Below are 112,719 nucleotides of genomic sequence, written 5' to 3'. Positions count from 1 at the left end.
GATGCCCCTTACACCCGGTGCACCCAATATCTATTCAGGTTCCTCATTCTTCCAAGAATCCATAGACAACAACATCGTAAATTCTAACAATGTTGCAAAAAATTAACAAAAAACAAATCAAACACAATAGCAAGAACACAAGTTGTTCACCCATTATGTCCAAGGGTTAAAGAGATTTTATTATGTTCAGAAAAACAACCAAAAATATAGAGTTTAAAAATGAATAAATATTCCCGCACTAAGGTAACATAACAAGTGCAAAATATATTAAAATACCCCCTAAAAAATGAGCTAGGGCCAAGCCCCCCACCCCCACCTTCGAAGAAGGGGGCGCTGCCCGTTGCAACCCCCACCAACTTACTGTGAAGTTGGGCTAAAGTGTATAGTATTTATCAGGGTTTCACAGTTCCCACTTCCCATCAATCTCCTGTCTAAACAAACCGCACACGTGTATAGACTCGAAGCTAGAGGCCTGAGTTCCCAGTAATGTTACATTTCAGGAACAAGTGTTCTAATGATTCTGGAGTAAGAGCTTCTTCAACAGCTATGGTATTGTGACAACAATTCCATATAAAATGACTATGTAAGGTACATGAAATGAAACCTACATTTGTTCTTCAACTAGCAAGCAATACACTTCACAGAGTGTATACAATCCATGCATCTTGGCCTTTCATGCCACACAGACATGTCAATGTCGTACAAATTAATGTTGGGGGAAAAAGGTTTTCCAAAAGCAAAACTACAAAGAATGTGTACATCAATACTGTGAAATATGCTTGCTCTTGTTTTTTGGCCTTGTGGCTGGCATCCAAGCGCAACTAATTCCATATAACAATGCAATGCCATTAACAGGAGAAGTGATAGTAACACATTAAAGATGACAATATAATGCATAAAATCATTTTATTGAAAAAATAAAACTTAAAAAGTAAAAATATGATGAGCTGTTGAATCCTTAAATATTTTTTAACCTTTTAGTATCGGTGTTGCATGACTACTGACTAGTGTTATGCAAATGAACAACACGAGGCAATCTATAAAATTAAACCGTACAAAATAGGAAAATGATTCTTTGACCGATTTCTCTAACCTATTTCTATAGTCGAAGAGTTTCTATCCTTTTGATATAGTGAATATGACCCACACTTGAGCTTATCTATTACATTAAGTAAATAAAAACTCCATTGGTTACATTCTTCGACGATACAAATAGGCATAAATAGCATCACTCTACACAATAATGCATACCCAGAAGATTATATCATTCAAGTAATGTGAAATGACATATGCACGTGGAGATTGCCTATTACAAATATATAAATGCATGGACTCATAAGGTTAAGTGGCCATGGCACTATTTGGAACTCAGAAGCATATGGTGTCACAATGTTAGTTAAAGTCATCTATTCCTTTGTAAAGAGTTCTTTTCTTCTTCTTCTTCTTCTTCTTCTTTTCTTCAAGTTCCTTTCTACTTTCTAGTTAACAATAGGGTCATGTAATTATTTGTTTAGGGTGACCTATGTATAGTAGGTTCTAGGTCAATCTCAGAATTAAACTAATACAATATGTAGTATTTGCTTTGGAAGATGGTGAAGTTTACATCCTTGTCAAATACTCTAAACACCAAGACCTTTTCAATGGCCCGCCACTAGTAGTCTACTTTTTGGAATAATTTAACTATGAACTCTTTTTCCAAGTAGCTTTGAGGGAGTTCCGTGTTTCTTAATTAAAAAAAATTGATACTTGCAAAGTAAGTTATATAATACTCACTTTCTCTCACAGCTTAATAAATAAATAATATATAACAAACAAGAATTTATTTTAAAATATATGGATAATACATGAGTGTAAATTATGAGACAACAAAGATCTGCAACAGTCATTCAAAAGAGCACATTCAAACTGAAGTATATTCCATATGCAGAGAAGAAAGCCTTGGATTCATCTAATATTGTTGAACAAAGAAATCAACACAAAAGTAAATCCCAGAAGACCATAGTTGGAAGAACAATGCTACTATAACCGATAATTCAAGCCTAAAACATCAGCCAAAAACTTTTTATGCACTTAGATATGTTACAAGTGGGAATTATCCCACTTGAAACATATCTAACAGCAAATAAGTCTTCGGCTTAGGCGCGCCAGAATGATCGATTCAAATATCATTTTTCTAATTGGAAATTAAAAGCCTATGTGAAGTTTCTTTGCATTTTCATCCTACCAAAGAAGAAACCAAAACCTTTTGAATCTCTCTTTCACAGCAAGCCGGCCTGTTAGAGAAAACAAGAAGGAACCAAGTTTGGTTCCTCAATCCTATCTAAGCCACTGCCTTTCCACTACTAAACTCAACAGCTGAAGCATCACAAGTTAAAATTAGAGGAACTTACCTCTCAGTAGCTCAGTTCCTTTAGAAGCTGCAAAAAACTGAAATATTCAACTAGCTCATAATCATCACCATTCTTCATCCTCCATGGGAGGAAGCTCATTGAGATCAAACCCTAAAATTTTACGAACTGTCTGACCGCCTTCCCCTGACGAAGCTGCTAGGCTCGATGGAGCTTCAACCGGACTACTGCTCAATCGACAGTACCTCTTGTGACCCCCAAGAGCCTGACCTGTAAGGAAAGATCTGTTACAAATCTCACATTGGTGTGTGTTCTCCACAAGCTCTCCGTCCACTCGTGAGGCGGGATTGTGATGGTGTTTATCCTCAGCAGCTGCAGATGAAAAGTTCTTGTCTCTCTTGTGGTAGGACATGTGACCACCTAATGCTTGTTTGGTAGAATAGACCCTATCACAATTGCTGCATTGGTACTTATTGGGAGTACTCCTTATCACAATTGGCTTATTACTCTTGATCTTCTTGCTACTAATCATCACTGACCTAGGACTAGTTCTCTCACATTTGTAATTCATGAGCTGTCCTTCGCAAAAGTCTTCAGTGTCTTTGATATCAGACTCATCATCTGTACAATTCATGTAATCTTCAACTTCTCTGTTCCAATCTTTTGCATCAACCCATTCACAATTCTGAGTCTCCAACATAGCCTTTCCTTTGCCTTTATCCATATATTTAGGTGCCACACCAATGTGTCCACCATTACTATTGAACCCTCTTTCTTCAATTCTCAGCTTCTTCACAGGATAATCCCTTCTGTTTCCAACAGGCGACGCCTCAATTCTTCGTTTATTCGATTCAGAAACCCAGTTCTTGTCCTCAATTTCAGCCTCATTTGTCAGAGCATTGCAGTTTGCAACCTCATATTCCTCAATTTTATCATTATGGACGAGGTCAGAGTCAAAAGAATTATCATGAGCTAGCCTAAGGAGTTCATCCACCGCGTCACAGAATCGCTTCTTCTCCACCTCCACCTCCACCTCCTCTGAGCTCGAATTATCCCATGTGTCGGCCACGACTCTCGGAGTTCGCCTGCCTGTCACCGGCCACATTGGTAATGACTCCATCAAATCAATCACTGGGTTGTCCACAGTTGCACCATCTGAATCAATGTGATCATCAAATTTCCGAGGCACGGATTCAGATACAGAGGAAGATGGACTGTTCTTACCCGCCATAGGCGACTCAATTCCCCTCCGTTCCTTCTCAGGATGGCACCTCATGTGCCCAAACAAGGCCTTCGACGACGAAAATTTCTTTCTGCAAATCAAACAAACAGTTGGGTTTCCATTTCCCTCCGAGCTCTCATTGGTGACTTCATTAGAATCTCTTTTCCTGGAAGAATCGATGGCCCATTGTAGATTTTGTTTCTTCAACTTATTGGGTTTTTTATTATGGATTTTGAGCTGCTTGAGAAGTTGTTCTTTGTTGTGATCCTGAAAGTGAACTTTAACGTGACCTCCGAGAGCTTTACCAGAGCTAAACTCTTTTTTGCACACAGTGCAGACCTTACTCTGAGAGTTCTTCCCTTGAGGTCTAATCGGATCTTCTTCAACCGCCTTTTCCACATTCCGAATCTTCAACTTTATCGTCAGCTTCCGGTCACCGGAAACTGGAGTTTCCCGCACAGGCAATTTCTCATCGTCTTTTTTGATTGATTGATACGGATTTTCTAAATCATCACTCATTGTAGAATCAATTAAACACGATAACAAAAATTATGCTGATATATATATATATATATATGTATGTATCTCTACCTCTATATAGTGATATTTGTGACGAACTGTAAGATAGCAAATCAAAAAAAGATCTCCATATCTTCAGGGTAGAGAAAGAGAGTAAAGATTAATTTTACTGACCCAATAAAAAAAGAACTACTCGAACCAACAACAGGTCGGTTTCTTAGCTGACAAGGAAAGAAAGAAGAAAAATCTACTGCAAAACAGAGATTGATAGAGAGAGAAAGAGAGAGGCAAGAACAAGGAAATACCCAAATCAAAAAATCAGCTCAACAATGACCATATAATGAATGCATCAATATGTATATAAATCCAATCTAGATGAGCGATGGGATCAAGAAACGAAGCTTGCAAAAAAAAAAATCCCAGATGAGAGAAAACTCTGAATTTTGAAGAAGTCTTGGAAAGGAAGCTAGAGATGAGATGAGAAGAGAAGGGTCAGTGTAATTAAGTGGTGTGTGTGGGAATTGACTGTCAAAGTTCTTCGTTTCGTTCCCCTTTGCCTCTTATTCCGGTTCTCTCTCTCTCTCTCTCTCTCTCTCTCTACGACTTCCCAAGTCCAAGACAGAAGATTACAGTAAGTAGGAAAAAATAATAATAATAAGGAAAATATTCTATTTTCTTTTTCTTTATAAGTGAATTAATATTTTCCTTAAATGTTAAATGTTCGTGCCTTGCTGTAGTGCAATTGATACGCAATGAATTGGGTTTTTATATAGTGTGGACCCACTAAGCAGATAGGTCTCACTTGTCTAAAATCTCTAATGTAATTGAATATATTAAGATCTTTTACGGAGTAATATATTTCCCTAAAATAGTTTTTTTTTTTTTTTTTTTCTTTTTAATTCTAATCCTCACACTAACTGATTTATATATATATATATATATAGTTTATCAGAAAGGTAACATGACAAATGGAAACTCTTGGACTTTTAATAAATCAGGTCAGGTCTTATCTCTATCCAATTTCAAGGTCATGACTATTCTCATTCTCATCCCTTATCTTTGACCAACACTAATGTAAATTTTAATGCACGGGTTGTCTAGAAGACAATCTGTTTGGAGAGGAAGGAGGTGGGTGAGGGAGGAAAAACCGTCGGCTGAATTATCCTTCTTTCCGCTTGGCAGAGGAGGAGGACAAAGAAAAGGAAATGAAGAGAAAGAAAGCTATATATATATATATATATAGATATAACCCTTTTTGTAAAAATACTTTCTTTTCCTGAGTTTACACTAATGCCCCTCTGGGATGTAAAATATACATATACATCCTCCATTACTTTTACGTTTTATTCCTTTAAAATTCTCATCCTTTGTGTCAAACAAAACAAATTGGTGAGACCCACCTAATGAACTCATTAGTGTGAAACATGCCATAGGTTACGCGTTGCGCATTGATTTTCCAAAACACAAAAATCAATTACCTTAATAAAATTGTCAGTAAATATATATTATACTTGTTAGCGTTTTGAACTTCCTAGATAATGAATTGGGTTGCGTTTATGATGATATATATCGATTGGACCTCACAAGACTTATTTTAAGAAATATATATATATATATACGTATATTAATTAGTAATGGGGGTTTAGAGTTTATGAGTTCTAAACTCTTTTCCCATTCCTAACAAGACTTTTTTTCACGTTTACAAAAATGGGCTTTAGAGGTAAAGGGGGATTAACGCGTGTGTTGATTTCTAAAGTAGTGTCACTTCGTTACAAAAGGGTTACAAGGATACTTGTCCAGATGAAAAGTGAAATGCATAAATAACTTGTCCAGATGAAAAGTGAAATGCATAAATATGCAATCATATTCAATAGCTTAAACGTTTGAGTAAATGAATAAATATCTACTACTAACCGTTAGTATCAGAACTAAACTCAATCCTTGATCTGGTGTCACACCAAATATTCGGCTCGGAAGACTCCGAGTGAGTCCACCCGAGTATGCAGGGCAATTCAACCGCAATAAGAGCGTTTCAAATTCGAAAAAATATTACAAAAAATGTTTGTCCAACATAGAATTCGAATGAAAAGTAAAATAGATATAAATGAATGAGTATGTAACTTTACCCGTTACGCACTTCTACTTCACTTAACCCTAAAGTTGCATGTGACCAATTCCTTCATTGCTTAAATAACATTTGCTGATGTAATTTCCTCGCAACTATATAATAATTTCACTAAGATGTCTTGGAAGAGATTTTAGTTGTCACATTTTTATTTTCTTTTTGCTAAGTCGTTCAAACTTCATTACCTCTTCTTATTCTCATAATATCAATTTATAGACTTCTCTGGCCAGTCAAGAACAGTAATATAAGGAAAGAAATAACTAACAAAAACAAGCTCTTCAGAAAGTCCACTTTATTCCATGATTTCTCTCACACGGTAAATTTAAACTAGTTTGACTTAACCCATCAGAGGGGGGTAAAGATCATACCATATTGAATATGTTGTACAGCTACATTTTTTTTAACCAGAAGTTCTTGTTGAAAATATAGGCCAAATGGCGAAATATAATGACTTACACTGTACTTGAAAATTGAATAAAATTGAGAAGAAAAAGCATTTTTAGCCTCTAAATTCTTATATCATCTAGCCTATTACAATGTGAAATACAAGGAAGCTGTGTTGAGGGGGGGCATTCAGTTAAGCATATCAAATTGACATTCTTGCTTGTATCTCATGAAGAAAAAAGAATGAAAAAAACTGACGAGGAAAAAGTAACAGAAAAGGTCATACTGGTTTCTTTTCTTGTTCAATCCCCTCCTCTCACAACCAAACAGGCCTTAAAGTAACTTCAGAAACAGGACTGAGGTGTTACTTAAGCATGTGAGTTGTGACTTTATCCTAGCACCTGAGAAGGAACTTGTGAGATACCATTGCCACCTACAGAAATTCATGCAACAACCAATACAGAAATCAGTGAAAGAAAGTCATTTTAGTTCACTCTTTTATGTACCTTCCATAGTCTCCCAGAACAGAGCAGTCTCTGGCGGAACACTGAACTAGAAGAAAGAAACATCTGGTTTGATACAACAGGAGGGCTGCAGGTGCCCTGATTCTATTTGCTAATGTGCATCAGCAATCCCAAATTGTGATACATGATAGTCGCTACAATTTTACACGAATTCCCTCTCTTCACCTCCCACAAATTCAAAGTTTGTGGGGGCAAGTTCTATAAAGGAAGAAGATAAATATGAAGACGAAAAATGAAAAACGAAAACCACAACAACAGCAACAACATTGACAACAACATAGCAGATGACAAGGGAACAGTGGGGAGATGGAGGATGTCCTGAAGCATGGTAGCTTAAATAGCCTAAGAGTCGGAGTTTATTGAGCTTCAGCTGTATTAATGGAAGATCCGTACTCCATCATCTCGGTTCTGTATCTCTCCTTGTCTGTAGACCCTTTGTCCTGATAAACCTGCAATGCAGCATCATGAGGAATTAATGGCTGGCAATAAAGATTTGAGGTCCTACATAAAAATTATCAAACTACTCGAAAAAGTTCTATACTGTGTCCTTTGTAAAGGAGTAACCATCGGTACAATTATATTTTACTTTTTGTTAATGACAATATTTATCAACAAATAAAGCCAACTCTTCCAGAAAGAGCACCATTCAAGTTCGCTAAATTCAAATTCCTATTTTGTTGAATGAGTAATACTGATACCACATATTCTAACCAGTAAATGAACCATTTTGTTTTACTTGGTTGTATTTTCAAGCCTATTATTAGCACACTAGCATTTGCAATTGAAGGAAAAACAAAGAAATTGAAGTTTGTAATCTAAATCAAAATTTCCAATTTTCACAGTATGCACCCCTGTTACCTAATTTTTTTTCATCAATATGCAAAAAGGATGCACTACAATGGTACCAAAGAAAGGTGGCACAGCCACATTTACAGGAAGTAGACAAATGACTCTCGTAATATTTTCCTTTAAACATATTAATTAAATTAGTAGATTATCATAAATATTAAAATCATATCAAGTATATTTACTTGTTGAAGGGATGAAATCTACGGTAATAAAGTAGGCCTGACAATTGTAATGAATTCTAAGAACAAAAACAGCATGAAAGGATGAAAGCCATAAAATAAGTTTGCAATACCTGTCTTTCAGCCTCTGTGAGTCTGCTCCACAGTACTCCAATTTTCTTGGTGATGGCTTTTTCTTGCCCATGGTACAGAGGCTTTAGCCTGGTATATTGCTCAGAAAAGAAGAAATTATAACCACTTCTGTTTGGCTTGGGCCGAGCCAGATCCCGTGATGCCTGCTGGTACCTCTTCCGGTTCCGGTGAGGAGATGCACCAGATGTATCAGAACCCTGGGACATGTTTACTTCTGTAGGAGTATGGTATAGGACACCTTTCAGCTTCTCGGACCCCATATGAACAGTAATTAGATATCCATTGTCGAATTTTGCATCAATGGTTCCAGTCACCAAAGTGCCAGGTTCCATGTCAGGACTCTCTGTATATCACATGGAAAAACAAATTTGTTACTGCAACTATACATGGTATGCCAACATTGTACGCACATTTTCTGTTACCAAACTGCCTTTTTAACATGCCATGTACAGTGATGTACCACTTTTCGTAGACAAATGTGCCACTTCTAGTATGCTAATTTACCAGTTTTAGACATTTTAGTATGCTGATGCACCAGTTTTAGTACACTTGGAGGACAGTATGTCCATGGAAAAATGAGACAGTGATTTCTTAATTTGGGTCCAACTCCACTAACATGCAATTTTATTTAAAGCGGGTATCATTTTAGGTGAAATAATTTAACGAGTTCCTATATGGTAAAGTCATGATGCCAAAACGAGGTGGAAACCTACACAGACCTGGAAATTCATTTGTGGCAGTGTCATCATGTAGACCTGCTGATCCATTGACTGGTATCCTGCTTACAGGATCTGAAGAACAAAACAAAAGAAATATGTATATTTCTAGTTTACAAGAAAACTAAAACACCACGTACAATAAGGGTCCTTTTTGAAGTACCTGAAATTGAGATAGAAGCGACATCTTTCCGGAAGAAATAAACCTGCTCAAAGTGATAAAGCAACGATAGATAGTACTTCCTTAAGACAAATGATGCACTAGTTATTGTTGATGGGAAATTGAAGACCCCAATCACTTCTTTCCATTTGCGATCTCTAATAACCTGCAACAAGTTCAGTTATGAAGGTCATACAACTTGGCAAACATGCTAACGCACTATATTGCAGACATCAATAACAATTCAAAAACGCAGTGAAACAAGCATACATCAAAGGAAAGGGGCAAACTTGTTTTTTGGTTCACATGCTTTCAGCATAAACACGTGCCTTGCACCTAAAGAGTGAAAGACATTCATATTCTGTAGAAAATCGAACTAGAAAGTTTCAATACAATTAACAACTTGATTTTTTATGACGATTGATGCTATGGTTTCTTATTTGTACGCCTGGTAATATCTAGAAGCAATTATTATTACAAGTCAGTGGTGTTATGCCTTTGCCACGACAATCCTACCCGTGTCAAACATGACGTAGTAAGGGTAATGGGAACAGGGATATGCACACGACACTCACACCCATGCCCTCAATTTTAGATGGTCTTTGTTATATCAGTAACCCATGCAGATCTCTAAAACGGTCATTAAACTTAAGAATCATTTAAAATGATTAAAACTAGTATTTCCGCGTACAACCAAAGAACATGGTTGTGTCTCTGCTTCACCATGTTCAGAGTTTATTATTGTCTCAGATTTAAAAGTCTCTTTGTTGGCGCAAACAAGGGATTCACTTCTTTCAGTGCAACCTGTAGTTCTACTCTTCTCATAAATCATACGATAGAACACAAAGCCGCTACCGGCCACGAATCATAATAGCAATAGAAGCCAACCGGCCCAATCCACGTGTAAGAGCCATTATGGCCCACTACTGCTATGTAACAGCAGCAAAAGCCTCTGACAGCTTCCTATCAGGACATAAATTTGAGAACTACACTAGTTTTATAATTCATAGGGGGGTAAGGAAAGGTATTGAGGTCTTAATAGAAGGGTTTTCAACTTCTTTTTAAAACACATATCTAACATTCTAACTTAGATCTAGTGAACTTAACATGACCAAGTGCTAAGTTCAAATCTTATAATCAAGGTTCTAATGAATCAAGCATCAAATAAATTCAAGGTATGAGTCTTCATTTCCCAACTTATTGGTGAAAAAGAAGAATACATTAAAAGGAGTCTTTAGTTACGCACTTCTTTCCATCTTGATTGCTTTATTGATGTTAAATTATTCATTTCCAAGATAAATTTCCTCCTTCCCTATTCCGCTCAATCATAGCCACCATCAGTCCCTTCCACCAAGTGTCCACTCAGCCTCTCCTTACCTCTGCCCACCACCACCATTTCCTTCTCTCCATCACCATCAAACCATCGTCTCCCTTTCAATTTTTAGTGCACCAGAAGTTCCCTTCTTTTGGCAGAATATCATATTTAATAGAATTGGAAATTTTTAATCTTGTCAATTTGTGCAACGGGTGTTGATGATCTAAAGAACGAACCATTTACTCATTCATTTCAATTTTCTTCATCCTTGTAGGTTTACTGTTTGCTCGTGCTTTGGAAATTTGGCAGATAGCACAACTGACACCCCACCTCTCTAAAACTCCCCATCTTCCATCTCTCTCTCCCCTCTCTCTTCTATTGATCAGCATGTAACATGAAAATATACATATGCTGATATGCATAAGCATAGATTTATGATAAACATATTCATGTCCATCACTGATCTATATATAACTATATATGCATAGATCTATCTTCCACTCCCCTCTCTCCCCCCACCCCAACCAAACTTCTCCTTACCTTTTCTCTCACTATCTTCCCGCCAAATCCGAACACAACCAGCAGACAAAAATCACATATTTAAAAAGAAATTAACTCAACAGAGAGGTTAAAATATTGAATAAAACCTATGAACCCATATTTATTACAGATTTATAAGAAATCTGCCCCTCGATGTCGATAAAAGAAAATGATGAATAAGGGGCCATGGAAATCCATTTCCGCTGGAATTTTAAGCCTTCATTTTTTTTCATCTTTCTTATTCTCCTCTCCTATTTGTCTCAAACCAAACAGCCACTTCTATGAAGAAGTGGCAGAATTTCACCACTCCTTAAAACTTCTCCACCAAAACTTCATTAATTATGCAGAACTGTATTAAATGTAAATTTATCATTGATTATAATTGTAATTTTGAATTTATAATTGATTTAGATCGTGTAAATTTGCAATGAATTCCAAAATAAGAATGAATTGTAAATTTATAACTAATTAATTTTGAAAATTAGATTAAACACGATATAGTTAATATGAATTGCAAATTCAAAATGTCAAGTAATTTTTATAAATTTGCAAATCATATATTTAATAAATATATTATACGAAAAAGTACTTTTGTCTATCCAAGAATCTTGGGAAATTGGTAAAGCTGTTATTTCATATGTTTAAGCAAGGCTACTTATGTCTTTTTATCAACCTGAAGGGTAAGTTTGGCATTTTGCGAAATTTCAACTTGAACGGTCTTAATGAACGAATAACATCAGGGATAACATCTAAAAGTAAACAAAACCAAAAGGAGTGGTGGGCACAATACATTTCACCCTGCGAGTAAGTTCGCTAGACCTCAGGGAGGCACGTGTAATTTTACCTAATAACAGATACTTGATAAACATACCTTTTCAATACCACCTCGGGAAGTAACCTCAACAAAAAGGCGGTGTAGATCTAGAGCCCTTCCTCCTATAGTGGGTACCCTGCAAAATAAATAACGGAAACGTAAATTACATAAATTCTTTTTACTCTTTTGGCGTGCTTCCTCCAGGCATGTTTAGGGAGCTGGGAAGAGTGAGGCACAGCACAGGAACGCAACATAAGATGTTATTAAGATCAAATCATGGCAGTGAGGATATAATAAAACCAATAAGCATGCTATATTATCTCTCGCTTATTGTTCTTTTATCATGTCCACCTCTATACCATAAAAAAGCAAGTTTTTATAAATAACAAACTCAAACCACTTTCCATTATTAACCCGATTAGGGACCTCTTTAATATAACCGTGATTAGATCTTGGTTTCTCTCTCTCTGTCACTTCTCAGATCAAAAATTATCTTGTTACCTGATTCTTAAATCATCAGAGGCTTGCCCCTCTAATAATTTAGTAACCTTTTATGTCATATAAATCTTTCTTAATGGTGAAAGATACAAAATCCATATGTTTCTGCACTTCACTAATAACAATAGATATCTTTTACTCGTTATGCCCCCAAAAAAAATAAAAAAATCACAGAGAAAAAGTAATACAGGTAGAACAAAAAATGTTTAACCACTTTCTCAGGCTGTTGCTGTATCAATAGACATAAAACATCTTAGGAGGCATATTTTAAAACAAAATTCAGGGGCTGTAGTCCTTTTATTTTAAGTCACCTAGAGAAAGTTGATTACCTCTCAATCCATAAGAGGTAAATTATGAAAATGATATACAACATTGAAGATCACAGGTATAAATTGGTAACATTTGTTGAATACTCCCATTAGGGTTAAGAATTAAACATAAGTGAGGACACATTTATGCCTGACATCTAACTGTGAGTGTGATTTAGTGTCATTCAGAAGACACTCTCTTTTTTTATTTTTTATAATTAATATATCATTATAAAGCACTCAAAGGGGAGCACAGCCCAAGAACAAAGGCAAGACATACTCCTTGTGGTTTTGTTGACTTTATGAAAAATAACATGGGGGGAATCCCATTACTTATTCATTAACCAACACATAGCGTGACAGCTTAAAAAACATCACCAGTGTAAAAGTGGATTTGCTGATCAACAACAATAGAACTCGTGAGGAGTGTTGAGTAAGTCTCAATCAGAGGTAAATCAATATAGATAATGCTAGGGTAAAAATCTAGATTCTAGACCTAGGGCTGTACTTTCTCCATTCATATTGGAATGGTTTGCATTGGGACGCTGTCGCTGCAGTTCTTCCTGTTTGGGTTTTCCAAGTAAATGTGGCGTGTGTCATTGCTTTACTTCGATTATTATTGCTTTTATAATATTGTTGTGTCTAATTAAGAAATCAGATTTAATAAACGAACACATGAATAGAAAGGGGTTCAAATTATGAATTGGTATAATTAAATTAAAATTCAAAAATCTGTTATTGACAATTAGGATTCTTTAAGACCTATTCACCCATCTAGGTCTAATTGGGACACAGCATACTCTGATGTATCAGAGTCATGGGCAATGGTCTGATCCTCGTAACAAAGTACTACGGAACATGTGTCAGACAATCATCACATAACAAGGCAAATTGCACATAGGTTGTAACATAACAGCTATGACGAAAAGAAAGAAATAAGATAGCTATAATAAAAATAATAATAACCTAAATTATAGTTTCAAGCAATAAAAAGAAACTTCTCCAAGACTATTTCTTTATTAACTACAACTTAAAGAAGAATAATGCTTACACACCCAAAAAAGTTTTTGATAACAAAAGAATAATATTAATATACAAGGGAAGGAGATCAACCAGAAATAATGAAATGGAAAAAAAGGACTCAAAACACCTAATAATGTATTGATTATTTTCAAACAAATAAGGAGCCAATAACACAGCCCTGAAGTAGATACACTTAGAGAGAGAAAAAGAGAGAGAGAGAGTAAGAATAAGGTCACTGAAGATTTAGAAATCCATTACACCCAAATCCAAGAAGAACTGCTATGTTGCTAAACATGAAAGCAGAGCTGCAGAAAAGTTAAGCACTTTAAATAACCCAATTTGTAAACAAATTCAAAAGGTTAGAGAGAGAGAGAAACAATAACAAACATCTTATGTTTGAATGGAAAGTGAGAAGATAACACAACAGCTTTAGACAAAAAAAAAAAAAAAAAGGATTAAAAATATTACAGCAAATTATCCACACAAAATTACAGCAAACAAGGAAATATTTCTCAGCAAAATCGAGAATACAATATAAACCAGATAAAATCACAAATAACTAGAGAACAAAGCCAAAAAATAATAACTGCAATAATTACAAAAAAAAAAAAAAAAAAAAAAAGGGAGCAGAAAGAATATTAAAGACTAATAAAGGAGAGATATAAAACTCAAAACTTAATCTCTTCTCCAATCAATTAATCCGAGAAAAACAGGAGAAAATAAAAAAATAAAATAAAAACTTATCAGGAAAATGTCCCCTGAAAATTTTGCCAATGCATCTAACATGCCGGGCGAATACACCAAACTGAGCGTTCAGTGTCTAGAACTGTCAATTATCTACTGTAAATAATTGATGGACATAATGAAAATAAAATCAATTCATCTAAAAAAAAAAACATCAGGAGATCGTCACAACAAAATTTTACTAATGCATCTAACATGCCGGGAGAATACACCAAAATGAATGTTCAGTGTCCAGAACTGTCATAAAATCAATTCAACTAATCAACATTTTCTATTTTGGGCAAATATAAGGATTAAATATAAATATCAAGATGTTAAATTTGGATTATATTTATTAAAATTAGAAATATTTATTTTCATGAAGCATTTCTAAATGTGGATTTGAAGCAAAGCAATAACTCGAGTCAAATTATTATTATGTGATTAGAGATTCTGCCTTATGAGCACTCTCTAAGTGGAATTTTCTCCCTATTCATTTTCTACTTTACTTAATATTAATTATTTCGGGTGGTTACATGTATCTGAAGGGAATAGTCCTGTCCCAAATGGAATTGGTACACCTTTAGATACTAAAATTATATATTATTGTGATGCAATGCAAGTTGGCATCCCAGTATCAAAACACGGTACATGGCTGGCTGCATCATTAGAGAAGGCTGTTGCCTACTTTCTGGTTTTCTTTTTCTCTTTTTTCACACAAGTAAGATTTCATTAAAAAGGTGCTCAAGAGGGGAGTGCTCCCAAGAGAAAGTTGCCTACTTAGTGTTGGAAAGTTTTCCTTTCCTTTTTCCTTTTATAAGCAAGATTCAATAACTAGTGCCAGAGGGTGCACAATCCGGTTACACAACAAAGTACACAAAAGACAAACCTCTTCCGTGTACACACAAAGTACAAGAGACAAGCTCATCACTCAACCAAGTTAACTCAGGCATGAACCAAGAAAATCTATAAAATGGGTGGCCAAGGGAGTGCAACCCTTTTAACTTTCTACTAAGGTAGCTGTGATAATTGTTTAACCAAAGGGGTTATCAAGAATTTAATCAAGCACCTTTAGGTCCGCACTGGCCATCTTGTGGTATCCATTGTGTTGCTTCTTTTTCAGCCAAATCCTAATTTTGTTTCGCTTCTTCCAGTCATCAAGCCTACTAGAATGTACCAACGCCATTCAAGATTGTCCTGGACTAGAGCCTAGGAGTAACAACATTGATTCAATACTTGCCTTGTTCCCATAAGAACAGGGTCGGCCACATGAATTCTCTTTCTCCATTCTTTTCTATTAGTCGCCATGTCGCCTAATATGTTTAACAATCAAGAAAAGTACATTTAATAATTAAATAGCATTAAAGCAACCTTCAAGATTGAAGTGTAAATTATTTCTTTAAATTATATACAAGAAAGTTACTAACAAAGGCTATTTTATCAAGCACTGCAATATTTATTGAATGTATTAATTACCAGCTTTTATTAACAAAAATCAGGATATCATTCACAGAAATGTATATCTACAAACAACTTTGGAAAAAAAGAAAAAAATAATAAAGGAAGTCCATATCTCAAGCTACTTGGGACGTTATTTGGGCATCAGATGTAGAATTAAATCTAAGTACATCAGAAGAGCAAGGCAATTTTTAATGCGGAAAAGAAACCAATGAGGCAGTAACATTCTTTATGGAAAATGAAATCTTTAGATTAAAGAGAAAAAAAAATCTCGGGACATAAATTTCATGGATTTACTGATAGTAAAAATTAATGGACTCAAGGTCCCATTTTACCAGCTTACATTATTCTAAATATTGAGAACATGCCTATTCAAGTGCAGGGACCTGGGATATTTAGGTAGTACAAAAACATTTCACAAGCATGCCCATTCAAGTGCTGGGACCTGTGATATTGTAGTACAAAGACATTCCACAAAATCAGCTGTGTGTGAAAATGCTGAGGAGGAAACGATTCATCTCATCAGAAGGTGACTTATGGAAATGGATTTAAGAATCTCCATGAATCAAATATTTGTTTTTGGATCCCTATTAGGTATACAATCCACTTTGATGCATCAGCATAACATGATATCATGCTTCAAGGTGATTACCCACTTTGAAACTTAATTTGAAAGTACTTCTAACTTCTTTAAAAAAAACCATTTAGTCGAGAAAATTTGTGTTTTACCAGGAGCGGAATAAAATCAGCAGCCAGGTCCTAAAATTTTACCTTGTGGAACAAGGTGGTGGTGTAAAGTTAAGTCCCCCACACTAATTTTCTTTTTCTTTCTTCCAAAAAGAGAAGTAATTTTTTAAGTTAGTATGAAGAAATTTTATACCACAAACTTTTAGATTTTAAATAATATTTTATGCCATCAAGAAACACCCTTCGAATATGTATGTGCGTATGAAGTATTAGCATTTTTTTTTTTTTTTTTGAACGAGATGAGAAATAAAAAAGTACATAAAATAGAGTTCTTTCTTTATATAAGAAACTCTTTACCCACCTATAAAATACTTAACCATCTATAAAATAGAGTAGCATGCCTCTATCTCTAAAAACCTAGATGGATAAAAAAGTAAAAAAAGGAAGTAGTGGATTCTGATCTAGACCATAAAAAAGTACGTATTAACATTTTTTTGAATTAGAGGAGAAATTAAAAAAAAAGAAAAAAAAAAAAAAAAGAAGAAGAGTAAATAAAACAGAGTTCTTTCTTTATATAAGAAACACTTTACCCACCTATAAAATACTTTACCCATCTATAAAATAGAGGGGTATGCCTCTATCTCTAAACACCTAGATGGATAAAAAATTATGCAGTGGATTCTAATCTAGACTATTAATCAATAGATATATATGTCAATCCATATCAATCAATAACCTTAATTTAATCACTCTTATGATATCTTCCAATTTTAAATAAAATAAAAATGCCACTTCTTATGTGCTCTATGATAGAAAGTATTATAACATTTTATTTAAACAAATATTAAAGATGTTGACAAACAATTAAAATTAGTGTTTAATTTATATTATTTACTTTAGAAGTCTGATATCACTAAAATAATTTTAAGGGTCTAGTGGTCATCTTTAAATATGAAAGTTGAAACCGGTTTTATTTAGAAAATAAAAAGGAGTTTGAAACGGGTACATTTTAAATATGTAGAAATTTGGATGTCCTCTATGGAAAGTTGGAATAGGGTTCATTACGAAGATAAAAACAATTTAAGCAGGAGCCAAAAATATAAAATCTTGACTACAAGACGAGATAAACATGACATATTCCTACTTGTCAAACAATCAAAGACATCGGAAGAAACACCGAAATGCCGAGTGCTTTAACATAACTTCGCTGAAAGAAGTAACTCGACAGGGACGGAGGGGGGGGGGGGGGGGGGGGGGGGGGGGGGGGTGTGGGGTGGGGGTGGGGTAACGAAAAAAATTGGATTTACAGGAAGCAACTCTTGTAAGTGCAAGAGATTTTAGAGTCGGAGATGGCTAATGGATTTCATGGACATCTAATGTACAACAAAACACAACATTTTTGTTGCTTGACCAACCATCAAGAGAAGCAAATACAACGGATACTAACTAAATTAGTGCAACCATAAATCCTAATCTTATTATCTCACTTTCTTAGTTTCCCTCTCTAGCCCTGACACTGCCCTGTAATCACCTTCTCTCACAATCTCACTCTACCAACACCGGCCACAACCCCCTCTACTTTTTCATCATACTCGCTCTTGCTCCAATATGGACACATCGGTGTCTTATAGATAGGTGGAGATAATCATTACTTCAATGGCTTTGATTTAAGCGTCTTCTGATCAAAGATTTTTTTTTTTTCTTCTCAATGTGTATTCTAGAATCTCCAAAGAACTTTCTGCATTTTCTTTCTATAAAATAAAATTTTGCACCGTTGGTTGTTTAGAAAACAAATGACGAGCAAAGTTAAAAATGAAAATTATGAATTTTTTATTTTCTGTTGTGCTCATACAATTTGAAAATCTCACTAAGATAAGCCAAATTCTAATGTTGGGCTCAATTCAGTGGAATTTTTTCTCTGTTTTAAAGAATTTATTGTTGATTTATTTTTCCTTTTCCTACATGTTCTTACAGGCGGAACAAAACCTCCAGAAATTTATTTTCTTTCCCTAGCCCACCTTTTGGTTAGAACGGACGCAGGAAGACGGCTGTCTTCCAATACCATTGCCATTGGTAGAAATGAGTAATGTTACAATTGCTTAAGAATCTTATAAATAAATGGTACTAAAAAATTATTAAGGTAATTCTGAAAATAACCCCAACACTAATATATTCAGCACTTCCATTTCAACTGCTATTATTAAGGACTCTTAAGTAAAAGATATCTTTTTTTTTTTTTTTTTTTTTTTTTGGGTAAGTAGAGTAAGATATCTTTATGATAGCAATAAATTTTTATGCAGGGACTTTTAGGGCTTTTTTTTTTTTTTTTTTTTTTTTTTTTTTTTGATAAAATAAATGGTGAAGATAGTTTTTTTAAAAAAAAACAAATAAAATTTATGAAATGAGTAAGAACCTAATATGACCCCTAATTTCCTTCACTCAACATGACAGTTCAAGATAGTCTCCTTTTGTTGAGCCATTCACTTGTTGATTTCTCAAAAAAAAAAAAAAGGCACTCTTTGTCACCAATGCGATCAAATGGCCTCTCATTGATGGTGCTTTCTATATACACACGTTTACATTCACATGCATTACACACATGCAAACATATATTGCTCATTTACACACATATATATACATATAAATAAACAAACATACAATACCTCTTCAGGGTTCAATGTAAGATATCCAAACGAAATAATACGGGAACAATCGAAAAACAAAACATGTACCCAAAATCATGCCCAATAAGTAAAAATCAACAAAAACCCAATTTCAAAAGCTGAAAAAGTGAACCCAGATAAAGGATTTGGTAAAAATGAAATGGCGCTCACTTGAACTTGGTACCGAATGATCTGTGAAAACCCTTGAGCTTCTCCAAGAAAATCTCTGCGTTTCGAGCAACTTCTTCGAACTGGGCTTCTGGTTTAGGGTAAGACTTGGTGGCGTTCGATTCCCCATTTATGCTCTCACTTTGCAAAGCTTGTAGTGCATACACTGTATCGTTTTCAGTATTGACCTTGGCAGTGGCTGTTGTAGGGTCTTTAGATTGATGGGTCGACATTTTTATCTGGGGTAAAACAAGAGACGATAAGTCTATATCTATATATATATATATATATATATATATATATATTATATATAAGAGTATTTTGGAGAGAGATTACAGTAGATAGATAAACCTGTTCCTTCTTTGCCCAAAAAGAAACGATGAAGTGTGCCTTTAATTTCCTCTGATTTGCTCAAGTTGCTTTCGATGTTCTCAATTTAAAAAAAAAAAGACTGTGAAATAGAGATGAAGGTTAGGATAAGGATTAAGGAAAGGTGTCAATATTTTACTTACTAAACTAAAAGGCGTCAATAGTTTGTTTATTACAAGTGGCTAGGATCTAGGGTGTGAGTGAAGATTGATTGGACGGTTAGGATGGTCCATCGGTTTTCCAATTTTTTTCTTTTTCTTATATATATATATTCACTTAGGTTATAACGCTTTACAAGTCTACGTCCTTCTCCATCCACGTGGGATGAAAATTATTTTGACATAATCCAATATCCAATCAATTCATTTATCTATTATTCCGACTAATGGAAAAAAAAAAAAATTTCTAATTGATATTCATACATACTCATTCTTTTTTTAAAATTGAAGTCTCTCTACAAATAAGAGACTGATATCGCTAAGTCACTAGCCCGTTGGTCCCATTTACTCAATTCGTTACCTCCCTCAACTTTTACCCCCAAAAAGTCAAAAATATCGTTTAAAAAATAAGAGACTGATATCGCTAAGTCACTGGCCCGTTGGTCCCATTTACTCAATTCGTTACCTTCCTCAACTTTTACCCCCAAAAAGTCAAAAATATCGCTTGAAAAGCTAAACTAAACGGAGTATAGTCTTGTTGGGCTAAATCAGCAAATTGAAAAAGAAATTTATTTTTATTTCAGTATATGTAAAAAAATTACTCTGTAGGCATATTATTATACCATTCATTTAACTTTACTTTTTGACTAAAGTTATAATAAAATTAGAACTCAAAATATAGCATCACTTTAAAACAATTAAACAAAAATTAAAAATTATAAGGAATAACAAATCACATAATTATAGGATTTAAGGTTAATATATTCCTACTTAAAAAATAGATATAAATCACTCAATTCTCTCAAAAATTTCAAATCGAAAATTTTGAACCTTAATTGCATAGGACTCGATCGAATTGAACTAATTTTAATTCTTGCAAACTAAATCTTGCCCCAGAGGAGAGTTTATACTTGAAACTAGAGGAAAGGTTCGCATAAAATTGGTCTTAGAGTTTTTGTGTTGGTTGGGTAGCTATAATACTAGGCAATATTTAAAAGAACTTGTGTCGATCAGTCAAAGAAGTTGGGGATCACAGCCACTGCTTAAGTGGCAAGGATGTAGTAAACAATAATTCTATTATATGTGTCTAATAATATTAGTGCAATCCCATACGTTAAAGGATCCGTGGCGCAATGGTAGCGCGTCTGACTCCAGATCAGAAGGTTGCGTGTTCGATTCACGTCGGGTTCAATTCCTCAAACCAGGATCTCGCTTTTTACCTTTTTTTTTGGATAATTCGACTTTTATACCCATGATCGCCTATTTTTTTTTTTTTCTTTTAGATTTTCATTTATTGAAATTTAATTTCTGAAGAAATTGTTTGTAATATTATATATATGTGTTTATTTTTTAGAATATTTAATATAAGTGACATGAGCTAAGACCAACCCAATTTTTGTAAGCCTGAAGTTGGTTCCAGAAGTTTGGGTTGAATGTCGGGTTAAGTTGCACTTGGGTTGAAGGATTTAATGTCGGTAGAGTGTTGGCAACTTGGCACTTACCAACCAACAACAAAGAAAGCATTCATCTTGCGTTTGGAATCACCGAATTGGCAACTTGGAATCGGAACAGAAGGAAATTTAGTTCAAAAATTCGAACTAAGCATAGTATAAGTACAAAACATACAGCCTGATTGAGCTCATCTCAATCCTAGTCTCAAGAGCATTGTCACTCCAAGAAAGATGGTACTCAAATCTCACTTCTTCGATCAGTTGCACTGATTGTACACTAACATAGATAAAGCAGGATAAATGCCATTCAAAAGTTCTCGAAAGAAATTAGGGTTCTTGAATACACACAGATGACAAAATGCCATTGAAGCCGCAAGCATGTCCGGTACATTGAGAATCCCTAGTTCTAGCTTTTTTTTGCAGGAACAATGCTTCCAAGCCTTCTGTACATCCACTCCATACAAAATTCTATTATCACTCCCCCATTGCACTACTATAAATAACAACAACAATGAGCTACATTGCACAAACAAAGTACACTTTCACCTACATATTTATTTGTAGAGTACAGATCTCACTCAGACAACAGTATCAGGGAATGAGTTGTTCCAGCATCGGCCATACTCGAGGAGGCTGGCATATGTACGATCCCAAACTCCGATGAAAAGGGACTCTGTATCGGGACTGAAAGAAATGCCAGATATCTCGCCAAAGAAATCGATTTCCTGCTCCTTTTCGTACCCATTTTTAGCATCATACACGTGCACGAAATCTGCAGGCTCTGCCATTGCCAGAAACTGACCATCAGATGTGTATCGGATTGACCGGATGGCTCCAATGTTACCTTTCAGAGTAGCAACAGACTTGGATAGGTTACGGACATCCCAAATTCGGCAGGTTTTGTCCTGGTTCCCGGTAGCAAAAGTAAGCCCATCAGGGTGCCATGCTGATGCAAATGAGAAATCCAAGTGCCCGATCAAGGGCATGACAGTCTGCAAAAAGATCGAAAATTAACAATAGAACATGCTTTCCTTTTCAAGATTCAAACACATATCCAAAACTTGCTTCGGTTTGGACTAAACCTTTCCAGTTCCGGAGTCCACCAATAAACCATCTCTGTTATCTCCGACCACTACAAGAAGCTTACCATCAGGACTTAGGGAAGTATGCTGCAAGAAAAATAAACAGAAACAAGTTTAGCATCAGAATCAAGAGTTCTACTCAGCATTAAGATGGTACAACAAAGAAAAAGCAAAAGCAAAATCATGATAGAAGTGGCCTAATAATACCACTACCACCACAGAAAAGGAACGCCCATTTTTCATCATCATAAACGTCCATATTCAAGAACTACTAAGTACTAATACATGCAAAGTAAAAATGAAAAGAAAAAATAAAATAAAATAAATACCAGCACTGTTGTTCTTCATCTCCAGTTTCTCCACAACGGCAACAGAAGAAAAAAACATAATTTGTGGGAGAGAAAATTAAAGCTCCACAACACAAAATAATTATCATTCTATATGACCACAAATTTGCAAAATGTAGCTCATGTATCGTATGGTTTAAACTAAAATTTCTTTATGAATTGAAAGCATATGTCCTTTTGATGAGTACTACCAGTACTATATAACCAAAAAATTGCAAATTGTAGCCTATAGATGACACACACAAACACATGTATGTATGTAAATATATGTAGCGCACGGAATGGTATTTGTCCAGTTACAGGGAGGAGCAGACTTACATTCACTGGCCAAGGAAAACAGAAATGCTTAGAAAGTTGAAATTTCTCCATATCGAAGTCTCTAACTCCAGAGTCGTTATTTGAAGCCCAGAAATGAACTGCACCACTGGAAAATGAAAAACACAAATATCAAGTACATAATCATTGGAACTAAATACTTCCAGAACCAACACTAGAGCAAACCAAATACCTGGGAGCAGTGTAAATCTCGATAGAATTAGTGACTGCATTATCATCGTCAGTTGTCCTGGAACAGAAGAAAACTCCTGGTCTATCTAGATTCTGCATTTTAGAAAAAGGAAAAATGCCACATTCTTGATGTTTGGACTTGCTTAAAAACCCCAGCAGCAATAAATAAAAATCACTCTCTTCAAACTAAAAAATAAAAAAATAAAATCCTGAATCATTTTCTTCAAACAACTGTAAAAATGTAGCATAAAAATAAATTAACGTACCTTGCATATAAGTTCTCCTTGAAATCCTCCAAGAACTAACAGCCTATCTTTCACTGCTAGTGTGCTAACTTGGGTATTTGAAAAACCTTCTAACAGACTTCCAGGATGTTTCTATATGGAAGAATGTATTGGTTAGTTTCATTAAAAACCATAGCTCAAGATGAGAATATTCAAACACACTGACATAGATATGCATATATGTATATATATGCAAGGTAGTTTGCAAACAAATTGATAGAGAAAAAAATCACAAACACCCACCTCGCATGGTGCCACATGCCCCGAAACATTGAGAACTTCAGACTTGGTACAAGTTAATGAAGACCAACGAATGACTTTATAATGTGACATAAGGTAAACATCATGCTTTGATGTTGCCCAAACCAAGTTCCTCAACTGCTTCAGCAAACAAAAAAGTCATATCAGTCGAACATGCTCACATATCAAAGACTTAACTCACCCCCTAAAGCTAAACAAACAATGGACCTCTAACTACGGAGTATGCCGAACATTACATTTTCAATTGAAGTCCTCAGTCCATCACCAACATATAACAGAGAATTTTAGACAGGTCTTTAGTCGAGTGGGGTATGGCTTAGTTATGTGCAAGACACATTACACAAGCAATAGTTTTAACACTGCTAGACATATATACAAGCACAATCAACAAGCATTGGAAGATCTCTGTTGTATCTTCCTATAGGTATGATAGTTCCCTTATCAACTGTCAATGATGTTAAACTACCAAGCTCCTCCGCTTCGTTGATCTGTTTGTAGTATTCGTCTGTCCTCCAACTCCTTTATGAATGATCTGGGTGAAAAGTCACAATTTTCTTGGCATCGATGTCAGGTGTGATTCCTCTCATTTTGCCACTCATCCTAAACATCTTCTTCATTTGCATTCTCAGTTTAATATGTTTATTTCATAACATCTACCACCCTAATAGCAACTGATTAGGTCTTTCTGCGACTCTTCTTAATTATTAGACCAATTTCACTTGACACATTATTTTTTCCTTTAATATACCTATTACTCGAGTAGACATTACCTGTGGTCTTCAGAGAGTTTTCTAGGTTCATGCATTCACCAAACTGGTCAAGCCAATTTGGACAGCCCAAATTTTGATGTAATGGAAATGGAAACAATTCAACAATGAACTGTTCATCACAACCAATAGCAATTTCATTTTTTAATTGTTGACTCTAAAACTATGCTTTCAAATTATTTCACTTGTCACCGGTGTTACCAGGACTTGCCATGGTAACCCAAGGTGTTCGTGTTGACACGACACCACACCGACATGGATACAGGATAGGGGACAGACTCTTCCTTTCCTATATCGAGTACGCCTGATGAAGAAATACTCACACAAGATAGTGTTTGTGGATGCTTGTGAAACATTGGAAATTTTCTTTATGTTTCTTCATTAAATTGGCTCCCGTTTGTCATTTGTGTAGAGCTCTCTGGCTCAAAAAGTTGCATGTTAAAAAGGTTGAAGACGAGTGTTTCTACACACTTTAATTGCACGATTTTCACCTGGCCGAAAGGTGGATTGAAGGCACATTGGGCTTTGTGGAAGTTTGTCTCTACATGTAGAAAGATTAATTTCCCTAACAGCTCTTATGCTGCCACTTCTGTAAGGCTGCAGATGATGGAACCCAAGAGCCATGGCCTTCTAGGCTTCTGAAATTTAGTTATTCAATGTTGTACGATTATTTATTTTCCGTGTTAAGATTGTGTTGTACACACCACCGAGGGTTGTAGTCTAGTGGTATCTCCTCAACCTTCTAATGTAGAAGGTCGAGGATTCAAGTTCCGCTAGGGACAAAAAGTGGGTGTGTGAGAATACTGCCATGGTAAAAAAATAAAAATAAAAAGATTGTGCTGTACACCTATAACATGGAGCCATTTGCTTTAATGTGATAAAATGATTATATATATATATATATATATATCCTTTTCAGTTCCTTATATCTTAAGAACAACTCATCCTCTTTAAAAAGCGCTTTTTTTCTTTCAAGGGACCTTTAGACTTCTACTGTTCTACAACTTATTATTTTTGTGTTTATATATAATTACAGACAAATAATCATGTTATATCAACAAATAAATGGATGCATTACCCATATCGAGAGAGAGAGATGGAAAGTACGAAAGTCTATTTATGTGTATAGTGACCAGATACCCAAATCCAATTTTTTTGACCCTTTTTTAGCCGAGTTCCCGTTATAATTTGAGAAACAGATGAATCTGACCTTTAGTGATGCACATGCACCCAACACTTGTACTAAAGTCCAAGTAACATAGAACGTCACATAAAATTTTCACTGAACAATACTAGCTATGTGATGAAGTGCTTTGATTCTAACCACAAGAAAAGTAATTTATTGGAGTATATACGATAATAGGAAAAACAGAGAACAAAAATTAATGTTAGAAAATGTGATAAAGCTAAGCAAATTCAATTCACATAATAAAAATTAAAAATTTTGGCTGACAGGGAAATTGAAACAAACTTGTCAACTAACCTGGAAATGAAGAATTGTTGATTTCACGGATCTTGAATTGCGTCTGAACTCATAATACATGCCCCCTTTCCTTGTGGTCTTGCATTCCTATTTACCATAGACATACAAGGCAATAATGATAAATAATCACAACACCTAAGGGTTTGATATCACAACTAAGAAAAGGAGTATGAAGGAAAAAAGTTTTACCTTCTCTGACGCCTCTCCAGATTGAGGGATGTTTTCATAGTTTTTGTACTGTTCTAGCCTAGTTTGCCTATACTTCTCCCTGGTGATGCTAAGCCTTTCCCAGGGAATTCCTTGGATATCTCTGCCTTTCCTAGCTTGAGCAGCAGTAGTATCTGCCATTTTGTCATTCTACATTGGAACCAAAGACCAAATCTTTATGTTTATTAAGCTTAACTAAAGAACATCTTAAAAGGTTTGAAAAAGAATGGAAACATCATCCAAGTATAAAGGAATGTAAACAAATAAGGACAATAATTTGAATTTTTTTTTATAAAAAATAAATAAATACACACAAAAAATTTGCATATGTCAAACGTAGTTTTTCTTTTTCTTTTTTTCCCTGGTTAAGCGAAGATCATTTCGTGAAAAGGGATGCAACCGTGTATTAAAAGCCCAAAAACATAAGCATGAGTCAATGACAACTATTATTTACAGTTTAAATTGATGAATTTCGAGGCATATATCACAAACCAAGTGGTCATCTTCATCCACATTAGAATCTGCGCCACGGAATTCTTCAACTATATCATCATCTACGTCTTCCATTTCATGTTCATCTGCCATGTATTTGGTGTCATCCCCTTTCTGTTGGGACATGATTCGCCAAAAAAGTAAACCTACACCAATGATGATTCAAGCATCTTAGCTCAAGCACTAGCAAAGACAATAAAATTGTAAATCGACACAACATCTAAACATCAGGACAGACAATAACTATGCCACAGAAGTATTTACCGACTCTTGTTCCAGGTAAATATATTGAGATGGGTACAATTCAACCCAGTACAAGTCAAGCTGCAATGCCATCAAGAAATGATGAAGAAATAGCTAATGGACAACAGATATATAGCTGAGCCAAAGTAACAATTCAATACAAACAATATAGTTATATGGTTTTGAGTTGTCGCCCTACTACATAGAAGATGGATACCAAATTTTAAGGTAAAACAACTATGGATTGCAACTTGCAAATATGATAGAGGAAAATGAATCACCATAATATCTTCTGCATACCAAAGCATGCAAGGGATGTCTCTTTGTGGAAATCAAATTATCCATCATTTGAATCTAAGTCAGCAAAATCGTTCATGTAGAAGGGGAAAGGCCCATTTTTAGTTAAAAGTCAGTTACTGTCACTTTACTCAAAATTATATATATATAAACCTACTATCTAATATCTAATAGCTGAAAACAAACAGTACTGAATTGACAACAATGAAAATTTTAGGCAGCTATTTGATTTAAGGGAAGAAACTAAAATCACCTTCCACTAAGAGTGTTCAATATTTTATGAGAAGTTAGGATTGGCACCTGCTACCAGACCCTTCTCATTTAACTTTGAAGTGATTATCACAGATGCATATAAAATGCACTTAAGAACCATTGAAAATTTTCGATTTTCAGCACTCAATAGGATTATCAGTCCCTAAGTTGGATGATTTTCTATATCTACAAAGGCTGATTCCCCATTTTGATAAGTAGAATCATTATAGCTGGAGCTGCCTCTGCCATAAATTTAAACTAACAGGAGTCCTTGGTATGCGGACTGTAATAAGCCAACTCCAAACCGAACATCTCTAGCACCAAGAAATTATGTTCCTACAAGATTGACACTGAATCTTAAAACCAATTCTAAGGCTTGATGCTACCTCAAATCATCAAACTATAGACAGTATAATTTTGTATTACTGTTCAAGTTTCGATTCAGAATTGCCAAAGGGGAAGATTGTTAGGCTCGTGAGTCAAGTGCCACAACACGAAATTATTTCTTTCCAGGGTTATCACATTAATTCTATACAAAGTAAAGCATTTTAAAAATTAAGAATTTCCTTGGAATAGCAAATTAATCTCAACTAAAGAATAACAAAAAAAAAAAAAATGAGGACTATAAACATCCCAAAACCAATGTTCCTTACACAATAACAGTGATGGTAAAAATTCAGTGCCCTGTCCTATAATAACAATCACAAATCATGTAGTTAGAAATTTGATCCCACCATGGAGAGTAATTTTATATTCATCCGTTTTTTGTGGACATGATTGATGATTGCACTAATTCTAATAATGAAAGAAATGCATTCCAAATATAATCAATAACTAAAAACCCAAAACGCCTGAAACTTCAGCATATATTCATCAATGCATGTCTGAACACACACACACACATGATACATAAAATTTGCCAGGGAAAGGAAGTAGCTGAAGTTGTGTTTAACATATTTACATGGATATACAAATATATATATACACACACTAACACACAAACATATATATATATATATATATATATATATATATATATATAGAGGCGAATTACAAATACATATGCATAAATTTTGGACCTTTTTGAATTCAGTGGAATAAATCAAAGATGGAACTCCTCCAATCTCGAACTGAAACTCCTTACATCAGAGACCGATCGTAATAATTTGATTCATAATTTAATTGACGAAACCCAGAAATACAGAGAACCCAAGTCAAGTCAAGTCAAGTCCTCCTTTACTCTATAGCATGTGGATGTGATTTTGCTGACATATATCATTAACTAATTTAAGGTAATTAAATAATTTTAAACAATAAATATTAAAAGACAGCTTGTAATAGTAAAAAATATGTATAAAAAAATCAATTCATGTAGCTGACCATTTTATGTGAGTAATGGCAAGAAGATGATGTATTCATGAATCTGAATTATATGTTATTAATAAAGTACTTAGAGATATAATTCTTTTTTTCGGAATTAGTAAATTAGTCTTCTGTAGTAGTAATTGAAGTGCCTTTGAAACTAGATTGATAATAATAATAAAACAAACTTTGAAGGTTTTTTCAAAATTTTATTTATTTATTTAATCAAATGGTTATACCATTGCTTTGATTTTCATGTACAGTTCCCGTAAATGAAGTTATGTTATTATTATCAAAGAAGCTATGGCGTTAGAGTGATAATGCTCTCTCCGGATAGTTTTATTTCCTCATAATGGCGAGCAAATCACTTTTTTTTTTGGTTAGCTTATTTCCCTAGTTTTTAGTTGTTTTTTTTTTTTTGGATGAAAGACTGGTTATTCATGGAGATATGATATACTTAAAAGTTTAAGTCACATACAACGGGAGCAAATGCGGGAGCAAAAATGTTAAAGTCTAAAACATTTTGAAAACGTCTTGACGTCATTACATATATATATATATATATATATGTATATATATATATAGGAATTTAGCTTTATATAGTGAATTCGTATGGAATTGCAAAAATTGAATTCATGAATTCTGTGCGAATTCGCTCCCAAATTGCAAATTCACGTGCAGAGCTTGAGAGCGGGATCTCTTGGACGAATTGTGTGACTATTGCACTAACACGGATAAAGCAGTATAAATGCATGCCATCCAGAAGTTCTCGAAAGAAATCAGGGTTCTCGAGAAGAAAGGTAACAAAAAAATGCCATGAAATCCCATGCATGTCTGATACCCTTAACAATCCCTAGTTCTAGCTTTTTGTTTTCAGGAACAATGCTTCCTACCCTCTGTACATCCACTCCCTCCTTCCTACATTTTTATGATCACTCCCACATTGCCCTACTATTGTAAGAACAACAATGAGCTACCTTACTCAGACAACAGAATCGAGGTACGAGTAATTCCGGCATCGGCCAAACTCGAGGAGGCTGCCATATGTGCGATCCCAAACTCCGATGAAAAGGGATTCTGTATCGGGACTGAAAGACATGCCAGATATCTCACCAAAGAAATCGATTTCCTGCTCCTTTTCGTACCCATTTTTAGCATCATAGACATGGACCAAATCTGCAGGCTCTGCCATTGCCAGAAACTGACCATCAGATGTGTATCGGATTGACCGGATGGCTCCAAGTTTAGCCTTCAGAGTAGCAACCGAATTGGATAGATTACGGACATCCCAAATTCGGCAGGTTTTGTCCTGGTTCCCGGTAGCAAAAGTAAGCCCATCAGGGCGCCATGCTGATGCAAATGAGAAATCCAAGTGCCCGATAAAGGGCACGACGGTCTGCAAAAAAGATCAAAATTCAAAATAGAACATGCTTTCCTTTTCAAGATTCAAAACACATACCCAAAACTTGCTTCAGGTTGGAGAGAATTTAATAGAAAATATAGAAAACCTTTCCAGTTCCGGAGTCCACCAATAAACCATCTTTGTTATCTCCGACAATCACAAGAAGCTTACCATCAGGACTTTGGGAAGTATGCTGCAAGAAGAATAAACAGAATCAAGTTTAGCATCAAAATCAAGGGTAATACTCAGTATTCAGTTAGTATGACATAGAAAAAGCAAAATCATGATAGAAGTGGCCTAATAATACCTAGACCACTGCAGAAAAGGAACACACCCATTTTTCATCATCATATACAACCATATTCAAAAACTACTAATACATGCAAACTAAAAAAGAAGAGAAAAGAAAGAAATTAAATACCAACAGTTTCTCCACCGTGCCAGCAGAATATATATATATATATATATATATATGTAGGGGAGAAAATTATAGCTCCTCAACACAACATAATTATCATTCTATGCATCCACAAATTTGCAAAAATGTAGCTCATATATCATACGATTTAAACTAAAATTTCTTTATAAACTGAAGCATATATCCTTTTGATGACACATATATATAAACCAAAAAATTGCAAATTGTAGCCTACAGATGACACGCACAAAGTCACGAAACACGTGTATGTGTGTGTGTGGAGAGAGAGAGAGAGAGAGAGAGAGAGAGAGAGGGAAGTTATGTATCCAGTTACATGTCTGCTGAGAGAAAATTAAAGAGAAAGAAGGAGAAGCAGAGACTTACATTCACTGGCCAAGGAAAACGGAAATGCTTAGAAAGTTGAAATTTCTCCATATCGAAGTCTCTAACTCCAGAGTCATTATTTGCAGCCCTGAAATGAACTGCACCACTGGAAAATGAAAAAATATAAATCAAATACATAATCATTGGAACTAATAGTTCCACAATCAACACTAGACCAAAGTAAATACCTGGGAGTAGTGTAAATCTCAATGGCATTAGTGATTGCATTATCATCGTAAGTTGTCCTGGAACAGAAGCAAACTCCAGGTCTATCAAGATTCTGCATTTTAGAAAAAGAAAAAATGCCAGATTCTTGATGTTTGGACTTGCTTAAAAACCACAGCAGCAGTTTGATCACAACAAATGAAAGCATGATTAGACACCTTTGATTCCATTAACTTTGATACACACCTTATCTACCCCCAAATCACAATATATATATATATATATATATAAATTCTTCAAACCGTTGTAACAAAGTTTCCTCAACTGCTAAAGCCCCAAGGAAAGATGAAAATATAGATAAGTAATTGATATAATTTTAAGTTCACACATATCATACAGCTTAGGTCTGTCTAGAGTACATTAGACAGAGGAAATTGATGAACTCCTCAACATAAAGCGCTTAGAAAGTTCCTTTTCAAAAAAAAAATTTAAGTTCTGTCAGCAGAAAGCCAGGGAACTTTCTAAAGCACACAAGAAAGCTTGCAACTGCAGTACCAATGATTACTAATCCAACGATCTTGTTCTACTTTGTGCAAGCGACATAAAAAGAAATTAACATACCTTGCATATAAGTTCTCCCTGAAATCCTCCAGCAACCAATAACCTATCTTTTACTGCTAGTGTGCTAACTTGCGTCTGTGTAAAACCTTCTAACAGACTTCCAGGATGTTTCTATATGAAATAATATATTGGTTAGTTTCATTAAAAACCATAGCTCAAGATGAGAATGTTCGAACACACTGATATATATATATATAACCAAGGTAGTTTGCAAACCAAATAGATAGAGAAAAAAATCACAAACACCCACCTCACATGGTGCCACATGCCCCGAAACATCGAGAACTTCAGACTTGGTACAAGTTAATGAAGACCAATGAATGACTTTATAATGTGACATAAGGTAAACATCATGTTTTGACGTTGCCCAAACCAAGTTCCGCAACTGCTTCAGCAAACAAAAAACTCATATCAGTCGAACATGCTCACATATCAAAGACTTAACTCACCCCCTAAAGCTAAACAAACAACGGACCTCTAACTACGGACTATGCCAAACATCACATTTTCAATTGAAGTCCTCAGTCCGTCACCAACATATAACAGAGAATTTTAGACATTTCTTTAGTCGAGTAGGGTATGGCTTAGTTATGTGCAAGACACATTACACGAGCAATAGTTTTAACACTGCTAGACATATATACAAGCACAATCAACATGCATTGGAAGATCTCCGTTATATCTTCCTATAGGTATGATAGTTCCCTTATCAACTGTCAATGATGTTAAACTACCAAGCTCCTCCGCTTCGCTTATCTGTTTGTTAGCATTCGTCTGTCCTCCAACTCCTTTATGAATGATCTGGGTGAAAAGTCACAATTTTCTTGGCATCGCAGTCAGGTGTGATTCCTCTCATTTTGCCACTCATACTAAACATCTTCTTCATTTTTATTCTCAGTTTAATATGTTTATTTCATAACATCTACCACCCTGATAGCAACTGATTAGGTCTTTCCGCCGACTCTTCTTAATTATTAGACCAATTTCACTTGACACATTATTTTTTCCTTTAATATACCTATTACTCGAGTAGACATTACCTGTGGTCTTCAGAGAGTTTTCTAGGTTCATGCATTCACCAAACTGGTCAAGCCAATTTGGACAGCCCAAATTTTGATGTAATGGAAACAATTCAACAATGAACTGTTCATCACAACCAATAGCAATTTCATTTTTTAATTGTTGACTCTAAAACTATGCTTTCAAATTATTTCACTTGTCACCGGTGTTACCAGGACTTGCCATGGTAACCCAAGGTGTTCGTGTTGACACGACACCACACCGACATGGATACAGGATAGGGGACAGACTCTTCCTTTCCTATATCAAGTACGCCTGATGAAGAAATACTCACACGAGATAGTGTTTGTGGATGCTTGTGAAACATTGAAAATTTTCTTTATGTTTCTTCATTAAATTGGCTCCAGTTCGTCAGTTGTGTAGAGCTCTCTGGCTCAAAAAGTAGCATGTTAAAAAGGTTGAAGACGAGTGTTTCTACACACTTTAATTGCACGATTTTCACCTGGCCGAAAGTTGGATTGAAGGCACATTGGGCTTTGTGGAAGTTTGTCTCTACATGTAGAAAAATTAATTTCCCTAACAGCTCTTATGCTGCCACTTCTGTAAGGCTGCAGATGAGGAAACCCAAGAGCCATGGCCTTCTAGGCTTCTGAAATTTAGTTATTCAATGTTGTACGATTATTTATTTTCCGTGTTAAGATTGTGTTGTACACACCACCGAGGGTTGTAGTCTAGTGGTATCTCCTCAACCTTCTAATGTAGAAGGTCGAGGATTTAAGTTCCGCTAGGGACAAAAAGTGGGTGTGTGAGAATACTGCCATGGTAAAAAAATAAATAAATAAAGATTGTGCTGTACACCTATAACATGGAGCCATTTGCTTTAATGTGATAAAATGATAATATATATATATATATATATATATATATATATATATATATATATTTATCCTTTTCAGTTCCTTATATCTTAAGAACAACTCATCCTCTTTAAAAAGCGCTTTTTTTCTTTCAAGGGGCCTTTAGACTTCTACTGTTCTACAACTTATTATTTTTGTGTTTATATATAATTACAAACAAATAATCATGTTATATCAACGAATAAATGGATGCACTACCCACATCGAGAGAGAGGGATGGAAAGTACGAAAGTCTATTTATGTGTATAGCGTCCAGATACCCAAATCCAATTTTTTTGACCCTTTTTTAGCCGAGTTCCCGTATCAAATACTATAATTTGAGAAACAGATGAATCTGACCTTTAGTTATGCACCTGCACCCAACACTTGTACTAAAGTCCAAGTAACATAGTACGTCACATAAAATTTTCACTGAACAATACTAGCTATGTGATGAAGTGCTTTGACTCTAACCACAAGAAAAGTAATTTATTGGAGCATATACGATAATAGGAAAAACAGAGAACAAAAATTCATGTTAGAAAATGTGATAAAGCTAAGCAAATTCAATTCACATAATAAAAATTAAAAATTTTGGTTCACAGGGAAATTGAAACAAACTTGTCAACTAACCTGGAAATGAAGAATTGTTGATTTCACGGATCTTGAATTGCGTCTGAACTCATAATACATGCCCCCTTTCCTTGTGGTCTTGCATTCCTATTTACCATAGACATACAAGGCAATAATGATAAATAATCACAACACCTAAGGGTTTGATATCACAACTAAGAAAAGGAGTATGAAGGAAAAAAGTTTTACCTTCCCTGACCCCTCTCCAGATTGAGGAATGTTTTCATAGTTTTTGTACTGTTCTAGCCTAGTTTGCCTATACTTCTCCCTGGTGATGCTAAGCCTTTCCCAGGGAATTCCTTGGATATCTCTGCCTTTCCTAGCTTGAGCAGCAGTAGTAGTATCTGCCATTTTATCATTCTACATTGGAACCAAAGAATGAATCTTTATGTATATTAAGCTTAACTAAAGAGCATCTTAAAGTGTTTGAAACAGAAAGGAAACATCATCCAAGTATAAAGGAAATTAAACAAATAAGGACAATATTCTACATTTGTTTTTTTATAAAAAATAAATGAATAAATAAATAAACACATAAATTTTGCAGTTGTCAAAAATATAACCTTTTTTCCCCTCGAATAAGTGAAAATCATTTGATTAAAAGGCACCAAAAGGGATGCAACCGTGTATTATTGCCAAAAGCATAAAAATGACAACTATTATTTAAAGTTAGACTTTTATGAATTGTGAGGTATATATCACAAACCAAGTAGTCATATTCATCCACATCAGAATCCGTGCCACCAATCTCTGTGCCATGAAATTCTTCAACTATATCATCATCTACATCATCCATTTCATAATCATCTGCCATGTATTCGGTGTCATCCACTTGGTGTTGGGACATGATTCGCCCAACAAGTAAACCTACACCAATGATTACTCAAGCATATTAGCTCGAGCACTAGCAAAGACAATAAAATTGTAATTCAACACAACATCTAAACATCAGTACAGGCAATTTAACAACTATGACACAGAGGTAATTATTGACTCTTGTTCCAGGTCAAAGTATTAGGTTGGATCCAATGCAACCGATAACAAGCCAATCTGTAATGCCATCGAGAATCGATGAATAAAATAGCTAATGGACAATAGATATATAGTTGAGGAAGATCAACAATTCAGTGGATTGTCCCTCATTGGACTAAGTCTGGTTTTTCCCTGTTTATGGTCTTTCACATGAAAATATTGTGTCCATACTATATTTTATGCATGATTGCGGTTGTGTTGAAAGAATTCAAAACCTAACGGATATAAACAAAAATCCAAACCACAGTAATCATCACTAACTAGCTAAATTTTAAAGAGGATTAATTGTAATTCAAAAAGTTACTTTGTTGCAAATTAAGATCCATAAGACCTATTCATTCTCTCTCTAGGTCTAATTTACCAATATGCTTTGACACATCAGAGTCTTGGGCAACAATCTCACGTACTAACAACTTTCTTTTTCCTTTTCACATTCCATTAATGTCAACATGCTCGGCACATGCATCCTTTGTAAAACAGCATCCCTATAAAACGCTATTTTGTATGTTCCATCATTTTACATACCATCGCAAAACTGACTGCATCAACATAGAGCCAAAAATGGCTCTTCTCTTCAATCTTTTCACAAAAAAAAAAAAAAAAAAAAAATGTTACCACAACAAAATGAAAAGGACTATTACAAATTATATGACTAAGTGTGGTGGATATCACTCGCCAATTGTAGAACATAATTATATAGGACCTTTCTTAGTTCAACAAAGCATCACAACACGAAAGCATTTATTTCTGGTGTTGTCATAGTAATTCTATACAAAGCAAATCATTTTAAAAATTCAGAATTTCCTTTTTATAGCAAATTATTCTCAACTAAGAGTTACAACAAATTATAAAATAATCAAGGAATACAGTATTTAAGACACAATAACAGTAATATAGAATAAAATCAGTGGTCTGCCCTATAATAACAATCACAAATCATGTAGTTAGAAATTTTATCCCACCATGGAGAGTAATTTTATATTCATCCGTTTTTGTTGACATTGATGATTGCACTAATTCTAATCATGAAAGAAATACATTCCAAATATAATCAATAAGTAGAACCCAAGAAAAGCACGAAACTTCAGCATATATTCATCAACGCATGTGTGAAGAGGGGAAAAAATTTTATACACAGAATATAAAATTAATAAACCCTAAAAAAAAATTGCATGTATATATGGAGGCGAATTACAAATAGATATGAGTAAATTTTGAACCTTTTTTAATTCAGCGGTTGAAATCAAAGATCCAACTCCTCCAACCTCGACCTGGATTTTGATTGATAATTTTATTGACGAAACTAAGAACAATAATTTTCCCGGCAAATAGATCACGATGTGTATGAGAGAGAGAGATTATATAGTATATCCATCTTTATCCGTTGATCCTCAAAATGACATCGATGATGGATACAAGTCAAATCAAGTCAAGTCAAGTTGCTCCTCCCTACTAGTAAACCACCCGAATATCAAACGATTCCTACCCGCGTTACTGTCATTTTTGCTGTCATATCACTAACTAATTTCAAGTAATTAAAGCGATAAAAAAAAAAATTAATAATTAAAAATTAATTAAAAAGAGTCATTTTATATGAATAATGCCAAAAATGTGCCATTTTTTTTTTTTCTTTTTTCAGGATTATATGCCATTAACAAATACTTATGTTGAGTGAACTTCATGTGTTCATATCATAAAATTTAGTTGCTTGACAGTGTCACATTCATTTTTAATGACGTGATATTTTTGTTCAATAAAGTTTTTTGTTTTTTTATGTGACTATAGGCTAGTAATCAGCTAGCAATGGTTAAATCCATCATTTTGTCCTTTTATTAATATTTTATTTCTTTTTTTTTTTTAAAGATGATTTTCATATAATAAAGTAGTTTTCTGATAGTACTAAATTGAAGTGCCTTAGAAACAAATATTGAGAATCAAAATAAACTAAATTTTAACCACTTTGGTTTTTATTTTAGAATAGGAAAAGCAAACAAACGTCTATATATATTTTTTTCACCGATTCAAACACTCAGCCTCTCATTGGGAAAGAGAGAGCCCTTTCCATCTAGGGTAAAGCTTATTGGTATATATCACTTTGATATTCATGTATAATTTCTGGGAATGAAGTTGAGTTCTTATCAAATGAGCTATGGTGTTAGAGTGATGGTACCATTTCTTATGGGCTTGTGTTGGGAGTCAAAGTTGGTTTGTGTTATTGCTTTGATCCAAATCAAAAGTAATGTTTTATGTTTTGAAGTGTGTTTAATATTATTCGGAATCATATTTAGTAACGTACATTTGTCTCGAGGTTTTTGTAAGCAAAAATATGAAACACATGTTTGATAAAGAAATTGTTAAAAGTTTGAAAAATAAAAATAAAAAACACAAAACACAAGCAATTGGCAAACAAACCCTATGGTATTATCACAAAATTACTTGATTCTTTTCCATACTTAAACTGCCTATTGGTATATACTGTTTGATATTCATGTATGATTTTCGTGAATAAAGTTGTCAACCATTTCTTATGGTATTTATAACTAGATTGTTTGTTTTTTTTCCAATAGTGAGTCACAATGGTAAGATCACTCCATTATAATTTGGAGGTCTTCAGTTTAAAATCGAAAATAACTCTTATAGAGATAAGATTACACACATCTAATTATCGTCATGTTTAGCAGTGGTCTTTATGAGAACTTAAACAGTGAATTTTCTACTATAAAAGGTCTAAAAATACAATTAATATTCAACTTTTGATATCCAAATTGTAATTTTTTTTTTTATTGCTCATGTTAAGAGATGGTTCTCCTGATAATATTACTTATTTGAGTATACTTGGGAAAAAAAAAAAAAAAAAAACTAAAGAAAGAATTAGGATAGAAAATTGTGCAGATCAAAAAAGAGAATTAGACTTCTAAAAAGAAAAAAGAAGAAGGAAAAAAGAAAAAGAAAAAGAAAAAAGAAGAAAGAAAAAGGAGAGAATTATAGAGCAAGAGGCGGACGAAGTATAGGTAAACGCCAAGACCGTAGGTGAAGAACCCAAGCAAGAGTCCAACTCATCCAACAACTAGTGTACAGCACAACCAAGTATGAAAGAAAAACAAATAAATATAAAGATAATTTCACTTCTCTCTCTTATAAATGATGTAAATAATATATATATATAATTTTAAATATAATACTAACTTCATCAGGAAAAAGTATTGAATACCCCCATTAGGGTACCGTACCATAGCACGGGTTACTCACTACTTTCTCTAGATAACATTTATGTCGTTTGTAATAAAAGACACATTATTATCAGTTAATATCATATTTAATATCATAAATTAAATTCGTAATTATTAATTTTCCTCCCTGAATTATTGCTGTAACAATAAAACTATAAAAAGAATAATAATCATCATCTAACACTGAGTCAAATTAGAACGAATCAAAATCTACTCCCTCCTCCCAAAACTTTTATTCTCTTTCTATTTTGGAATGTTTCATTTAAAAAAAATGAATTTAGTATGTTCTTTTAGAATATACCTGAACTATTCAATGTAATTTTGGACTGAGTTAGTACTATTTTTAACGTTTAGTACGGAAATTGATTCGATTCTTTCCAAAACCAGACCAAATCATTCTGGTTTTTTTTTTCAACCAAGACTATTTTTACAAATCCACGCGAGAATCACGAGCGTCTTGTTACTGGGTCCCACACAGATCAGCGTCTCGACAGTGTCAAAGTCCACCACTTTCTTCTTTGAAATTAATTCCAAAAAATATCTCTGTGAAATTCCCCAATCATCAATTCAATTCCAACAAAACTGCAATTCCCATCACAGACATGGCGAATTGATCGATCAGAGTCGATGTCGATGCTTCTGAGAAAGGTATGGGGATCAGTCTCGAGCCGTTCGAGCTCCAACTCATCGTCATCGTCCGATCGACCAACACAACAGCACCAGCTGCTGTGGGTTCAGTCCTCCGCTGGGGCATTTGATCGAATACCTAATGACATATTCATGCAAATCTTGAAGTTCGTCGGACCGAAAGAGGCGGCCAAACTGAGCGTGGTCTGCAAATCATGGAAGCTCATCGTCTCCGACAATCTGCTCTGGATATACTTCCTTCGGAACCTGCACGAGTCGTGGGACTCCGTCTTCTTCGCCGAAACTCAGTTGCGATCTGGTTATACTCTTCAGTGAGTTCTCAATTTTCACTTCTTTAGTGTTGTTCATTTTAATTGAATTGACTAACGGTAAGGACGCTTAATTTGTCAGACCAGGAACAATTTCTATATACATACATAAATCTGTATTTCAGGATTAGTATTTCATAAATTGGGTTATAAGAATAGCAATTTTTATTTTATTATTATTATTTACATACTTCATAAGAATAGCAATTCCATATATATATATATGAATTGACTGATTGGAATGATACTTGTTTGCGGTTGCTTTTTATGCAATGTATATGTATATCAGTATATATCTGATATCAGTTGACTTACGAGAATGTCAATTTATAAATTTGCTAAAAGAGAATTGTTCCTGAATTTGTTCTGAATTTGCTTTTATGCATTACAGTTACTAAGAATGGGCCCTTTAACTGTTAATTGTTGATTTTGTTATAGGCTAATTAAACTGTTGAACATAAATTAATTTGAAAAGTCACTTTTAGTCTTGTTATTTTTGTTTTTGTTCTTTTACTTGTATGAGTTCAGTAACATCTGACAAATCTGATTGTTGCTGTCCATAGACTTCCTGCTTCATTATTCACCTAATAATATGGTATGTGATTGCAGATCATTTCCTAATCAAATGTCTCAGTTGTCATTTATGCATATCTATGGTCAGCGAGTACAAGTCTCTGGTTCCGTCATTATCGACGGTGTGCATCTTCAGCTTTACATGTTTATGCATTTATACCCTATTTTGGGGCGTACTATAAATACATATTCTTATACAAGTGATGGTTGATAAATTGATTAAATTTCCCGTATATCTAAAGAAAATGTCAAGTATGATTTTATTTTTAGTATTTCTGGAACAAACTTCTAGTGGGTACTGTCTTTTTGTGACTCCAGTTAACTCTCTCTCAGATTGTTAAGAGAGGCATTTGAAATATAAATGGATGGAAGTAACCAACTATTCACGATATCAATCATCTCAATCACATTTGTGAACGGCTTAGATTTATACATTATGGAACTGTCATTTTTTTTTGAATTTTAGGTGGTTCCGGTTATTGCAAGTTTGGTTGGAGCAAATACGCTTCTCCATCTGGCCGCTCCGCAACATTTTTGGTGAGATTCCTTTTATACCTGACCTCATTGCAGTTTTTTGATGTATTACGCTTTCTCATTCAATTGTAGTTTCCAAAAAGAGTAAAAACCTCCACTTCATACATGTTCTTAAATTCGTTGGATATACAGGAATTTGGTAACATCGAGAATCCAATGTACTCTAGACTTCGGCATTTTTTTGCAACAATTTATAGCAGGTTTGTGTTCTCTGTATTGGTTGTATTGTATTGCGTCTTAACACTTCCTGAATTTATATAGATATTTTATCGTATTATTCCCGGTTGTGAGCATGGGTACACGATTTATTTATTTTATTTTTAATCTAGATTTGCTATTTTAATTGTTTAATGTACAAAAAGTACATTTACTTGCTCCATTCATGACAATGTCCCTCCTTAATAAAGTTGTGAACGTTTTACTTAGCTAGATTCTGTTCTCTCTTGGGGTCAAGAGATAATAAAAAGTGAACAGTTCATTATATAGGTTCGATTGTTCAAAGAGATGGAGAGTTTGGATATGATGTTGCTCATAGAACAAAGTTAGGATTGGCTTAAATTGCTGATATTTCTAGCATATTGTTTGATCAAAGTATATCTTAAAAATATAAATTATCTATAGAATGGGTATTAGACCGACCATGCCTTATAGAGAACAGGCTGTTGCACAATTAAGAAATAATACTTGCACAGTTAAGAAATAATACATTTAGAAAATGTGACTTATGAATAGAAATAATACGTTTAGTTTGTATTGAAGGATTTAAGTATTAACGTTACACCCTCTCTAAAAGCCTAAGCTTTTGGAGTAGAGGGTGTTAGCATGGTATCAGGGCAGGGCAAGGTACTGTGTCAAAACCTCACCGTCACCCCTGATAATTAAATTGAAACACGTGTTGGACCATAAGGCCACGCGTGAGGGGGCGTGTTGAAGGATTTAATTATTAAAGTTACACCCTCCTTACAAGCTCAAACTTTTGGAGTAGATGGTGGTTAATAGTTTAGATATGTTGAGATGTGTGTGTCTTATTAATAGAAAGGATAGTTACATTCCTGAAATGGTTGAAGTAGCACTGATTGGAGATAAAATCAAAGAAAATTAACTATGATGGTCGCTGTACCAATGACTCAGTGAGGAACAGTGATGTAGTCTATATTGAGGTTGTAATGTTTGGGGAAAGGGAGGACCAAATATAGTAAATATAATGATGTGCGGTGTAATTGAAGTTATGGCCTTTGATAGAGTAGAGTGGTGAAATGAGATTCATGTAGCCGACCGGTTGAGATAAGACTCTGTCGAGTTAGATCTTCCATTGAAGTAGTTGACATTACGTATTTGATGAGATTTTTTTCAGTGCATACAGAACTGAACTTATGTAATGTAAGTTATTGATTTTGTCCTTCGATTGGAAAGCCTTGTGTACCTGATGCTTCTGCTCTATTTATTTTTTTATATTTGTTCTCCTTTTGAAGACTTTGATCATACTCCTTGCAGGATGCAGGTGAAAACTTCTTCGCAGCCAATTGTTGTGTCCATTCCAATCTGCCATTATGATGGTCAGCTACACTCTTATTAAATCCAAAATTTATCTCTCATTGCATACTGCTTTTGTTTAGTGTTAAATTTTGAAGTCAGAAAACTTCTATCACATGGGGAGCAGCATGCGACAGATATCCCAGCCCCTGGTGTTTTTGACTTTTGAGTAGGACCATAACTTCGGCCTTGGTTTTGTTTATGTGCTGTTTCTTTTGTATAATGTTTAGTACAGTGTCTCTTTGATGAATCTGTCTTTGGCATTGACATCTATGTTTTGAGAAGAGATCGTTTTTTATTTTATAACCAAGGAAAGGTACTTATCAAAAAAAAAAAAATTTATAACCAAGGAAAGGTAGAGCAGAATACAGGTCCTAAACATGAATGCTAATCCTACTGACGAGTGAGTAGAAGAAAACAAGCATTTGAAAATTGTCAAAATGGTTTGTAGGGAATAATACTATGAATAATTAATCATTTCTGTCCAGAAAGACGTGTCTCCTCTTTTGACAGGTTCATAGTCCTTAAATTTCTTAAATCTACTATTTTTTTAAAAAGCAAATTTTGAAATGAGTGGTTAATCTCTGCATCTAGAACTTGTTGAATACTTCTCATCCATATTCATCTTTTTAAACTAAATAGGTTTAGAAAATTAAATTTCACATATATTATTTTGTGTTTCTTCACTTTCAGATTTATAGCTCCACCATGAATCACAATATCAAGTAATTTAGTGGGTGGGTATCTTATCGTGAAAATTGTAACTTAGAAACCAGTTTTCATTTCATCTCTACACTCAAATCCATATACACTGAAAACCATAATCAACAGGATTTAGGATGCCTTAAAGGATTATTGACTTCTCAAACATATTGACAGCGTGCTTAATTCTCTTTCAAACTCTTCCATTCTGTAAAAGAAAACAGAATGATTTTGACTATTAGTAAGTCTTCTGCAAGAAGTTTCTGGGCATTCTGTCAAAAATTTCAAGAGGGTTAGAGACTTAAAATGAGTTCCTAAAACACAACATTATAAATTTTGTTTAGCTTACAGGCTTACAGTATGGATTATTTTTTAAATTCAATTTGATTCAACAAGCCTTAATCCTGACTACTTTGATCTGCCATATGGATTCGTTGTTTTCAATATTTAAATCATTTTTTTTTTTTTTTTTGATAAGGAAGATAGATTATATAGAAAACGCTCAAAAGGGGAGCAGAACCCCAAGAAACACAAGGGCCAAGGGCACCTCAAACCTTCAAAGAGGCCCAAAAAACAAAAATCTCCTCTAAAGATCTATAATCTTTCCCTGAGACCCAACAAAAAAGAGTGGAAATAATATAGAACTTAAGCATAGAAACAGGTTTCTTCTTTCCCTCAAAATATCTCCGATTTCTCTCAAGCCAAATGCACCACCAAATACAAAGAGGCGTTGCCCTCCAAGCACCCCGCACGATATCCCCAACAGAAACACCTCTCCAAGCCTCAATCAGCCCTCTAGAGGAACAAGGCATAACCCATTGGACCCCAAATAATCCAAGCATCAAATCCCTACAGTCTCTGGCCATGCTACAATGAAGAAGAAGGTGATCAACTTTCTCCTCATCACACAAGCACAAATACCAACGATTGACCACCACCTGTTTCCTCCTCCTCAAATTATCTTGGGTTAAAATCTTACCCAGGATAGAAGTCCAAGCAAAGAAGGCAACCTTAAGGGGAGCCTTAGAACGCCAAATAGACTTCCAGGGGAAAGGGCCTCCATCACCAACCGAAAGGCACCTAAAAAAGGACTTAACCTCAAAACGACCCTGAGAGTTAGGAACCCATTGCCAACAATCCGAATCCCCAGTTGTGATCACCTGGCGATACAGAACCTCCAAAAAACGAGAAACCTCCTCAATCTCCCAGTCGTGAAAGCGTCTTCTAAACTGAACATCCCAAGTCAATCTTTAAATCATATATTAGGATAAGTCTAGGCAACCACGTCCTTTCGCATTGGCAATCCTCATTCTTTTCTGCTTCCTATTTTTCTTTAACATCCTCAACTTGAATGAGATCACTCCTCTGTACCAGTTCATAAAGTGGTTTGTATTGCACAATGTCACACCATCTCAGATGGTGATCCTCATTTTATCTTTATTTGGTGCCACTTCTAATAATTGCACATGCTATAAATTGAAATGCCACAATTCAGCACTTATAATGTAAGAAATACACCTAAATTTAAAATCATTCCCCGATGAATATTTTAATTTAAGCTGACTTCATTTGGAAGGGAAGTGTTGGGCTGATTTGGTTACTGCAGAAGCACCATTGTTTCTAGATATGGTTCCTTAAATAATGATAATGATTTTTTTTTTTTTTTGATAAGTTTAAATAATGATAATGATAATAGTGATACTAACAATAATAATAACATGTATGAACTTGTGATGCTCGATTGTTTATGCACCTTTGTGACATTGGTTATTCAACAAACTCTAATGCACGACATACTGAAAAAGGCTCATTCTGAATTAGGTTGGTTTTCAAGTTTTAAATTTATGTGGAAAAACTAACAGTGATCTTCTGGAGACCCTAGTAATACCTTTGAATATCTTACAATTCACTTGAGATTTCTCTTAAGAACTTGATCAATACTTCCCATAGATGCTTTGAAGTGGCTAACACCTTTTCCGTGCATAATGGAGCTGGCAAATATGCGATCATGTTCACATAGACTAGCTATGGAGTCACTATATCAAGTGAACCTTATTTAATTTGAAAGATGGCGAATGAACCAACCCGGTAGTTGCTTGCATTGGCCAGATCCGCCGGCGTCTGGGGGCTTCTAAAGTTTAAAACATTTCTTGGACTGTATCTCCATTATCCTCATTGCTAATGCTATGTTCGGTAAGGAAAGAAAAAAATTGAATGGAAGGGAGGGAAGAAGGGATGGATAAGACATCCCTAGGGAAGAGATTGTGTATTTCCTTCTTTTTGTTCGGTTGGATAGAAGAGAAGAGAAGAAACTAATAATTTACTATGTTCATTAAAAGATAAGGAAAGATAAAGTTTTCATTGTTTTTACAATTATATCCAATAATATTTATAATGTTGTAATCTATAGAGGATAGAATTGTAATTTAAAACTTGTATAATTTAGGATAATATTTAATTTAAAACTTCATAATAGTCCATTTGTCTTCCCTCCTTTCTTCCACCCAAGAATGGGTCGATGAAAATTTGTAAAGGAGGAAGGATGTGTCATCCTTCCTATTTTCCTTTCTTTCCTTGTATCAACTCTACCGAACAAAGGAAGTTCGTTCTTTCCTTCCTATTTCTCTCCACACCCCTTCCTTCCTTCCTACCGAACATAGCATAAGAGTCTGCATCATTCCTCATTATGACACACATGCTGACTGGATACAGGTTAAATAGTTGGATCCATCAAATTTTACTTTTGCAAGCTGCATACTTTCCTTCCAGTTTTCTATACTTCCTGCTCTGCTTGGATTTCCCACAGAAGGATTTTACATTTCCAATTCAGTCCCAGAAGACAATAGACATTAAACTACTTTATACTTATCAAAAAGAAAAATTAAAAAAGAAGAAGAAGAAGAAGACATAAACTACTTTGATGAATTCCTGTTACCATAGTGAATGACTAACGGTTTCCCACACCCCAAAAGCCTTCAGCAAATTTTAACGTTCTCTTTGTTTCATTTGCTGATCTATTCATGAGATTTCATGATGTGATAGATGACCACCTTGTCTCATGAAGTAATTCATGATTTGGCTGAGCACATAAGATTTTTTTCTTTTCATACACATAATGTGTTATTAAATAGCCCGATTTCTCTTTATCTATTATTCCAGATACTGAATCTGCCAAAGCAGCTAGAAGACAGCTAAAAGAAGCCATCTACTCGGCTCTGTTTGACATGAATGTGCCTGCTGTTTGTGCCGTCAATCAGGTAGAGTATTTTAGTACATTCTGGTGACTTTTATTTTCGAAAATTATAAATTAGGAAACTGAAATGCTCTTAATGCTCCGTTTGGTAAGAAGGAAGGAAGAAGGATGGAGGGAAGATAGGAATGAAAAAACTAACTTCCTTCGTTTGGTAGAGAGGAGGCAAGGAGAGAAGCGAAAAGAGGATGGATGAGTCATCCTTCCTCCACAAATTTTCATCCCTCCAAATATGGACGGAAGACGCAAAGGAAAAAAAAAAGGCTAGACTATTATAAAAGTTTTTAAATTACAAAACTTTCTATATAATTAACACTTTCTCTTCTCTTCTCTCCTAACAAACAAAATAAGTTATTTTCCCATTCTCTTCTCTTCCATCCAACCAAACAAAAAGGGAGAAGTACACAATCTCTTTTCTAGGGATGTCTCATTCATCTATTCTTCTCCATCCAATTTTCTTCCTTCTTACCAAACGGAGCATAAGAGTCTAATGACCTAGAAGATATATCACACATTTTACAGTTGTGCCATCTTGCATATCCTGTCACCTTAGTGTACCTACTTAATCTATAATTGTCCTTCCAGTTATAATTTCCCATTGCTTCCTAATAGTTACTTGCGTTCTTACATATATTTGGCTTTGAACTAGACCCATGAAACAAATTTTTGCTTAAGAAAATTCTCTTATATCATTATTTTGATGGAATTTCCTTATCATTAATTTCTGGAAACACTTGAAGGTTTGTATGCATTTTTACAGGACTCTGTAATTATTCGTACAAATTACATGTTGCGCCATGCCTGATTGATTATGAGTTATATTTTCTTGTTGTAAGAGTCATATATAGACCCATAGACTATATGCAATTATACTTGTATTCATCATAAGATACTTTGTAATCTTCATCCACTAGTCGCTGCTGAAGTAGTTGGGGAAATAAGTCTTTTAAGAATATTTGACACCAACTTTCTGTGTTCTTTTCTCAATGTATCAATTTTGCTCCTGCAGTGAATTAAGTTGATCTTGTGACTCTTGTATACAAAAATAGAGACAAATCTATTGTGGTTTTATAGGTCTAATTCAGTGAAAACGTTTCTATTACTATTAATTTACTTTACATTCTCAGGGAGTTCCTTCCTCCGACTAAAATTGAATTACAAGAAGACCCACTTAATGTTATCCAGTAAAGCATGAAAGCAATCTCAAACATTATTCAACTTGTTTTCAATTCAAATCCATCCTCTTACCATTTTCGAGAAGTAATTTTAGATTAGTAGTGCCAAGCTAGAGGCAGATGGTACATATTTATAACGGTAGGAATTAGTGTTGACCTTTTATTGTGCATCAAGCCTGAGAAATTGAAAGCTACAATTATTTTTTTCTCATGTTTTCCGTATTTTAAGGTAGGGATGCGATTTCTGTTTCTGAAGTTGCATGCTAAATCAGTTGATATCGTGTCAGTTTTTATTTGAGATCTGCCACATTCTTAAACTGGATTTCAGTAATCAAACCTGGTATCTAGCCCTAGGTATTTGATTAGCTGTTCAGATTGTCTTTTATATGGAACTTGCAAGGATAATGAGCGTCTGTAATTGGTTTCCTTGTATTCTCACAGCTAATAATTACTTTTGCCACCGGTGATACATGAATAAGAACAGGGGATATTTACTTCAGACCTACCATGAGGCTATGGACAATAGATTGATATCACACACCAAACTTTATTTCTTATGAACATCCTAAAGGTTTATGAGTAGTTGGATGCTTTTATATTTATCCTTTCTCGGATTTTTAAATCAAATTTTGGTCCGAGTCATTTATTTTCCCGGAATGGCTGATGTAAATCTCTGAAGTTCTTGTTATCTCTTGCCTTCCTAATGCAGTTGTTGTCATAAGTGTAGGCAACTTTAGCTTTATATGCAGCAAGACAGACTTCAGGAATTGTTGTTAATATTGGTTTTCACCAGACATCAGTTGTTCCAAGTAAGCTATACTGATCTCTATTTAATCTTTCCTAATTTGGAACTGTTATATAAAGAATCTTGCTGCAGTTATCCTGTCCAAGTGAACTTAAAGCTTTATGAAACATTTTCCCCCAAAGCAATTGATTTCCTGAGGACAATGCTTAGATTGAGCCCTTGCAATGTTGTCACTAGTGGCAGCTATGGGTGCTTTGTTTACATCCAGTACAATTGATGCACATTTCTTTACTCTTTCAAACTGTTTTCGGCAATCCAGTTGGTAACTCTCTTACGTTTTCCATGCTGAGTATGCATAAAGTAATTCGTGGTGTTCATTCATGTTTGCTGATTCACTTTTACTTGCTCTCTGTTTTAGTCTGAATTGTGCGTCAAAATCACCTGGGACTTCCATGTTCTATGTTTTCTGTTCTACAGTTTTACATGGTAAAGTAATGCGCAAGGTTGGTGTGGAAGTCGTGGGGATGGGAGCATTGAAACTTACAGGATTTCTTAGGGAGCTGATGCAACAGAGAAATATAAATTTTGGCTCGCTGTATACTGTACGCACATTGAAAGAGGTACTATCGCTGTCCTTTTTATCTGACTGATTCTCATTATTTTGAAAAGTTAGGCTAGTGTGTTGCTGGCTATTCAGCATGTGTGGTTCAGACGTGGCATCTTGCCATGGGATGGGATTTTCATCATTAGATTGTTCCTACTTCCTTATCTGAAGCTAGGTTTTCTTTATTCTTTATTTTTTTTTTTTTTTTAACCGATCTTATAGTTTTTACCTTTGCATGCTTCCAGATTTTGGAAAATAGTTTGCAAATATATTAAAAGAAGTTTGTAGATTCTAGAATATGGCGTACTCGCTACTCCAGTTATTCTCTTTATGTGGATGGCCCTTAGATTTGGTTCAGCTAATAACATGTATCATTTTCAGTGGATAACCACACACTAATAGTCTTGGCTTACTTGGTAATATTGTACTGAGTGGCTCCTTGGTAAGTCCTGTTAAATCCTCATGCTAAAACAAATGAATCCTAAAATAAGATTTTAAGTGAATTGTCAATAATCCCAAGGACAACTAGATAACATGCCAGAGGGCCTTTTTACAAGCGAGGAAGGGAACTCATAATACATGTGCCTGGAACAAATGAATATCTTAATAATCTAACAAAATAACCTTTTTCTATTCTTCTTATTATTTATATTTTCTCCAAAAAAATGAAATCACAGTTGTACATGAATGTGCTTCCTTCCTATATGTTCGACTTCAATTTGTTACTTGGTACAATATTCTATACTTTTTTTTCTGTGAGATATTCTCTTAGATGCCTGATGTTTTTGTTGAATGATCTAACAGAACCTATGTTATGTTGCTCTTGATTATGAATCTGAGCTATGCAAAGATACACATAAATCATTTGAAGTTGCGGCAGAAGGTTGGTTTACTCTATCAAAAGAACGTTTCCAAACAGGCGAGATTCTATTCCAGCCACGCATTGCTGGAGTGTAAGTTTGTGCCTCCTTACATTTTGGTTTCTATTATATTAAGACATGGTTATATATTTTCCTGCAATGTCCCTTTTGGATGTTCTTGAGAATCAGTAAATTGTTTATGTAGTAGCTGGTCTCCCTTGACAAAGTTAACTGGTGAAGCAAGATTCGTGTAGCTTATCTCATTTAGTTGGGGTATGGCTTTATTGAGTTGAGTCTGTGCTGATGACCTTGAGGGGCTATAGAATGGCCCTTAGTATGCAGAGAAATACAATATGATTTTGGGTTTATCTCTTTTTGTAGCAGCTGGTCCTTCTTGACAAAGCAAACGGGCGAAGCAAGATTCAGCTGATCCCTAATATTTGGGCTATGGTTTTGTCGAGTTGAGTTTAAAAATGGTGTAGAAGAAGCTCAGCTGCCAAAAATTGATCTGGGCTGACGACTTTGAGGGGCTATAGAATGGTCCTTCATGTGTAGAGGAATACAATAAAATCATGGGCAAACTATTTACCAAGAAAATAGAAAAGATAAAATAAAAAAATAAAAAAAATAAAAAAATGATGGATTATGAATTCATATATTACAGGGTTTTTATCTTTTTGTAGTTCACTTATAATGGGTTATTTTTACTTAATTAATGTGAAAATTACATGTAAAAGTTTATGACTGGGGAATTCGTTGAATTAATTAATATTTAGTATTACTTGTTATTGTTATTTAGCATTAATTCTTCCATATCATTCTTAAAAGCTTCCTTTACTTGTTGTGTGTGTCCTTATTTGTCCTTCCTTCGCCTCCTTGTGGTCTGGTTACATGTGCCCTGTGGTACAGGCGTGCAATGGGTTTGCATCAGGCAGTGTCGCTTTGCATGGACCATTGCCAAGCTGCAGAATTAACCGGTGATGATGATTGGTTCAAGACCGTAGTTTTGGCTGGAGGGTCGGCTTGTTTGCCAGGACTTGCAGGTAGAATCCAGATATCCATATGAACTATTTCTGTTTGCTGTGACAAAGTACGAGATGAGAGAGGAAATGGAATCTTTTAAATCAAAAGGAATTGAAAATATATTTTAGAAATAATTACCAAAAATGTAATGCATAATTTAAATGATTAAAGAAATTGATTTCCCTCTAGATGTTGAATTGATGCTCTGGACTTTGTTTTTTGAACCGTCTTGTCCAGAAAGGCTAGAGAAGGAACTCCAAGGACATCTTTACCCACCCATTTCCAGTGGAATAAGAGTCATTCCTCCTCCTTATGGTGCAGATTCTGCATGGTTTGGGGCAAAGCTTGTCAGCAATGTAAGCTCTACTACTGCTGTACATCACTATACTTGTTTGAATATGCCGTCCACGCAAGTTGCCATATATTGCATGCTAATCTATCAATATCTTTTATGAATTAGAACATTTGTCAATCTACCATAGATATTCTCCACTCACTTCATCCCAGTTGGGATTGTTCGAGCTAGTGATTGAAATTATTGAATTCTGTTGCACTGGAACAATACCTAGGCAAGAAAGAAATTAAAGATTCCTTTCGAATCACATTCAAAGTTAAAACGGCTTGGCCCCAATACATAAGAATTCCATTCGTTATTCAGTGATCCCTGATCTGAATCTGTTACGTGTTAATACAGTTGAGCACTTTCCCTAATTCCTGGTGCATAACAAAGAAGCAGTTCCGACAAAAGTCCAGACGCAGCCTAATATGGTGAAAGTGTCCCAACTCATTTACCTAGTACTGTGAGATTTTAAGATATTAGATGTCAGGTGATACTGTTACTTTGTTATCTGAAAATAGGGAAGCCGTTATTCTTAATTTTGAAGTATGAGCATATATATATATCTTGTAATTTGGTGGGTCACAATGGCAAAGTAATGTATATGCCATGCAGATGAAATGTAATAATGTACAGCATAATGTTATGTTTACGCGGCCACCATTCACGTGGGATTAAATCAAGGATGATAATAATGATACGGTGATATACTCAAATTTGTATGAATAAGTTAAATTTTACTGGGATATCATTTATTTTCTCAAGTTCTCTCATTGTAATCCCTATTTTTAATGGACTCTCTCTATTGCCAAATCAATATTGGCTACTTGCAATTGTCAAAGCCGTGCTTTTGTGGACAATAATTAATTGTACATTTGTTTTGGCAACAACTGTCTCTAGTCCGGATGATGGTATGATCTCTCTATTGCTTTGGTGTGTTTGATTTAATTTCTTAAAAATAAATAAATAAAATGATTTAAGAGATGGAAGTATCGGTGGAGTGGTAAAATATGCACGATTATATTAGTCATGGAACTGCTAGGTACGGGGAATGGCTAACAGTAATAAGTTGAGTTATTATCTACATCAAATTTGAGAAAGTTATTCTGGAAAAAGTCCCAAACCCCACATTTGCTTTATATATATAATTACAGAAACATGGAGTTTTGGAGGTTAATTTACAAAGTTATGAAGTCAAAATCAACATTTTGTCATTTGCACGAAAAATGGTACCTCTGTCCAAGAGGGATACTTACAAGTGGTACTTAAATGCACAAGGGTGGTACCTAAATCTATAATTTAGAAAAATGTAGACTTTGACTCCATAACTTAGTAAATTAATCTCCAAAACTCCATGTTTTCGTAATTATCCCAGTATAATATAGTAGTGTTTTTCTTAATAATACGCAATAGCCTTCAACAATTGTGGGGCTCCGTTGCTAACTGGGGCTTAATCGGAAGGGGGCCCACAGCCATTTTTAGTACTAGAAATTGATGATTTATTAATATTTTTTTTCCTCTTCCCTGGCATGTCAAATAATACCCATCTTAGGTGATCTGAAGGGTATCTAAATTTTAAACCAGCAGACACAATTACTCAATAAAAGTTGGCATGCAACAAGACGAACCATTATGATTCAAGAGAGAGAGAGAGAGAGAGACCTCAAAGTTGGCATACAGCACAGAGCTTGCTGAACATAAATTGCAATATACATTATTAATTGGACAACAATTAAGGTTTATAATGGTTTACAAGAATAAAAGACTAGACATTTAAATTAGTATAATAACAAAAAGTCACCAAAACCATAAGCATCCTCATAGTCAGCCATATGGCACATACAAAATAATCAGAACAGGCTGTCTTTGATCATATAACTATAAATTGATAGATACAGCAACATGGCTACCATGTATGGCACCCCTCAAAGCCTTTTCTGGTAGGATGCAGCCTTTCACAATTATTCGGTTCTCAGAATAAAAAATTGAACCAAACAGAGCCTTGGAGGGTGTATAAAGAAGAGAGAGGGAATTGAAAGAAAACTTAATTGGCTTGATGGAGCTTTCAACCGGCTAAAGACATAGAAGATATCATGTATTATACAAACGCTTGTAAATATACCAAGGAACAGGAAAGAAAACACCCGGCCGGAAGATACGTACAAATGAAAACAAAAGCATATTCAACAAATGCATAACACTATCTGCTTAAATTTTCAACTCAAAAAGCTATTGCAGAAGGTCAATAATTCTATTTTGCAGTACGTATGGTCCAGTAATGCACAAACCATAAAAGAAATTGAAAGGGGTACACTTGATAAAGAATATGAAATCTAGAAAGAGAGCAGATACACGCTAAGAATGGTCTAAACCCTTAGAAACTGTGATTCTCACAAGATTAGGAAAGTACAACAAAAAAATTACAACATTTGAAAAATGAAAATGATGTTTGAGCTTTTAGAACAACCGCAACAACAGAACTAGGAAGCCTGCTATGAGCATAAGCAACTGGGATGGATTGCATATGATCTCACTCCCACTGGAATTGGCTGATTCTGTTGGTGCTAATGCAGGACATTCAAGTCCTAACTTCCCTTCCCGGCACTCACTGGCAAAAAGACCGGGTGGGTATTTCCCATAGAGGTTGATGTAGCTGAACATGGTCGAGGCACAATCATTAGTTAAGTCATTCAATTCATCTACATAGGGGCAGGCAAATTCTTTAAGAGCTCCACAACAGAGTTTTGGTGGGTACTGCGGTCCTTTGCATTGACTGGTGATAATTGTGTAGTTCAGAAACTCAAAGTTTACAGGGCAAGCTGCAAATGACACGAATCAAAATATCACTAGGCATCATTGGGGGGAAGTCTAATCTAACCATTTCAGATATGCAAAGCATTTGTAGATACATATGAATTTTTCACTTTATTTCAATCAAATGACGAGTTCAATGGATTCATTTTGATGCAGAAGTCTTTTAGAACTAGCATCTTCTTTTTTATTTTTAAAAAAATATGATGATGGTTTTATTTACATACTCCATTACAATGTCATTAATTTAAATTCACACGCCCAAATACACAAATAAATACAGTTTCCACCTCAAATGAACTTAGTATCAGAAACCTTATAACCATGTAAAGAGATCTACATGTATAATTGTAATAATACTGTAGGGGGATGCAAGCATGCTAACCTACCAAATGGATATCGTTAGTGGCGAAACCACATATAGCCCAGTGGGGGCAGTTTTTGTTATTTTTCTTTTCTTTCACTTATATGTATATCAATCTTATAATTTATAACTTGCCCCTTTTAAAATTCTTTTAAAAAATTTAACTTCAGGTTTTCCAACCATTTCTTAAGTCAAACTTTCTCCTTTCTTAACCAAATTTTCGATGCTTCTAATTCTCAATATGCACATAAATTTCATCTTCTTTATTTTAGCCGCCAGTTTCCCTATTTTACTATATTAATCTCTCTCCAAAGAAAAAGCACCAAGTGGAAGAATTATAAGAATCTTAGATCTCAACCCTAAGCCCTTCTGAAAGAAACCCCCAAATCTCCTTTTTAGCCAATATTGTTCTTCAAAGTAAGATTTCTAATTTTGAAAAAAGGAAAAATGAATAGGATTCCATAGAATGTTTGAGAAAAACATTTAATGATACTAATTATGAGGTCTTGCGCAAGAGATGAAATACATAAATTTTATTCAATTATATATGTATTGAATGGAAATATTATAAATCAATATTTAAATTTTATTATTTATTGTTTTTTATTAAAAAAATTAATATTATTGTTGTTTATATTATCATTTGCTGGGAGTCATCAAAATTTCAGAGCACAAAACCTCCTGATAAATACAGGACTTAGTCATAAAATCCAACAAGAATGTTTTGGTGAAAGACCTTAAGAACAGAACCCCTATAACTCCATTTTTTCCTTTAGATGTCATGCCAACATCTTTTACTAGTGCAACATGCAATGGCAATCATTGGAAAATGTTTAGAAGCAAATCATAACAAGTATGAGGATATGCAATGACCTACCACCATATAGAAACCACTTCAACATTGCCGCACAATTTAATGCAGGAAATCCTGCTTATCATGTTTTTGACCAGTAGTTTAGCAATTAACTTTTGCATTACAACATTTTTTTCACCACAACTAGTGGAATTTACATTGCATTTTCAGCACTCCGGTGAGTGAAAAGTAATCGAAATTCTCTCTATTATTTCTTATTACTGTATTTCGCTATTCTAAAAAAAAAGTAGTAGTTTTAAACAAGAACCTCAAAGAACAAAATACTGCAATTTCAAAGTAACAAATGATCAACTCACCAAAGCAAAAAGCATCCTAATCATAACCACAAAAAATACACATGACAGGCTGTCCTTAGCTATATTACTAAAACATCTTACCATTTAGCTAAGTCAGGAAGAAATTCAGTTTTAAAAAACTATGAACTCTGTTTTCTATTGTTGGATGACTCCACCTCAAAACCCATCCCCCAACAACAACAACCGGATATATATATATATATATATATATATATATTTATATATATATAGAATTGTGAAGTCCTTGTAGAGAGCATATTATACCCATATAACATTGCACTCATTTAACTCAAAAAGGGAGAAAAAAGAGGAAGACTCAAAAGTTTGGAATCTGAATTTCTCACTCCAGACACGCTCTGAGATAGTTACATTTTTAAGTTGACATAAATCTTTAATCTTGCAGGTGAACCAAGCATAACAAAAAATTCATGTAATTTTTATTCTATAAAAAGCCCCAAAAAAGAGGGGGCAACAACAAGACTGAAATCTGAGCTCATGAATCCGGAAGATTAATGCATTATAACTGAACCCACAAATAATTTTGTGTAGAAGAGGCTGTAATTGAAAAGAAAATAGACCTTTCTTGGCCTGAAGCAGGTTCCGGCCGGTGGAAGAGTGAGACCCAAAAATATCATCTGCACCATACACACATATAATTACATATGGATATAGTGTGTGTATACATAGATAGAGAACTCTAACAAGAATTATATAGCATGATTAGGAAAGGTGATTAAATTGATTAAATAGATGTAGACAGTTTATTAGAATTGACACACACACAAACACACACCTGATATGTAAGTGGAAGCAGAAGCAGCAGAGAAGAGGAACAAAAACAGAAACACAAGCACTGATGAAGAAGAAGAGTTGGAGCAACACCGATCAATCCATTCCATTTTCATCTTTCCCTTCCTTTCCTTTCTTGATTCTTTCAGTCAGCGTCGTGGGAAAGGAAAAAGGGAGAGGAAATCGTCAGATCTATACTCACCCGTCTAGTTTTCCCACAGATCTCTTACTTTCCTCTGTGTTCAAAGATAATACATGCACTGTTATACATGTACACTTTTATATATATATACGGACGCGGTCTATTCATATGAGAGAGAGAAGACAGATGTGAAGAAGGTGGAGTACAGCAATAAACGCGAAAACAGGTTTATCTTTCTTCGACCGCGTCCGCTATTTTTCCAAATTCTCTAATCTCTCCCTCATTTGTTTTTATTTTCACTTTGCCATTTGTTTAATCTTTTATTATTATTATTTTTTTAATCTGCATTTCTTTAATCCACTACCAATATTTTTATATGTGAAATCCTTTATATTTGCATCTCTTTTTGAGTACGACTTCAAAGCCACAACTTTTAAAAAATAATGTTAGATTTGATAATTTGATGGTGCGAGGTGCGTGATGTGTTTTGTAATATGAAATACTTTAATGTTATGTTTGACGTGTATGAAATTAGAGTTTTTAAATTAGAATCGATAAAATTTGAGAAAAATAATTCAAAAAATTAAATCATAAATTTTTTTCACTTCTATTAATTTCAATTTTAAGACTCTAATTTCATGTCACCAATGACAGCCTTGAAAATATATTATGAATAATTTTTTTACTTTGCCATCACAATTTTGGTGACTAAATTAGTCTACTTTGGCAAGGTGAGAAAATAGAAAGAAAAAGAGAGTTGAGAAAAGAAGGATAAAAGTTATGACATTGATTAAGCTATATAATACACCATATCACTATTTTTGTTATGTGTTAATTTTGATAGTCTTCTTTTGACACTTTCTTTCTCACTCCATAGTTGATCTTTCCTCACATGAAATCACCTCTTAGCTTTTTTTTTTTTTCATAAATAACAAATCCTCTTATTTGATGTCCCCTCATTTTCATTATCAAAGGTGTTATTCCAACATTTTTCACAAATGTAAAATGATTTTGTCCTTCCATTTCTTGTCATATATTTATTTCAACAAATAACAAATCCTCTTAGCTTTTTTTTTTTTTTTTTTTTCATAAATAACAAATCCTCTTATTTGATGTCCCCTCATTTTCATTATCAAAGGTGTTATTCCAACATTTTTCACAAATGTAAAATGATTTTGCCCTTCCATTTCTTGTCATATATTTATTTCAACAAACGTTTTGTCAAAATATTGTTGTGTGGTCTACATTTTAATTTTAAGGGAATAAGCTAAACTACATGATATGCTAGAACACCTACTACTACATATAGTGAGCTAGAGGAAGGAAAAAAAATACAGAGGGTTCGGAATTGTAGCTAACTCTTTTTATTGCACTGGCAGGGAACACACACTCAAACACGTCTTTTTGCACACATTCGGACTTGAATTCCTCTCCTACTATTCCGCGATGAAAATGTTATATCATTAAGTTAAATGTCATTCCCGTCCAAATCTTGTGAAACAAAAATAGAAATTCATTCTTACAGACTTTACAGTAGTCGTAACTTGAAGATATCATTACTCCATTAACATTTGCATACACATACATTATGTGATTCAAGAGGAGAAAAGAAAAATTACATTAATGTCCCCTTATGTTTAATAAAAGTAGATAAACTTTCCTTGTCAAGCATTTTGGTTAATATGGTATTTGAGAAAAATATCTAAAATTATATTTTAATCACATATGACAGTTATGAAAGTATTGGAAAAGAGGAGAAACTAATAACCTGTTTAGTTTGTCACTCAGAAAAAGCTTTCAAGAACTTATTAAATAGAAAATTATTTCAGATAACCATAAAAGAAGATACATTTTTTTTAACCAAGTTTTCAAAAATGATTCTTGAAAAATGCAGACCAAGCATGTTTTTGTACACTTTCCTAATTTTCAGTTTTCATAAAACAGAAAACATCCCCTAGAAAATTAAGCCAAGGGTGCCCTAAAGAATTAGGTGACCAAGATGGCAAAAATGCCAACAACAACAATAATAACATATGTGCTAACATTTTTACTTGTCACTTTTTAAATGACAAATTTTATAGCTAATCCTCATAAAAATTATTAAAACACTTCTCTGCATTATTCCTGATGATTGCATTTTGTTAAAGTTTGTGAGATTTTTGTTCAGTCAAAACCATACATTTTTATTTTAAATCTTTCATCAAGATAATAATGATATATCTTTCCCAAAGTGAAATCAAAGTGCCCACAAAATTCTTAAAAATTGAATTTTAATTACATTTGACTAGTTTTACTGCCAAATCAAGATTTTTGGTTCCATCCCCACCACCATTACAGGGTGCGGAGTGTGAGGAGGGTTTGATGTACTCAACCTCTACCGCAACAACGGCATAAGGAAGGCGGTTATGAGCATGAGCAACCAGGTTGGATCGCATATGATCGGACTCCCTCCGGCATTGGGTGATTGTGTTGGTGGTGATGCGGGACATTGGATTCCTTCCTGCCCTTCCCGGCACAAAGTGGAAAAAAGACCTGGTGTGTAATTCCCATGGAGGTTGATGTAGCTGAACAGGTTCTCAGAGCAATAAGTAGTTAAGTCATTCAATTGGTCTACATAAGGGCATGCTAATTCTTTAAAAGCTGGACAACACAGTTTTGGTAGGTACTCCGGTGCTTCGCATTGACTTGTGATAATTGTGTAGTTCAGAAACTCAAAGCTCACAGGGCAAGCTGCAAATCACATGAATCAAGGTACCGTTAGGCCATGGTTATCCGATAATCTAATCTAAAACCATTTCAAATAGGAAAATGATAGAAGTCTTGATCAGTTTTTGTTGATGACAGACGTGACTATCAGTCTATTATTAAGGGTCTGTTTGACTAATATTTTTGTTTCATGTTTTTTACTTTTGCTAATATATTATAGCAAAGCAAAAGCACGAAGCATATTTGGTAACGGTTGTTGTTATTTGAATAGTACCGAAACGCTTCTAAATTTGAAGCCAAAATCGAAAGTATCAAAATGATACTTTTTGTTTGCTTCCACGCTATAGCAAAACACTATTAAAAATAATAAATAAATAAATAAATAAAAATAAAAATCTTCTAAATTAACATTTTTAATTAGCCATTTAATTTTTCAAACTTACGTCACTTTTTACCGAACATACTTTCACTTCCAAAAATCTTGTAACAAACTTACGTTACCAAATAATTTTTAAAATAGTGTTAAACACACCCTAAAGAGAAAATATTGTTTCTTCGCATCACAGGAAAAGTATAAAGCAACCGCGGTTGCCAAGCGGGCCCTAAGATAATCCAACACAAATTTTTAAAAAATCGACCATTGTTTGTAACCGGCAATGCATTTGTAGGTACAATTTTTAGAGAAGGGTTATTTATTTACTTCAATCAAACGATGAGTTCATTGAATTCACTATGATATAGAAGTCTTTTAGAACTAGCATGTTCCTTTTTCTTTTCTTTTCTTTTCTTTTCTTTTCTTTTTTTTTTTATTTCTTAAAAAAATATGACATGGTTTTATTTAAATATTCTCTTTCAATGTCATTAATTTAATTAATTCACACAAATTATATACAGTACCAGAAGAGGCTGGCTCAATGTCATGAAATTCTGGAAGATAAATGCATTATAATTGAACCCCAAAATAATTTCAATATATATGCATATAAATTGTGTAGAAGAGGCTGTAATTGAAAAGAAGAGAAACCTTTCTTGGCCTGAAGCAGGTTACGTCCGGTGGAAGCGCCAGACCCAAAAATGTCATCTGCACCAAACACACATATAAATACATACTGATATATATATTGTGTGTGTGTGTGTGTGTGTGTGTGTAGAGGGAGTTCCCAAGAATTGACACACACAGACACACACCTGAAATGTAAGTGGAAGCAGTAGCAGCAGAGAAAAGGAACAAAAACAGAATCACGAGCACTGAGGAAGAAGAAGAAGAAGAGTTGGAGGAGCAACACAGATCAATCGATTCTATTTTCATCTTTTTCCTTCCTCTCCTAGTTTGGACAGGATAATGTTACAAGATAATAAAAATAAAAATGAATGGTTCAAAATTCTTGTTTGGCACGTGCAGGTGACAAGTATGCCAACAATAACCATGATCTTATATACTCTATGTTAATATTTTTAGTTCTGTTACTATTTTTAAAATTATTAAATACTTCTTTGTATCATTCTTCCTGATTATGCATCGTTAAAATTGGTAAGATTTTGTTGAGTCAAAATGATACATTTTTCATTTTTTGAACTGAAAAAAAAAAAAAAAAAAAATCATCAAAGTAATCATCATATATATATTTTTTGAATTCAAAATAATCAAAATAATTTAAGATTTGAATTTTTAAAAAGTAAAACAATTGTTGAAGGAAATTTAATTCTTTAACAAATTTTTATTTTCTTTTATTTTATTTTGACACTCGATTTTCACTTCATTAAAAATCCACTTTTATATCCATTTGTGTGTTTACGAATACGTTTATAATCAGCATCTCACGTGACATTATTTATTAACAAATGACACACCCTGTCAGTGCTGAGTAGACTATGTCAGGATCTGTCTGGCATTTCTAGTGTTCTCGAGAGATTAGTCCTATGACTGTGAAATACTGTGCAAGGAAGGGGTCGCTCCCCTGTACATGTATCTCGCTCCAATTGGATATATGGGTCCCACCTTGTCCTATCTTCGGAGCTCCCTCGTGCAGAATCCGGAAGATTAATGCATTATAACTGATCGAACCCACAAATAATTTCACTTATACATATAAATTGTGTAGAAGAGGCTGTAATTGAAAAGAAAATAAACCTTTCTTGGCCTGGGGCAGGTTCCGGCCGGTGGAAGGGTGAGACCAAAAAATATCATCTGCACCATACACACATATAATTACATTTGGATACAGTGTGTGTGTATATAGATAGAGAGCTCTAACAAGAATGATATAGCATGATTAGGAAAGGTGATTAAATTGATTAAATAGATGTAGACAGTTTATTAGAATTGACACACACACAAACACACACATGATATGTAAGTGGAAGTGGAATCAGAAGCAGCAGAGAGGAGGAACAAAAACAGAAACACAAGCACTGATGAAGAAGAAGAGTTGGAGCAACACCGATCAATCCATTCCATTTTCATCTTTTCCTTCCTTTCCTTTCCTTTCTTTCTTCTTTCAGTCAGCGTCGTGGGAAAGGAAAAAGGGAGAGGAAATCGTCAGATCTATACCCACCCGTCTAGTTTTCCCACAGATCACTTACTTTCCTCTGTGTTCAAAGATAATACATACGCTGTTATATATGTAAACTTATATATATATATATATATATATATATATATATATATATATATATATATTCATATGAGAGAGAGAATAGAGAGAAGACAGATGTGAAGAAGGTCGAGTACAACAATAAACGGGTTTTTTTCTTCGACCGCGTCCCGATATTTTACCAAATTCTCTAATCTCTCCCTCATTTATTTTTTTTAGGGTTAAGTGCAAAAAAAAACCCCTCTGAACTATGGGGGTTTTGCAACTAACCCCCCGGAACTACAAGAAATTCTCCTGAACTTTCAATTTGTTGCAATTTGCCCACTCAGGCCACCGGAAAAGAAAAAAGACGATGTTATCCTTCCTAAATTGACTTATTTACACATACATATATGCACTGTTCAAACACGTGTTGGCAACGGCGACGGCAAATTAGAAGGGAATAACCACTAGAGAAGTCGCGATTCCGGCGTAAATCAGAGACTGACACAACGGCGACGGATCCGGATTTGACGGCGGCGGCTTATGCACGTCTGTGATTGACAGAAAAGCGGGCAATATGGGCTATGGATGATTACTGGCCGACTGCTACAAATTCCCCGCCACTGCTGCTAACGATGACTTCATCGTCGAACACTGCCGCCACTTAAGCAGCAGTTCTTCTACGGGCTAATTCAATCCATCATCCACGGGCTGATTCAATCCATCACCGCTGCCGCCACTTCAACCCATCGCCGTCGCCAAATCGGAACCAAGTTCTGGAAGGTGGTACGCGCAGAGCACGGGATCGATTCCGGCCGATCACGTGGTGTGCGCAGAGCACATGATGTGGATAACGTCTGATTCGGACCGTACGACCAAATCTTCCTCCTCGACAACTTTGTCTTCGGCCAATCCAGTGCCGGCAACAACTGGACCGAGCTCATCGAATTTAGCCGAGCTCAACAACTGGACCATACAAACCGGGATTCTCTCACCAAAGCCGCCGGATCCGCATCGCCGGTTCACTACCTCCGTGAGGAAGAAATACAGCGGTGAGCTCCGCGGGACTGAACTGGTGAAATACTACCCGGTTGGACTGACGGGCAGCAACCATAGAAAACGTGATCAAGAACGGCGGTTGAGCAAGGGAAAAAAAGTATCGATGGAGCAAGGGAAGATCAGTATCGAACTGGGTTTGCCATTTTTCGATTCGGCGAGCGATGAGGATTGGTGGTGAACACGAATTCTCGATTCGAAGTTGTTTATGCGAAGGTCTCGATAGGACGAAAATTCTCCACGTTGATGGTGGTGGTGAGCTGGCTGTCGGGCGATTCCGGTCATCCTCTCTGTCTCCGGCGACTCCATTCCGATCGCTCCAACTTCGATTATATCAAAGACGTCGAGTCATTCTTTCCCCTAAACATTCTGGAATCGAGTGAGGAACGGTACCATGCTACCCTAGGACAGCAATCAGATCTGTTTTCCAGTAAATATCGTTATATATATATATATATATATATATATATATATATATATATATAATAGGAAATAGATTCTATTGGTTGTTGAGATGACGACCGGAAAAGAGATTCCGGGAAAAGGACAACACAAAAAGCTTGGACGACGGTGATGGCTTCACAGAGAGCATGGACTGAACAATTATGGGCCGGCGAGGATGACGGAAATTAAGGGCATTTTAGTCCTTTCATGCGTCTAAGGGCAATATGGTATTTTAAAATAAGTCAACTATTTTTAACGGTCAACATTCACCGGAACTTGGCCGGATGGGGTGATCTGCAACTTTTTTGCATAGTTCAGGGGGTTTCTTGAATTTTTGAAAGTTCAGGGGGTTAGTTGCAAGTTTCCCCATAGTTTAGGGGAGTTTTTTGCACTTAACCCTTATTTTTATTTTTACTTTGCCATTTGTTTAATCTTTTATTATTATTATTATTATTATTTTATCTGCATTTCTTTAATCCACTACCAATATTTTTATATGTGAAAATAATATTGACTAGCTCCATTAAAATCTTTTTGGGTAACGACTGGTTTTTTTGCAGTACTTAGCGGTTCAAAGACACTAAACTATTATAATACCGTATTTATTTTAAAATTTTGCCATTATGTACTTAGAGATTGAAAAAATAATGTTGATTTGATTAATTGATGGTGTGAGTCGTGTGACATGTTTTGTAACATGAAATACTTTACTGTTATGTTTGACGGTTATAGAATTAGAGTTTTAAAATTAGAATTGATGAAATTAGAGAAAATGTAATACCCCTATATTTTAAAGAATTATTTAATTAAATTAATTGCCTTTAAATGAATTTAATGAATTTATTTGTTTTAAATTAATTATTTGTTTACTTTTTTATTTGATTTATTGGTATGATGATGTACTTGATTGTTGAATGCTTTGATGGCATGTAGATATTTATTTATATGGTATGACTTGGTTGTTAATTCTTATTAGATTATGTGCTACATGTATTTAGTTGTTTTAATATTAAGTATTTATTTATTTGTTTAAATTTAATGGATTGGGTTTCGATTATTTGGACCAAAGGATTTGGGTCTTGGGCTGGAGAAGGAAGCCTCAAAGGATTTTGGATGGTTTAAAGACCCATGGATTTATGCATGAGTATATATATATATTATGCATATTAAATGGATTATATATATATAATTATATAGAGAATTATATATTTATAGTAGGTATATATGTATAGGACTATATGCATATATATGGTAAGTATAGTTAAAAAGGATTTATAAATATATATTACATAATATATTTATATTTATATTTATATGTTTTATGTATATTAATATAGTTAGAGTCCTACGTGGAGAAGGATTGACAATATATATTATTTATTTTTATTGGGTGAGGAATATATATATAATAAATAATTATATATATAATATAATATATGTGTATATATTTTATTTAAGATTATTATTATTTTTATTTGGATAGTCATACTAGGAATATGATTAGGGTATTAATATGTTTAAATATACACATAAGGTTATATTGTTAAAAGGTTTTTCACGTTAGAAAAAAAACAAGAGAAGCAGAGAAAAAAGAAGGGAATGCTAACAAAGAAAAGACCGGATCAGAGAAAGAGGACGTCGGATTTGGAAGAGACAACCAAGGTTGAAGCATTGATTTTGTTTCTAAACCTTCAGGCAAGTTCTTTTCTAACTCTCCTCTTAGAACCCATAAGTTTATCATATTGGGTATCAAAATCTATAGATTAAATTAGCATGTTAATCACCTAGACATAGGATAAATGCATGTGAAGAAATTGATTAGAAGAAAAGGAAGAATCCTTCTTTAATTAGGAAACTTTCTCCAATTCCCGTTTTAATATTCTGACTGTATCTCTTTCCTCGAGTGTCAAAATGGCTCAAATCCAGCGTGGTTGAATGGAAATTCGATTATCTACAATTTTGTATTTCACGAAAATTTCGTGAAACGGATGTTTACCTTGCCAAAATTGAGTTGGAAGACAGTACGAATTTTGTATATGTATATATCTTATCCCATAATTGTTTTAACCAATTTAGATAATTTGTATTGGTTGGGTGTTGACCAAATAATTCGTAATATTTATATTTAATGTGTAATGTGTTATTTGGACATTGCTAGATTGTGTAACTTACGTGTTATATACGCCTACATGTTATTCTGCCACACATAAATAAATAAATATAACCTAATCAACTAGTAAGTTGTCCATTGATATTTAACATGTTTATATATGTGATGGTGGTGTTGATGAAATCATAATAGGTTGTTTATTTAAATTAATTTTATGCTTATAACTTGCATGAAGTGCCTATATATGATTCATTTCATAGTTAATTGTAAAGTTTGGTACATGATTAAATTGGAGGCATGGATGAGTTGCTAAAAGCATAAATGAATTGTCTTATTAATTGTATGAATAAAATACATACATAGGAAGTATGGATGAATTGCTAATTAATAGTATGGATAAAAACATACTTTTAGAGGTATGGATAAGTTGTCAAGACATAAACAGATTGTCATTTAACAGGCATGGTTGATTTGTCAAAGTATAAATAAATTACTTATAGAGGCATGGTTGAGTTGTTATAGTATAAATAAACATACTTCTAGAGGCATGGTTGATTTGCCAAAACATAAATAAATATTTGTGGAGGCATGGATGAGTTGCCAAATTATAAATAAATTGTTATGTAAGTTAGATGATTAAATATACATCTATGGATATTATGTTTATAAGTTGGAGGTGATAATTATTCTTATATTAGAATAAACCAATGTTTAAAAGATAATATATTATTTTATAGTATTAATAAAATAATATTAGCGAAGGCATGGAGGAGTTGCCAAAGTATAGATCTTTGCCACATAGTCTTTATAAATAAAATCATACATTGGTGGATATTGGGATTTGGATTAAAGGAAAATATTCCTTGAATTATTATTTATTATTTAAATGGTTAAATAACTGTTTAAATATGGAATTTAAGTTTAAAAGAGTTTTTTCTTAAAAGTGGAATGTACTTTATGGTTAGTTTAAATATGGAGGTAGTCTTATCATTGTTTATGATCTTGGATTTCAAGAAACATATGAATGAACATGTTCTTTATATATTATATATGTATCATCTTATATTAAAGGTTAAAACTTTAATTAGGATGATTTTGGTTAGAGATGTTTTATTTATTGGTTTTCAGAGGCTTGGTAGAAGGAACTTGCTCGTGGGTCTAACCCACGATTTATTTTTTAGGTTATTAGAAGTTCCAGTCTCGAGGTTGAGGATCCGCAGCTGAGAGACTGTCATTCATCTACTCATCTTGTTTACTTTTTAGTATTGTTATTTATTGTTCTGGTGAATTAATAGTTTATGGTTTAGGGGTCCTTGACTTATAGGATTCTCGAGTTGTATTTTAGAATTTTAAATTCATGGAATTTAATTTTGTCAAGGATGTTTTATTTTTATTAATAGAATTTCGTTCAGCGATTTATTCATTCTTTTTATTCTTCTTGTATTCTATGTTCGTTTAAATACTAAATTGTTTTGATATTCCCGTGTTTTCGGGTGTGGGCCTGGCCAACCTACATGTGAAAATTCGGGGATATCACAGAAAAATAATTCAAAAATTTGAACCAAAAATTTTCTTCAATTCTATTAATTTTAATTCTAAGACTTCAATTTCATGCCACAAAGACAGGCCTAAAAAAATATAGTGCAGAAAATTATGAATTATTTTTTTGCTTTGCTATCACAATTTTGGTGACTAATTAGTCTAGTTTGGCAAGGTGAGAAAATAGAAAGAAAAAGAGTGTTGAGAAAAGAAGGAAAAAAGTTATGACATTGATTAAGCTATATAATACACCATATCACTATTTTTATTAGAGCTAATTGCAGAAAAACTCCCTTAACTATTAACCAGTTGCAAAAAATTCTCCTTTTAAATATTTTTAGGAAAAAATTACTCTCAACTATCTTAAGGTTTGTCAAGCATTTTGGTTAATATGGTATTTGAGAAAAATATCTAAAATTATATTTTAATGGCACATGACCGTTCTGAAAGCATTGGGAAAGAGGAGAAATTTAAAACCTACTTTGTTTGTCACTCAGAAAAAAGTTCTCAAGAACTTATAAAACAGAAAATTATTTTCAAATATCGAGTTTGCAAAAATAATTCTTAAAAAATATAGACCAAACATGTTTTTAGACAATTTTTCTAATTTTCAGTTTTCATAAAACATAAAACATTCCTTAGGAAATTGAACCAAGCATGCCCTAAAGAATTAGGTGACCAAGATAGCAAAAATGCCAGCAACAACAATAATAACATATGTGCTAACATTTTTAGTTATCACTTTTTAAATGACAAATTTTATAGCTGATCGTTGTAAAAATTATTAAAATACTTCTCTATATTATTCCTAATGATTGTATTTTGTTAAAGTTTGTGAGATTATTGTTTAGTCAAAACCATACATTTTTATTTTAAATCTTTTATCAAGATAACAATGATATATCTTTTTCTCAAAGTGGAATCAAAGTACTCAAAAAAAAATTCTCAAAAATTGAATTTTAATTACATAGTACTAGTTTTGCCATCCCCAATTCAAATTTTAATTACATATTAGTAGTTTTACTCTTCCCAAATCAAGAATTTTGGTTCCACCCCAACTACCATCATTATGTGGTGCGGAATCTGAGGAGGTTTGACGTACTCAACCGTACCGCAACAACAACACTAGGAAGGCGGTTATGAGCATGAGTAACCGGGTTGGATCGCATATAATCCGACTCCCTCCGGCATTGGGTAATTGTGTTGGTGGTGATGCGGGGCATTGGATTCCTTCCTTCCCTTCTCGGCACTCATTGGCAAAAAGACCTGGTGTGTAATTCCCATGGAGGTTGATGTAGCTGAACAGGTTCTCAGAGCAATAAGTAGTTAAGTCATTCAATTGGTCTACATAAGGGCATGCTAATTCTTTAAAAGCTAGACAACACAGTTTTGGTAGGTACTCCGGTGCTTCGCATTGACTTATGATAATTAGGAAGATGCAAGAGATTCACTCTTCTTTCTCTCTCTAGAATTCTTACACTTCAACAAAATGAAAATTCCAAAAAATCATCCTCTCCTTTCTCTACTCGTAATGGTCTATTTATAGACCATTACAAATACTCTAACCAACTTATTACATAGGGCTCTTATTTAATGGCTTTCTTCCTTTGGGCCTGACTTTCAGTGTTGCGTTATGGGCTGGGTTCAACTGTTCGATCCGATCCTTCGTTCGTAGGTGTTGGGTTTATTATGCTATCCTTTTTGCTTGGGCTCGGACCTACCATCCAACCTGATCATTCACTCGCGGGTCGGGTCTGATCCAATCCGTCTTTGATATCCTCAATTGCCCCCATAATTACCTCTTAATAAATAAGGGGGTAATTATTATTCGGCGGCCAATCATGACGTTGACGGCTCAAGAAGACCTCGTGGGAAAATGGACGGTCGGATCTAAAACTGATACTTCAAGATTCCAAAGAAACTCTTCGTTTTACTGGCGCTTAGACCTTCGGGCCCACTCTGTCCTTATAAGTATCAGAGACGTTCCCTCTAACCTTTTTTACTGTCTATATCTTGCATCACTGTTAGCCAGATCTTCGTTTGCCCCTTTTTTCTTTTAGTCAAATCAAATCAAATCTCCTCCGGCGAACCTCTGCGAAAGCTCCTTTTTCCAGCAATCTTACAGTAATCTACGCTTTCTCCTTCTGAGGTTAGTTTCGTTTGCCTTTTTTCTTTTGGAAGATCACTTTTTCTCCCTTAAAATCCTCATTCATATTCACCATACCTGTAGATCTAGATGTTATTCGCATGAAACTTCATCTCCCTGTCGATATAGAAATTAGAAACTGCCCTAAAGATGTGGATATCAGGACTAGTGTTGGCCTTTTTCCTGGCAAAGTCTTGTTTACCCATCTTCAGTTGAATATCATTAGGTTCCTTTTGCATCCTTTCTTTAACTATGTTTTCAACATACTAGGGATCTCCCCTCTGCAAGTTAATCCAAATTTTTTTAAGATCCTATTCGTTCTGCTACTACTGACTCGTGACAGAGGTCTGGATCTTGATATCATAGATCTTCTTCTCTATTACAAGGTTAGTAAGATCTGACTTGAGGAACCATTCTACCACCTCTACACGATTGAAAAGATGTCCATATGTAGAGACACAATCAAGTCTGAAAAGGGTTGGAGAAATAACATAGTCGGGGTTAGGGGGGCCTGGTCTTCTCCAGCTGCAAAGGGTTATCCAATCCCGAGCGCCTTTGGCGTGTGTTCTATCTCTTCATATAAGAAATTCAAAACACATAAGAACGATTGTCCCTGCGAAATTTGTGTTCTTCGCTTTTGTACTTTCTTGTGCCGTTCCTTAGACATTCCTTGTGATGACTTGAACTACAGTGTTTGCAGGGATAGGGATAATTACTTGAAGAAGTACGTTCTGAACAATGTTCTTTCTTGTTCAGACCTCCTTACCTCAGACAACCTTCTCGCAATTTCAGCCCTCGGCAACGCAATGAGCCAGCTCCAGATTTCTTCCTTTGGCAGGAGGAAGAACCCTCCCCGAGTCACTGTTGCTGCTGCTGCGGCAACCTCTTTTCCTGCCTCGGCTTCTTCTTCGGCAACTATTTCTGACACTATTCCAAACGTAGTGGCTGCTGATCTTGCCGTTAGTATTCCTTCTACCAATCCGAATGCATCTCCTCAGGTCAATACTACTTCTGTTGTTACTGCGGGTGCTCAGGATAAAGAGCGAGGCAAAAGGCTTCATCCCGACGGTGCAGTCAACCTTAATGATGCATCTCTTACAAGGAGGATCCGAATCTCTGGGCCGGGTATACTCTTGCATCGCCCAGTCAGTTCTCCTGCCCCCTCTGGGCCTGTTACAGTTGTTGCTTCCGCTTCAGCTTCTGCCTCTGCTTCTGCCTCTGCAACAGCACCATGGACTCCTCGATTTGCCTGCACAGAGCCGAACGAGACCATGTTCAAGGATGGTCAGACCGCTATGCCATATTACAGGAACATGTGGACTCCCAAGGACATTGAAATAGCCAAAGGTCTATCTCAGAAGGAGGTGTTCAGCCGTTTTCCCTTATCTGCCATATAGGTAATTTTATCTCCCAATCAGCAAATCTTGACATAATCTTTATGCTTAACCTCTTCTGACCATGCGATCGGTTTAACCAGTGTTCATGCATATCTCTGCAGACCCTATTCAGTATGATGGCCATGCAGAAGCAGGTGGAAATAAGGAATGCCAAGGCTCGAAAGTTCTCTGACAGCCTCGAAGTGGCCCATAAAGAAAATAACATCCTAGCCACCAAAAACACGGAACTGTTTGTCCAGCTTGGCAAAATTGAAAAAGAGAGAGACGCTCTGAAAAGGGAAACCGATTCTCTTCAGGATGAAAGGGATGCCCTTCAACTTGAGAGGAGCATCTGGCAGACCAAGCGCAATTCGCTCAAGGATGAAAAAGCAGAACTCCAGTACCTTCTGGCTGACGAGCAGTCCGCTCGGATGGCCTTCGAGAAGAGAGCCCTGGATGAGTGTGATGCTCTGCTCAACACCATCAGCAAGGTGAATGGTGGCATGTTGGCTCTTCACGCTCGGTTTTCAAGGGTTGGGGCTCTCAGGTATGCTCAGGGGTACCAAGAGGGTTTTTCCGACCGTGTTCCTGCTGACGGACAGACCGGTTCCACTCCAGACGAAGTTGATAAGGATCTAGAAATTGATCCTCCAAGAGTCTATATTGATCCTGACTCCACTCCTGCTGAACACATTTTTTATGAGTGTCAAGAGATTGCTTCCTTCAGGGTCACTCTAGCCTCCTCTGTCATTCAGCCTCTGGATGTTCTTCCTCTATCCACTATGGTCCCTTCCTCAACCGCTACTAAAATTGGGCCCCAACAGAACAATTCAGTTATCAATCTCGACTCCCCACCTCATGAAGATGGGACGACCAATGAGAGTGAAGAGGCGAGTCAACACAATCAGGAGGCTGACAGAACAGAGGCAGCTAGCTAGGACTCTTCTGATACTTTAATTTCTTACTTTTTTGTAGTCATGTCATCTGTATATGATCGGTTGATCAACTATACATCAACCTTCGCAATAGCACGAATCATTGTAAAATAGGGCTATTGGTCGGGTAAGTCGAACCACTGGGACTGCGCTAGTCTAATACAACCTAAATGTCTAGAATCATTCTTAGAATGATGAAGGGTTTATAGAGGTTTTGTTGGATGTCACTTAAGCTAGGAAATTAAAAGTGCATAAAACAATAAATTGCAATGAAATTGAAGAAGTGAGATACAAGTAGAAACGACTAGGGAGATGAATCCACACTACACCCTAAGTACATGCTAGATTAGGTCTAAATTTGGGAATAAATAGCATATATGCAATGGTCAAGAAATATGAAGCAACTCCGTTGCTTAATAATCAACAAGAAGTTCACTTAATCAAAACAAGAATGATCCATCAAAAGCTACCATAATTGAACTACTTAAACTAAGGTGTAGAATCAAATACACTATCTCAAGCAAAAGACCATCAAGCTTTCAATCAAATGGTGAAGCACATGAAGGTAGGAATCAAGTATAAACCATCAAAGGAGGTACCTAAGCAATGGAATATCAAGTTTCAAAATCAACATGCCTTGAAAAACATTCATAGTCTATATTTTCATTGTCACTATGAAAATAAAAGCAATAAGATTGATCCAAGAATCATCAAAGATATGACAATGAACTTACATCAACCATTTACACATTAAAATTCATTACAAGAAGGAATATGCTCTTAGACTATGAAACTTCCACACATTATACATTATAGTCCCCAAAAGTATAGCCTAATCTAGAACATGATCAAAAGAGGAGGCTTCATCACCTCCCTAGATGGAGGTTTAGCTCTCCATTGATACAAAAATGGAAGAAGAATACCACTTCATTTTCGAGCTCTACTATAGCACTCAAGAACACTCTCCTCCTTGCTCTCTTCTCTCTCCTCTAATCTTGTAGAATCAAGCTTATCAAATGTGTGGCTCTTATCCCTCTTATCTACCACCAAACTAGGCTCTCTCTCTCCTCCAAAAACATCCCCAACCACCTCATAAAAGAGGGCCATCCAAAATTAGAAATTTCAGAGCACAAGTGGGCTATCTCGTGGAGCAAACTGCCCAAATTTCGAGTGCTCGAAATAGGGCCCCGAGCACTCGAATTTAGTGTAAAAAGCTCCATTTTTCACTTGCTCCGCCCAGACCTACTTTGATGAAATGGCCATAACTTTGCGCTCCAAATTTCGAATGATGAACCGTTTAAAGATTTGGAGAGCTGATTCAGAGCTTTAAAAACTTCATGTTTTGATGAAGACCCAAATCTTAAGTCTGGTTGGTCAAAAATGGGGAGAAAGGCAGTACTTCAGTGCTGCCAGGTAGTTCTGCGCACCTCTGGTAACAAGGCCATAACTCTCTGCTCCGAGCTCCGAATGATGAACTGTTTGAAGATTTAGAAAGCTAATTCAGAGCTCTAAATCTTTTATGTTATGATGGAAATCCAGTTCTCGAGCTTTTTGGGTCAAAATGGCGAGCAAAGTCCTGACTCCACTGCTGATCTCATGAAGCAATCTGCCCTAATATCGAGCACTCCAAATAAGGCCTCGAGCACTCGAAAATTGGCCAGAATGCCCTATGCTTGGTTTGCTCTGCCCGGACCTACTTTGGTAAAACGGCAATAACTTTGCACTCTGAATTCCAAACGATGAACCGTTTAAAGATTTGGAAAGCTAATTCAGAGCTCTAAAAACTTCATGTTTTGGTGGAAATCCAATTCTCAAGGATGGTTGGTCGAAAATGAAGATCAAGGCAGAATTTCATTGCTGCCAGGCAGTTCTGCGCACCTCTGGTAACAGGGCCATAACTCTCTGCTCCGAGCTCCGAATGACAAACCGCTTGAAGATTTGGAAATCTGATTCAGAGCTCTAAATATTTCATGTTATGATGGAAGTCCAGTTCTTGAGTTTTCTAGGTCAAAATGGCGAGTAAAGTCCAGGATCCACTGCTGCCAGAAATTCAGCCTTGTGCCCTTTTGATGGTCTAAAATCCACAAAGTCTTATTTTTGCTCCTTTTTGGCAAAAGGACCTGAAAATACATAAAAACATAGAAATGAAGATAATCTACATAAATTAACATACAACGGACTTTACTAATGCAATTTAGGGCGCTTGAATATACAATATTCGGTGCTTATCAGTATACTTTATCTTTTGTAACCTCAGAACATATCATGAATAAGATGACAAAAACATTGACTTTATCTGTACATGGGTGGTAACAACCAGCTTCACATTTATCTACTTTGCTGAAGTGTCTAGCGCTCGGCTCATAGTGCTAGCTGCCACTTACTTTTTGTTTTTGAGCAAGTGCTTGGTGTTCGGCTCATAGTGTCAGATGCCACTTACTTTTTGTTTTTGAGCAAGTGCTTGGCGTTCGGCTCATAGTGCCAGCTGCCACTTACTTTGCCTAAGTGCCTGGCGCTCGGCTAGAATGCCACTTACCACTTGGCTTTTTATTTCTTAGCAAGTGTTTGACGTTCAGCTCATAGTGCCAGCTGCCACTTATTTTGCTTAAGTGCTTGGCGCTCGGCTAAAATGCCACTTGCCACTTGGTTTTTTATTTCTTAGCAAGTGTTTGGCGTTCGGCTCATAGTGCCAGCTGCCACTTACTTTGCCTAAGTGCCTGGCGCTCGGCTAGAATGCCACTTGCCACTTAGCTTTTTATTTCTTAGCAAGTGTTTGGCGTTCGGCTCATAGTGCCAGCTGCCACTTATTTTGCTTAAGTGCTTGGCGCTCGGCTAGAATGCCACTTGGTTTTGCTATTTTTACTTAATCAATCTCTTAAAGAGGAATATTATTTTTATAAATCTCAGAAACTTGTACATTCGCCTGTATTCAATTGAAAATGAACAAAATTCAACATTGAAACTCAACTTTTTATTGATAATACCTCTTCAGAGAAGTAGCATTCCAAGGCTTGTTAACCAACCTTCCGGCCATGGTCTCTAGGGTATATGCCCCATTTCCTATGACTTTTGCAATTCTGTATGGACCTTCCCATGGTGGCATCATCTTTTTTACTATCCCCACCTTCTTTTTCAGAACCAGATCACCTGGTGTAAAGTCTCTATGCTTTACTTTTTTGTTATGGCTATTCGCAAGCGTCTGCTGGTAGGATACGAGCCTTACTGCCGCTGCATCTCTCTTTTCCTCCAGTATTTCGAGGTTAAACCTCAACATACTGTCGTTATGCTCTCGGCTTCATGCCAAGCTTCGAACAGTCGGAACCAAGTGCTCGACCGGTATAACTGTCTCGGTACCATACGCCATGGCGAATGGGCTTTCTCCGGTCGGTCACCTTAGGGTCTTTCTGTAAGCCCATAGGACGTTCGGCAGTTCATCTAACCATTTCCCTTTCTTCTCTTCAAGTTTTTTCTTGATACAAGCAAAAATTGTTCTATTTGTGATTTATGCCTGTCCATTGGCCTGGGGGTAACTTACTGCCGCCAGCTTTTGATTAATTCCATATTCCTCCAATAACTCTCTTACTTGCTTGCTGTCAAAGTTGGTCCCATTATCCATGACGATTGACCTTGGAATACCAAACCGGCAAATAATATTACTCCAAATGAACCGTCTCACATGAGTTTAAGTTACGCTCGGGTACGGCTCTGCTTCCACCCACTTAGTAAAGTAATCTGTAGCCAGCAGCACATACTTGTTCTGAGCTCTTGCAGTTGGCAGAGGACCAACCACATCCATCCCCCATTGTGCGAAAGGCCATGGTGTGGCCATTATGTGCAAATCCTCAGGTGGTTGGTGAATCAGTGGTCCGAACCTTTGGCACTTATCACACCTTCTGGACAATTATTCCGCATCTCGTGACATGTTCGGCCAGAAGTACCCTTGCGTCATTCCTTTGTGCACTAAAGACATTCCCCCTGAATGGTTTCTACATACACTTTCATGAATAGCTCGCAGTATCTGCCAAGCCTTTGTGGGGGTGACGCACTTTAAGTACGGCCCAGAAAAAGACCTTCGGTATAACTAGTTATGCACCATGGCGTATTTTGCAGCATTCGATTTGATTTTCCCAGCCTCATCTCGCTACTCAGGCAGAGTACCATTCTTGATGTAAGTTATGATCGAATCAATCCAACTTGGCTCATATAGAATAACATTCACTTGCTAAGGATCTGGGCCCAAAGGTTCTTCAAAAATGGATGGCTGGTTTAATATTCCTACTGGAATCACCCTTGCCAATGTTTCTCCAGAACCCAAGGCACTACATGCTAGCCGGTCGGCATCTTCGTTATGCTCTCTCGGTATTTGAATGAATTCAATTTTTTCGAAGTATTTGGCTTCCCGCATAACAGCAGAATGATAGGCCTCCATTGTTTCATCTTTGGTTTCATACTCGCCATTCACCTGCCGAACCACTAACTGCGAGTCACTAAAGACAGTCAAATTCCTGACCTTCAACTCCTTGGTAAGCTTAAGTCCTGCCAGCAGTGTTTCATACTCCGCTTCATTATTGGTGGCTCTGAATTCAAGCCGGAGCACTTGGCTCAAGGACGTACCTTCTGGTGTCTGCAGTTTGATCCCAATGCCTGCCCCCATCTGATTTGAGGATCCGTCGACGAAGAGTTTCCACAAACAACCACGAAGGTCTTCCTCCATGTCTTCTGAATCACATTCTAGTAAAAAATCTGCCACTGCTTGCCCTTTGACTGCCGTTCTGGGTTCATATGCTATGTCAAATGAGCTTAACTCTATGGCCCACTTCGTCATTCTTCCTGAGAGGTCTGACTTGTGCAGGATTATTCTAATAGGGAAGGTGGTTAGAACGATGATAGGATGGGATTCAAAGTAATGCCTGAACTTTCGTTTCGCATGCACTAGCGAGAGTATTACCCGCTCGGCCTTTGAATAACGTCGTTCGGCCTCAGTCATCGTTTTGCTAACACAAAACACTGGACATTGCTTCCCCTCTGGACAACGGATTAGAATGCCACTTGTCGCGATGCTGGACACCCCGAGGTATAAAAATAGTTTTTCTCCTGGTTCTGGAGCTGACAGAACCGGAAGATTCTGCATATATTCTCTCAGACTAGTTAATGCTAAGCGCTGTTCATCCCCCCAAACTTGTCTACCGTGGCTTCGTATTGTGTCAAAAAATGGTTTGTAACGATCTGACAATTTATAAATGAATCGGCTCAATGCTATGATCCGTCCCGTAAGAGTTTGCACTTCCTTGACTGTTGTCGGCTCGGCATTCTTAGTCAAAGCTTCTGCTTGGGCTGGGCTAGCTTCTATGCCTCTATGATTAACCACGTGTCCCAGGAATTGACCAGAACTCACGCCGAATGAGCATTTAGTTGGATTGAGCTTCATTCCGTAGTGCCTTAACACGTCAAATACGTCTTGTAGATGTTTCAGATGGTCAACTTTCTTCTTACTTTTTACTACCATGTCATCAATGTAAGCTTCCATGGTCTTCCCTATTTGAGCCTTGAAAATTTTGCTAATAAGTCTTTGGTAAGTTGCTCCGGCGTTCTTCAGTCCAAATGGCATGACTTTGTAGCAATAGGTCCCGCGCTCGGTAACGAAAGAAGTTTTCTCTTCATCAGCGGGGTCTATGGGGATCTGATTATAACCTGAATAAGCATCTAAAAAGGTTAAACGCTTATATCCAGTAGTAGCATCCACCATTTGATCAATTTTCGGCAGCGGAAAGCTATCCTTCGGACATGCTTTGTTTAAATTGGTGAAATCAATGCACACTCACCATTTCCCATTCTTCTTCTGCACAACAACAACTTTGACAACCAGTCAGGATAATACACTTCTCTTATAAATCCCGCATCAAGTAGCCTGCCAACCTCCTCGGCTATGATATGGTTACGCTCTAGAGCAAACCTTCACTACTTCTGCTTTACAGGTCTTGCATTGGGATTTACGTTCAAGGAGTGACAGGATACAGAAGGATCGATTCCAGGCATGTCTAGGTGGCTCCATGCAAATACATCGGCGCTTTGAGACAAGAACTTAACTAACTTCTGCTTCTCCTCCACGGCGAGTCGTTCCCCCACTCTGGTTGTTCGTTCTGGTCGGAACCGATCGATCTGCACATCAACCAGGGGTTCTTCGGTCAAGTCCACTGGCTCCTCCTCCCCACTCTGCTTGGGGGGAGGCTCCTGTAATTGCTATCTCGGGCTTGCCGAACAAATGGGAGCTTTCCCTTTTCCAGCATACTTCAGTGTTACTGAATAATATTCCTTAGCTGCAACCTGGTCCCCATGAATGTCAATCACCTTGGTTCCGTCTGGCCCCAGGCATCTCATTACTTGATGCAGAGTGGAAGGAACACCTTGAACTCTGTGGATCCACCCTCTGCCCATCAGAAGATTGTAAGAGGGATGAATCTCGACAACTACAAAGGTCTCCATCAGAACCCTCTCTGTAGCGTGTACTGCTACCTCCACCATACCAATGGGCTCCACTCGTTTTGCATCAAACCCTAGCAAGGGATTTCCAGTGGGCTTGAGCCGATCCAGCTTGATCTCGAGTCGATCAAATGTGTCCCTCGGCATGACGTTCGCACTACTTCCAGGATCAATCAGAACTCTGCGTACCAAACATTCGGCTACTGTCAAACTGACGACCAACGGGTCCTCATGAGGGATCTGAACATGCAATAGATCTGTTCTGTCAAACTTCATCTGTGTTGATGCGCTCTGTTGGTGCAAATTGTTGACACTGCCTATCCTCCTCTTCATCCGTGCCTGGCGAAGGCGTGTTCGAAGCAGTTCTTCTGACTCCTCAGTAGGCTCAGGCCGACTGTGAATTGCATTGATTATTCGAACTGGTTGCGCATTGTGAGAGTTCGACTTTTGATTCCTCTTCACGTGCTCTATTGGTCAGTTCTGTTCCACCGCCGGGTCTTGAATATAACTGACGAACTCCCCTCTGGCTATCAGTATCTCTACCTGTCTCCTTAAGTTCCTGCATTCATTAGTCTGATGGCCAAAGTCATAATGAAATGTACAATGCTTAGACTGATCCCTCTGCTCGAGGGGTTGTCTGATCGGTAAAGGAGATCGGAACTTATCTTTATTTTCTTAGTACAGCCTTGCTAAGGTGACTTTCAACGGAGTAACCAACTCTTCCTCCCTGGGCCTCTTCTCAGATTTCCACGAGGTCTGACGCTGTGCCTGAATCTGCTTTGGTTTTCTCCTCTGTGGATATGACGGATGTCTTCTGAGCTTTAGCTGCCTCTTCTTCTTCCAAGTACACAAATCCATCAGCTCTTTCGTTAAGTTCATCCATAGTCTTCGGCGTATTCACGACCAAGCTTGTGTGGAATGGAGTGCCACGAGTCATGGCCAGTATAAACGCTTGAACCACGGTAGAAGGATGACATTCAATCACTATACTCTTAGTAAGGTTAAACCTAGTTAGGAAAGCCTGGAGACGCTCATCCTCATGCTGTTTCATTGTGAATCGGCTCAAAATGTCCTTTGCTGGACGCTTTTTCCATAATATTGGCTTATGAACCGATCACACAAGCTTCGGAAGCTGTCCACTGAGCCCCTCGACAGGTTCTTAAACCAATTGAGCGCTGGTCCAGCTAGACTTGTAGGGAAGCACTTGCACATCAAGGAGTCATTCTCAGTGTTCAGAGCCATTTTCAACTAGATGTGATACACATGATCGATCGGATCGGTCGTTCCGTCGAACAGAATGAAAACGGGCATGAAAAATTTCCTCGGACTCGGAGCATTCAGAATCTCATCGGTGAACGGTGAATTAACCGTTCGAGCTGCTGAACGGAGTGCTTCATTTTCTCTCTGGAACCCCGCGGTTACTCTCTGGTCTACAGATCTCCTCTCTGAGCCGCGATAGTTGAACGTCGCCATGGAAGGCCGATAAGTCGGATCGAATGATTTGTCCTCAACAAACTCTCTGTGCCATGGAGGCATAGCTTTGTGATGAGCAAACTCCATTGCTTCACCTCGGCTGAGCGTTTCATGATGTGGATCAAAAGTCATGGCTTCGTTTCGCCTGATTTACTCACGCCGTGGATCCACGTGAGTTGATCCTTCACGATCATCAATACGACAAGGATTTGGCGGCAAATCGTTTGGCCGGACTTCCTCGCGGTGAAGATCTGTCAGATTGTTCCCTTCCTCCTCGCCGTGATGTGCCGCATCGGTACGTGCAACTTGTTCTCCCGCCTGGAGCGGTCGCAGAATCACCGAAACTTCTTAACGCTGCATTTCAGTCCTTAAATCAGCATTCTCTCTTCTGAGAGCTTCGATCATGCTCATCAACTCATCAAGTTTCATATGCTGGACATTCTCTACCGTATTGGAGTGCTTACCCCCAGTCATCATTCCAGAATGGAGCAAAGGCGTGAATCGTAAATTCTAAGTTAGATCGGAGTCTCGCTGACGCGAATCACGGCAGATCTGAATTCCAATTTTACGAGTTTTGCTTTCTTTTCGATAGATCAGAGTTTTTTCGACGTCTGAGCTTGTCGGATCGAGCCGCAATAGAGTGAATCACGGCTGCATAAACCTAACACCAATCTCTCAGAATCAATCAAGAATCCAGAATCTCTCAAGAACCAACCGCAATCTCTTAGATCTAGACTAAACTTCTACAAATCAAGCTTCGTCATCATCAATCAGTCGGAATCAACATGACGTTGATCAAACATGAATTAGCTTTTAACGTTTTCGCACAGACGGCGCCAATTGAAGATGCAAGAGATTCACTCATCTTTCTCTCTCTAGAATTCTTACACTTCAACAAAATGAAAATTCCAAAAAATCATCTTCTCCTTTCTCTACTCGTAATGGTCTATTTATAGACCATTACAAATACTCTAACCAACTTATTACATAGGGCTCTTATTCAAGGGCTTTCTTCCTTTTGGGTCTGACTTTCAGTGTTGCGTTATGGGCTGGGTTAAACTGTTCGGTCCGATCCTTCGTTCGTGGGTGTTGGGTTTATTACGCTACCCTTTTTGCTTGGGCTCGGACCTACCATCCAACCTGATCATTCACTCGCGAGTCGGGTCTGGTCCAATCCGTCTTTGATATCCTCAAATTGTGTAGTTCAGAAACTCAAAGCTCACAGGGCAAGCTGCAAATCACATGAATCAAGGTATTGTTAGGCCATTGTTACCTGAAAATCTAATCTAAAATCATTTCAGATAGGAAAATGATAGAAGGTTTTTGTTGATGACTGACATGACTATAAGTCTATCATTAAGGGCCTGTTTGACTAATATTTTTGCTTCGTGTTTTTTGCTTTTGCTAATGTACTATAGCAAAGCAAAAACATGAAGCATATTTGGTAACGATTGTTGTCATTTGAATAGTATCGAAATGCTTCTAAAATTGAGGCCAAAATCAGAAGCATCAAAATAATACTTTTTGTTTGCTTCCACACGTACTGTAGGAAAGCACGGTTCAAAAAAAAAAAATCTTCTAAATTAACATTTTTAACTAGTCATTCAATTTTTCAAACTTACAACACTTTTTACCAAATATGCTTTCACGTTTTTGCATCCAAAAATCTTGTAACAAATTTACGTTACTAAACAATTTTTGAAATAATGTTGAACACACTCTAAAGCGAAAATATTATTTCAGCTTCGCTTCAAAGCAAAAGTATAAAGCAACAGTGGTTGTCAAGTAGGCCTAATCCAACACAAAATTTTAAAACATCGATCATTGTTTGTACCCGCAATGCATTTGTAGGTACAATTTTTAGAGAAGGGTTATTTATTTACTTTAATCAAACGATGAGTTCATTGAATTCACTATGGTATAGAAGCCTTTTAGAACTAGCATGTTTGCTTCTTCTTCTTTTTTTTTCTTTTTTTTTCTTTTTTTTTTCTTAAAAAAATATGGCATGGTTTTATTTACATATTCTCTTTCAATGTCATTAATTTAATTAATTCACACAAATTATATACAGTACCAGAAGAGGCTGGCTCAATGTCATGAAATTCTGGAAGATAAATGCACTATAATTGAACCCCAAAATAATTTCAATATATATGCATATAAATTGTGTAGAAGAGGCTGTAATTGAAAAGAAGAGAAACCTTTCTTGGCCTGAAGCAGGTTACGTCCGGTGGAAGCGCCAGACCCAAAAATGTCATCTGCACCAAACACACATATAAATACATACTGATATAGTGTGTGTTTGTGCATACAGAGAGAGTTCCCAAGAATTGACACACACAGACACACACCTGAAATGTAAGTGGAAGCAGAAGCAGCAGAGAAGAGGAACAAAAACAGAATCACGAGCACTGAGGAGGAAGAGTTGGAGGAGCAACACAGATCAATCGATTCTATTTTCATCTTTACCTTTCCTAGTTTGGACAGGACAATGTAATAAGATAATAAAAATAAAAATAAACGGTTCAAAATTCTTGTTTGGCACGTGCAGGTGACACGTATGCCAACAATAACAATGATCTTATAATTTATATAGTCTATGTTAGTATTTTTAGTTCTGCTACTACTTTTAAAATATTTAAAATACTTCTTTGTATCATTCTTCCTGATTATGCATTGTTAAAGTTGGTAAGATTTTGTTTAGTCAAAATGATACATTTTTCATTTTTTTTGAGCTAAAAAAATAAAAAAACTTTCATCAAAGTAATCATCGATCATTTTTTTTTTTTTTGAATTCAAAATACTCAAAATAATTTCAAATTTGAAATTTTAAAAAGTAAAATAATTGTTGAAGGAAATTTAATTCTTTAACAATATTTTTTTCTTTTATTTATTTTATTTTATTTTGACACTTGATTTTCACTTCTTTACAAATCCACTTTTATATCCATTTGTGTGTTTTGCGAATAAGTTTAAATTTAATTATAAGGATTCATTTGTTTACGACTTTACGTAAATAATCATGCCACATCAGCATCCCATGTGGCATTATTTATTACCAAAGGACACACCCGGACAGTGCTAAGTGGACCATGTCAGGACTTGCCTGGCATTTCTCTGAAATGACTGGTGATCTCGATCGATTAGTCCTAGAACTGTAAAATACTATGCAATGAAGGGGTCGCTCCCATTTACTCTCTTGTAAAGGTATCTCGCTCCAATTGGATGGGTCCCACCTTTTCCTATCTTCGAAGCTCCCTCCTACAAAAGGAATTCTGAACCAAAGAAAAACTTCCCACCTCGAGCTCCCCGGATAAAGAACTCCAGGTGTGGAGCTAGGATGGAGCCTCGGGGGTTCAGAAGGCAGAACCTCGGATAAGTCCCTCTTTCTCATCTCTGACTTCGGGAATCCAAGAATCAGTGGACAGATGGCTGGGGTTTAAGGAATCGCCTCACTTCAAGGTCAGCACAGGGGGGAAATGATGTTTATTACTTGTAATCGTGCTCTTGGCAGGAAGGATGGACGGTGCCTTAAATGCGCCAACATGTTGATAGGATCCGCATTAAATGTGAAGCATCATTACCTCCTCGAATAGAGGCATAGGTTTGCCTCGGGCCAACTACCGGTGTTCCATTAGGAGAAAGGTCATTAGCCTCCTGGGCAAAAAAGGACCGATCCTCGTGATCGAAAGTCTTTAACCAGGTAGATAAGTAGTATAAATAGGAGCAATATTTAGTCATAGAGACAGACCAAAAAGCCTACTCGCCAACATAATAGCTTTCGAGCTCGAGTTACTAGGGTTTGATCTTGGTATTCTTTACATACCGTGAAATAATCTCATCCCTTTTCGAACTTTCATCAACACTTCTTCGTTCAACCTGGCATATTTCTTTCTTTTTTTTTTTTGGAAAATAAAGCAAATTTATTAAGAAAGTAGATAATACCAAAGAAGAAATAACAAAAGCCAAAAATTGGCCCAATAAGGGAAGGCCCAGTTTCAACCTAATAACTGAAATTAACGGCTTGTTTGGCCGTTAATTGGGGGTATTAGGGAACAATCCGGTGAGTAGCCCTAGCGAAGATGATGATCGGAGAAATTGTCAGTCTGGTGGCCTTGGAGGAGGACGGCAGCAAGTCGGGGAAAGATTCCAATCTGAGAGGATCTTCTTCGACGTGGCACAGTCTTGCAAGAATCCCAATTTGAGTGTTGCAGTGATAGTTGCTGTGATTCGAGCGAGCACCATTCTTTGAGATGATCTCTTCCCTCTGAAAATTCTTTCATTTCTTTCCTCCCAATTATGATAAACTATGGATGAGAAACATAATTTGCGATGAAGATTTACTGGGGAGTTCTGTTTCCATTGCGTAAACATCAATTGAATAAGATCTTCCCAGTTAGTGATAACAATGAAGAAGTTACACCTGATTTTGATGAATCACCAGATAGGAGACACAAAACAACACGTGAGGAATAAATACTGGTGTGATTCCGATTGTGATTGACATAGAGCACAAAGGTTGATGTGGTTGGACATTGATCTGCTATCAATGGTAGGTAACCTGGATTGCACAGCTAACCATAGATTGAATTTCATCCTAGGGATTGTAGGAGAAATCCAAACTAGGTTGTGCCAATGGACTGCTTGCGAGTGCTCTATGATGAAGAATGCTATGTGCTTAAAACTGAACTCGCCATTTGGGGAGGCTAGCCATATCTTGCTATCACTTCTTGAAGAACATGGCGAGGGCTGAAATAATAACTCAGGAATGGCAGATGTAAGACTTGTAGGAAATGACCAAGATGAGTTTTGTATGAAGGTGTCGACTGTGGTTGATTCATTAAAACCTGCATCAGTAAGAATTGTTAGTGGAAAACGATTGTAGAGAGGTCCACCTGAGGACCAGTTATCAAACCAAAATGAGGTCCCTGAGCCATTGCCAATCCTGTGCTTAAGAAGCTGTCTATTAATGTGCCTATGCTGCAAAATCTTCCTCCAACTCCAAGAGCAAGGGTGAGGGAAGTTGATTGTCCAAAAGTTTCTTGACTTGATGAGGTGAACCCTACACCAAGTGATCTAAATTCTGTCATGGTTGTTTGAATGAAGATCCCAAATATACCTTAGGATGACAGCTTTGTCTGATATTTCCAAGTTTGGAATGCCAAAACCCCCTTCCTTCTTAGGTAAACAAACTTTACTCCAAGTAAGTTTTGCTCCTGTGGATTTCATTTCATGACCTGACCAGAGGAAAAACCTAAATATTTTGTTGAGCTCATTGATTACAGCTTTGGGTAGGATGAAGATGCTTGCCCAGTATACTTGTGTTGAGACCAATACAACCTTGATAAGTTGGAGTCTGCCTGCATAGGAGAGTGACTTTGAAGACCAATGTGAAATCCTGTTTGTGATCTTTTCAATAAGTATGCTGCAATGGCCTAATTTGAGGTTGGTGGATATGAGTGGAACACCTAAGTATTGGACTGGGAGGGATCCAATCCCAATTCCTAGCATGGCTGTAATTGCAGCTTCAGTGTGAGGATCAGTTCCAGAGAAGTAAACATTGCTCTTGGATAGATTGATGTCCAAACCTGACATACAACAAAAGTGATCAAGGGCAGATTTCAACACTGATACTGAGGTGATGTCTCCATGACAAAACAGAAAGAGGTCATCAGCATAGGAGAGGTGAGTGATCTTCAATGCACCACATTTCCAATGGAATTTGAATGTGTGAGCTCTCCTTACATATTCATTAATGATGGATGATAAAGTGTCCATGACAATAACAAATAGGAAGGGAGAGATGGGATCACCTTGTCTTAATCCCCTCTTACCTTTGAAAAACCCTTGGAATTCTCCATTGAGGGCAATGGTGAAAGAGGGTGAAGTGAAGCAAGCCTGTAATAGTGAGATGAACTTGGTTGGGAAGTTAAGTAGCTTGAGACAACTTAGGATAAAATCTCATTTGACTGAATCAAATGCTTTCTTTAGATCTATCTTGATAACACATTTGGCAGTGGAGGACTCAATGTGGTAACCTCTTAATAGCTCATGAGCTAGAAGAATGGGATCTGTGATCTTCCTCCCATTTATAAAGGCTGATTGTGCCATATCAATAATGTATGGTAGAGAAAGCTGTAACCTGGATGCCAGAATTTTGGATATGCATTTATAGATGGAGTTGCAGCAAGATATTGGTTTGTAGTCATGTATGGAGGTTGGATTTTTTCATTTTGGAACCAAAGCAATGTAAGTATTGTTTGCTTCAGACAACATTTTGCCATTCCTAAAGAATTCAGCAACTGCCTTGGTAACAGAGTTCCCCACAATTTCCCAAGCTCTTTGGAAGAATGCAGCATTGTAACCATCAGGGCCGGGGGCTTTATCCTTGCTGAGCCTGAACATACATAGCTGAATTTCACTATTAGCAGGAATGCCATCCAAAATACTGTGTAGGTGGTCAGGAACCAATTTGGTAAAGAAGGGCTGCAGATCAGAGATGCTATGAGTAGTAGGGGGAGAGCAACCAAGCAGGTTCTTGAAGTGATTTACAACTTCAGACTTGATGGCTTCACAATCTGTTTGGACCTGACCATTTTCAGTGGTGAGAGATACAATTTTCTTTCTGTTATTTCTGGAGGAGAGGGATTTATGGAAGTAGGAGGTGTTACTGTCACCCAACTTTAGCCAAGTTATTCTTGATTTCTGCCTCATCATGTCTTCTTGGTGCTTGGCCAACCTTAGATATTCACTTGTTAAATTTTTTTCCATATGTCTGAGTTCTTCATTACTTGGATCTGTGTCAAGGTCAGTTTGGCAAGCATCGAGCTCCAATTTGACTGCATGTAGCTTCAAGTCAATATCTGTGAATTTCTTTTTGCAGTTAGTTTTGAGGGCTTTTTTCCTGTAATTTGAGTTTGTGGACACATTGGAACATTGTTGTGCCTCTGATGTAAGTTTGCCACACTTGCTGAACACAATTTGAGTTTGTGGACACATTGGAACGTTGTTGTGCCTCTGATGGTAGGAAAAAGGGATGATTGCTCCAGGCATTGAAAAACCTGAATGGGATGTTCCTTTTTGGGATGTTGAAATTCAAGGAAACCAAGATGGGACTGTGGTCTGAGATCCCTGGAGCCAAGAAGCAACATAAATCACATATATTTCTTTTTTCCCATGAAAAGCACATATATCATATTTATTTGACCTAGGTCTGACCATTCAACTTGTGAAGTGTGAACACAATGCGAAACACTGAGGATAATAACTGAGAGGAACATAAATCATATGACGAATTGAAAGTATATTATTTACTAAACACTGCGTGGAAATGGTCATCTGCACCAAACACACATATAATTACATACTGCTATAGTGTGTGACTGTGTGTTGGTGTATACGGAGACAGTTCCTAAGAATTGACACACACAGACACACACCTGAAATGTAAGTGGAAGCAGAAGCAGCAGAGAAGAAACATGATATTTTTATTTCAATTCAAAATACTCAAAATAATTTAAATTTTGAATTTTTTAAAAGTAAAACAATTGTTAAAGGACATTTAATTCTTTAACAATTTTTTTTCTTTTATTTATTTTATATTATTTTGACCATTGATTCACTTCATTACAGATCCACTTTTATATTCCATTTGTGTTTGTGAATAAGCTTAAATTTAATTACAAAGATTCATTTGTTTCTTTACAACTATTTTGATTCCTTTATTCTCCAAGTCCCACCATTTAATATCTCTATTAACATCATCACAGGCACTTTTCAAATATATAAACATCATAAATATTTGTTATTTTAAATAAATTTTTAGTAGTCTCATCAACAAGTCCAATAATAGTTTCTATTGGTGACCCTCTTGAAATGAATTTAGATTGACATTTAGATATTATTGGATCAAAAATCAAGTGTTAATAAATGTTAAACAAATCTCTCCAAAGTGTCATAGTCCTTACCATGCTACATCATCATTATTAATGTCCCTTTTTTTTTTTTTTTTGGTACTCCAAAATTCACTGAATCCACAAATTCACTAGGCTATTGAGGAATACCACGTGAACCTAAAATCCTAAAATACTATTTTTGGAAGTATGAATCCAATTAGAATTGGAATTAAAGAAAATATAATTAAAAATTTAAACTAAATTTGTTTCAATTTATGTATTCATCTTAGTCGTCTTCAATTATTATTTTTTATATTTTTTTAGATCGTTAAAATTACTTTTTTTTTTAGTTAAATGATCGTTAAAATTACTTGCACAAACATGCCCAAGAATTGAATCCTCCTCGATCAACATCCCTTTAAGAGGTGGACACACCACTCAATTCAACCTTTTGTCAGTAATATATTTTCTACTTCCCATACCCTTACATATAAAAAAATGTTATTATTATTTTTTCTCTCTCTTTTTTTATTTTTTATTATAAAAATAAAAAATATTTTTATTTTTAAAAGTTCAAGCAAATATACACAAATTTACAATAGGGTTACGAGCGAAAAACACTTCTATGGTATGCATATGGATTGTATAACTCCCTATACATTCTAAAAAATTCTTAACATTCAATTTTTGAACAAACAACGTCTTGAATGCTGAAAATACTAAAATTTTCCTCTATATCTAATAAAAAAAAAATGGTAAAAAATAATTAAATGTGAAATGACTAAAGTGTCTTTTTTTTTTTTTTTTTTTTCTTTTTCCTTAGGACATTATTGAAAAGAAAAAGGTATTTTCAGAATTTTATATTTTAAAATGTCATCTACAATGCACATAGCTAAATTTGTAACCAAATAGTGATCATTTTTTCAAATTTAACCCAATTATGCACCCAAAAAAAACTTTAGGGGTTATATTTATCCAAATTCAAACATTAGGGTGTTTTTCTCACTTTGTCCTTTACAATATTACCTCTAATGAGGTACCTAATTAAATATAAAGATTGTTGTCTTCTTATGTTACTTTTTTAACTTATTATTTTGCAGTTTTGGATTTTCTTAACATTTTCATTTTTGTTTTTCTACCCTCTATAATTTTTACTTGGTTTGTATATCCTCATTCCACCAGTAAGTTTCTTTACATGATTTCTTTTTTCCATTTAATTCTCCAAAAACCCCTTTAAATTATTACAACATAAGAATTATATTTGATGTCAAGATACAAGTGGAGTTTATTTATTTCCATACCACCATTTGCCTTAAATGGTTCATGTTCGTATTTCAAGTTTCAACAACCAAGTTTGGTGGGGTTCAACTAACCCCCAACGTCATAAACTCTCATACAAGTCATGTGAACAAGGGAGCCCCAGCCCCTCATCATAGTCGGCATTTTTTTATATATATATATATAAACTTAATATTCATTTTCTTTCCTATTTTGTTGTATTGGAGGCCACGTCTAAAGGTATTAAGTGGTGCTCTCTCTCTCTCTCTCTCTCTCTCTCTCTCTCTCTCTCTCTGTATATATATGTCTGCCTGTTTTTGGATTTATAGGTTCTTATTTTCTTAAACACATTCTTTTTTACTACAATCTTTGATGCTAATTTCAGGCAGACTTGGAAAACCAAATTGAGGAGACTCACTTGTTATATCTCCCAAGGCAATGAAGAAAAGGTCAGGGTCCAATCCCTTCAAAACCATATAGTTATGTTCTATTAAGCTTCCACTGTTGCAAATGGTATTGGTATTGGTATCGACCAAATAGATCATAAACCACACCCAAGTTTCATGTTCCATATGCTATGGAAAATACTGTATATTGAATGAAAATAAATAAATAAATGCACCCAAATAAAAAATAAAAAAAAAGGCATTTATCAAAGACCATTGACAGAGGCGTGGGCAAAAGGGGGTGTTTTTGCTTTACAATTCGAAAAAAAACCTAATTTTGTGTGCGTGTCACGGTATTTGCAACTTGCATACTGTCTATTTGAAGAGTAAAACCTGTGTCAAGATGAAAAGCTTAGGACAGAGCAACAACAACAACAACAACATTGTACTTGACAGAATGCTTGATGAGTGTGTTTCTAGTCTTCTCCTCCAAATGCCCCGTGTAGGTGGAACAAATGTCTTTTATCTGGACACAACAAGTCTAGCCTAGGGCGTGCGCTTATTTACTGTTTATTAGATAAAATAATGCCACAGTTATTTCAACAAAGAAACAAAAGATGCCGCGCTGTAAAAAACTTTGCATTAAGCTTTTTCTTTTTTCTTTTTTCTCTACAATGTCTCATATCTTAGGGGAACAACCCAGAGTTATAACTGTAGGTTATGTCAAGTACTCACTATGAAAAGGTAAAAAAGAAAAGATTGTCTGCCCTGATGTTCTTCAGCCTCCTGTAATGCCAAGTCCACCCATGTAGCTTGTTTTCGATCTTCAATAGTTCAACAAAACAACCTTCGATGCTGCAACAAAACAACCTTACCACTGTCACAACTTTAGTACGAAGATCGGATTATAAGCAGAACGATAAGAGGGAAGAAAATGAAGTAATGTATCAACATTTGGAAACCAGAAGCATGGTTAAGGCTTATCCATAACATACACCCTGTGTTTAGAGTAAGAAAAGGATGATCAATTTTTCCTTTCTTCACTTCATTCTTTCAGAACGAAACAAAGCTGACGAGCTCAAATTGGGACTTGAGATACTAAACTCATTGATCTTTTTAATCAAATCAACGTCATACCCATTAATTAGTATAAATAATACCGACAACTCATATTGATAATTAGCCAATAACATAATCTAATTGTGCATCAAATGATTTTAATTTCAGAAAATGGGAGACACACGTAAACCAGTAATCAATCAATTTATTAATGTGTCGTTCACAATACAAAAATATTGCAAAGAGACTTACACGGAACTTGGACTCCTGCAGATTCTCCAGTAACTCTGTAATCTCAAGTTGCTTCACCATTGTAGCATGTAGCACCTGCAACAAAAATAAGCCTGAATCAATATATTTAAGCTTCCAATGGTAAGACATCTCAGCCAAGTAGAAACAGGCTTACACTTTTGGTTTTCTCAAGATCATACTCAACAGACTTGATCCTATCCAAAGATTGCAGAAGCATTTGCTCCTTCTCCAAAGGGATTTCAGCAGGCTTCTTGTCGAGTTCTTTCATTAACGTTTCGAGTCTCTGAACGCGCTGTAAGCATGGAAGGATACGATCTTCGCTGACAACTTCAGCAGCAGGTGCAGGGCTGTCTGGTTTGTCTTCTATCACATTAGATGGATGAATGTTGTTCTGCCGCCTCCAAATTTCAAAAGGTAGGCTAACAATAAATGCAAGCAGTGTGAACATGCAAGATATCAGTGTTCTTGCCATACACCGGAACCTCCTCTTTGTCGCTGGATTGTCTGAAAACATATATATCAGATAAATTCCCAAGATAGGGATGACAGGTAACAACTTGTGACTATAAAATTGGAATCTATTACATTACGATTCAAATTAATTTTCTGTTGCAACCAATCGGCACTTGAAAATTAATTTGCCTTCTGGAAGTACCCAAAAAAAAAAAAGGACAAAAGAAATAGAAGAAGCTTTATAATAATCATTATCATCCTTGCTTGTATTCCATATGAATGGGGAGTCATCTACATGAAATCTCTTTTTCCATATATATATTTTTTTATTACAAGTCATTTCTGCTATTACATTAAAAAAATTAAATCCTTTCTAATAACTCCGCCCCATGTTAGTTTTGAACTTCTCAGTCTCATACTTCCTCTATAAACTAATATTCCTTTTCTTACTGGCATCTCACACAGCAATTTTTTATCTCCTCCAGTCAACCCTATAATCTATCTTAACATTCTCATACTGTATACATGAATGCATTGGAAAATCATTTCTCCAATTATATTAAAAAATTTAAATCCTTTCTAATAACTCCTCCCCATGTTAGTTTTGCCGCCACTTCTCAGTCTCAAACTTCCTCTATAAACTAATATTCCTTTTCTTACTGGCATCTCACACAGCAATTTTTTATCTCCTCCAGTCAACCCTATAATCTATCTTAACATTCTCATACTGAATACATGAATGCATTGGAAAATTGCATTCATGTACAACATAAACATATGAATCTATACCGCTACAATTCAAGACATGTGAATGAGTTGGAAATCTTTTCTAATTTTACAATAATTAATATTACAAAACTAGTCTGAAAGAAGGAAAGGCACAAAGAAAGAAAAAAAAAATAGTTTTTCCCTTGTATACTGCAACACAAAACTCAAGTCATAACCACTACTACCAACTAAAACTGATTATCCTCTAAAAGACCAGATACCAAGAACATAATAATTCTGAACAAATGATCAAATTTTGAATTTCAAATCCAACCAAAACACTTCAACTTCTTTTTGATGTAAACCTCCAACAAAGGAATGACATTTGGCATACCCTTTGAGGAAAGAGCAAAAAATAATTACAGCATGCTATTGTTGATAATACCTTCTGAATTTGGTATTGCCTCTCTGGAATCCCGCATACCGGGGATTTCAAGTGATTGGTCCTGAGAACATCCGAGTCCTCGCTCGGTGTCAATAGCTCCATCAACCTGATTGAAATGATCATCACAACTGTAGTAGACAGTTGGATCGGATGTCTTGGCCTACAAAAATAACAACGTGAAGTTAGATGCATGCACATGCAGCACACATAGATAATACACACACGCACACACAGATATATATATATATACATAGAGAGAGAGAGAGAGAGAGAATGTGTGTAGACTAATGTATCGGAAGTCACATTTACTTATGTTTCATTCTGTGCCCATTAGTCTAACATATTAGATTTCACAAGATCATGGGTGATACTTGCCACCCAACATTAAAAGTTCACTGGTCCCATTACTCACTTCTTCATCAACAGGTTCTAGTCGTGGAAACCTGGAACTACTTTGTATAGGTGGAGACCAACAATCATCAACATCTGATCCTGATTCTGCTGTTAATGTATCACTAATTCTCCCCTGGTAATCCAAATTAAATTATATTTATATAGGATAACAAAAAGAAGATAATGACACATCAACATACTGCATATGGAAAGCCTGAAACTTGCCTTCAGTGGGCGTATTTGAATATATGAGCCAATTTTCTGTTGGCCACTAGATACTCTGGTAATCTGCCTCACAAATGTTGCTTCTGCATTATGTACAAGCTACAAATGGGACAAACAGTCCTAACTCAGAATTTGTTTGGTTAATCTCAAACTACCAAGGCAAGATAAATTTCAAGGCTAGCATACATTTTGCTTAGGGTATATAATATAAAAATATATAAAAAATAAAAAACCCATAATTTAGAGTATGAATACCTTCATAACTTCAGGATCATTCCATGGACCCATATGAGACCTAAGGCACCCTCCCTCAGCAGGGCATGCGCATGAGCCACCCAAGAAATCAGGCAATTGACTGAATAAGAATAAAAGAAATATCAAGGACTCAGAAGCCCTTATCGGTGAAAATCAACAAGAAAAATCAGGGGAAAACAAACCAACCTTGAGTCAATGGCTTCAATTAGTTTGCACAAGGATTTAGGTTCCAGCACCTAAAAGTTTGGAATATGAGTCTGAAGTCAGTTAATAGTTAATATTGAAGCAAATAGACAAACGGATGCCAAAGCATAAGGTATCATGTCCTTTACCTGTATTTTTGCAATAGTTTTAGCATCGAGGAACTTTTGTGCACCAGGCCAAAGCACCTTCTTGAAGCCAGGACCGGCATTAACAATGAACATTCGATGTAGCGTCTGTAGATCAATTTAAGAAGTAATTGTAGGCCAATACAACAATGGAAAATAAAACTTCACTTTAAAGAGTTAGGATACCTCAGGATAGTAACTGTTGTCAATTTTTGTCATGGCGCTCAAGAGACTTGTAGCTGTCCTAGTGAAATTTTTAACTCCCTGTATAACACAATATAGTGATCTATTACAACTTAAGTTCAATACATAAGCATGACAATATCTGGTCACAAGTGCAGGAAGAAAATCTCTGAAGATTCTACTGGTAAATAAAAATTCCTTCTTTATGCCCCATTCAGTTTTTTCTCTGTACATTTAACATGATACTGGTAAATAAACCATGAGCACCAAGTTATTCTAGCTTCTTCTTTTTTTTTTCCTAGTTGGTACTCACACACACATCTCTTCCAAGACTTGAACTGAACCCTTGACCTCCCTTTGGGAAGTAATAGGCTAATACCGCTAGGCCACTGGCCCGTTGGTAAGTTATTCTAGCTATTAAAGGTGCAAGTGAACAAGTATCCATAAATGATTAGAAATCAATATTACATTCATATTCTTAAAAGCTAATGAAGATCTGTCAATAAAAAATAAAATTAAAAAACTCTAGAAGTTTGCAGCAACATATTACATTTGTTTTGGCAAAGACTATCCAGTTATAGGGTCAACATACCAAGCCTTGCACGTCCAAAATTGTTGTTGTTGAACTGATCTGCCTCTTTGCCGCGATCGAACATGCGGGGAATTTCTCATGTAGGGCCCTCTCAAACTCTTGGACATGATATTTCAAGTAGCGATCAATTGTGGTGATGCGCATAAGCTTACTTGGGTGAGCTATCCCAAGTCTCTCAATATAAACAGGCCTGCCTTCCCTATCAACTCCATGGTAGCCGTGAGGGTAATATTGCATGACTTCTTCCAGCTCTTCATATTCGAAGTCCTGATATATGTTGGTTTAACATGATTATAAGGTCAAAAAGCAAAAAAGTGTAACAAAAATAGATATAATGTTAAAAAATATGGGCCTTCTAATCATAAGATGACCAGGAGAGCTCAGAGCTCAGATACAACGGAAGTGCTCACAGAAGTTCAAATATGAGTATATTAGCAGTGCCATTAAAATAAGTCTGTTACTGTTGAACTTCTTATAAGAATGCAATAAAGAATACTCTTAAAACTGTACTGAAGCATTCACTGTATAATAAAAAGTAAAAAACTATGGCATATGAAGAAAGTTTGATTGGTATTCTTATCTAACTGCACAATAAAATACATCATGGTTTTCAAGCCGAGAGACTTCAATGTGAAATTTTAAGTTGGGTGGGGTGTATCAATGTAATTACCTCCAGTATGGTGTCTGTTCCATACTCTTTCCTCCAATTAAGCATTTCTTCCCACATCTGAATTGTTTTTTCAATGTTAAAATCTCTAGCTTTCAAGAATCTACACAAAGGAGATGAACAAGTTCGGATTAAATCAGTGATGGTGGATATAAATAATTAAAAAAAGGAAAATTGCACCCAAAAAAGAAAATTCAAAACCAGTTCACCACATTATATACACAAGCTACCACACAAACAACCGTATTGAATTTGACTATGCAACAAGGGAACTTGAGCCCCAGGCATCAAGTTTAAGAAACCAACTAGATACCACTTGACCTACTTGGACAGTGCATAAACAACCCTATCAAAACCACTGGCTCGCACGTCATTTCAGCACATGAGTTGGTCCTAAATTATGGAGATATAACCAACATCGTCAAATTAAGAGGTCATTTACTAAATTCTAAAGTTTACTTATTTTGTGCATGTGTTAATAAAAGGAAGTGCATGTGCACAATTAATTATTATCAAATCATATGTAGAACACAATAGTTTTTCACTTCAATTTTCAGAAGTACCCTGGATCAGTTGAATTAGAAAACCGAGGTGAATACACTTGCTTTTAAGAAGTTAATGCCTACCAAAAACTAAAAAAATAAGAAGTGAATAGTTGACTGACCTCAACAAAGTGTAATATTCATCATGCCTAGGTGGGAGCAGATCTTTGTCAAGGAGTTTTTGACGCAATTCCTGGACAGCACTCTCCTCATTTGCATCACGTACATCCTCTATGGAAACTGAAGGAACCCTGTAATCAATTTTCCTTTTCCCCCTTTTCTTGAGAGAATGAGTGAACTTATTTGACGCATTTATCGCCTTCTTTTTCAGAGCACCAATTTTAGATCGCCGTCTCTCATCTTCAGAGTTCTCAAAATCTGATCTCCTTTCTCTAATTTCATCAAAAGCTCCCAATCCTTCTAGGCCTAGAAAATGACAGATTAAGGAAACCAGTTAGGCATACCTTCATAAGTAAATAACGGCATGACATTACCATTGAGAGGCTAGTAGCTTTACCACCCTACTCCGAAATTATGTAACATGTACACATACCTGACATTGCAGTCAGGCACAAGAGGAAGGGCCTTGGACCTAAGCTTCAGAGGAAGAAACAATATTGCCAGCAAACTTATCAAAATCCATATTGCTCTACACCATCAAATTCAGAAGTCACTAGATAAGTATCCAAATGTCAATTAGATAAAACAATATCCAGTTATAACTAAAATCAATGACATGAAATAATTAAAAGAGATGCAGTTTAGTGCAATCAATGTAAACCCAATAAAGACCAAAGAGCCAATTTCACTCTGATGTGACAGCTTCTCAGTTATATTTTTTCCCCATGAAAAATAAATAAATAAATAAATACAGTACAACCCTGTTTTCCTTCCATTTCCTCAAATAATTTCCCCCAAGTTCCAGGGGAAACTCAAAACTTTAGAGAGACAACTTTTACTTCCACTTAGCCTGATAACTCTCACTATAGCCAAACAGAATTTCTACCATTCCAAACAGTATTACAATAATGTTGAGATATAAACAGATCTGAATCTGCTGAATGCAACAAAAAAAGTGTACAACTATAGATAGATGCTTTCCTTTTTTATTAGCGATAATGCAGACTACAACCACAAATCGACACTTTCCTCTTTGAATAGAGACAATTTTAACCATAATCACATATTCTTCACCATCTTCCATGCTTAGTTTTTTCGTTTCGAAATAAATTGCTCTGTCCTGTATTTATTAAAATTCCTGCTGAAAGAACTCGAACTCAGGTGAAATGTGCATAAATCATCAGATGAAGAGCTCTTATTAAACCTAGAAAAACCAATGAAACCAGAGTATATGACCACCGATGCTCACTTTTATGCAACATTAAATCTCCAAGAAATGAGAAATCAATAAACTTCTACAATGCCAGTTTACAATCCATCAGATCTCACATTATATTTAACAAAAAAACACTTTTTTTTTTTTTTTTCTCTAATCTGAAAACTAAACGTACACATACAAATATGTGATTGAAGTATTGAACATGTGTATATATATAAAAAAAAACAAATTTCCAGCCAAAAAGAATCAAGAATCGAAACTAACCTTCCCGAAAACCCTAACGAGAGATCTGGCAGAGCTATTCCCTAGATACAGCGTGCTGGCGAAACGGTAAGGATATAAACAGGTATTTGCGAGATTCAGTTGTTTCCGAGAAAATTTCCGAGTTATTCTCGAGAAAATTCTCGGTGAAGCCGCAATGGAGGTGGGGGTGGAGGAGGAAGAGAAAGATGAAAGATCTGATGTTTATATATATATATATATATATATATAAATATTCCAACTTTCTCTCTCTATATATATTCTCTCTCACTCACTCAACAAATTTGTTTCTGAAGGTTCCACCACCGTCTCTTTCCTTTTGCTTATTTGTCACCGTTGTTCCCTGCGTTTTGCGTTACGTGTCCTCTCTCTCTCTCTCTCTCTCTCTCTCAATTAAATTAAAACACAAGCAAATGAAAAAGTAACGTCTCGGACCTTACGGTGACTTTAAATTCGCTAGTATCTTGTAAAAGTAACGGCGTGTCAGTAAATGCAACTTTTCTTGTTCTTTCATTAATCTCAGTTTTCAAAACAAATACGTATAGTAGTGTGTGTGTATATATGTGGTATGTGTGTATGTATAGAAGTACTAGTACATTGTTTGTATTTCTCAATTTAAAGGAATATGAATATAATATTCACACCTCATAAAACAATGAGTAGTGATATATGAACTAACTCCGAAATAAGAAATTCATTTTTATATAAGAGGAGTGATGGGTTTCGTTGTGAATAATTATTTATAGATTATTAAGTTTAACGTATTATTTCCCGGGCTTTGAATTGAAAATTTTCAGTCCGGGTACTATTTTTTCGGTCATGGGGTTGAATTTTTTCGGTCCAAATAAAATTTAGTTTATACTCAAATTGAGGTATTGGAGAATCTGAATTAAACCTAAGTTTAGATTCAGTAAAATATTTGATAGAGTAATGTCCGATACTATCAATTATTAAATTAAGAAATATGTCATGTAATTATTCAAGTTACCAATTCACATCTCTTTTAATAAGATTTTTTAATTTTATTTAGAGTAGTTATATTTGTACCAATTTGTTGCAATAGCGAATGTTTCTATTTGATTATTTATACATAATAGGATTAAGTAGAGCGTTCACTCCCTTATTTGTTACATAGATAATTAATTAAAATAAGTAGGATTAACAATTTACTGTAACACATGATGTAAATATTATTTTTTATTTATTTATCAGGTACAGAATAATATTTTTGAGATTTGCTAATAAAAGGAAAAGCATGAAAACACTATGATATATAGGACTTAGGACCTCTACTCTAATTTTAATTCAATGGTTAATTATGCAAACTCACTTGGGAGTTTCATTCTCTTGTTAAAAAAAAAAAAAAAAAATTTAGAAGGAAGAAGGTGATTAAAACAAATAAAATATCTAAACAGCGGGGCCAACTGCATGTCGGTATCAGCTTAAAAATCATTCTGTTCAGAAGTTGAATGGGTTGATGCATGAATTACGTGCCAACAATGAACAATCTTTGGTTCAATCAAAATACATGTTTAATTTTTTTATAATATTTAATTAAACTTTTTATATTTTATATTTTATTATTATTATTATTTTTGCCTATTAGTATATTTTTGTTTTTGACATTTTATAATCAGACGCATATTTGATAATATTTGACTGTTGTAAGTTTTTTAAAACAACGACATAAAACATATTTAGTAAAAAAATATTATAAGTTTGAAAAATGTAATGATTAATTTTAAAATATCATTTAAGAATTTATAAAAATAAAATAAAATTGTTGTTGATCATTTTGGTACCAAACACTATAATGCGAAGATATATAAAAAGGCTAAATTAATGTTTTAATTTTTTATCACTATTTATAAAATCTTTTAAAATTGTGCAAAACAAAATAATTTTTATCAAATATATTTTTTTTCATTGATCACTGCAATGATAAAAATAAAAATATCAAAAATAAAACACATACTAAACATTTCTTTTTTAATTGAAGTGTTTTTTATTAAACCAAATATCAGGTGATGATCATCTCATAATTTTTCTTCAGCATCTAATAATTTTTCTTTCGTAGAATTGTACGGAGTTTTTGTTTTTTCTTATATTTTATTTTATTGTAGTACGGTTCTTTCGGAGTATAAATTATTGGTTTCGTGGAGGGTGATGTGTATGCCACGTGTTGAAGTATTTAATGTTGGAATGTAACTATAATTAATGGTAGTGATTTGGATGCTAAGAGGTAGGGACATCCTGTTTACAGAGTTAGTTGTCGGCAGTTTTATAGGTTAGGGACCCTTGGGAAGTGGGAAACCAACCCCCTGGTACCCATTTTCCAACAGTTGAAGTGACCTTACATGATGTGGGTAAAGCCTGTCCATACCCGACATTTTGGGTTAATCTAGTTTTGGGTATGGAACCCTAATTCCCATTGGACCAACCCCATCTAATTTTTTTTTTGAAGTTTAAAGTTAGTATGGAACTCGCAACGCCTTAATTATAGTCGATTCATTATGTTTATTTGAATAGTTCATCCGAAAGCCTTTTGAACAATGTGCTTGACATAACATTATATCAAAGATTGAATTTGACTCTGATATCAATTATAACGAATTGGCGCTTGTCGATTTATTCAAAAGCTTATATTGTTGAATAGTGGTGTATATTTACTCAGTTATACTAATTTTACTTTCTATTCAGATTCGATTCGATGTGAAACAAGTCTCTCATTGTATTTTAATTTGGGTTCATTTTCTTGTAGCAATTGGATTGGAATGTGATAACGAAGCATATTTTGTTTTTTAAAAAAGTTACACAACTTGTAATATTAATTCTTATCATCAAACCATCTGGTTGGTATTATTGTACTTGGTCCCCATCACTACAGAATCTAGATGTGCTCATTCATAATTGCGAAGGGTTGAAATAATGTGAAATTTTACTGCGGTAATTTTAGTTCAGAAATGGCACACGTTCTTATTTCTTATGTAAGATCGAGGCAATAGGAGGTGTGGTAAGTTATTATTATTATTTTTTGGGCAGGTATGTTAGATTAGATTAGGAAGGCATTTGCAGGTGCCTGTTAATTACTGTGTAATAACTCATACATACAAAAATAAAATAAAAAATAATGTGTGAATTAATTGAACTTAAAGTTTTGTTTGTTTGGATATAAAATATTTTTCAGAAAATATTTTTTTTATTTCTGTTGTTTGGTTGTCGTAAAATATTTACAAAGATAAAAATATTAAAATTTAAGAAAATTAATTTATTTATTAATTTTCGACAAATTATTTTACATGTCGTGCTTGATAAACTTTACTTTAACTTGACGTATACCTTTACCAAATACCGACAAAATAAAAATAAAAATAAAAATATATTTTATCTAAAAAAAATATATTTTTTAAAAAGAAAATTTTATGTCGGAATAAAAGGAACTTAAAAGTAGAATCTTTTCACATGATATTACAAAAAAAAATAATAATAAATTAAATTAAATTAAAAAGAGACGAAAAGAAATGAAGAAGTAGTGTGAAAAGCTAACTAGAGTTTGGGGAAAAAAAAATATCTAGCTTGACTTGTGTCAAATCCTAAAGATTCCGATTTGATTCCTGTTAGATGTTCTGCAAAGGAACTTTCTGTCATATCTTATCCAATTATTTAATTAATTTCCATGGTTACAAGTGTAAAGCATTCTATTGTTATAGTTAAATATATATATATATATATATATATATATATATATATATATATATCACTTTTTAATTTTTAATTGTTTCAAAATAATTATTTCAATTTAAATTCAATAGAATATCTCTAATTTGAAATTATAAAAACATATAAACCCATCATAAAATATTATCACTATAATAAAAAAAAGCATGTAAACCCATCATAAACTCATTATCTTTTTTTATCATTACAATAAAAAAAATATTTTAAAGAGTTGCTTAAAAAATTAGATTTCCAAAAAAGACTTTTATTTATGAAACAAAAGGAGCATATGAGTCTAACATATTTAATTAAAGTGTAATTTGGACAATATCCACGATGAAGCAAAATCATGACTCACATCTTTAAACATTAATAGCGCACCATCTAAAGGTAATTAATTAAGAATAATATATACTTCAATTTTGTTCCTTCGGAGAAAGTTTGTACCTATTTTAAACTTTAAAAAATAAAAAACATGAATCATACTCATTTTTTTAAGGTTAAACCCTACATATTTATTTTTTTTTCACTCTTTGCTCCCATATGTGTATCTGTCATCCATATCTTTCTTTTCTCTTAGTTCCAACCACCAATCATTCCAAATCTTAATATTGAATGTATCTTATTTTAATTATATTTCTAGAGAACTCATAAAAAATTGTCTTTCCTACATTTTCTGTTATTTTTAATTTTCTTAAGATAGAAAATTATCCTTAAAAAAATTTGAAGTAACCATTTATATTTCTCCATTTTCAAAATCTACCTCAAATTTTTATAATGTTTTAGCATACTTGTTTCAAGAAAATAAATCAATCCTTGCTAAGACGAAATAGAAATCCAATCTGAAAGCGGAGTGGTGGAGGTCCTGGTAGGGAAGATTAGGTTTGGAATGATTGGCAGCTAGAGCTAAGGAAAAAGAAAGATGCAGACGAAGCGAGACACATATGGGAGTAAAGAGAGAAAAAAAAAATAGATTTGTTAGGTTTAACTCTAAAAAATAGATATGACTCATATTTTGTATCTTTTTAAGTTTAAAAGAGATGTCACATGCATCTTTTATTAGGACACGTTAGTGTGCAGGACACCTCTTGATGGAACAGAACTGAAGCACTATCCATTAATTAGAGAGGTTTGAGTGTAGAAAAATTTATTGTAAAAGGCTAGTCTTTCAACCATAGATAATGAGCTTCACTAATGTAATTTTTTATTTTACAAAATCCTAATACTCCTCTAATCTTCAAAAAAAAAAGGAGGCAGAATGAATAAAAAAAACTTTGGCTTGCCTGATTTGTAATTATGGAAACAGTTTTCGGAAAACAGAAAAACAGAAAACTGTACAAAAAATTCTACTTTAGTTTTTCTGAAAACTGGTTTTTGAAATTCAATTATAAAAAGGCCTGTTCTTAGATAATAATCTTTTATAATTATATGAAAAATGTAATATATTTTTTGAGTTTATGATAAATGTTTTTAGAATTACAAACTAAGTCTTCCCTTTTTATTTTTTATTTAAAAAAAAAAAAAAAAGAGGACATAAGAATTAAGATTATCTTCCTCTATTTCTGTGAAATTACTTTTCTAAACATATAATAATAATACTCCATGGATCATCAAACAAAAACACACAAGGTGAGAATGGCAGAAGTACTCACCAACCAAAGATGGTTATTATACAAATAGGTGAAAAAAACAATAAGAAACCATGATTATGCATACCCATTATGTAAAAGCAACTGGTATATACATTATGTCATACCAAATCAAGAGTGTGTGTATGTATATATATATATAATATATGCCCAAATACAACAATTCCACTTTTGTTTCCCCAGAAAATTTCAGGACACAAAAGGAAGCACCAAAATGTGAAAAATCATTACTGGAACTAATGCCCACCAGTTCCATGATTTTGATTTGTTACGTGAACATCACAATGAAAAGGTATCACTTTGTAACTTACCAACACCAGCCCAAAATCTACTTTTTTTTACCGATCTTTTGAGTGTGTTGAATCTGACCCATCATTGTCAATCTAAACTTCATCGTGACTTCGAATTAACATCCATAATCTGTTCCGAATTATTGTGAAAATCGACGTGAGACAAAAACACCGTAACATTCTTTTCTATTCAAATTCATAATGTCCTCGTTATAGTGAAAAAATCTGATCTCATTTCAATACTTTCAAAAGATATTTTGTGTGACACTAGATATCGAACTTGCTCTTTAACTATTTACACAATTCTTTAAATAAGGTGATAATAATTGCAAAACTTACCCGTTAATTGTCTTGTTTAAGCATTCACTTCTGTTGGATGTAATGAGTTTCGATCATTCATTTATTTTAGCTAACCACTTTAGTCTTAATAGCACAATTTTTAGTTTAATTGTAATGCGTTAAGTTCAGAATATATTCAAATTAAATACAGCATGTATTGCATATATCAAAATGAAGAGATAAAATAGAAGATCATGTACATACAAACATGTAGAGCATATATTAGGAAGGAAAAAGGAATTAGGGAAGGAAAAGGGAAAGTGACTCCACGGAGGAAGAGGGCAGGCGTCGGTAGAGAAGTCTTTATCGAATGGACAGAGAAAACAGAGGTGGCCAGTATGGTAGTCACTTGTCACCATCACGTACTACCTCTCTCTCTATATTTATATATAATTATATACACATATATATAAATATGTGTGTGAAATTCTCTCTGCGACTACTTGGATGGTGTCAACGGTGGGATGAGATTGGTGCATTTAATGGCTGGGGTTAGGGTTGTCGTGAGCAGTGTCGGTTATTGTAGACCGAAGAAGACATTCGAAGCATTCCAAAAGCAAAACGACAAACCTCAGATCTTTCAGGCAACTCCTTCCTTTCTCTCTCCTCCTTTTTTTTCTTTTTTTCTTTTTTTTTTCCTTTCTCTCTCTAGTCTCTCTCTTCATTGCTGTTCACGCTTTTAAAACGCTACTGCATTAAATTTTACTGGGTTTAACTGTAGCTTCACACTTTTCATCGTTATTTCTCTCTCTTCGCAGTGAAATAATAATAACATAATAATTTGGGGCTTTAATAAATTCTCGTGATTCTCTGACAGAGTCGTTTAGGGTTTTACTCAAATGCTAGTGCGAATGAGACGAGGTGAGAGACACGAGAACAGTCGCTCTCTCTCTTGTGGAATATATATATATATATACGCAATACATTACATATACGTATGTGTGTATATATATATATATAGAATTATTCTCCCTGTTTACCGCCCCTGATTTAGGCGGGACGCTGGAAGTCCGCGTCTTTTTGACCCGACATTTATCCGATATTTAATTCTGAATTCCGGGTTTTTAATTCCTTCCAGTTTTTTGAATTAAAAAATGTCAGTAGAATGTTAATTATAGTTTTCTTTTTTATTCTTTTTGCTAACAACTAATTTTATTTTTTCAGTTGACCCTTTTTAGAGGGCATTGCCTTTTACCAAATGCAGTGAGAAAATTGCACGTGGACGAATCTGGTTTTATTTTGTTTGTTTGAGCTTTGAGTAAAATAATATCAAACATAAATATTTATTTAATCTCTTTCTTTTAATTGCTTGCTTAGAGGGAAATGCTCACATTTTAGTTACTTTGGTTTTGGACAAATTAAATTGCTATCCAAGTCTTATTTTTCATTTTGTTTATTTAATTTATTCAATTCCAATTCTAATGTATCAATTCTAAACATATAATTTTTTTTCTTCTTAATTGATACTCACACATATATCTTCTGAGATTTGAACTCCTGACCTACTTTTAAGAAGTAAGAGGCCAATACCGTTAAGTCACTGGCTCGTTGGTCAAACATATAATATTAACAAAAAAAAAATACTTTGACATTTAAGAAAATATTTTATTTCCTTTTTTTTTTTTTTTTTTTTGACAAAGGACTATATCGAGGTTGAGGTTGAAATTGAGTCCATCGGGTAAGACATGTAAAATAACTTATCGAAAATTGATAGATAAATTATTTTTGTTAAATTTTAATATATTTTTCTTTGTAAATATTTTACGACAATCAAATCACAAAAAATTAAAAAAAAAATTTTTACATCCAAACAAAGAGCCTAAATATGAACAAAACATGATCTCAAAACTTAAATTCAATCATTTAAGGAGACGTGATGTGAGGTTTTAAATTAGTTAAACTAGTCAAGCCTAGTTTAATTGTCGGGTCTCTGTGTAATGGTAAAATTGTTCTATTATAATTTAGAGTTTATTGATTTGAAAAAAAAAAATCATCTTTTATTTGCGAAAGTAAAGTTATGTATATCTAACTCTCTCTAACTTATGTAGTGGCAAGAGTCTCAAGCATTGGTGTAACATCCCACATTTTATGGGAAAAAATTGTTGAGATTTGTATGTGTGGACATTTTTAATTGTGTAAATGCATTTTGAAAAAAATTATGAATACCGAGAAGAAAGTGTGTAAAACAGACAATATCAACATAGAGTTGGGCGGGTGGTGACAAAATGGTGTCAAAGGCAATTCCCAAATAGCCGGGAGGGAGAAGTTGTAGGGTTGGCCATGACAGAATGGTATGAGAGTCAGTCATCGCTTGGGAGGAGGAGTTATTGAGACTTATGTATGGACACTCCTGAACCGTGAGAGTGTGCGGAGAGATGAGTGTACAAAATAGACAATTTAAGGGAAGATTGCACAAAATGAACAATAACTACACAGTATAGGGCAGTTGTGACAATTGGATTAACCCATTTTGGAGCCCGTCTTTAAATCTATGGGTTAGAAATTCAACAGAAATGATCGATCAAAATCACAATTCTTTTTCACTCACTCACCTCGTTATCAAAATGTAAATCCATTTAGCAAGAAAACCCGAATGGAGATCCATTTTTTAGAGTGGGTATAGTTCAAATTTTGCTACATCCTATAGTAGATCCAAAGATTACTAGCTGTTCAACACCCAGATTTTTTATTTTTATTTATAAAAAAAAAAAAAAAAACAATTAGAATAACCAAAATACACACAGTGCCCACTTATTGTTGGGTCTCACTCAATTGACAACAGGTTTGCCCATCCAAAAGGGACGTCTCAAGGAATTCTTTGTGTCCCTCCTCCCTCTCTCTTCTGCCCCCATTATGTTACCTTAGTGGTGTGATTTTATGTGTGTTAGATAATTCAAAAGGGTTCTGAAAAATTGTGGACCCTTTCACACATGTTAACATTGTCAGATTTCTCAGCAACAAGAAAATTACGAGAGGGTAATTGTGGAAATCTAGAGGATGACAACAAGAATGGGTAATGGACCTAGTGTTGGAGGGTAGCGTCCCTCCACTGCGCTTCCATCCCCATGTTGTGTAGACATGCTTTTGTTTTGTTTTGTTTTAAGATTCGAGAAAGACCAATGGCAATGGCCTCTAAGCAATTTCAACACAAATAAAATTCATTGTCTAATACATAAATTTGATCTAAGACATGCTCAAATATGAAAACTCAATTCGAAATTAATTTATGAAAAAAAGTTTATATATATATATGCTTAGATAGGAGATCGCCCTCATCATTATAATCATAGCGAGAATACATGTCCATTCAACTGATTAATTTTTTAATTCAAATTTAGTTTAATTTGTAAATTATTTTTTATTATTATTTTTTTCCATTCATCAAGTTGGTTAATGAGTCGAGATTAAGGGCGGATCCAGAAATGCATAATGTGGTGGGCTAATCTATTCTGTGTGGGATAGTACTACTAATTTTTTTTTTTTGACTGGGCTAAAATTACCTCTAGTAATTTTTTTTTTTGTTTTTTTTGGGATTGGCTTGAATTCGCATGTTGAGTTGACATTAAATTTGAAACTTGTTTGATTCACGAGTCTCGAAATCAAGACGGATATCACTTTGAGGGTTGGACAGCTCTTCGGTTAAAACAACACCACTCTTGCTCAAGGAAATTGATATATAAGCCGAAATAGCTAATCTATTTTCTGAACTTATGCATTTTAAGTATTGAGTTAGGAGTACTGTGCGATACCACGTAAAAGTATCGGGTACTGTATATTTTCTCATTCGGCCATTGAAAAAGTAACAAACTTGATGTGTGGTACTCTTGTTCTACCTCCATACTTTTCAGCTACAATGTGATGACAATTAATTCCCTGTACTTTTGATCGATCAATTCATTCAATGTTTTTGTCCAAACAGCGTGCGTTACATAACTGAAACCATTTCCCATGCCTAAATGTAAAAAGCATTTGAGATCCAAAGCATATACATATACACTGTGTGTATATATATATATTCAATATGCTTAATTGGATTTACCAAACAATTGGTCTTAAATACTGGTTGGGGTGTGTGAGAGTTAGCACATGACATGTTCATCTTCAACAAAAATTGTTTGGTCATTATGGACTCTTTCAAAGATGACTACTACTACTACTAGCCTAAGTCACGCAATTTTTCTCAACGGGAGTTGTTCTCACGTTCCGCGCACGCTTTAACTCAAATTCTCACTATTTATAACTTAATTCTGCCGCTATCATGTTGTCGCTCTCGAATTTACTCTCTCCTACTCCTGTTTTACGTGACTTAACTACTAGACAAAACTCGTGACAATCTTTGCACCCCGTTAATGCTCATTTAATTAGGAGGTTTTGCTGATAATCCTAATTACACGGTCTTTTTTTTGGAAAACTGATAAAAGTTCTGAATCAATATTAGCAATTGATGTGTCTATTGTAAATTTGAACACTTTAAAATGAGAGACACCTGTACTTATACATCACTAATTAATGCTTTGGTCAGTAAGTAGAAAAAAATAATAATAATAAATGGAGGAAAGATAGGAATAAAGGAACAAACTTATTTGGTTCGGTATAAAGGAGACGATAAGATAAATGATAATATGATGAATGAATCATTCTTCTTTCTTTACAAATTTTCAATCCTCTAGTATGAATAGAAAAAAAAATAAAAAAGGAAAAAGGGAGGAAGATAAATAGGCTATTATATAAGTTTTAAATTATAATACTATAAATAGTAATGGTTATAATGGTAAAAATAATTTAACACTATTTGTTTCTTCCTCCACTAACAAACACAATAAATGATGAATTTATTCTCTTCATTTCCTTTCAACCGAACAAAAAGAGGAAAATATACAATTTTTTTTCTAGTGATGTCTCATCCATATTTTCTTCTCTCTTTTCTATCAATATTTGTTTTTCCTTTCCGCAGGACTTACTTTCAAAACTACGTAGTTTTTATCCCCTAAAAAATGACTTGCCATTTTAAGACATAAATATAAAGATAAAGGAAATGTTAACATGAGAAAAATGAAAAACTTACGATAATCTAGAGGATCCTAGTCCCTTCAATGAAAGTTTTGACCTTATTTAAGAACTGAATTTGTTTTTTTTTTTAAATAAAAAAAGAAAGAAAAAAGAACTGAATGTTGGAGGCCCAATGACCTCTACTGGGCCGAGTCCAAATTAAACAATTATTCAGAGTTTATTCTTTTCGTAATACGTGTTTCTTTTCTTCTTCTTTTTAAATTTTAAAAAACTTTTCCCTGGTAGTTTTCTTCGCTAAGCCCAACTACATGTTGGGCTTCCCGCTTTATTCTTGCCGGTGCCCCTCTTTCAAATTGGGCCATTAATGCTCAAAAAAAGCTGCAATTAAAACTTGTTAGCTCAGTTGCAAATACATTTTCGACCTTCTAAAATTGGAACGAGGAAAAACCGTAATACAAATATTTAGTGAACTCTTAAAAAGGTATATGGGCACAGTTAAACAAGATCATATTATAAGAGGATGTAGTTTAGGGTACCTTTTCATATTTCAAGGTAGAATATTGAGTGTTCGGAGAAAAAGAAATAAAAAAGAAAAAAAATGCAATTCACAGATAAAATAGAAAGAACAATCGGACATATGTTGCATTTGAGAACATCCTATAGGCCCCTTAAAATTGAGAACAGAAAATTCAGTTTTAAAATCCCAAACATAACATGAATTCTTGTATGAAATATATTATATTTATATATCATGTTTTCCAAACACTTTAAAATATGATACTGAATAGAGAGCTGAAGATTTTTGACCCTGTTTGGACCGTCAAGACGTCAAATCGGCGGGCTGATAAATTTTTATTGAACGATTTCGATGAATCCATTTTTGACCCCAAAAAGCGCCTAGTTTTATCATAAACGGTCCAATTCGCAGATATTGGTAACTTAGTTGATGAGATAGGATATTTTTTTGGCCGAATTCAATTGTTTGGGATTTTCGGTACAAGACTAAACGAATTTGATTTGCTTTTTTTTTTGGTATTTAACAGTTTTCAATAACTAGATTTCTTTCCTTATTTTTACAGAATTTTCTGAATAAGTTTATTTTTGAGTAATTTTTTGGCACTGCAAGTTTTTTTTTGCAGGATTTCTTTCCGAACAAATCATTCATCCAATTATTAATATATTATCAAATTTCTCTACAAATTTTTTTTTTTTTTTCTTTCTTGTGAATTCAAGATAATCTTTGTTTCTTGAGTTCTTGTGACCGTTTATCACTTTCGCTTACACGAAAGCATATTATATAACATATCCATTATCAATTTTCCTGGTTGGAGGGAGGATTTGTTAAAGCATGTTATGGATCTTTTCATGAAGTGGATCATTAATATTTAATTATACATGTTTGGGTCCATTCATGCTGCACATTATGAGTATTACTATCCAATAGTTGGTTGTGTTAGTGCATCACCTCTCTCAAAGTGGCATGCATATCCGTGGTGTGTATGTATTTGACTTTGTACTCCGCCAATCACGCAATAAAGGCAAATGGTGACATTACATCTTTTTTCGTGATCAAGTTCACATGCTACAAACTACAAAGTTTAGGTCGTTGGTGCTATATATATATATTATCCTATTTTATTTTAAAAGGAAATACAGAAATAAAATCATGTGGTCTAGACGTGGTATTGTACAACTAGGTACCTCTGATGATAAGAACGACACATTAAGATATTGGGTTTAAACCTAACTAGACCTATATCAGGTTGGAAAGAAGAAAAGGGAAGGAATTGAAAGAAAATAGGAATAAACTTTAATTGTTAGCTAAATAAATTAAAACTTTATCATTATAATAATACCACCTCTTAATTTCTTTTCCTCCCACCCAACTAAATAAATTAAAAAAATATAATAAAAATAATAATAATATCACCTCTTTCTTTCCCTTCTTTCCCTTCCACTCAACTAAACTAAAGGAAGGGTCAAAGGGATGCATTACCACTCTCCAATAGTTGGTTGGGGCTCCCTTTCCTAGAGATCTTGTTGTGTCCTTCCTCCTATCTCTTCCCTCTCGATTTTCATCCTCCATACATGTTAGATTATATATATGTATACACACATCTAGGGTTTCTTGTGTAGCCATCTTCACCTATTTTATTAGAGGTTATATGTACAATCATTCACTTATTCATAAATATTTTTCTATATATTGAACGTTTTGTATGGATTACAATGTATTAAATTAAATATACAAATTTCATTACTTCTAATCATTATATTAGAGTTAAATGTCTCGAGTTCACCTAAATCTTTAATACGACTAAAGTATAATTAATGTTATATATATATATATATTTTCACGGTACCAAATGTACCCTTAGTGAAGAAACAATGATGCCAGATGATAAAAAAATAAATGCGGAAAAATTTTAATTAAAAAACAATTCCTATATAGGTATAAAAGAATAAAAATATTAGTGTTACAAGTTATTTTTATTTCTTTCTTACTTTTTTACCTGGTTTACCATATATATTGCGAAGTTATTTTCATAGTCCACCAAGTTAGGTTAAACACATAAATGTCTTAAAGGGTTATGGATATTTTTGTAATTTCAGCTACAAGCGACTGCACGAGAGAGAAGGACGATACGTGGTGGGTGCAGCACGAATGGTGGTATTGAGAAGTGAGCGAACCCAATCAAAACTGAAACCAACTCTCCATTAAAATTGTTGTCAAATCCCACTTAATACAACAGCTCAAAGCGTTTCGTCTCTCTCTCTCTCTCTCTCTCTTCTGGTTCATTTTTCATTTTCTGTTCTTTGTAGCCTTTCATTTGTTCCTTTCGTTGGTGGGTTGAATTGGGTTGCAACAATAAAAGGCTCTTCACAAGTGTGCATATACATAATATATATATACATATTTGGTGTTTCTCATCTTGGGTTTGAGTTTCAGCTGAAAAAAATACGCTGCTCTGTCTCTTGGGTTTCAAAAGGTCAGAGCTTTAACTTTATATCTCTGTTTGCCTTTCCATAGATTTTAGAATTTAATAGTTGGATTCTCTCTCTAAATATATGCAGACATATAGATTGATTGAATTTGTTATGTCTATATTAATCTTAGAACATGCAACTGTTGTCAAATTGTAATTCAAAGTAGCTATTAAGATGCACTTTGTTTCTTTTTTCCTTGTTGAGAAAACAGATAAAATAAAAAGACAATTTTTGGAAAATTTCGATTTCATTTTCCTCTATTTCCTCATCGATGAATAGGGTTACTAGAAAGGAACCTGCTTGACCTTGATCTGGTTTTGGAATTGTCTCTCTCTCTCTCTCTCTATATATATATAGTCTAATAGTAATATGACTCATATGTTATTCACACATATTTGGGTTCTGTCTATAAATTTCTATTTGCTAGTTGTCTCTTATTATTGTGGGGATCTAGTGTGATGCAATCTGAATTTAGAAGCAACTGTAAAAAAATTCACATGGGTGTTTAAAAATTCATATCTGGTAGGATTACATAAATGATCCAGTAACCTTAATTTGATTAAAAATGATGGGGTAACAAGCTTGTTACTGATAATCTGGTAAAACGGCAGTCAAAGACACCTAGAATTTATAAAGTTATGAACCTGTTTGCGTTCATTGCTTTTTTTTTTTTTTTTTGATGAGTTGTGTTCATTGCTATTTCCTAGGTGGGCTATGAGTGTTACCAGAATTTCAGTAAAAGCTTGGAAGTCTACTGGTGTCAACTGTCATCTTGGTTTAGGGGGTTATGCAAACATATATATATATATATATATATATATATTGGAAAATGCTAAACATCACAATTATTGTATTGCGAAAATAACTTGAATTACATGGCAATGATATGGCAACTTAACTTTGTCCAGAGAATACATGGTAGGATGAGAGAAAAAATAGAAAAAATTTGAACCTTAAAATAATTCTTTAGAGACGTTTTATGGATTTTCTCTTCAATAAGAACCTTAATTTTCTCAACCAATTTTTGTGTGTAAATAATTAAATAAATACACAATTCACTTAAAACTTCTTAAAACTATATTTTGAGTAATCTTTCTCTTGAATAAGAATTCTAATTTCATCAATGATCTACATGTGTAAATAATTTGATAAATAAGTAATCAACTTCATGTTTATCATAATTATAAAGTCGAGAATGCAGAAGAGAATATATATATATAATAAAAGTAGAGAAAAGAAAATTAGAGAAAGAAACCTAATTTAATGTTCATCTTCACTTCTCCTTCATTGGGTAATTCACACAAATATGTATATATATATATATATGTATGTATGTATATCATCTGCTCATCTTTGAATTTGTATGTTTTCTTAATTTAATTATAACTTAAATATGTTAATACTTCAACAAGAAGAAAAAGAAAGTGTAATATCTATGAAAATTGAGGACATATTATTCTTTTTATTAGCACCACATCATATTCAAGATGCATACCTCGAATTTTATTCGAGACGTGTAGCATTGCCCATATATATTTTATGGCTTTATTAACCCAAATCATAGGTTGCAATGGTTCCTGTTTTTGAACTGACTTCTGAAGTTGAATGATTTGATTAATATACACAACAGCACAAGGATGATAAGTTTGAGCACAACTAGTTTGTACAGAGAAGCAGTAACAAAACAAGAGTGTTAAATTGGGGAGATGGATAACAAATTTTTATCAGCAAAATTGGACCTAATAACAAAAGTCTATATTGAGAAGTAATGATTGAAATTATAATTTCAATCATAAATAGGTTGAATCTATTATGTAATTCTTGATGAATGGACGGTGTCTTACTAGTAAAATGGTACAAGGGGAACCTTCTGAAAAAGAAAAAAAAATGGTACGAGGGGAAATATATTTTTTTTCCCTAAATCAAGTTCTCAATTTATATTAAGAATATTTTTAACTGGCCTGGAATTCTTAATGAAGTGTTAGTAAAATTATAAAATAAAATAAAATAAAAAAGGAACTCTGTTGCAATCTGCTATGAAGGCCAGGCAACTTTAACAAACTATATAGTCAATGTAAATCCAGACACCATTTTTGATACTGGTGTATACACGAGTTGGGTTGTGATTATAATGATAGGTAAATTCTATCTTAAGTTGCTAACACACATGTTGGAAATAAAATGCCCTATTGTTGGGAAATGTGTTTACTCCAACTCCAAGCACATCCGCAAGATTAGGGGAAGTTAATCTTTGTATCTTGTGAATCATTTTCATAAGTGGCCTTTTTGTTTTTCTTTCATTTATGGGAAGGACTGCTTCTCTGCCGTGTGGTTAGT

The 112,719-nt window shown here is 34.9% G+C and overlaps 9 protein-coding genes, 1 long non-coding RNA gene and 1 other non-coding gene across 24 annotated transcripts in view; 3 read left to right on the top strand and 8 right to left on the bottom strand.

Moving 5' to 3' along the window:
• Positions 1-1,901: 1,901 nt before the first annotated feature.
• Positions 1,902-4,280, bottom strand: LOC132314963 (uncharacterized). The gene has a single exon (XM_059813726.1). The coding sequence runs from the start codon at positions 4,087-4,089 to the stop codon at positions 2,455-2,457; it is 1,635 nt and encodes a 544-aa protein (XP_059669709.1). The 5' UTR covers positions 4,090-4,280; the 3' UTR covers positions 1,902-2,454.
• Positions 4,281-7,171: 2,891 nt separating this feature from the next.
• LOC132312306 (high mobility group B protein 10-like) lies at positions 7,172-19,817 on the bottom strand. Of its 3 annotated transcripts, none has more exons than XM_059810624.1 (7): positions 19,707-19,817; positions 19,359-19,594; positions 11,885-11,963; positions 9,162-9,324; positions 9,002-9,073; positions 8,264-8,625; positions 7,172-7,571 (listed from the first exon to the last, which is right to left on the bottom strand). In XM_059810624.1, exons 2-7 carry the CDS (start codon positions 19,586-19,588, stop codon positions 7,479-7,481), a joined length of 999 nt encoding a protein of 332 aa, XP_059666607.1. In that variant the 5' UTR covers positions 19,589-19,594; positions 19,707-19,817; the 3' UTR covers positions 7,172-7,478. The 3 variants fall into 3 exon arrangements, with proteins under 3 accessions (XP_059666607.1, XP_059666609.1, XP_059666608.1); XM_059810626.1 differs by having other exon boundaries at positions 19,692-19,713; XM_059810625.1 differs by lacking the exon at positions 19,707-19,817 and having other exon boundaries at positions 19,359-19,665.
• A 1,184-nt stretch (positions 19,818-21,001) lies between these two features.
• TRNAW-CCA (transfer RNA tryptophan (anticodon CCA)) lies at positions 21,002-21,073 on the top strand. Its single transcript has one exon. It is a non-coding gene; the product is annotated as a tRNA-Trp (tRNA).
• Positions 21,074-21,616: 543 nt separating this feature from the next.
• On the bottom strand, positions 21,617-28,805 carry LOC132312305 (uncharacterized WD repeat-containing protein C2A9.03-like). Of its 3 annotated transcripts, XM_059810621.1 has the most exons (11): positions 28,635-28,805; positions 27,028-27,087; positions 26,764-26,909; positions 26,254-26,421; positions 26,065-26,151; positions 23,797-23,934; positions 23,536-23,646; positions 23,271-23,362; positions 23,081-23,186; positions 22,416-22,502; positions 21,617-22,325 (listed from the first exon to the last, which is right to left on the bottom strand). In XM_059810621.1, the coding sequence occupies exons 3-11, from the start codon at positions 26,887-26,889 to the stop codon at positions 21,912-21,914; spliced, it is 1,329 nt and encodes a 442-aa protein (XP_059666604.1). In that variant the 5' UTR covers positions 26,890-26,909; positions 27,028-27,087; positions 28,635-28,805; the 3' UTR covers positions 21,617-21,911. The 3 variants fall into 3 exon arrangements, with proteins under 3 accessions (XP_059666604.1, XP_059666603.1, XP_059666605.1); XM_059810620.1 differs by lacking the exon at positions 27,028-27,087; XM_059810622.1 differs by lacking the exon at positions 27,028-27,087 and having other exon boundaries at positions 23,797-23,931; positions 28,635-28,804.
• A 719-nt stretch (positions 28,806-29,524) lies between these two features.
• On the bottom strand, positions 29,525-36,962 carry LOC132312303 (uncharacterized WD repeat-containing protein C2A9.03-like). 3 transcript variants are annotated; one of them, XM_059810618.1, is made up of 11 exons: positions 36,709-36,962; positions 36,014-36,067; positions 35,163-35,323; positions 34,646-34,816; positions 34,457-34,543; positions 32,158-32,295; positions 31,908-32,018; positions 31,310-31,401; positions 31,122-31,227; positions 30,426-30,512; positions 29,525-30,313 (listed from the first exon to the last, which is right to left on the bottom strand). In XM_059810618.1, the coding sequence occupies exons 3-11, from the start codon at positions 35,301-35,303 to the stop codon at positions 29,900-29,902; spliced, it is 1,347 nt and encodes a 448-aa protein (XP_059666601.1). In that variant the 5' UTR covers positions 35,304-35,323; positions 36,014-36,067; positions 36,709-36,962; the 3' UTR covers positions 29,525-29,899. The 3 variants fall into 3 exon arrangements, with proteins under 3 accessions (XP_059666601.1, XP_059666600.1, XP_059666602.1); XM_059810617.1 differs by lacking the exon at positions 36,014-36,067 and having other exon boundaries at positions 36,709-36,961; XM_059810619.1 differs by lacking the exon at positions 36,014-36,067 and having other exon boundaries at positions 32,158-32,292; positions 36,709-36,960.
• A 2,238-nt stretch (positions 36,963-39,200) lies between these two features.
• LOC132312300 (actin-related protein 8) lies at positions 39,201-51,774 on the top strand. Of its 6 annotated transcripts, none has more exons than XR_009483242.1 (12): positions 39,210-39,677; positions 40,284-40,369; positions 40,714-40,784; positions 40,914-40,981; positions 42,276-42,337; positions 46,176-46,273; positions 48,169-48,250; positions 48,664-48,806; positions 49,595-49,743; positions 50,560-50,693; positions 50,915-51,029; positions 51,368-51,391. XR_009483242.1 is itself a non-coding variant. In XM_059810610.1 (12 exons), the coding sequence occupies exons 1-12, from the start codon at positions 39,346-39,348 to the stop codon at positions 51,443-51,445; spliced, it is 1,422 nt and encodes a 473-aa protein (XP_059666593.1). In that variant the 5' UTR covers positions 39,226-39,345; the 3' UTR covers positions 51,446-51,774. The 6 variants fall into 6 exon arrangements, 5 of the variants coding, with proteins under 5 accessions (XP_059666596.1, XP_059666595.1, XP_059666597.1 ...); XM_059810610.1 differs by having other exon boundaries at positions 39,226-39,677; positions 50,911-51,029; positions 51,368-51,774; XM_059810613.1 differs by lacking the exons at positions 50,560-50,693; positions 50,915-51,029; positions 51,368-51,391 and adding exons at positions 49,856-49,923; positions 50,035-50,455 and having other exon boundaries at positions 39,201-39,677.
• A 1,466-nt stretch (positions 51,775-53,240) lies between these two features.
• LOC132312302 (GPI-anchored protein LLG1-like) lies at positions 53,241-56,529 on the bottom strand. Its single transcript, XM_059810616.1, has 3 exons — positions 56,149-56,529; positions 55,934-55,990; positions 53,241-53,829 (listed from the first exon to the last, which is right to left on the bottom strand). The coding sequence occupies exons 1-3, from the start codon at positions 56,258-56,260 to the stop codon at positions 53,468-53,470; spliced, it is 531 nt and encodes a 176-aa protein (XP_059666599.1). The 5' UTR covers positions 56,261-56,529; the 3' UTR covers positions 53,241-53,467.
• Positions 56,530-58,517: 1,988 nt separating this feature from the next.
• LOC132312301 (GPI-anchored protein LLG1-like) lies at positions 58,518-60,342 on the bottom strand. Its single transcript, XM_059810615.1, has 3 exons — positions 60,181-60,342; positions 60,017-60,073; positions 58,518-59,016 (listed from the first exon to the last, which is right to left on the bottom strand). The coding sequence occupies exons 1-3, from the start codon at positions 60,299-60,301 to the stop codon at positions 58,661-58,663; spliced, it is 534 nt and encodes a 177-aa protein (XP_059666598.1). The 5' UTR covers positions 60,302-60,342; the 3' UTR covers positions 58,518-58,660.
• A 19,128-nt stretch (positions 60,343-79,470) lies between these two features.
• On the bottom strand, positions 79,471-81,590 carry LOC132314961 (uncharacterized). Its single transcript, XR_009483550.1, has 3 exons — positions 81,479-81,590; positions 81,329-81,385; positions 79,471-80,358 (listed from the first exon to the last, which is right to left on the bottom strand). It is a non-coding gene; the product is annotated as an uncharacterized LOC132314961 (long non-coding RNA).
• A 7,714-nt stretch (positions 81,591-89,304) lies between these two features.
• On the bottom strand, positions 89,305-96,678 carry LOC132312299 (phosphatidylinositol/phosphatidylcholine transfer protein SFH13-like). Of its 2 annotated transcripts, XM_059810607.1 has the most exons (15): positions 96,393-96,677; positions 95,343-95,438; positions 94,912-95,215; positions 94,251-94,350; positions 93,581-93,847; positions 92,992-93,069; positions 92,809-92,913; positions 92,663-92,712; positions 92,477-92,576; positions 92,222-92,320; positions 92,016-92,129; positions 91,604-91,763; positions 90,152-90,501; positions 89,998-90,072; positions 89,305-89,541 (listed from the first exon to the last, which is right to left on the bottom strand). In XM_059810607.1, the coding sequence occupies exons 2-15, from the start codon at positions 95,347-95,349 to the stop codon at positions 89,521-89,523; spliced, it is 1,830 nt and encodes a 609-aa protein (XP_059666590.1). In that variant the 5' UTR covers positions 95,350-95,438; positions 96,393-96,677; the 3' UTR covers positions 89,305-89,520. The 2 variants fall into 2 exon arrangements, with proteins under 2 accessions (XP_059666590.1, XP_059666591.1); XM_059810608.1 differs by lacking the exon at positions 92,016-92,129 and having other exon boundaries at positions 96,393-96,678.
• Positions 96,679-110,056: 13,378 nt separating this feature from the next.
• LOC132312297 (probable calcium-binding protein CML21) overlaps positions 110,057-112,719 on the top strand; it is a 9,935-nt gene continuing 7,272 nt past the window's right edge. The window contains exon 1 of one of the 2 annotated variants that reach the window (XM_059810606.1): positions 110,057-110,384. The gene's annotated coding sequence lies outside the window, so the exon portion shown is untranslated. The remainder of the gene's footprint in view (positions 110,385-112,719) is intronic. The other variant, XM_059810605.1, reaches the window with a different exon arrangement.

Source organism: Cornus florida, unplaced genomic scaffold, assembly GCF_030987335.1.
Source record: "Cornus florida cultivar Cherokee Brave unplaced genomic scaffold, ASM3098733v1 CherokeeBrave_3.0.0_Hap2_Chr06, whole genome shotgun sequence".
In the NCBI taxonomy this organism is placed as follows: domain Eukaryota; kingdom Viridiplantae; phylum Streptophyta; class Magnoliopsida; order Cornales; family Cornaceae; genus Cornus; species Cornus florida.
This window is presented reverse-complemented; position numbering and strand designations above follow the sequence as displayed.

Coding starts and splice junctions, on each gene's coding strand:
- LOC132312300 (XM_059810610.1), top strand. CDS start 39,346: ATGTCGATGCTTCTGAGAAAGGTATGGGGATCAGTCTCGAGCCGTTCG. Junction 40,370..40,713: donor TGGTTCCGTCATTATCGACG/GTGTGCATCTTC, acceptor TTTGAATTTTAG/GTGGTTCCGGTTATTGCAAG. Junction 48,807..49,594: donor CTGTACGCACATTGAAAGAG/GTACTATCGCTG, acceptor ATGATCTAACAG/AACCTATGTTATGTTGCTCT.
- LOC132314963 (XM_059813726.1), bottom strand. CDS start 4,089: ATGAGTGATGATTTAGAAAATCCGTATCAATCAATCAAAAAAGACGAT.
- LOC132312306 (XM_059810624.1), bottom strand. CDS start 19,588: ATGTCGACCCATCAATCTAAAGACCCTACAACAGCCACTGCCAAGGTC. Junction 9,325..11,884: donor CCCGAGGTGGTATTGAAAAG/GTATGTTTATCA, acceptor AACTTGTTGCAG/GTTATTAGAGATCGCAAATG. Junction 7,572..8,263: donor TCACAGAGGCTGAAAGACAG/GTATTGCAAACT, acceptor GCTGCATTGCAG/GTTTATCAGGACAAAGGGTC.
- LOC132312305 (XM_059810621.1), bottom strand. CDS start 26,889: ATGTCCCAACAGAAAGGGGATGACACCAAATACATGGCAGATGAACAT. Junction 23,935..26,064: donor CAACAATTCTTCATTTCCAG/GTTAGTTGACAA, acceptor TGTTTGCTGAAG/CAGTTGAGGAACTTGGTTTG. Junction 23,363..23,535: donor AAGGAGAACTTATATGCAAG/GTACGTTAATTT, acceptor TCTAAAATGCAG/AATCTAGATAGACCAGGAGT.
- LOC132312301 (XM_059810615.1), bottom strand. CDS start 60,301: ATGAAAATAGAATCGATTGATCTGTGTTGCTCCTCCAACTCTTCTTCT. Junction 60,074..60,180: donor TGCTTCCACTTACATTTCAG/GTGTGTGTCTGT, acceptor TGTTTGGTGCAG/ATGACATTTTTGGGTCTGGC. Junction 59,017..60,016: donor CCTGCTTCAGGCCAAGAAAG/GTTTCTCTTCTT, acceptor TGTGATTTGCAG/CTTGCCCTGTGAGCTTTGAG.
- LOC132312302 (XM_059810616.1), bottom strand. CDS start 56,260: ATGAAAATGGAATGGATTGATCGGTGTTGCTCCAACTCTTCTTCTTCA. Junction 55,991..56,148: donor TGCTTCCACTTACATATCAG/GTGTGTGTTTGT, acceptor TGTATGGTGCAG/ATGATATTTTTGGGTCTCAC. Junction 53,830..55,933: donor CCTGCTTCAGGCCAAGAAAG/GTCTATTTTCTT, acceptor TGTCATTTGCAG/CTTGCCCTGTAAACTTTGAG.
- LOC132312299 (XM_059810607.1), bottom strand. Junction 92,914..92,991: donor ACAACAGTTACTATCCTGAG/GTATCCTAACTC, acceptor ATTGATCTACAG/ACGCTACATCGAATGTTCAT. Junction 90,073..90,151: donor ATCTTGAGAAAACCAAAAGT/GTAAGCCTGTTT, acceptor TTTTTGTTGCAG/GTGCTACATGCTACAATGGT.
- LOC132312303 (XM_059810618.1), bottom strand. CDS start 35,303: ATGTCCCAACACCAAGTGGATGACACCGAATACATGGCAGATGATTAT. Junction 32,019..32,157: donor GGCATGTGGCACCATGTGAG/GTGGGTGTTTGT, acceptor TATTTCATATAG/AAACATCCTGGAAGTCTGTT. Junction 31,402..31,907: donor AGGGAGAACTTATATGCAAG/GTATGTTAATTT, acceptor TCTAAAATGCAG/AATCTTGATAGACCTGGAGT.